Source organism: Suncus etruscus, chromosome 3 (assembly GCF_024139225.1).
Source record: "Suncus etruscus isolate mSunEtr1 chromosome 3, mSunEtr1.pri.cur, whole genome shotgun sequence".
In the NCBI taxonomy this organism is placed as follows: domain Eukaryota; kingdom Metazoa; phylum Chordata; class Mammalia; order Eulipotyphla; family Soricidae; genus Suncus; species Suncus etruscus.
In genome coordinates, this window is record NC_064850.1 from 117,808,839 (window position 1) to 117,930,734 (window position 121,896).

The following is a 121,896-nucleotide window of genomic DNA, read 5'->3' on the forward strand; positions in this document are numbered from 1 at the left end:
ACGCCAGCCTGTAACTCAGGGCGGCAGGGCGCAAGACCCGCTACCTAGAAACCCATTAAAAGATGCTCAACTTCGCCTGGAATGCTCTCCGGGTTCCCCAAAAGCTGAGCAGCAGAAAAAAAGCCAGCGTTATTTTAGAAGAGCCCGCGATAAACTGCTTCATCCCGACAGAGCTGGAAAAGGCTGTTGGTAAAAAAAAAAAAAAAAAATCTCTCCACCGGTTTCTTTTAAGTCAGTTTTGTAACGTTGCAGGAAAAGCGCTCTGGTCAGCAGAAAGAAGACGCGGGGGTGGGGGGACCTGGGGGCTTTGAGGGGCCTAGTGCCTCCTGCCCCAAAGCAGGGTCTCCCCCCCTGGGCTCCCTGACTGTCCCCTAATCCTGGGGACCGCGCATCTGAGGGGCTCCGGGACCAGCTTCCAGACCCTGATCCGAGGCAGGCAGTGTCTCCTTGCGCGAAGGTCAGATCCGAGCGTCGGTGGTGGAGGGCTCTCGGGAGTCCGGCGGGGGGACTCCTGCACCCTTGCGCGATCTCGGGGTGCTGGTGTAAATCTGGGCGGCCCCTGGCGCGGGCCGGGGGCGGAGCAGACCGTAGGCTCAGCCCCTTCCCCGCGCAGCGGTACCTGCTGCAGCTGAAGCGCAGACACCCGCGCCCGCCGGATAGGCGCTCGACTCTCCCGGACCCCGCCGCCGCAGCCCGCATCTACAGCCGAGCGCGCCCCGCTTTGAACACGGGCCGGGTCCCCCCCGAAGCTCCCATGGCGGAGGCGTCTCTACTCCAGCGGCTGGTGGCCGCGCTCGCCTGCCTGCTCCTCAGCTGCCCGGGGCTGCGAGGACAGGGACCCGAGCCGGCATCCGAGCTCTACTTGCCCGCTCCGGGCGCACCAGGCGGCGCCGCCAGCTGCCCCGACGGTTCCAGCGTCCTGATTGCCAGGGCGGCGCTCCGGGTGTCCGTGGGCCGCTCGCGGTGGCTCGACCCGCTCCGGGACCTGGTGATCCGCGTGCAGCAGCCCCGGGCCGGGTGCGAGGTGACGGTCCTGGACGCCCCGCAGCTGCGCCGCCTGGGCAAGCTCGTCCCGCGCCGCTTCCCCTGCGCCTTCGGGTTGCGCCAGGTGGCCTTCATGCACTGGGGCGCCCGGAGCCAACGGCGCGCCCTGGTGCCGCTGCAGCTGCGCTACGACGCCCCGGCTTGCACGCTGGCTCTGCCCTTTACGCTGGCCGTGGCCGTGGACTTCCCGCCGCTGGAGCTGGTGGCGCGCAACAGGCCTTTGGCTGTGGAGAAGCCTCGCGGCTGCAGCCGGACCATCGACAGGCGAGTGCTGGACTTCGCCACCGGGGAGGCTGGAGGCGCGCACAGGTGCCGGCTCACCCCTCTCCCGCCCGACGCCGGCCCGCTGCCGGAGTTCGGACGCTTAGTGGACGCCACGGGGACCCCGCTGCCCAGAGGCCGTGGCGTAGACTGTGCAGCTTTTGTCCGAGCTGGGGTGCGCTACCAGCATCGATTCACCAGCTCCTCAAGGCCCCGCTGGGACTCGGTGCCCATGATGGTGGAGCTGCTGGGTGCGCCCAAGGGTGGCCCCGGGGTTCTGGAGGTGCAGCATCGGGAGCATTTCCAGCTGCTGGTGAGACTCCACCAAAACCAGAACACAGCGCCTCGGCCCAGCGCCAGAGCCTCGATGGTGCTGGAAGTGAGTCTGAGCATGCTAGCTGTCCTGACCCCCGACGCCTTGGCTGCGGAGGACTCGGAATCTGAGCCCGATGACCTGGTCTTCAACATCCTCAGTGGCCCTCCCACCCCTCCAGGGCTTCCGGAGTTCTGGGGCCACCTGGTGAGCACCGATGACCCCCTGGGACCTCCAGTCTCCTCCTTCACTCAGCGGGAGCTGCGGGAGCTGAAAATCATCTACTTGCCCCCTGCGGCAGCGCCATCAGCCCAGGAGCGTCTCTTGCAGCTGGAGCTGGAGGTGGTGGATGGAGACCGCGCAGCCTCGACGCCCTTCACCTTCACCGTGGTACTGAGGGCGGTAGACGCCCTGGCCCCCGTGGCCATCTACCACGGAGGGCTGCTGCTCCGGGAAGGTCAGGCACGGGCCCTATCCGGCACTCACGGCCTCCAGATCCGTGACCAGGACAACCTGGACGAGGTGAACGTGACCGCCGTCCAGGGCTTGAGACACGGGCAGTTGCTGATACTGGGGGCGGCAGCCAAGCCGGCCAAGCAGTTCAGCCCCCGGGACCTGGCCGAGGGTCGCGTGGTGTATCAACACGATGGCAGCGACTCCTCCAGCGACAACATCCTCTTCCGCTTGGAGGACGGGCGGCACCGGGTGGAATTTCTTTTCCCTGTCACCATCATACCCATGGACGATGAGCCTCCAAGGATCACAGTCAACACAGGTGTCCGGCTAGGCACAGGTCAGCTGGTCCGCATTACCCCCTGGATGCTGCGGGCCACAGACCCAGACTCTGACGACTCAGTCATCCGATTTGTGCTGGAGGACCAGCCCCTGGAGGGAAATGAGGCTGAGACAGAATGGGACCCCTCACCCGGTTTTCCCCACTCGAGACAGGCCCTGGGAGAGCTGCTGCTGCGACAGGCCACATCTCCTCCGCCCCCTGAAGCTGCAGACTGGTGTTTCATGGAAGAAGAGGGACTTTATGAGAAGGTGGTGGCCGAGTGGTTCCAGTGTGACATCACAGAAGGGAGACTCTTCTACCGCCATCTTGGACTCCAGCATCATCAATCCACCACAACCCAGCTGATCTTCCGAGTGCAGGATGACCACGACCCTCCCAATCTGTCCAGCCAGCACAGGTTAACCATTGAGGTCCGACCTGTGGATCTGCAGAGCCCAGAGCTCACTCCAGGAACCACCCTAAAAATGAGGGTACAGCAATACCAGCTCACTCCCTTCCATAACAAATGCCTCCAGTACACGGACCTGGAGTCTGACGAGCAGAATTTGGGGTACACCCTTCTGACACTCCCCACAGACTCAGACGCCAACCACCCTGTGCAGGTAGGAGAAATTGTGCTCACTGACTCCCCAGACACACCCATCATCCACTTCACCCAGGCACAGGTAAACTGCCAGCTAGTTGCCTACCAGCCCCCTCGGGAGTTGGGAATTGCACCCCAGCTGGTCCAGTTCACCTACCAGGTGGAAGATGCTGCAGGCAACCATGTGACCGGGACATTTTCAGTCTTCCTGGAGCCTGTGGCTGACCAGCCCCCGGAGGTCACCAACAGAGGCTTTTCTGTCTCAGAGGGAGAAAACTTTGTTCTTAGCAGAAATGAACTGGATGTCACAGACCCTGACACAGATGTTGACTGTATTGTCTTTGTATTAGTTATGGGTCCTCAATACGGACATTTGCAATACTTGCAAAAAGATCTGGCTCTGGGACAAGCTTTTTCACGAGCTGATATTATCAATGGAAGTATCTCTTATCAGCACAGCAGAATCCAGTCTACCAGTGACACCTTCCATCTGGAGGTGAGGGACAGAGTGCACAAAATCCCCATTATGGTTCGGATTTTTGTGCATCCTGAAATTGCAGAGAAAAGTCCCAGAATCTCTCTCACAGGGAGTCCACTCTTAGAGGTGTCTATGGACGTCCCGGAGCATGGAGCCGCTGAACTTGCCATGGGCACCATCCGTGACCAAAGGAAGGGTAATGGGGATTTGATGCTCTCCTTCGTTGTGGAGGACCTCCCCAAAATGGGGGTGATTCTGGTGAATGGTTTACCTACAGACCAATTCACCCAAGATGACCTCATCAGTGGGGCTGTGATCTATGACCACACCTGGGGCGAAGTGGGTTACCAGGGGCAGCAGGACACCTTCAGCCTCGCCCTCTCCAAAAACTCTTATCAGTGGGTGGTGGGGGACGCTATAGTGGAGAGGGTACTAGTGCATGTGATGGTGCTGCCTGTGGACAATGTGGCCCCCAAAGTCTCAATGGGAAAGTCCTTTGTTGTCCGTGAAGGTGGAAAGAGCCCCTTGACTGTACAGCATCTGAGCATTGAAGATATAGACACACACCAAGAAGCAATCACATGCACAGTGACCACCCAGCCAGCATCCGGCTACCTGGAGAATATAGCAGCTGCCCCTGGCTCTAGGGAATCCCAGGCTGGTCAGCCCATCAGTGCTTTCTCCATCAGCGACATCCAAGCAAGGAACATACATTACGTACAGAGCATCCACAAGGGGGTGGAACCCCAAGAAGATCATTTCACCTTGTATTGCTCTGATGGTATCCACTTCTCCCCAACAGCCTTTTTCCCCATCATCATATTACCCACCAATGATGAACAGCCTCTACTCTCTGCCTGCAAGTTTGTTGTGTTAGAGGGGATGAGTCTGGTGATAGATGCTTCTCTGCTTGGTGCCACCGATGCAGATTTGCCACCCAATGAGTTTTACTTCCAGCTCACAGCCCTCCCTCGGCATGGGCGGGTCCTACAACAGCTGGCTACGGGAAGCCAACTCATCCGTAGGTTCACCCAGCATGAAATCCAGGCCGCCTCCACCATAGTGTATGAACATGATGACTCCGAGAGCACTGAGGACAGTTTTGAGGTCTGGCTTAGTGACGGCTGGCATGTGACCCACACCACGGTCTGTATCACGGTGACCCCGGTGGATGATGAGACCCCTCAGCTGGTCACCAACCTTGGGCTTTGGGTTGAGACCAGCCACACCACGGTCATCACCAATAGGGTCCTCAAGGCCACTGATGTTGACTCGGATGATAAGAGTCTGAGTTTTGTCCTGCGTTCCAGACCTCAACAAGGGTTCCTGCAACTACAGCAAAAAGCAGGAGGAGATGTGAGGAGCAACCTCACCCTGGGAATGAATTTCACCCAGGGGGACATCGACACAGGGCGTGTCTCTTATACCCACACTGGCCCCCAGGGAGCCCCTGATCTTCTCGAATTAGATGTGACTGATGGTGTGAATACCTTATCCTGCTGCTATTTCTACATCTCCCCAGGCAGTTCCAAACAAGTCTTCCCTGAGGTGTTCAGCAAGAGTCTGTCCTTGGCAGAAGGCAACAGGGTGACCTTCCCCACTGATCTCCTTAGCACCAGTGATGTAGACAGCCCTGGTACCCCCTTTCATGCAAATATCATCCGGGCTCCTAGCCATGGGCACCTGGAAAGCTCTGACCAGCCTGGGGATCCCATTGTCTCCTTCACACAGCAGCAGTTGACGGACCACAAAATAGTCTATGTTTGTACGTCAAACAACAAGCTAAGGATGGACCTTGTAGAGCTCCAGGTGACCTATGGACGCCAGTCTGGAGAGAGAATCTTCAAGGTCTTCATTACAACTAAGGAAGACAAGAAGCCCATTTTGACAGTCCACACTCTAGCTCTGCAGAAAGGGCAGCATAAACTCATCACTGCCTTGGAGTTGACAGTGGAAGATGAGGAGAGCCCCGACAACCTTCTTCTCTTTACCATCAGCCAGCTGCCCATCTGTGGCAGTGTTGTATACAATGGCAGCCATCCTGTGATCACCTTCACCATGAGGGACCTGAAAGAGAACCTCATTAGCTACTGGCATGATGCCAGTAATAAGACGGAAGACTTTTTGGCCTTGACCGTGACAGATGGGATTCACACCGAGTTCTATGTCTTCCCAGACACTGTCCAGGAGACACACAACCCACAGAGAATGAGAATCTCTATACATCCCTTAGACAATGGCATCCCCAAGATTGCCATTAACAGGGGTGCCCCAGCCTTACAGCCCCTTCCTGGTGGACACGTGGGCATTGTGGTGACCAATGAGTCTCTGAAGGCTGTGGATTGGGACAGCCCTCAGGAGTTCCTGAAGTACCAAGTGACCAGAAGACCTCAGCATGGCTTCATTATCCATACTGGCTTCAGAAATGAGAGCATGCAAGTGTTTACACAAGGTTAGTAGTCACCATCCCCCATGTCTCTCACCCTTTTCTTGTGCCAATCTGATGGCTTGGCTCTGAAAAGCTGAATTGGCCTCAGGCCATTTGCCCAGAGATTCTGATTCCAAAGAAATACAGTGGGAAGAGAAATGATCCAATAATAAGAAAGGCAGCAAGTCCCTTTTTGGCTATTTCATCAAAATGTCCCATTGAGGTGTGGAGGCAGATAGAAAGTACAGAGGGTAGAGTGCTTGCCATGCATGCTATGAGGTGGCCTCAAGTCCTAGAATCCCTCATGGTCTCCTGAGTCCACCAAGAGTGATACTAAGAGTGAATGCAAAATCAGAAGTAAGCCCTGAACTACACCAGGTATTGCCCCCCCCCCCCCAAAAATCAAAAGAAAAAAAATCAGACTGTCCCATGACCCTCCCCAAAGCTTATAGTTAGGTCCTTAAAACTTAAGAACATACTCAGGATGGAGCTATAGCAGTGTGGGAAGGCATTTGTCTTTCATGCATCTGACCTTGGTTTGATCTCTGTCACCCCAGTTGGTCATGAGGAATAATTCCTGAGCACAGAGCCAGTAGCACTGCTGAGTGTGGCACAAAAGCAAAAACAAACAATAACAAAAAAAAAAAAAACATTCAGAACAGCGGTGAAGAGTATCTGCTTTTGAAATCTTGTCAGAAAATGTCATATCTGTTTGAATACTCTCTGCTTAATTTTGAATTTTAAGTAAAGCCTATCTAAGAATTATCTGTATCTGAGGCATGAAGATTTGAGCTGTAATTGCACATTTGGCTGTATTCTTCAGCTGTAATTTCTACATCTAAAATAAGGAAGTACACTTAGCTAAGTTGGCCTACGTGAGTAGAGAGCTAGGCTTTAAAGACTGTATTTTTTTTTCTGTATTTGTGGTTACTATTAATGGCAGATTTGACCTAGATAAGCCAGCACTAACCACAGGCAGGATTCCCTGTTTCCCTCGGTCAGGTATTCTCACTATTCTTTCTCACTATTCTTTCCGGGAGCCCTGACCTGTCTCTCTGCAGCTCATTTATGCATAAGGTGGGAGATAATACATGAAATGTTTACATATGACACACAAACCTTGAAGCTGCTCCAGGTAAAACCTTTGAAAAGAGTTTTGATTGTTTGTTTTTTAATATAAGAATTGCTTCTAAAGCAAGTGAAATCACATGTGGGTTTGGAAGAATGATTCTGGTAGATAAGCCTTCCATAAACAAATTATCTTTGACATACTAATAATTACCATTACAAAAACATCATTATCAGGCAAGGTACCGCTTCTTTAAAACCTAAGGGCAGAAGCAATAGAAAATAAATCACCATGTCATTCTCTTTGTTTTTCTTTTAATGTTTGGCAGTAATTATTATTTAAACTTATGGGGAGGGGAGTAAGGAGCACACTTGGTGATGCTTAGGGGCTACTTCTGGCTCTGTAGTTAGGAATCACTCCTGGTAGGGCTGGGGGACCATATGGAAAGCCAGGAATTGAGCCTGTGCAAAGCAAGCGCCTTACCTGCTGTACTATCTCTCCGGCATACTAAACTCATTTAATCAAGTAGTTCATGAATCCAGAGCATTACACCAAGCCCATTGCTTATGCAGAAGACCTAGAGCTAAATGGGACTCAATGTTTGTCACATGTTCTATTTGCTGTTAACCCCACATTCCCTAATCGTGACCTCCTTGTGTCTACCCCAGAGATGCTACAAATAGTAGCTAAGATTTCAGTTCTCTTCTGTCCTTTAGGGGGAAATGAGGTATGTGCTCACTTAGTATTTTCAAATGCATCTGCAGTTGCCTTCCCTGCCCTAGCCAAATGCTAGTGTTCTGTAGCATGGGGTGGTTGGTTTATTGCACCCAGATGACACGTGTGCCTGTCACTTTTTCATCAGCGGACATTGATGAGCGAAGGATCCTCTACATCTTGAAAGAGAGCAGTAGTGCCACGAGGGATGTCTTCTACTTCTCCGTTGAAGACACTGGTAAGTGGACATGGAAACCTTCAAGAGAGATGAGGTTCATGTAAATCAACATGAAATTGACAGAAGCGTGACACACACATCATGCTCGGTACCGTCAAAATAGTAGCAAATGAATAGTTGTAGTTTGATGGAGTGGCCCTATGCCCAGTGATTTTTGACAGCTCCCTCTCAAAGACTGAAAAATAATAAAGGATTTTTGTTAGAAAACATCAAATATTTTCCTTGACCTAGATTAAGAATGTTAGTCCATAGCTGCTGGAGCAATAATGAAAAAAGTAGGACTTTTGCCTTGCATGCAGCCGACCTAAGTTTGATCTCCTGCATCCCATAATGTCCCCCGAGTACCACAAGGAGATATTCCTGGGTGTAGAGTCAGGAGTAAGCCCTGAGGACCTCCGGGTATGGTCCAAAAACAAAAATAAAAAGAATGTTACCTTACAGCAGTGTTTCTCAAATAGTGGGGCATGCCCCCATGAGGCTCCATAAAGGGGGTGCCTTTGATCTCGGCAAACACTGTCATAACAAGCTAGGCCCATGTTTCATATGTCTGTGGAGCTGAGAGTTGCTGTATCCTGCTTCAAACCCCGCTTCGAAAAGCTATGCATTGCAAAACGTGCTCATTGTAGCCATTAATCCAGACATCACCGCTGACTAAAAAAACAACTCAAATTGTTTTATATATATTTGTTTTGCAGGTTAAAAATTTTTAAATAAGGATACTATTTATAGTCGTGGGGGGGCATGAAAAAACGTTTTCTTCTTCCTAGGGGGGGCATGATAGAAAATAATTGAGAAGCATTGTGTTACAGACATGGAAATCTCTTCAGGAACTGCGTCCCCTGCTGGGGCAAGTTAACACTCCGAAACAAAGGACCAAATTCACTTTCAGATTTTGTTAGGATTTCTAGCTCTAGAACAGAAATCTCTAATCCCAAAATTGAGGTCTTTCTGGATGAGATGAAAGATGTAGTGAAAAGCATAAGGAATGCTTGCTTCAAAATAATGGACAGCAACTGGTTAATAGATGCCACTTTCTTTACACAGCTGGGAATATTGCTGATTATGTGGCCAAAGAAAAATCATTTTGCAGAATGACAGGATAATTGCAAAAAATTATGTAATTATGTTCATGGGCTTCTTGTCACTCAACAACCTCTGCAATATAAATCACTGTTCATTTCTAGTGAGTGAGCAATATTTGGACTTAAATCATGTGTCATCAGTCAGGACTGTGTTTGTTGCAAAACAATGCTGGGTGAGAATCCCTCTTCTGTACTGTTGGACTCCCAACTTGTCCCCTGTGACCTTGAGCAAATTGCCTTTGTGATTCATTTCCCCAGTTCATAAAATATTAGGCATTGTAACTTTTTCAAAAGCTTGTTGAGTATTTAGAGATGTTATATACTAAGTACTTGGCACAAAACAGGTGCTCATTTAAAACCATTTGCTCTCTGGTGAAACTAACTACAGTTGGTACCATTGAGCCCTTTTTTCCCTCTTCTTCAAAGTTTAAAAACTGATTTCTTGGCTCAGAGTGTGACTCAGTAATAGAGTGTATGCTTCCTATGTGTGAAGTTCTAGATTTTTGTCCCCTCAGAATAAAAAAGACTTGGACACTGAGCTTTTTGGACAATGTCAGAAATAAAGAGAATATTTAGTGATAAATAATGGAAACTTTTGTTTTGCTTTTGGGCCACACCCAGCAGTGTTCAGGGGTTCTTCCTGGCTGTGCTCTCAGAAATTACTCCTGGCAGGCTCGGGGGACCATATGGAATGCCGGGGATCAAATCCAGACTGGTTGTGTTTAAGGCAAATGCCCTCCCCACTGTGCTATTGCTCCACCCAATAATGGAGACTTTGTAAATTGTTTTTTTTGACTTTGTTCTGTGGGCCAGTGTGACTAGATAAACTACATATTAGATCTGTGCTCTGACTTGACGGTCAAATCTGAAATTTTAAAATGCAGACACTGAGGTAGGAGAACCTGCCAACGTCATCCTAGTCATATGCGAGTGACTTTGGAAACCAATCCAGGTCTAGCAGATAGATTACAAAGTCTGGCTCTTACCCGTGAAAAGCTGAGAACCCAGAAAACAGTCAGAGGACTGGCACCAACTGCCTTTCCCTCACTCGGTCAGGGGGCAACCTGTACTGTAGAGTGGGAAGAGCAATCAGATGAGGCCCCATACCACACAAGGCCACAAATTTTTCTTGTTGATTCTAAAATTAGTTCTTTGTGTTTATAAGCTAATGAAGTGTGTTTGTGGGTTTTTACTGCCCAAATGTCATGCATTGCACTGAGTTGTCTGGTCTTGATGCGCCCTTGAAATCATTTACGACAGTTGATGAATAGCTTGAAGGATTAGTGTAAATAATTTTGTGTTTGATCCATTCTCATTTGTGATTCTATTTAATTTATTTACCAGAAATTGAGGGAGCTGACTCATGGGTCAGGGGTGCACCCCCAAGTTTGGAATCCAGTACTCCCTGGCTATAACTGAACACCACGAGGTGTAATCTAGGTACCTCCACAGGACCCCCACTGGATCTTAACAGCATCATACCACCAGATTCAAACATTGAGCTATTGTCTGGCTTCTGTGGTCAGCTATTGCAAGTAGTCCTGTGGCCCTCAGAGCACTGTTCCGGGATGCCCCCCAAAATGTTTTAGTTTAAAAATAGTATGGAATTGGGGTCTATAGCAGTGCTTTTCAACCTTTTTGTGCAAAGACACACTTTTTTCATAAAAAAAATCATGAGGCACACCACCATTAGAAAATCTTTAAAAAATTTAACTCTGAGACTATATTGACTATATATAAAGTAATCCTCTTGAATAGGAATCAAATAAACACAAAGGCATTATTTTATGATTACTATATTATAAAATAATCTAATGATTGGTCTTTTGTGAGCCAAAGCTGCATGTTACAGATAAAATTGGAATTTTTCCCACAGCACACCAGACAATATTTCACAGCACACTAGTGTGCTGCGACACAGTGGTTGAAAAATGCTGGTCTGTAGCTTTATACTTCTATGTGTATATTAGCTCACTAAAATCACTACCCAATCACTACCATCCAGTGATCAACAAGACCCTTTACCCATCCCTTCAACACTCAGTACACTCAGACATGGATTCTGTGACACAGGAGGTCACATTTTCTCTGACTGAACCTTAAAACACATATTTGTATAGATAAGCTCATTAAGTATTGTGCAATCATTTATTCAGTGGGTGCTTTGCTACTGTCATGCACAGAACCCATATCTAAGCCTCCTCTCTCTCTCTCCAGTATGCACCATAGTTTTCTCCAAGTCTATAAGTTTGTTCACTATAAGTTTGCCAGTTCACTTACTTTAGTCATTTACATTCAATATGTAGGAGAAGCTATCTCATAATACAGTCTCAAGTTCCATCCATCTTGTCCCAAAAGACATGATTTGTTTTTTTATGGCAGTGTAATATTGTAAGACATCACAGTGAGTGGTTCCTTCATCTCATTTCTGTCGATGGGTGTTTGATGATCAAGAATAATGACCACTGGGTACAAATATACTTTCAAATTAGTCCTTTCCTGTCCTTTAGGTAAACATTTGTGAATGGTTATCATTGGAACACATGTTGCTTCTTTTCTTATCTTTTAGTAAATTTCTATACAGTTTTTCATAGAGGCTCTGCCAATTTATATTCTCACCAGTAGTGAGCCAGACTTTCTTTTTCTCCACACTTGTAGCTTCTAATGTCTTTGACACACACCTTTCTCTTGGGTATTAAACATTAACTCATGTGACTTTGACTTGTCTTTCCCTGATGACAAGTGATGTTGAACTTTTTTTAATGTGTCTATGGGCCATCTGGGTTATATTCTTTGGAAAAGTATCATGACTCTCTGACTAAAGACCAACTGATCTCTTTTTAAATATTCCTCTTTTAAAAATATTTTCTAAATGAAATGTTGAATAAACTTACCAATTGATTTATTGATTACCTTTCTGATGACATACAACCATCTTCTAATGTACTACTTTGGGTCTTTTATGTTATTTAAAATAAATATGTTTCTGAAACTGCTTTTTTAGAAAGCTTCTGTTGGTGGGTAGGGGATGGCAATTGGTGGTGCTCAGGTGCTATTCTGAACTTGGTACATGGGGATCGTCGTGTTTCAGGGGATCTAATCCAGACCTTTCCCAGGCAGAGCATGCATGTCAGACCCTTAACAAATCTCTCCAGCTCCTGAGATACATTTTCACCACTGTACTTAAGTAGATTGTGTTGTTAGTGGTTCCAACATTCAAGTCATTCATTGACAGGGAATTGTGCCCTTCTTCCATCACTGTGTGTTAGGTAGGCATGGCCTCTCAGATATCTCCAGGCCTGACAAAGAGAAAGCCTTCCTCAGAGTCTCTGTAGTCAGATGCTTCCAAACATTTTCAACATTATTTCAAATAAAACAGTGGTAAAATGAGAGCAAGAGTTCAAAGTTGAGAGAGTGACAAAATGGAAAAGAGAGATAGAAGCAGGAAGAGATTTCAAATTCATGAGCAAGCCAGGGGTATTAGAAAAATTTTATACATGTTTCTATAGCTATAATATAGCAAAAGCAGAAACATAACCAGAGTAAGGCTATAAGAGAATTTACTATCTTTAAGATGTGTTTTAATAAAATTGTATTTCTTTATCTTGAAAGAGAACTACAATTCACTTTTGTTTTTTGCTTGTTTTGTTTGGTGGCCATACCTGGCACAGCTTGGGGGTTACTCAGTGGCTTTGTGCTCAAGAATTACTCCTGGCATTTTTTAGGGGACCATATGGGATGCATGAGATTTGAACCACCGACCTTCTGTATGCAAGGCAAACGCTTTACCTCCATGCTATCTCTCCGGCCCGAAGTGTATTTTTTAATTAATACCTTTATTTAGGCACGATGATTACAAACATGTGTGTAGTTGGAATTAGTTATTAAAAAAGGAAGATGCCCCCCCTTCACCACTGCAACATTCTCATCACCAGTACCCCCATCTTCCTCCTCCCCCAACCCTGCCTGTATTTAAGATAGGCATCCTATTTCTCTCACTCACTACCATTGTCATGATACTTGTCTGTGTATTTATTTATCTACTTGAACTCAAGACTTTTTGTGGCAAACTTCATACTGTGGGCTGGTTCATCCAGCCTTCATCTCTATTGCCTCTGGGTATTATTACAATAATGTCTTTTATTTTTCTTAAAACCTATATATGAGTGAGACTATTCTGTGTCTATCTCTCTAACTCTGACTTATTTCATTCAACATAATAGTTTCCATATCCAACCATGTATAGGAAAATTTTATGACTTCATTTTTCCTGACAGCTGTATAGTATTACATTGTGATACATACATTATATGTATCACAGTTTCTGTAGCTATTCATCTGTTCTCAGGTCTGAATTGTTTCCAGATTCTGGCTATTTTAAATAGTGCTGCAATAAATATAGGTGTGAATATAGGAAGGAATTTTTGTGTTGTGTTTTTGGTTTGGGGATATATCCCTAGGGTGAGGTAACTAGATCATATGGGAGCTTTTCCAGCTTATGAGGAATCTCCTTATTGTTTGCCATAAAGGCTGAATAAGACAGCATTCCCACCTGCAGTGAATGAGAGTTCCTTTCTCTCAAAATCTCAAACAGCAGTGATTGTTCTTGTGGCTTGAGATAGCAACTCATCATTGCTTTGATTTTCATCTCCCTTATGATTAGTGATGTGGAGCATTTTTTCATGTGCCTTCGGCCATTTGTATTTCTTCTTTGAGGAAGTGTCTGTTCATTTTTTTCTCCCATTTTTGGATGGGGTTAGATTATTTCTCATGTGAAGTTCTGTCAGTATTTTGTATATCTTAGCTATTAGCCCCTTATCTGATGGTTATTGAGTGAATAGTTTCTCTCATTCTATGGGTGGCCTTTGTATCCTAGTCACAATTTCCGTTGAGGTACAGAAGCTTTTCAGCTTTATAGAGTCCCATCTGTTTATCTCTACTTCTACTTGTTTGGAGAGTGATTTTTCCTCATGAAAACTCCTTTAGTCTCAATGTCATGAAATGACTATACTTTATGATTTCGGGTCTGATATCAAGGTCTTTAATCCATTGAAATTTGACCTTTGTGCATGGTGTTAGATGAATCTGAGTTCACATGTTTGCATGTGGTTGACTAGTTGTCCCAACACCACTTGTTGAAGAGGCTTTCCTTGATCCATTTTGCATTTCTTGCCCCTTTATCAAAGAATAATTGATTGTATGTCTGGGAAACATTCTCTGAATACTCAAGACTATTCTACTGACCTAAGGGTCTGTCTTTATTCCAATACCATGCTGTTTTAATGGCTATTGCTTTGTATATACAATTTAAAGTTGGGGAAGTGATGCCTCATATCTTCTATTTCCTTAGGGTTATTTTTAGCTATTCATGGGTGTTTATTGTTCCAAAGAATTTTAAGTCTTTGATCCACTTCTTTGAAGAATGTCATGGGGATTCTTAGAGGCATTGCATTGAATCTGTACAGTGCTTTGGGGAGTATTGCCATTTTAATTATATTAATTCTCCCAATCCATGAACAGGGTATGGGCTCCATTTTATTGTGTTCTCTTTTATTTATTGAAGCAAAGTTTTTTAGTTTTCTTTGTATAGGTCCTTCACCTTTTTAGTTAAGTTGACTCTAAAGTATTTGAGTTTGTGTGACACTAATGTAAATGGGATTTTTTTAAATATCCATTTCTTCTGTATAATTATTAGTGTATAAGAAGACCATTTATTTTGTTTAATTTGTAGCCTACCACTTTGCTATATGAATCTATTGTTGCTAAAAGTTTTTTGGTAGAGTTTTTAGGGTTTTCTAAATATAGTATCATATCATCTGTGAATAGTGAGATTTTGACTTGTTCGTTCCCTATCTGAATGCCCTTGATATTTTTTTCTTGTCTAATTTCTATGGCAAGTACTTCCAGTACTATGTTGAATAGGAGTAGTGAGAGGGGGCAGCCTTGTCTTGTACCACATTTTAAAGGAAAGTCTTTTAGTTTGTCCCCACTGAGAATAATATTTGTCATTGGCTTATGGTAGGTGGCCTAGACTATATTGAGAAAAATTCCTTCCATTCCCAACTTGTTGAGAGTTATTATGAATGGGTTTTGGACCTAGTTGAATGCTTTCTCTGCATCTCCTGATATGATTGTATTGTTTTTATTATTTCTTTTGTTTATATGGTGTATTATGTTGACTGATTTACATATGTTGAACCATCTTTGAATTCCTGGAATGAAATCTACTTAATCATGGTGTATTACCTTTTTGATGAGGCATTGGATCCTACTTGCCAGGATTTTGTTGATATCTTTGCATCTGTATTCATCAGTGATATTGGTCTGTAATTTTCTATTTTTGTAGCATCTCTGGTTTTGGTATTAGGGTGATGTTGACTTCATAAAAATTATTTGGAAGTGTGTCTGTTTCTTCAATTTCCTGAAAGATCCTGAAAAGAATTGGTAGTTAGTAGTTCCTCTTGAAAGGTTTGAAAGAATTTATTAGTGAATCTATCTGGGCCTGGGCTTTTGTTTTGGGGAAGACTTTTGATTACCATTTTAATTTTCTCAATATTGATGGGCCTGTTTAGATATGCTAGATCATCCTAATTCAACGATGGAGGATTATCAGAGTCCAAGAATTTATCCATTTCTTCCAGGTTCTTATGTTTTATGGTATAGAGTTTCTCAAAGTAGTCTCTGATTACCTTTTGAATCTCTGCAATATCTGTAGTGGTCTCCCCCTTTTCATTTCTAATCCAGTTTTTTTTTAAGTTTTTTTCTTTCTCTTTCTTTGTGAGGTTTGCTAATGGTTTATCAATCCTTTTCTTTTTTTGTTTTTGTTTTTGTTTTTTTATTTTTCAAAGAACCAACTTTTGCTTTCGTTGATCTTTTGGTTTGTTTTTTTGGATTTCCACTTCATTGATTTCTGCTCTAAGCTTTGTTATTTCCTTCTGCATACCTATTTTTGGTTTCTTTTGTTGATCATTTTCTAATTTTATAAGCTGTGTCATTAAGCTAGTCATGTAGGCCCCTTCCTCCTTCTTGATGTGTGTTTGCAAAGCTATAAATTTTCCTCTCAGTACAGCTTTTGCTGTGTCCCATAAATTCTGATAATTTGTGTCTTCATTGTCATTTGTTTCCAGGAATCTTTTTATTTCCTCTTTGATTTCATCTCTGACCCACTTGTTGTTCAGTAGTGATCTGTGTAATTTCCAGGTTTTATAGTTTTTCTATTTGTCCCTTTGTAGTTCACTTCTAATTTCATTGCCTTGTGATCTGAGAAGGTAAACCGTACAATTTCTTTACTCTTGATTTCATGGAGGTATGTTTTAGGGCCAGCATGTGGTCTATCCAGGAGAATGATCCATGTGCATTGGAGAAAATTGTGTTTCTAGTTTACTGAGAATGAAGTGCCCTATATATATCTAGTAGGCCACTTTCTTCCATTTCTCTTTTTAGAGCTAGTTTATTTTGTTTGTTTTCAGCCTGGTTGATTTATCAAGTGGTGACAGGTGGTATTGAGGTCTTCCACCATTTTAATGTTGCTATTGATGTCTTCTTTCAGATTTGTCAAAAATTGTATTAAATATTTTGCTGGTCCCTCATTGGGTTCATATATGTTTAAGAGCATGATTTCTTTCTGTTGTACATATCCCTTGATTATTATGAAATTCCATCTTTGTCCCTTATAATTTTTCTAAGATTAAAGATAATAATATGGCTACTCTAGCTTTTTTAACGAAGTTGTTTGCTTGGATCATTTTCCTCTAACCTTTCATTTTGAGTCTATGTTTGTTCTTACTATTCAGATGTGTTTTTTGTAGGCAGCAGAATGTTGGATTCCTTTTTGATCCATTTTGCCACTCTGTACCTCTTAGCAGATGCATTTAGTTCATTAACATTGAGAGAGACAATTGTTATGGGATTTAGTGTCATCTTTGTGTAGGAGTTTGGTGCAGTTATTTTGGTCTGTCTTGTCTTAAAGTAGACTTCAGTTATTTTTTTAAGGCTGTTTTTGTTTGTTTGTTTGGTTGGTTGGTTTGATTTTTGGGTCACACCCAGCAGCACTCTGGGGTTAATCCTGGCTCTACACTCAAAAATCACTCCTGGCAGGCTTGGGGGGGTGGGCATATGGGATGCTGGGATTCAAACCACCGCCCTTCTGCATGCAAGGCATATGCCCTACCTCCATGCCACTCTCCGGCCCTTAAGGCTGGTTTTAAGTCTGTAAAGCTTCTGAGCTTTTGTTTTTTTGTGAAGCTATGCATACTTCCTTCAAACCTAAACATGTGTTCTGCTGGGTGCAGTATTCTAAATGAAACATTCATTTCATTGAGTTTTGTCACTATACCCCACCACTGCCTTCTGGCCTTGAGGGTTTCTTGTGATAGGTCTGCTGTAAATCTTAAGGATGCTCCTTTTAATGTAATGTAATATCCTTTTTTGATCTTACTATTTTCAGTATTCTCTCCCTATCTGTGGGATTTTGACACTGTGACTAGGATGTGTCTTGCGGTGTTTATTTTTTGGATCTCTTTTAGCTGGTACTCTTCAGGTATGCAGGATTTGGTTGTATGCAGTGTTTAGCTCTGGGAGTTTCTCTGCAATGATTTCCTGGGGACATTCTTCCTGGGTTTCTGGGACTTCAGTGATTCTTATGTTGTTTCTGTTGAGTTTATCAGACTTCTATTTTCATCTGTTTATATTCTTTGATGACTTTTCCCATTGACTGATCAAATTTTGTTTTGTTTTGTTGGGCTCCACCCAGTGATGCTACATGCTCAGAAATCACTCCTGGCATAAGAGACCATATGGGACACCAGGTGATCGAACCAAGGTCCTTTCTAGGTCAGCCGCCAGCAAGGCAAATTTTCTACCACTGTGCCACCACTCTGGCCCCTCTTTGATCAAATATTTTAAAGCTCTTTTCCATTCTCTTGTTGTATAGAGTTGTTATGCACTTCATCTTTCAGCTCACTGATTCAGTCCTCTTCTGCTTTTGCTCTGTTGGAGAGGCTTTCAAGTGAGGTTTTCATTTTGCCTACAAAGTTTTTCAGTCCTGTTATTTCAGTTTGGAGTTTCCTGATTTCTATTTCCATGTCCTCTATTTTTTGTTTGTTTGTTTGTTTGTTTTTGGGCCACACCCAGCGGTGCTCAGGGGTTACTCCTGGCTGTCTGCTCAGAAATAGCTCCTGGCAGGCATGGGGGACCATATGGGACACCGGGATTTGAACCAACCACCTTTGGTCCTGGATTGGTTGCTTGCAAGGCAAACACCACTGTGCTATCTCTCCGGGCCCTTTCCATATCCTCTTGATTCTTACTTGTGGCCCATTCGACTCTCTCTATGCTTTCCTTGAGTTCTATGAACATCTTCCAAATTTCTTTTTTAAACTACTTATCTAAAGGCTATATAGGAGGTTAACACTTTTCGAGTCATCTGAGCTGCCATCTTCATTCTATATTCATGGTATTGGTCTAGTTGTTTCCCCAGTGTTGCCCCTGTAGTGTGATGTTTTCTGCGTGTGTGCTAGGGTTCACTGACTAGGAGATGTTCGTGGCCAGGAGCAAAGCGGTGAGGCTGGATTCCTCTGGCTCCACCCTTCCTGGGCAGTTCCAGCTCACCTCTAGTCATGTAGCTTTCACCAACACTTATGGGTAGGGTTGGTTTCAAAACTGGCAGCCAAGGATGATCCTACAGTGTATTTTTAGTTGTAGAAAGTACAGTTAGAAATCTGTGTGTAACACTTCTTTGTGTACTGTTGGAGTGTTTCACCTTCTTTCTCTCCTTCTCTCAAACTGATGATGAGAGCCTCTAGAAGGACTCTGTCCATTTTCGGTGTATTTGATTTTTACCCCAGTTTATCATTTTTCTCTTCTTCAAACAAAACCACATAACTTGAACTATCTAGTCCCGCCTCCCAGTTAGATGAGGAAACAAGGGAGGTACCAAGACCAAACCAGATGTAGGACCACTAAGTAGTAAGCTAGGCTCAGAGGAGACCACGTATTCAAGCAGCCCAGGGGTGAGGGAGGAGGATATGGGAGGTAGGATGGGAACGGAGGTGTAGGGAGGATAATTCGGTGATGAGAATCCTCCTGATATTATGTTAATATGTACCTAAAATATTATTGTCAACAATATGTAAGCCACTATGGTCAAAATAAAAATTATAAAAAAAAAAAGATCTGTGTGTAACAGTGTAAAGGATGAACTTGAAATGCTCCCCTGGGAGGTCTAAAACATTTAGCATGTTTCTCTCATGCCTGCATCATATTCTCTATGGTGTCTCCCACCCCTTCTCTCTCTGTCTCTCTCTGGATCACCTTACATTTTTAAAAAAATAAATCTATTTTCTTATTTTAAAAGTAAGTATATAGCAAGCTGGTGAAAACGGTTTATTTTTATTTCTTTTGTTTCTTTTGCATTTTTCTCATGGAATTGATTTCTGATGATAACTGTTACCTGAAACCAACCTTTTTTATTTTAGAAAAAAAGGAGGACTTGAAATATCATTTATTGGTTCACTACTTTTGATAAAAATAAATATCTAGTCCTATTATCCTGGCTCCTAAGTCATTCCCAAAGGTTCCCTTGATAATGAAATAAGTAAAAAAATTTCAAAGGAGAATCAAGAGGGCCAAGATTTCTTACACCAATAGTAGCCCAGCTGTTGACTCTTGGTCATGAGTCCTTGTACTTATTAGGTCTTATCCATGGGGAATCACAGATGTAAAACAGCTCCTTGATTAAGTGACAAAGGAGGCCCTAAGTCAGTGGTGTGGGCAGTTGAGGAATAAAAGGGGTAGGACCACAATGTGCCTAAGTGGACTCAGTGGAAGGGTTTGTTCACAACCAGAAAGTACTAGAAACACCTTGTGCCTGGTCCTGCTGATCCTGCATCAAATTAAATTTGACGTTGTCTACTCTTGATGTGCAGGGGCCAGAGAGATAGTACAGTGAGTAGGGCATTTTCCTTGCATGGGGCCAATCCTGTTTTAAACCTCAGCATTTCATATGATTCCTCTGAGCCCACCAGAAGTGATTCCTGAGCACAGAATCAGGAGTAACCCTTAGGCACTTCCATCCCCCTCCTTATTTTTTATGTGGAAAGCTCTGATTTATAAGGTTGGAAAGGACACTTCTCTTTACCTCCTTTCACCATACAAGGTCACCTGGGTTACCTCATTACTATTTTCTCTTTCTGTTTTGGAGACAAGGCTCAAAGTTTGTAGGTGACTGCCGGCAATTTTTCTTACAAATTAATTCTTCCAGTAAATGCATATAGATAGAAAACAACATCCAGAACTAAAGCCCTTTTATGAGTGAATTCAATGAATGAAAAAATACTATAGAACCAAAAGGAAAATTATGCTAATGGAACAATTACTATAAGACCTTTTTTTTTAACATTGCTAATTATTCTTCCAACTAAACCTTTCTAGTCTAAATGCACAGGCATTTTAAACATAACTAGCCTGAAATGTTTAAGTGATGTAAAATTCTTGTACTTCGATGAACATTTTAAAAAATAAATGCACGTACATGGTGAAAAAATAATAGTTAAGCTGCATAGATACCTAATCTCTTTCCCCAAAGAAGAACTTGCCTCATTTTCCTTACACAAAGAAAATTATTTACATAATATATCTGAATATCATTTTATTGACCACAAGAAAGTATCTATTATGTGTTGCTCTAAGCCTTACCTACAATTTTGCCTAAAATCAGTATTATTACTATTAGCAATATTAATATTATTAATATTTTGTGCATGTGAAACACTACTTGACATAAAATCTTGAATCATAATTATATTTAATAAAAACAAATTTACTTTATCCATTTTTAAAAAAGCTTTATATCTCCTTGTATGGCTATATTATAGTTTAATTCACAGGCTAACTATATTCAAACAGAGAAGGCTTTTTATGTGAAGATACCAAGACAGGCAAGTGGCTAATACAGGAAATGAGAGAGTAATTTATTCCAAAATTAATAATTAATGTTATGTTAGAAAAAATATGAACAAATAAAGAAAAAAAGCAAAGGCCTTTTTTCCTGGGTAGGTGCTTCCAGAAACCTCTTGAACTGTCCAGTGAGTTGGCTCTTATTGCCCTCTGACTTTGCCCAACTCTTGTTCTTTCTTTCTTTCTTTCTTTCTTTCTTTCTTTCTTTCTTTCTTTCTTTCTTTCTTTCTTTCTTTCTTTCTTTCTTTCTTTCTTTCTTTCTTTCTTTCTTTCTTTCTTTCTTTCTTTCTTTCTTTCTTTCTTTCTTTCTTTTTTTTGCACATAGAAATAATTTAATTATAATTGAAAAATGCGTTTCCAGGACATGGCAGCTTGCTTGTCTCCATGACCGTGTAGCCCCAGCCCATCGGGATCTCAGTCCTTCTTGGCTGCTGCCTTCCGCATGGCCACCAGCACGTTGCTCAGCTCCTCTCGCTTCCTCTTGGCCTGGATGTGTGTCCCCACCCGCTTCTTGATGAACTTGAGGGCGCGCTTGTCCTTGGAGACTTTGAGCAGCTCCATGGCGCGCCGCTCGTAGGGGGCAAACCCGCAGACCTCTCGGATCATGTCCCACACGAACTTGGTGTGCTTGGTGAGACTCCCGCGCCGGCGGCTGTGCCTCGGCTTGCTCATGTTCTTGGTCACTTTGTGGCCCTTGTTGAGGCCCACGGCCATGGGGTAGCGCAGAGCCATGGCTGCAGCTGCTCGATGACTGCCGAAGCAGAGAAACTCTTGTTCTATAGAAGTCTCTTCCTTTGTTATATGGAATATGTGGTGGTGCTGGACCCCTAAGATTTTGCACTTTCAAGTTAGAATCAAGTCTGCTGGTCCAGCCAACTGCCTCAAGTCAAAACAATTGTGCTCATTGCTAACACTCTTATAATTCCAGATTAAGACCCATGGTTCATATGATACAGGATTGGCTGTCATAAGTTATGACAGTACTTTCCCAGTATTTCCAACAATTAGATTTATAACTCATTTTCACAGAGAAAATAGGTTGGAAATTCAACATACATATAGAAAAATTGAGGTGACATCAGAAGGCTTGCCTGTCTCAGTTCTATTGGTTAGTACTAAAACAATCATAATGGGGCTTGGGGGAGTATTTTTTTTTTTTATTAAAATAGGCGCACAAGTTGAATAAACTCAACTAAAATATAAAATAAAAATCTTTATTTCCCACATTCAATCCTATTCCAAAAAAATAAAGATTTTCCATTGTGCCAAATAGGGGCAAGAGAGATAGTACAGCAGGTAGGGTGCATGCCTTGCATATAGCTGACCTAGGTTCAATGCGCAGCACCCCATATGGTCCTGTGAGCCCACCAGGAGTGAGTCCCTAAAAGATGAGCCAAGAATATGGCTTAAGCACAGCTAGGTGTGCCCCCAGGTCCTGAAAAAGTATAAATTACAAACATATATGTATATATTTATTTATTTATTTACACATACGTAATTTCTTTCTTTTGGGGGGGGGATTCTGGTTTTTGGGTCACACTTGGCAGCGCTCAGGGGTTAATCCTGACTCTACACTCAGAAATTGCTCCTGGCAGGCAGGGGGGACCATTTGGGATGCTGGGATTCGAACCACCATCCTTCCACATGCAAGGCAAATGCCCTACCTCCATGCTATCTCTCTGACTCCTACACATACATAATTCTTACTGTAAATCATCTTCTGTTCATTTTTAAAGCCCTGGATAGAAAATTTCTATTTTGTTTAAATGTGTCTATTTTTCTTTTCCTTTTTCTTAATTTAAAATATAGTTTTTATTACGTAAAGTTTTTTTTTGTTTTGTTTGTTTTGGTTTTGTTTTGGTTTTTGGTTTTTGGGTCACACCCAGCAGCGCTCAGTGGTTACTCCTGGCTCCATGCTCAGAAATCGCTTCTGGCAGGCTCAGGGGACCATATGAAATGCAGGGATTCGAACCAATGACCTTCTACATGAAAGGCAAATGCCTTACTTCCATGCTATCTCTCCGGCCCCTACCTAAAGTATTTTTAACATGTCAGTTGTTAAAGGTATTTTGAATGTTAGAATGCTTAAAAATTTGAAACTTAATTCCATTTATTTTTTTATTTTTTTTAAATAGTATCTTTAAGCACTATGATTACAAACATGATTGTAGTTGGGTTTCAGTCATAAAAAGAACACCCCAATTCACCAGTGCAGTATTCCCATCACCAATGTTCCCCATCTCCCTCTTCACCCACCCCCGCCTGTGTCTATTTTTCATTATTATATAAAAGGAATCTGTTTAGAATGTTAACTGTATTATATTAGGCTATATTCAAGGTAAAGACGACGAGCTGATTCTGGCTAATTAAATCGATGCAGAGATTAAGGCATTAAATTCTGTTCCTAATCTGTGTAGGATTTAAAATGTCTCCCTAAAAATATCTGCCATTAAGTAGGTGCTCAGATAATACTGGACAGATAGAAGCTAGGCACACATTCATGAAAAATCTCAAATTTATTTTATGATGTATATTAGAGACTAACTATTGACTTTTACTTGTGATTAATCCTAATTCTGATCCATGGAGAGGAGCCCTTTGAAAAATAAAATATAAATGAATTTATTGTGGGGTTTATGATCCACAACAAATAGCTTCAAAGAAAAATGGCTGTTTTCTTAATCTTTGAAAGTTTGCACTTTTGTTCATTTGTTTCTGCTCATAAAATGAAACATGAGTTTATTTTTTCCCACCCTACTTTTCATTTCTTTTTTCTAAGACCATTCAATTCAATATATAAAAATGGAAATTAAGCATGGGCATGGAGCCACCGAGGAAGGTTCAGGGTTACAAAAATAGTTATCATTCCAAAAGAGAATTAATGGAAAAAAATTTGAAAGCAAAGAAATATGATGAATGATGTTCTTTTAATGTTTTTGACTAATAAATCCAAGTGTACATTTCTGAGGAGTATGTCATTTAACTTGTATTATTGTGTCTCTCTTGCATTTCTTTCCCTGTTGCTAACTATCCTGATTACCCCATACATCAATTTAAGGATCATTTTATTGCTTGAAAGGAAAATGTATAGCTTGTGAAAAAAGTGAAAATTGTTCTTGTCTTGCATTATGTAAACAGACTTTTAAATAATAACTGGAGGAAAATTTTTCAAAGAAAATGTTACAACTCAGGATTTATATCCCAACTCTGTGTACAGACATACATGTTAGCCTTATAAATAGAAAAACCATAAATAAATTCATATGTGTCTACACACATATATGCAGATGTATATTACACTTTAAGGTCTATATGTGGCTTTCTAGAAAGAGAAAAGCCATGTGATATGGCTGTTAATGTGTGCCAATCTTCTTTACTGTAAGGCCAACTATTTCACTTTTAAATTCACGTTCAAGTTTTATTGAACACCTCTTGTTTCAGAAACTGTGCTAGATCATAACACTTTAGTTGGTGTTATCTCCATATCACTGCCATGAAAAAAATACCTTAGAGAGACATTAACTCTTGAGTGAATCATAGATTGAAATAGTCATTATTACTACTAATGTTATTAGCACTTGAAGGATAAGGAAATCCCACATCCTTTTGAACTTTGGTCAATATTAAAGTTTGCTTTGAATATACTGATCTTCAGCTCAGAAGCTGCATGCTTTCCTGGGATATGGAGGACACTTCACTTAGAGCAAACATGTTGGGCAAATACCTGGAAGCTGAGCATGCTGGACATAGTGGAAAAAGAGGCTCTTGCATGAGGGAAAAGCCAGAGGTTTCAAAGGCTGAAGGAGTTATTGCTCCTTTCTCAAACCAGAATTCTCTGATATCTAAAGGTTGGCTTGGAAATCTCAGCTATAATCTTGATTGAGTGGGGTCATTGAAGGCCAAAGTTTTAGCCCTTTCCTTCCTCTTGTTGACTATGGATCACATCATATTGGTTGCTAGAAGTCACACACTTATGTGGCAGTGCTCACATACTCTTGGGCATGGTACATCAAAGGGACCACCATGGCAGGGCTGCCAGGCTCATACATGGCATGTGAAGCAATGCCAGGGATAAAATTCATAGTCTGAGGCCCACCTGGCAGACCCACTACCATTGAGATATCCAACATCCTCAAGATAATATCTTTAGCAAGAGAAGAAAAAAATGTCTTCTAACTGCATGCTGCATCCATTGTACTGGATACCTGACCAGATGACTCCTGAAGATAAATAAAACACAAAAAAGAAATACTGCATGAGTATAGTCTCATGAGCAGAAACTCATACAAAAACATTTGTGAAACATACCTAGTTCTTCATCTGGTCAGGTATCCAGTACCCTGGCCCCGGCCTGGAAAGTTGATAGTCAAGTGATTTCAGTTTCTTGATGAAATGAAAAGCTCACATTCAGAGTAACAATGACCAAAAGGGGTCAGAACAATTATACAGCAGTGAAGGCATTTACTTTGCATGTGGCTGACCCAAATTTGATCCCTGACATCCTTATGGTCACCACCAGTATTGATTCCTGAGTGCAGAACCATGAGTAACCCCTGAGCATTGCCAGGTGTACCCAGAAAACAACAAATATGACTAATTATGTGATAAAAGATAACAGTGTTTTTGGTGGATGGGTCCATTATCAGAAACAGAGCATACAAGTAGAATTGTTTTTTGTTGAAGATTATTTGAGAATTAGAACTGGAGTTGTGTTAAGTCAATAGAGAATTAAGAATGAAGCTGAGAACTCCTTGAACCTTAGGTCATTGCTCCAACTCCACTCTCTCATCTTATGTCTTTCTTTCATTATCTGTTCTTAATTTCCTGGGCCCAGGTTACTGAATTAACTCTAAATGATCTAATGGTCACCCTGGCCCTTGCTTCTCTTTTCAACCACAATAAACCCCCCCATTGATTTTACCACTTAATCCTCCTATGTCTTCTTTTTTGTTCTGAAAAAATAGTTTTTAGATAAATGACTCATTTGTGTATTTTATTATAAATATTTACATAACAGTACCCAACCTATTATTATTAAACTAATCCTTGTCTCTTGTCATGAACAGTATTCTTTTTACCTAACTTAAGTCTTAGCTACTACATATGTTGAGGAAGGTGAATCATTTGATTTTTTGAAGCAGAAATTCTCTGAAACAAACAGAATAACATGCTATAATGAAAGGAAGAGGAGGAGAAGGAGATTAAGGAAGAGGAGGAGAAAGGGGAGGAAGAGGAAGAGGAGGAGAGGAAGAACAGGAAGAGGAGGAGGAGAGGAAGAACAGGAACAGGAAGAAGAGGAGAAGACAAAGAAGAGGAGAAGAGAAGAATAAAAAGAAGGAAGAAGGAAGAGGGGAAGGAAAAGAAAGAGAAGGGGAAAAGGAGGGAGAAATGAGAAAGAAGAGGAATAAGAAAAAAAGCTCTGCTAGAAGAGAGTTCTGAAGTGAGAGAACTGCTTTGCCTTTGACACTGGACATGGAATGCTTCATTTGCACAGGAGCTGGCAAGACTCTGCTGAGCTCTGAGAAGACACTACAGCTGCTCAGGACCTGCCACTTGGTATCCGTGGCAGACTGGCAGCTGGAAACAGCTTTGCTCCAAGGAGCCAAGGATTTACTCCATTGAAAAAGTTAGGATTGGGGCCCAGAGAGATAGCACAGCGGCGTTTGCCTTGCAAGGAGCCGATCCAGGACCAAAGGTCGTTGGTTCAAATCCCGGTGTCCCATATGGTCCCCCGTGCCTGCCAGGAGCTATTTCTGAGCAGACAGCCAGGAGTAACCCCTGAGCACTGCCGGGTGTGACCCAAAAACAAAAAGAAAAAAAAAAAGAAAAAATTAAGATTGTTTGAAAAGGGCCAGTGTCCTCTGTTTCCTATGATGAAAGGAAAATGAATTCTGCACCCATTGGCAAGGAATTGGTAAGAAAACAAATTATTTTTCTTGAAACAACAGTCTTAGACCCTTCTTAAGTGGCTAACTATAAGTTCTGGAGTTGCTGAATTATTTGGGGGAGGTTTGTAATAAATTTTCTTTTTTTTTTAACAAGTCACTATTTGTGTTTCAGGATGTCCATATTTCACACTGAGCAGTCATATATTATAGTTGAATTAGAGAGAGAAGAGATCTAATAATTTCCCCATCTAATATATTTTTTCTTCAAAAAATTTTTGGATATACTTAGTAGTGCTCAGGACTAACTCCTGGCTCTACATTCAGGGATCACTCCTGGTGGGGTCCATATTGGATGCCAGGAATTAAACCCCAGGGGCTGGAGTAGGATGTTTGCCTTGCATGCAGCCAACTTGGGAGGAATCCAGTTTGATTCCCAGCATCCATATAATCCCTCAGCCTGCCAGGGGCGATTTCTGAGTGCAGAGCCAGAAGTAACCCCTGAGCACCATTGGGTGTGGCCCAGAAACCAATCAATATCAATCAAGTTTAAAAAAAAAAAAGAAATTAAACCCCAGTCAACCTTGTCCAAGGCAAGCACCCTACCCAGTGTACTATCACTCTGGACACTATATAGTATATTTTATAGGCCTTTTTTTTTTTTTTTTTTTTTTTTTGGTTTTTGGGCAATACCCGATGACACTCAGGGGTTACTCCTGGCTATGCGCTCAGAAATTGCTCCTGGCTTGGGGGACCATATGGGATGCCGGGGGATCGAACACTGTCCATCCTAGATCAGACGCGTGCAAGGCAAACTCCCTACCACTGTGCCACTGGTCAGCCCCTATATAGTATATTTTAAATAAATTAGATCTACAGATTTTGTGGAGGAGGGACAGTAGAGGCCAGCCATTCTCAGGAGTTATTCTGCCACTATGCTTGCAGGTCACATTCAGTGCTACTCTGAAAATCATTTAATGCTGGGAATGGAACCTGGAACTCTCACATGCAAATCCTACATTCCAGCCAATTGTTACCTCTCCAGCCCTTATATCCACAGATCTTAATCCAAGATACTATAGATAAGATTCATTTCTGACTCACTATAGCAGGGGTCATGAAACTACAGCCCATGGATCACATGCATCCTGCTGAGGACATTTATCCGGCCTGCTGGGTATTTTGTTTGTTTGTTCTTTTTGGGGCCACACCCAGCGGTGCTCAGGGGTTACTCCTGGCTGTCTGCTCAGAAATAGCTCCTGGCAGGCACAGGGGACCATATGGGACACCGGTATTCAAATCAACCACCTTTGGTCCTGGATCTGCTGCTTGCAAGGCAAACACCTCTGTGCTATCTCTCTGGGCCCCCTGCTGGATATTTTTGCTACTGCTTCCTATCCTGCTTAGCCACTGTCTTGTCCCAGGCCCACAGTGTGTATATGTAGTATGTGTACCATACTCTCCAACCTTCCTCCTTCTCTTTGTCTTTCCATTCCTCTTTTCAGTCTTGTGCAGGGGTCCTCACACTACAGCAAATCCATATTTCCCATTGAAATACTGGTGAGTTTGTTGACTTAACTTTACTTGTACTTCATTTTAAATATTGTATATGTCCCTGTTTTGATTTTTACTTCAAAATAAGATATGCGCCGTGTACATAGGAATTTGTTCATAGTTTTTTTTATTTTTATTTTGACCATATTGGCTTACATATCTTTTACAGTAGTATTTTAGGTACATATTAATATTGAATCGGGGGAATTCCCACCACCAAATTTGTCCTCCCTCCACCCCCATTCCCTTCCTGTACCCATATCCCCCACTTTCACCCCCCAGGCTGCTAGAGTAAGTGGTCCCCTCTGTGTCTAGCTTACTACTAGTGATCATATATCTGTTTGGTCCTGATACTCTCCCTTGTTTCCCCCTCTATTTGAGAGGCGGAGCTAGATAGTTCAAGTTATGTGGTTTTGTTTGAGGGAAAGAAAAGCAATAGAATGGGGTAAAAAATCAATTAAGCTGAAAATGGTGGAGTCCAGAGGCTTTCAACCTCAGTTTGAGAGAGGACAGGAAAAAGGTAATTGAAACACCGCATCAATACAGAAAGAAATATCAAATAAAATATTCAGTGAGCACTACAGCAATAAAGACAAGCACCACACAATAGTCTCAGTCCTGAAATAAAACCATGCTGGAGTTCAAAAAGAAAGAGAAAAATAAAATAAAATAAAATAAAAATTAAATTAAATTAAAATAAAAATAAAATAAAATAAAATTGGAGGCATCAACTTCAATATCTACACCAAAACAAAGAAGTCAAAAAATATATATATGTGGATAAAAGGATTATTTTGTGCTTTCTTTTTCCTTCTTCCCCTGCATAGGCACAGTAAATATTGTGGGCATTATAGAGGGAATTCCCTTGGCCTAGGAGATACAGGGTTTCTTGAAGTATACTGTCATAGGATTAACTATAGACTCCTTGCATGTTCCTTTACTCTCCCCTCAGTGCTTTTGTGGTGTATGGAAGACTTCTGCTTCATCATGGATGGTAAAATCAGACCTCTGTATTTAGAGATCTTGGTGTCTGTATAGCTCAAGGAATGGAGCTTATGATGAAGTCTTTCTTTGTAGTTCTAGTAATTCTCTTTCTTCAGTGTCATTTTAATCTTCTGTAGTTGGTGGTCTTGGTCATTGCTCATAGTTTTTTTAAAACTATAGTCCAGCCCTTCAACGGTCAAAGAGACAGTGAACTGGCCCCTGTTTAAAAATGTTTTATAACCTCTGCCCTACAGTATGGGTCCCTGGTGCCATGGTGGGAAAGAATACTGAGATTTTCCTGGAAAATGTTGAGAAATTCTCCCAGAATCAATACTGACTAGCTCAGTGGCTTTGGACATCCCTATAACCTTTTTCAATCTCTTTCCAAATGGAGGTGCTGATTTCTGTTTTTTCAAAGGTGTGATGAGACTGAACCAAATTATCTATTAGGGGTCATCATTTGTAGACTCCTAGACCCATCACAGCTGAAAATCACATGGTCAAGATCAGTGCTCCCATCACTGACTAAAAACCATACCTGTACCATATCTGCTATTATGATTGGCCAATAAAATAGTGACTTAGTTGGAAAGTGCAGGAGACCTGGGTATGATGGTGTCAATTCAGCTCTGGATGATCTAGGAAGGATTCTCTGAAAAATGATATCAAAGAGTTCTCCAGAAACCATTTGAAGAATGCTGTTGACTCTTCTACTGAATTATATTAGAATATTCACCACAATCACTGTGTGTCTTAGTGGATTATTATCCCAGAGAGCATTTTAAGAGGAATTTTTTTGGTCCCCATTAACCTTTTTTTTTTTTTTTAAGAAAAAAAGGTTTTCGTTTTTTGGGTTTTTTGGTTCTTTTTTCGTTTGGTTTTTTTGGGTCACACCCAGCAGCGCTCAGGGGTTACTCCTGGCTCTATGCTCAGAAATTGCTCCTGTCAGGCTCAGGGGACCATATGGGATGCCGGGATTTGAACTACTGACGTTCTGCATGAAAGGCAAATGCCTTACCTCCATGCTATCTCTCCGGCCCCCAGGTTTTTCTGAGAAGCCATTATTGTACAAATAAGTACATAAGTGCTTAAATTGATATTTGATCAATGTGAATTGTTACAGAAATAGCATAATTGGGGATGACTGAAGCAAGGTGAAATGTGATTTATTTGCTGCAGTGAACCATCAAGAAAGATAGAAAACAATTCTAACCATTCCTGTTAAATTGCATTTTATGGAAGTGCATGCATGAAACTTGAATTTTCCATGTACCATTAATTGAAAATCATTGAAAATATATGACACCCTAAACAATTCCCTTCTAGATCATTTTATGTGTTGAATATAATAGCCACTCCTGAGGTACCACCTTCCCCTTAGTTTGGGGACTTTGCATATTATAGAATATTTCTGGAACTCATATACTATCTAATGACTTTTAGTGTATTCATAGGATTCAGCAGCCACCATTAAAAACTAGTTTTTAATGAATATCTTCATTTCTTCTCATCCCCAAAAGAAGTCCTGTACATGTTAGAAGCTCCCTTCAATCCTCCCCTCTGTCTTCATGCTCCAGGTCATGACAGGTATTTAGGTCTACTTCTGGATCTGTAGATTTGTCTGTTCTGGAATTTTCCTGCAAATGAAATCATGTAATGTGTGGTCTTTTATCTGGCTTCTATTATTCTAGCTAAGGTTTTAGGGTTCATCTATGTGCAATGCATACTCCTTTTATGGTCAAATAATATACAATTGAGTAGAAATATAAAGTAAATGGATATTTATTCATTCCATCTGTTGAGAACATTTGAGTTATTCTCACTTTGGGAATATTAGGTATAATGTTGTTAGAAACACTCATGGAAAATTGTGAGGGTGTATGTTTTTCTTTCTCTTGAGTATAGATTCCCAAAATCAAAAATTTTACCTTCCATTTTCTGATACCTTTATTTCAGAAGAAAGAAAAGTCAAGAGTGGCAATAGGTAGGAAGATAATTGAATTTGTTTGAAGCCACATTTAGAGCTGGGCACTTGTTAGCTGTTCAGTGATCAGATGTTTTCACTTTTCTAAAGAGAATGGGGGAAGAACTGGTAGTGCAAAGAATTAGAAAGGTTTGATAGCCCAAGGTCAACTTTCTTGAGACTCCTTAACTTGAGACTTACAAAGAGTAACACTCACTGTAGTAATATTGCTCAATAATATAAAGACCATGAACTGGGAGTAGATCTGACTGGGAAGTTTTAGGATAATGACATGTCTTTCCTGAACAGAGTTTCCCTCTTGTATTAATACAGGTGTGTATCTTACGGGGCAGACTAAAAATTTCCCAGGGAATGTCCAAGCATCTCCAAGCTCACAGCTTATGGTGTGCCTCAGATTTCAGCTCTCAGTCCCTCTTCAGGAAAATTCATTTTATAATGCCTTTCAGATGGTTGAGCGAAAAGTTTGAAAGTAGTGGATAAAAATTTATTTTCTTGTGATTTGAATAGAACTTCACAAAAATTTGGGAGACTCCTTAAGCAGTCTCAGGGTATCCAGTCTCACCCCAGGCAGTGCTCCGGGGGCAATGCAGTATTGGAGATAGAACCTGAGTTCTGGTGTAGGCACACTATATGCTCAGGCCTTTTAGTTATTTTGCCAATTTCAAAATAAGTTCAAAATAGGATAAGATGAAGGAAAGGAAGCACAAAGCAGAACAGGATGATAGTAGGGATTTGTCTTGCATGCAGCTAACCTAGCTTCAATCCCTAACATCCCATATGGTCTTCAGGGACCACCAGGAGTGGTTCCTGAGTGCAGATCCAGAAATCCTTAGCACTCTTGGATTGTCCCTCATCCACTCCCACCTACCCTCTCCTTCCCTCAACCCCCCCCCAAGAAAAAAAGGAAAAAGAAAAGCTAAGGGGCCTGAGAGATAGCACAGCAGTAGGGCTTTTGCCTTGCACAAGCCCAACCCAGAACCAATGGTGGTTTGATTCCTAGCAACCCATATGGTCCCCCAAGCCTGCCAGAGGCTATTTCTGAGCACAAAGCCAGGAGTAACTCCTGAATACTGCCGGGTGTGACTCAAAAACCAAAACAAAAAAAAGGGAAAGAAAAGCTAAATCATATAACTAAATGACTCTGAAAAATAATAGGTGTAATAAATTGATGACAAAATTTTTAAATGCCAGAAAGCAATCTTACATCTTGCTCAAGAAAAAAAAACTCTATTTCAGGGCAGGGTTCCCTGCATTGCCACATAATGAAATCAGAAGATGCTCCATGTCAACCCAACTTCAACATAGGATCTGTACAAAAACCAGAATCTCTTACTACAGAAACCTGACTGTGACCACTGTGATTGAGAAGAACTGTTTGTTACTGGAACCACAAAGAAAGACTTTGGGGTTAGACAACTTAGTATGCCCAGAGCCTGTATTTGACAGGATGCCTACAGGTAGGGTCTCCCTGTTTTTAGGCCAAAGGTTTTTTCCTTTCTATTTTCCCCATCTTTTGCTCTGCCTATGAAAAAACAAAAATAAACAAACAAAAACTGCCACACATTCACCCTTTTTTTCTTTTCTTTTCTTTTTTATTTATCTTTTAAATAGGGGCTCCTGCTTTTTTTTTAAATATATATAGAACCCTGGGACACAGATTACTTAGTTTTACCACATAGTTCTGCATTTTTCTATAAAACTAAGAAAAAAGGAATAAAGAAAGGCCAGGGATCAAGTAATCTCAGATGCACTGGTGGGGAAAAAATAAGAACAAAACTAAATATCCAAGCCAAAGTCAATGACAAAAGAATCAAGAGACCTAAATGGTAACTATCTAAACTTAAATGAGACTATTAATAACTGGCAGGCCAGGGGGCAGATGGTGGTGCTATAGGATGCACTCTGGGTCCATTGGTGGAAGGAAGTTGACACTGGTGATGGGGTGAGAATGGCCCTGACTCACTGTATATCTGAAATTCAACTATGAAGAACTTTATAGATCACAATTGTTTCAATAAAATAAAATTTAATAAAAGGAGGGGGCCTGAGAGATAGCATGGAGGTAAGGCATTTGCCTTTCATGCAGAAGGTTGGTGGTTCGAATCCCAGCATCCCATATGGTCCCCTGAACCTGCCAGGAGCAATTTCTGAGCATGGAGCCAGGAGTAACCCCTGAGCACCACCGGGTGTGACCAAAAAACAAAAGCAAAAAAAATTAATAGAAAATGATCTAGAAACCCCTGCAGTGACCTTTATTCTGTGACCTGTCTGGGCCCTTCAGCCAGCAGGGCATGTGTCCCTTACTCCTTTGAGTTTCAGCTCCAAAATAAAGGTGCCCACCCAAAGAGGGTGGCCAAAGAAATTCATCTGGAATCCTCTCAGCTGTTAACTTTAGGATATGCACGGAGTTGCTGCAAACATGAAGCAGATCCAACACTCAGTATTCTAAGGTCCTGGGTAGGGGTTTGCCAACCAGGTATTTCTCTCCTGTCACCTGTCCTGTGATAGAGCGAGGCTTGGAAATGCCTTTTTCTAAGCTGTTTTCACCTGGGATGTTTTCTGATAAAATAAACTCATGCTGGAAGACACATTTTCTGAGATTAATTAAGCATGAAAGGGTGATATTTTTCCATATAATTTCCCCATTCAGGCTTTAAATTGATTTTCTTTTGCAGTTCCAATTTTCTCTCCCATGAATTCATTGGAGAGAAAAATATGTGCTCTGAGTAGGAGGCAGCTAGGCAGGAAGTGGAGGTACTTGAAAGGTTTTTTTCTTTTTCTTTTTTTTTTTTGGTTTTGGGGCCACACCCGGCGTTGCTCAGGGGTTACTCCTGGATGTCTGCTCAGAAATAGCTCCTGGCAAGCACGGGGGACCATATGGGACACCGGGATTCGAACCAACCATATTTGGTCCTGGATCGGCTGCTTGCAAGGCAAACACCGCTGTGCTATCTCTCCGGGCCCATTGAAAGTTTTTTTCAGGGAGAGACGAAATAATAGTAGAGCAGTGAGGATATTTGCATTGTTTACCAACAACCCAGGTTCCATCCTTGGCAACCCACACGATGCCCAGAGTCCTGCCAGGAGTGATTCCTGAGTGTAGACCCAGGATTAAACCCTGAGCATCACCAGAGTGAGTGTCTTCCCTCCCTACCCGAAAATAAAGGTCTCAGTCAGATTCTTCACAGACTGTGGGGCTCCCTCACTCCTCCCAAGACTCATTTACCTGCCTATACCACCTTTAGGGAAATAGAGGCAGCCCTATAGCTTTTCCCAAACTTGTATCTTGGGTGCCCACTGATTTCCTCATTTGTCTATAGAAAAATTCTTTAGTCCCAATAACTCGGACCATTTGTTTTAATTCCCTTATTCTGTTTCTTTTTGCTTGATTTACTTGTTCAAATTTTTTTTGCTTTCACCTACCTAAAAAGGTTTGTTTGGGGAGTGTATGTATGTGCGCATGTGTGAACTCTGGTAATTATAAAAATAATAAAAATAATTATTATTCCTCCCTGATATTCTGGTAATAAAAAGAGGATCCCCAAATGGTTACTCTAGTTGAGAACTGGGTGCTAAAAGGAGGTAATGTGAGATGCGTACTATCCCTCAGTAAGAGTATTGCAAACAACAGTGCCAAAAGGGGAAAAAGTAAAAAGGCGCCTGTCATAGAGGGAGGCTAGGAGGAGAAGGGAAACTGGGGGCATGGGTGGAAGGAGTTGGACACTGGTAAATGAATGAGTGTTAGGACATTATATGCCTTGAAATTCAATCATTAATAACTTTTTTTAATTTGTAACTCATGATCATTCAATATTTTTAAATAGAATAAAAAAAGGTCCCCTATTTACTTTTTTGGTTTTGGGGGGGAGCCACACCTGACAGTGCTCACAGCTTATTCCTGCCTCTATGCTCCTGGTTTGAAGCAGAACTTCCATTGAAATTGGGAATATATGGGTCTGGGAGCAAATGACGACATAGGAAATAATCCACAAAGATTGAAAAGAATGAAGCAGGTTCAGGAAATTTCCTACAACAATAAAACTTTCACTCACTATCAGTAATTACTAGCCAAGCAGACTAGCTGTAGAAAAGAAAATGAAAGCTCTTTCTCCCTGAGACCCAAGTTCTTTATTGGGAAAAAAAAAAAAAAAAGACTAACCCCTGGGGTGGAGAACAGGTAGGGTAAGGGACCAATCCAAAGGTGCTTCAATCTAAAGGTGCTTCCAGTTCAATGAGTGGCAAGCACTAGCAAAAAGGAATTATCCTGAAGAGAATGAAAACCAGTTACTCCAACACTGAATTTCTCCTGGTGGTACTTTGGGGATCATATGTGGTGCCAAGGATCAAACTTGGGTTTTCTATGTACAAGGCAAGTTTCCTTCCCTTTGTACTTTGTTCCAGCCAAATCCCATACTAAAAGATTCACTTTATAGCACACAAATTCTAACTAGTCTGCTTGAAGGTAGTAAGAATTCCCAGGTACAAAACACAGCAATGCAAAAATTCAGGAGAGTCATACAGGTAGGGAAGCAAAATAAAACAAACAGAAAGAAAAGAACAAAAGAAACTCATGGGGCCGGAGAGATAGCATGGAGGTAGGGAGTTTGCCTTTCATGCAGGAGGTCATCGGTTCGAATCCCGGCGTCCCATATGGTCCCCCGTGCCTGCCAGGAGCAATTTCTGAGCCTGGAGCCAGGAATAACCCCTGAGCACTGCCGGGTGTGACCAAACCCCCCCCCCAAAAAAAAAAAGAAACTCATACATATACATGTTCATGCATACACATATATGTACACACAGGAAACAGGCAGAGAAGACAAGAGAAAGACACAAACATAGAAAGGCTAGACCAGCCTCTGTGTCTTGGACCCTGATCACATTTTCTGCCATGCTTGAGTTTCCACCAGTCATTATCTAATAGTAAACTATATTAAATTGTGTGACAGTATGATTCATACACTAATATATGACTCTTTAAAACAACTTTTTTGTTTCTAGTATCAGGGATCATACATGCAAAGTATGTGCTCTACCGCTAAGTTACCTGTCTATGGCAGTTTCTGTTTTCATCAAAAAATATCATGTAATTTTTCTTTTTGGTTTTTGGGCCACACCTGGCGGTGCTCAGGGGTTACTCCTGGCTGTCTGCTCAGAAATAGCTTCTGGCAGGCATGGGGGACCATATGGGACATCGGGATTCGAACCAACCACCTTAAGTCCTGGATTGGCTGCTTGCAAGGCAAACACCGCTGTGCTATCTCTCCAGGCCCATAATTTTTATACTAAATATTGCTGTACCATTTATACAAGCAGTGTTTTGGAATCAGCCTGTCATGAGTCAATTAGTCAAGACCTACTCTGCCATTTTTTATTCTTGCCAATGTGTGGTATCATTCAAAATGATCCTATCAGTCACTTCCATTTTCCTTACGGGTCTCAAAGATTTATTGATTGAACATTTGTTTAAGTGGAGTCCATGGGGAACATATATAGCTTGTGCTATTTTTAAAGGGATTTTTTTTTATTTCCAGAAAATTAATACTTTACTCAAGAATTTCTAAGTCTCATGAAAGTTCTTCATTTATCTAGCAATTGTTGATTTGTGGTCTGGCAGAGAGGAATTCTGGCCAATGGAATGCTTCCCCCGCAAGGGAGAAATTCCATTTCTTTCCTAGCATGATAAGTGTCAGCCAAGAACCAGTCTAGCATATCTGCTGGCTCTCTGGCTTCACCATGTTAGAAATGCATAAACTCCAGTGGAAATGATCATAACAGAGCTGGATAGTGTGTAAATTGACATCCAAACTCCCTTCCCTTATTAATGTCTTGGTAACATTCAAGAAGGTCGACAAGACGTCTCAACCAGAGGTCCTGCACCATTCAATGAGACATCGTTATTCTTCTTGGCTTGTTCTAAGTTTCCCTTCCATAGTGTACCAGTGTCCTTGGCTGTGAGAGATAGCCTGAGATTAGTAGCATTTCACTGTGCTGCCTTTTGATCTTCGGTTTGGTGATGTTCTTCATGAGGCTATTTCTTTTCCAGCATGTATAAATCAAATTAAATCAAAATATATATATAAATCAAAATAAATCAAATAGAACTGTCTTCTATTTCCTTTGAGCCTATTGAGTTCATCTTCTGGAACTGGAAGCAACATTTAGTTCCATTTTCTTAAGAAAATAAGTGATGTGGGGCCAGAGAGATAGCATGGAGGTAGGGCATTTGCCTTGCATGCAGAAAGATGGTAGTTCGAATCCCGGTATCCGATGTGGTCCTGCAAGCCTGCCAGGAGCAATTTCTGAGTGTAGAACCAGGAGTAACCCCTGAGTACTGCTGGGTGTGACCCAAAATAAAAAAAAAGAAAGAAAGAAAGAAAGAAAAGAAAAGAGAAAGAAAGAAGAAAGAAAGAAAAGAAAGAAAGAAGAAAGAAAGAAAGAAAGAAAGAAAGAAAGAAGAAAGAAAGAAAGAAAGAAAGAAAGAAAGAAAGAAAGAAGAAAGAAAGAGGGAGGGAGGAAGGAGGGAGGGAGGGAGGGAAGAGAGAGAGAGAAAGAAAGAAAGAAAAGAAAGAAAGAAAGAAAGAAAGAAAGAAAGAAAGAAAGAAGAAAGAAAGAAAGAAAGAGAAAAAGAAAGAAGAAAGAAAAGAAAGAAGAAAGAAAGAAAAGAAAGAAAGAAAGAAGAAAGAAAGAAAGAAAGAAGAAAGAAAGAAGAAGAAAGAAAGAAAGAAAGAAAGAAAGAAGAAAGAAAGAAAGAAAGAAAGAAAGAAGAAAGAAAGAAAGAGAAAGAGAAAGAAAGAAAGAAAGAAAGAAAAGAAAGAAAGAAAGAGGAGGGAGGGAGGGAGGGAAAGAAAGAGAGAGAGAGAAAGAAAGAAAGAAGAAAGAAAAAGAAAAGAAAGAAAGAGAGAGAGAGAAAGAAAGAAGAAAGAAAGAAAGAAAAGAGAAAAAAGAAAGAAAGAAAGAGAAGAGAAGAAAGAAAGAAAAGAAAGAAAGAAAGAAGAGAAAGAGAAGAAAGAAAAAAGAAAAGAAAGAAAGAAAGAAAGAAAGAAAGAAAAGAAAGAAAGAAAGAAAGAAAGAAAGAAGAAGAAAGAAAAAAAAAGAAAAACAAAGAAGAGAAAGAAAGAAAGAAGAAAGAAAGAAAGAAAGAAACAGTTTGGTTTGTAAGTATGGTCTCTTCTCACCTGTGGCCCTAAAAACTTAGTGACATTCATTCTTCACCCATGTTGTATTAAATAATTAAAGAATTAAAGATGGAGGTGGATGGAGAAGGATGGAGAAAGGGATTCTTCTCTGCCATCCCAGGCCACGTGGCTCCGCAACCCCCATGAACCGGCGGGTCTGGGGTCCAGGAAACGACGGGTATTGAACTCACTCACAGGCAGGCATCAGGAAGCATCAACTTTATTCATTCCTATTCACCACATGTATGTGGCTTATCTCATAACCTTTCAAGCATTCAGCCATTCTTAGCTAACCCTGCCTCTTAACTCCTTTCAGCCATTTTCCCTTTGACTTCCATCCTGGCCAAAGACCAGAAGCGTGCGCACCAGCCAAAAGCCCTAATCCCCTCTGGTCCATACCTTATCTACCTTTTCCAAGACCCCTCCCAGGAATGGGCGGGGTCTTGCAGGTAAGGTCAAGTTACCTAGGGAGAAAGGGTGGGGGATGAGGCTTCACACCCAGACTTCCATGGGTGACTTTCACTTACATTTCCCCTTATCTCCCTCACAGCATAGAAAAGAAGATTGTTCCATAACATGTATTAAGGTATAATATCAGTTCTCTGGAAAGAAGAGCAAACTATGTGCTGTGGCAAAGAATCAGAAGTGAACACATAATCTCAGCACAGATCATGTGCCCAGAGCAGGCACTTACTAGAGCAGTTGCTGACTCTCTTGATCCCAAAGGTGCTGACCCCTCTTCTGCCTCACTTCCCCCCATTAGTTTGGTGAGTGGAGTTGCAATAGTTGAATCTGTCTCCTTGATAATGAGACATCAAGATTCTTGCAAGCAATTGATTTAAATAACTGAATTTTGCTTAGGGCACAAGCAACCCTAGCATGCCTCAAAGTATTATAATAAGTCTCATGGAAAATGTAGAAATAAGGGGCCAGAGAAATAGCACAGTTTTAGGGCATTTGCCTTAGACGCTGAAGGATGGTGGTTCGAATCTCGGCATCCCGGGATATGCTGGGATATGGTCCTCTAAGCCTGCCAGGAGTAATTTATGAATGTCGAGCCAGAAGTAGCCCCTGAGCGCTGCCAGGTGTGACCCAAATCCCCCCCCCCCAAAAAAAAACAAGTAGAAATAAAAGGGGGAGGTGGGATAAAAATGGAGAAAGGTTTTTTAGACAGTTATTTGAAATTAAACAATCATGTTCTGAGGCTCTGCCTGTCTAGACCAAAGACAACAATGAGACTAACGATTCCATCTCTGAATAGCAGGTGGTAGTGTTGATGCCATTGCCACTTCTATAGGAAAAATTGTTCTCAACATCCTCCTGGCATCCCATACACTCTGGAGAAAGAAGAAGTGACCGTGGCGGGTAGTCTCTTGTGCAGTTGGAATTATACAGATCTCCAACTCCCTAGCAGAAATTGCCAGAACATACAGTCTGACCTCTTGAAAGCTTCTGCAGAGAGGATTTCTCTTATTCTCCAAAGTCCTGCTTGTGCCAACCCTTCTGTCCACCCCATGAATTCAGGACTGAGGACTAACCCTCCAGACAATGACCAGGAAATAACAAGTCCCAGGCTGATGACCATAAACGCTCTATTCTAGTCTAGCAGTGCTTACATAGGACAAGAGGAACTGGGATAGGTGCAGGGTGGCAGGACATAGCAGAAGGGTAGTCAGGGGTGAGTGAGGCAACCTTTAGTGAGTTCGAATTTGCATCGAAAGTAGTCTGCAGTGCCCCACCAGATCATGCTAGGGTCCCAAAGAAAGCCTGTGTCTTTCTTTCTCCGTGCCACCCTGCTCAGCTCTATTGAAATATTTCACTGTAAGAAGGAGGGAAAGGGTGTGAGATTGTTGCACTAGTCTCTACATTAATAGAATGAGCTTTTATTCTGAAAAAATGGGGAATCAAATCTGTCATCTAGACAGTTGGGAGACAACTCCAAAGAGAAATGTGCCAACCCCCTTTTTATAATTGCCTTCCACTGCCACTTTGCCTTCTACATGAGCACAAAGATTTCCCCTCATGGATCCCCACATTTTCAAACACAGCAGAGGCTGGTGTGGAAGCAGTGCAGGGAGGAGGCATCACTATAGCTGAGAACAGACCACAGAAGCAGGGAGATTGGCTTTCAGTTGTCTGGCATTTTCTCCTTTTTTAGATACCCTGATCTGCAATTACACAAAACAGCCTGCATGTAGTTTTGAATCAAGAAAAGAATTGGAAGGTCAGGGGTGAATCATTGGCAACATGCATGCCTTGGGGCTGGTGAGTTTCAAAGATAGGAGCACATGCCTTGTGTGTTTTCATCCCTGTCAATACCTGCTCCCCCAAGCATGAACTCAGACTAGCCCCAGCACACCTCTGAGTGTGGCACCAAAATTGAGATAGAGGAAAACACCTGCCTTAAAAGCAAGAGGCTAGAGTTTGGGAAGTTGAATGGAGAAATAATGAAAGAAAAAAATTGGGCAAACCACCAGGATCACTGAATAGAAAGAAATGCTGCAAATTCCCCTTTTGCACAAGAAGAGAACACATATATTTTACCCACAAAACACACTTTTTAATTTGAGGGGGGGGGACTTGGTTTTTACCTGACAGGTTCAGGGATTATTCCCAGCTCTACATTTAAAAATCACTCTTGGTAGGCTTGGGGGACCATATGGGATGCCAGGGATCAAACTTAGGTTGGTCACATGAAAAGCAAATACCCTACCTGCTGTACTATTGCTCTGGTCCCTCTGTGGCAAAGTGCCTGCTCAGGCTGGGAACTGACTGGAGTCTTATCAGCAAGAGGAAAAGAGGAGACCAATATCCATGGAGGGATCTATGGAAACTGCAGTCCCTATAGAAGCAGGGGACAGTGATTTGGGGGCTATATCCTTACTCCTGTCTCTACATTCAGTAATTCTTCCTGGACCATAAGGAATATCTGAGATAAAATCTGGGCCAATTATGTTCAAGGCAAGTGCCCTACCAACAGACTCTTTCTCTGTCTCTCTCTGTCTCTCTGTCTCTCTCTCTCCTAAACTTATTTAATTTGAGCTATCAGCTTTAAAAAATGGGGGTGGTGTTAGGATACAGTAATCATGAAAGCCCCATTAACAATATTATAAAGCACAGTACCATAATAAAAATGGGGGAGACAAAATTTAAAAACTACTCTCTGAACTAACATAATACCACAAAGAGAGTCTATTCATCTGATGCAATAATATTTTTTTTGGATCATCACAAAGTGATTCTCTGGCATTAATTCCTTCAGAAGTCGTAACATATTTCTATCAACCTTGCATGGTTCCATCTCAGTAGCAGCCTGAAGTAATTCATTCTTACCTGAAGATGTTTCTGTGTAGAGGATATGCTCATTGAATTTGTAAAGGTACACTAATGAAATGTCTCTCTGCATATGAATAACAGATATTAAATCCTTGTAAAACAAATCACCCCAATATATGCTGCCACTCTGCCCCCTCATCACAGGGGCTGGGCCCTCCCACTCTGCAGCTACTGATCCATGCTCTGAGGCCACAGTGGACACTGAGCTCCTGCTGGTCTGTCCCCTTGCTTTGCTTCTCCCTATCTCACATATGAACAGAATCATCTTGTGTAAGGGCTCCACACGCTATACTCCTACCTTGGTGAAGCAGGTCTGAAACAGAACCGCCTCAGGAAATAATCCAAACCAGGCCGACAAGGCTGAAACACGTGTCTGGGGACCTTTCCACCTCATGCAGCAAGAGGAAGAGGCCAGCAAAGACAGCAATATTTATTAGAAAATTAAGACCACCCCCATGGGGGGTGGGAACAAAGGCCAAGCACCTATCTAGAAATTCTTCCTGCCTAGATGGGTCTTTGACATGTAAAGAGGAAGCCATCATTGTTCAGGGTGAAAACAGCTAACCCAAAAATCTGCATTTTCCTCCTGACTTCTTTACATGTAATTCTACATCATACAAAGAGGCATACTAAAGAGATCAGGTTCCCATCCATATTGACACTAATGGCAAGAACTCATCTTTCTTAGCACTGGAAATATTCCACAAGATGCAAAGCCTGCCTGCATTTTTTTTATTCTCTCATCTGTCCTTGGGCTCTTAGGTTGTTTCCCAGTCTTGGCCATAGTCAATAGTGCTGCAGTGGACAAAGACATACCCATCTCTTTCCATTCAGTATTGTGTGTTCTTTTGATAGATATCTAAAAGTGGACTTGTTGAATCACAGCATGGATTCATTTTTCATATTTTGAGAACTCTCCTTCCTGGCTTCCATAGAAGCTGAACCAATTTACTTTCCTGGAAGATTGTACAAGACTAATTTTTCCACCCCTCTGCCCATGAGCACTTGTGTCAGGCCTTTTTAATGTAGACCATTCTCAGAAGTGTGGGAAGCAGCGTCATGCTGTCATTTTGTTTTGTTTCCCTGATAATCAGTCATAATGAGCACTTTATTCCATGAACCTGTTGGTGAAATGTGTAACTCATCTTAGATATTTTTCTCCTTGTTCATAGTTTTATATTTATAGTCTTATATTTCTGCTTGATATTTCTGCCCTTTGTTCAATTGACTGTTGTGCAAATATTTTCTTCCTGTCAACAGAGTATCTTTTCATACTGGTGATAGCTTTCTTTGCTATGCAGAAGCTTTGTCATTTGTATAATCTGACTTATATTTGCTTTTGTTCCCTTTACCATTGAAGTCAAATCCCTGAATATTTCAGAGAAGCTTGTACTGGGGAGTTTTTACTAGTATTTTTTTCAATATATCTTATGGTCTTCATTTAATTATTCAAATCTCTTGTTCCTAAATTATTTATTAATTTAAAATAATTTAATTCTAAGAAGAGATCAGGTGCTTGCATCTTTAGTGGGCGTGTGTGCCAGGGGCACACACAGGTTGTGATGGTCTTCAAAGGTCAGAATTAATTAGTTGTGATGCTTGCTTATGTTTTGGTTGTGTTGCTTATTAAGAATGTGAAGTGCCCAAATACATTTTTGCTAGCAGTCACTCTTCCTGCAAAAGGTGTGCCTATATCTTTCCCAGTGCCACCCATGTTTATATACTATGCTCAGATAGTCATATCTATCCACTGCCCAGTTCTCCAAAATTATCTAGTATCTAATTCTCCAAACATAAAAACTACTGGAATAAAAACAAAAGCACATTAACCAATGGTCCTAATGAGCTCTGGTAAGTCTGATTTCCCCTTCTCAAATCCTGACTGACAGGCAAGGGCTGGAAAAGGATTAGAAAAGCCTGGAGCCCAACCATCAAAACAGTTGGTATTGAAGAATATTGATTTCTTTTCAAAAGGAGACATAATGATTTTATATTCATTCTAACCCATATAGAAAATATTTGTTCCCTACTCTCTGATCAGATTCAGCTTCTTTAGAAAAGCTCAGCCTTAGGCCAGAGCAATAGTACAGCAAGTAGAGCATTTGCCATACATGTGTTCAAAAAGGTTTGACCCCCACAGAACCCCATATGGTCCCTTAAGCCCCACCAAGAATGATCCCTGAGAGAAGAGCCAGGAGTAAGCCTTGAGCACTGCCAGGTATGACCCCAAAACCAAAAACAGATAGAAATTCCTTTCCACTGGGCCAGAGAGGTAGTAGTACAGTAGGTAAGGCAATTAACTTGTACTTTTTTGGCCTGAGTTTAATCCCCAACATCCCATATGGTCTCCTGATCCTATCAGGAATGCCCAAAAACCAAACACCAAAAAAAAAAAAATTAAATTAAAGAAATTTTCTTTTCTGTCAAAAATCAAACCTCAAAAATAAAATAAAATAAAAAGAATTTTCTTTCCTGTCAAGTACATGATCATTCTATTAGCCAAGTCATTTTGGTCCATTTCAGTAGGAAAATATCATGCTTACTTAGTACATACTTATCACCAATTGATGTGCATAATCTGTATCTTGTCTTTAGTATAGAGTCTTTAAGGAGACCATGAAGGAAACTGATGAATTTTTATGAATCCCTGTAATTTAAATACTCTATAAAAATATTAGCTGAATGTAAGTATTTTTGTTTTTGTTTTAGTTTTTGGGTCATACCCAGCAGTGCTCAGGAGTTACTCATGGCTCTGTGCTCAGAAATCGCTCCTGGCAGGCTCAGGGGACCATATGGGATGCCAGAATTCGAACCACTGACCTTCTGCATGCAAGGCAAACACCTTACCTCCATGCTATCTCTTCGGCCCCTGAATGTATGTATTTTAAAGGGAGAAATGTACCACCATTTGCCCAAAGATATCTATGACCCCAAAATGTTACAGACCAACCTAACGTATAAACAGGCACATTGAACTGAGCAGAAGGTTGAGTCAAGTGCCAAGGAGAAAGTTCCACTGCACCAACTTCTAGATATGATGGGCCTTGAGATATTAAAGTCCTTTGCATATTAGAACTTGGTGAATTATTCAGTGACAGAAAATAGGAACTTTTCATGGGAATTTTAAGAAAAAAATTTTCATTCACCTGGGATCTTGAGAAAGAAATACATATTAATGCCACAACAATCACTGTGGGCTTTGAATAAAAACTTAGATCATCATTTTAGTTGATGAGGCTAGAAAAGATTTTAAAATAGCTCAAACACTAAAAGCAGCCAAACTAATTTGGAAATATCTGTCTTCCAGTTTTTTTATTTGCAGATTATAATTCTAATACTCATAATTTGATTTAGAATGTTTAATCAAATTAAAATTCATTCTTTGACAGTTTTCCAATAAAATAAGAATTTTAATGTGTCTAATGTAACATATACTACTTGGAAATTATGCCTGGCAGGCTTGGGGGGGCCATATGAGATTCCAGGGATAACTTCTGGGGATAGAAGCTGCGTGTGCAAAGCAAACATTCTACCCACTGTGTAATCTCATTCCTGTCTCTGTGCTCAGGAGTGACCTCTGGTAATACTCAGTGGGATGCCAGGAATCTAACTCAGGTTAGCAATGTGCAAGGCAAGTTTCTTGCCCTATGGTACTATAGCTCCCTGGGCACTATCTTGTTTGTTTGTTTTGTTTTGGGGCCACACCCAGCTGCACTCAGCGTTACACCTGGCTCTGCACTCAGAAATTACTCCAGGCAAGTTTGGGAGACCATTTGGGATGATGGGGATTAAATCTGGATTGGCAGCATGCAAGGCAAATGCTTTACCCACTATTCTATTGGCCCGGCCCCTCTGGACACCATCTTTAAGGTACTTCTAGAGGGGCCAGAGTGATAGCATAGTGGTAGGTCATTTGCCTTGCACGCAACCAACACAGAACGGACCCAGATTTGATCCCTGCCATCGAATATGGCCCCTGAGCCTGCCAGGAGCAGTTTCTGAGGGCAGAGCCAGCAGTAACCCCTGAGTGCTGCCACTGGCTATGACCCAAAAACAAAAGAAGAAGAAAAAAGGTACTTCTAGAGTAACAAGAAACAAAAAAAGAAAAATTAACACACAAAAAAAAAGTAAACCAGAGAAAAGAGGGAAGGGAGGAGGAGGAGAAAACAAAGGATTCAAGAAAAGGAGCAAGGAGGAGCCGGAGAGATAGCATGGAGGTAAGGCGTTTGCCTTTCATGCAGAAGGTCATCAGTTCAAATCCCAGCATCCCATATGGTCCCCCGTGCCTGCCAGGAGCAATTTCTGAGCATGGAGCCAGGAGTTTCCCCTGAGCATTGCCGGATGTGACCCAAAAACCACACAAAAAAAAAAAAAAAGAAAAGAAAAGGAGCAAGGAAGGGCGGGAGGTGTTAATATAAATGGAATTTAAATCAATCAAGTTTCTGTTCTTTACAAACCTGGGGCACAAGCAAATGCCTGGTCCCCCACATTTAGCAAGAGGAGCTTTCTTTCAGGTGGAGCCCAGGACACTCTCTGTAAAAGAAAAGCATTTTTCTTCCCTCTATAAAATAACAATAATAATAATAATAATAATAATAATAAAATAACTCATGTCTTATCTTTAGGGACTCCCAAAGCAAAATGCACACCCGACCCTGGTTTTTCCATAAGTTACTCCATCAACTTCTCCTTAACCCTTGTTTCCTGCAGGAGGAAATAAATTGACCGATCAGTCCTTCCACCTACATTGGGCTTGGATTTCCTTGGAGAAAGAGTACTACATTGTGGAGGAGGAAGCCTCGTTCTTGGAAGTGATGCTGATACGCAGGGGATGCCTGGCTGAGACAGCCTTTATCAGTGAGTACCTTTGGGTGATTACTGGCAGTGGTAATGTAAACCTGAGACCCAGGCTTCAAAATTATTCTTGAGAATAGATAGTAAGAAATTCAATAAACCTTCCTAACTCCTGATTACATGTCATGCTAGGGTCAATCATCAAGGTACAGCATCTAAAAGAACACAAGAAAAATCAAAACAATTGGGGTGATTTCCTGCTCTAATATATGTTCTTCTTTGTGATGCTCTGTGCTCTTCAGTTTCTGTTACTGAATCAAATTTATTCAACCCTTATGACTTATTTCAGGTTTAAATAAGCTGAGAGGCCTCCCAAAATTCTGTGACATTATGCCATATAACATTTATGCTGTGTGAGTAAAGATATTTATGCACACAGATTTCTCATCATTCTTTTTCCTTTTTTTGAGAATAGGAAATTCTTTCATTTTCAACGAAAAGGATTCCAGGAAAATGAAAACCTTTCTGGGTCACATCCTATAACCCTCAGGTTGCTCTATTTCTTTCCAAATTGTTTTTAAGTGCATGATATATTATTTGCTAATTTAGCTTAACTCTAGCTCTTTGTCTAGAAAAGTATGTAACATACAGGATCTATGGCTAATTGAATTATAGCTATTTTTGATTATGTGTTGTTTTTACCTTTTCACCCTATTTGTCCATATTTTCAAGATATGTTCTATTCTTTATCCTGTCCACAATTCTTTACTTCATAGACTTCTCTTGGGCACAAGACATGAGTGATTATGTCAGGGAACAGTCCCATATTCTGCCTGGCTCAAAAAACAATAATAATACAAGTCTGTCTCCTCAGAGCCTTGAATACTTGTGGAGTGGCCTCTTCGGACTGACCATTCTGACCTGCATCCTTTGGCCCTTCCTGCCTTCCCACGTAAATGTTCAGACCCATTATAAAGGAACTTTATCTTAGATTTATCTTGTGGCAAGTGGTAGTCACCCAATATTTATTGGTAAATAAAGCACAATCAGCTCTTCTGTTTATGAATCATGTTGAAAGACCACATCAGCACCACAGAAGACAACTCTCTTACTCAGCATCTTACTCATCCAAAGCATCTTACTCAGCATTTTCCTTGGCACTCCAGGAAAGCTTCCTGATTCCCTAAGCACATTCCGTGCTAGGGTCAATAATCAACACACAACTTCTAGAAACATAAGATAAATCAAAACAAGTGATACTCATATTCTCCAGTTTCCATGCTACTGAATAAGGTTTATTCCAATCTCAAGACTTATTTGCAAGCCCATGAAGATCTTAACTCACAGTAGCTTAACTCCTAAGTGCTTAGTGATTTTTGATCAGGAGATAATGGTTAGTAATTTTACAGATTTGAGTACGTAGGTAGAGTTGGGAAGAGGGGCACTGATTTGAGTGCGCTCATTGAGGATAAACCAATCTAGCAGAGTTCCTGAAACTCATTTAAGAGCCAATAAATGTTAACCTCTTCTGTGAATCATTGGCATTCATAAGATAGAACCAAAAAGACCTATTTATCTCCTCACAAACTTGTGAAGTCCTCGTACTGAAAAGGTTGTGGCAACCTGTGCTTCATTCGCATTTATGTCTTCAGTGCCTCAAAGAGAGCCACTGTTCACTACAAAATGAATAGATTCTCTGAGCTCACTCTCATTTTTTTGTGTGTTTTGGGCCACACTCAGTTGTACTCAGAGATCACTCCTGGCTCTGCACTCAGGGATCACTCCTGGTGGGGCTCAGGGAAGAATATAGGAAACCAGAGGGCCCGGAGAGATAGCACAGTGGCGTTTGCCTTGCAAGCAGCCAATCCAGGACCAAAGGTGGTTGGTTCAAATCCCGGTGTCCCATATGGTCCCCCGTGCCTGAAAGGAGCTATTTCTGAGTAGACAGCCAGGAGTAACCCCTGAGCATCGCCGGGTGTGACCCAAAAAACAAACAAACAAAAAAAAAAATTTAAAAGGAAACCAGAGATCAAATCCAGTTTAGCCACATAGAAGGCAATTGCCCTGCTCACTGGACTATCACTCGGGCCCCATTAAAATAGTTTTATTTAGGAAAAGATAAGAAGAGAAAGGTTGTGATGGGAGCAGCAGAGAATCAGTGTGGGGTGTTTTTTTGTTTGTTTGTTTGTTTGTTTGTTTTGGTTTTTGGGCCACACCCGGCAATGCGGGGTTACTCCTGGCTGTCTGCTCAGAAATCGCTCCTGGCAGGCACAGGGGGCCATATGGGACGCCAGGACCTTTGGTCCTGGATCGGCTGCTTGCAAGGCAAACGCCACTGTGCTATCTCTCCGGGCCCTGTGTGTGGGTTTTTTTTTTTTTAACTCTCTCCTATGGTGGTTTTATTTCTTCAGCAAGTCCCTCATTCCCGTTTCCTGAGAGCACTCAAATCAATACTCCTTTTCTGACTCTACTTATGGTTCTCAAATTGTCTGGAAAATTACTAAAAGTTCTCTACTGATCAAAAATCACTAAACACCTTAGGAATTAAATCATGTGAGTTAAGATTTTCATGGGCAAACAGCCTTGCTTTTCTCCCAGAGGCTGTAGTAAGGGAAATTATCCAATCTAAAATATTCACTACAAGAGTATACACAGAACGTCTCCTCCATGCCAGGGGCTTTGGCTGAACTGTCACAGGGATCACATTCTAGAATTTTCTCTTTCAGCCTTTAGACTTTCTAGGAGTGTTGTTTATTTGTTTGTTTGTTTGTTTTTATTCTGAAACCTGAGTCCAGGGGAACATCTCAAGATGAATTACTTGCCAAATTAATGAGTGAATTTTCTCTTTTTTGTTCCTTACATGTCTGAGCACTGTTACTTCATCTTAGTCAGTAAATATAGTATACAGATGTTTGCAGTGGACAATAAAAAAGAAGCAATTATGTGCTGCTGACTTTTCATCAATAGAATTTACTTTGATAGGGCCAGAGGGATAGCACAGCAGTAGGGCATTTGCCTAGCACTTAGCCAACCCTGGACAGATGCTGGTTCAATTCCCATCATCTTATATGGTCCCAGAGCCTGCCAGGATGATTTCTGAGCAGAAATCCAGGAGTAACCTCTGACCACCACTAGGTGTGGCCCAAAACCAAAAAAAAAAAAAAAAGAAACCGAATTTACTTTGATAGAATTTATCAAATAAAAGCAATGCTTCTCCTTCACACCATTCAAAAATACTCAACCAGTAAATTCTCAAAGCCAGATCAATAGCTTTCCTAATGTGGCACCACACCCCATCTGCAAATTCAGGGCAAACTAGACTGGTTTTCTGACCACATGACTCCACCTCACTGGGCCACCCCAACCTCACAACCTCACCTCTCAGCTCTCTCCAAGTCAGGGGGAGGCCCCAACTATGGGAGTAATGCAAATTTAAGCAACCAGACCTGCCTGGAGTGACAGCAGGAAGCAACTCCATCATCTTGCTGGGATCACGAGCAACTGATGGACAATAGGCATGTGCCATCTGTAGAGCTGTGTGTCAACCCTTTGGACCATGTGCAACAGTGTCCAGTTAGGTGTATGTGGACCAATGGGCAGTGTGTAGTGCCTGGAACTGGATGCAGTATCTGGAGATAACAAGGGAGTTGCTGGATTGGAAGGATTCTTTTGGTGCCGTCTTGAAACCCTGAACAGGCTGTGCAAAAATCTTAAAGCCCCATCACCACCCCCATTCTGCATTTAAATCTTGGCTTGAAAAGAGAGGGAGGTGGAGAGAGGAGAGAGAGGGGGGGGAGAGAGGGGGGAGAGAGAGAGAAAGAGAGAGAGGGGAGAGAGAGAGAAGAGAGAGAGGAGAGAGAGAGGGGAGAGAGAGGGAGAAGGAGTGGGGGAGGCGTATAAATCTTATAGATTTCTCTTTCTCAAGAGCCCAAGAACCTGGGACTATAACAAAAAGAGATCGTTTTTTTCCTCCTTGGCTTCCTATTTCTAGTTTCCTGGCTTTTATCTAGGCATTGTTACCAGAGATGAAACTGCACAAAAAGATCAAGATTTTCAAGGAAAGACACAGGCAAAGGTTCAGTTCGATCCTGGGCAGTCAACAGCCACATGGAGAGTGGAAATCATACCCGACCGTGGATATGAGGTTTCAGAGACCTTCCAGATCCTTCTGTTGGACCCAGTGATGGCTGTTCTGGAATTCCCAGAAATGGCAACTGTTGAAATTGTAGACCCAGAGGATGGTAAGTGACTTCCAGTCCAGCTTCTGGGCCCCATTATCACCATTAGTCACTCTATAGACTCCATCATACCATGTAGGCCTTGGAGTTAAGTAAACCATTTCCTGAGAGAATGTTTCCCTTGTTGTTGTTATTATTAGTAATAGTATCATTATTATTATAAGACTTATGAGAAAGGAAAGGAGATTTTATTGATAATGTGTCTACCTCCTGCCTACATAAAAGAAGGCCAGCAATGCTAAGGAACTCACTCACCTACATAGTTCCAGAGACCACCTTTAGAATAAAATGTCTTCTTCAGAACAGGAAAAGTGTGAAGAAAAATTAAGGAGATTATCTGGAGAGGCTCAGTCAACAAAGGCCTGCAGTTTTAAATTCTGCCTCTCAGCAAAGAGATAAAGGGATTAATACCTCCTTCAGGAAGAAGTCCTCCTGGAAGAGCTTTGTATGCAAATTCTCCTTTTCAAAGGCAATCCAGCATTCTGGGTAGCTAGCGGATCATCCACCCACCAAAGCCACCTTTTGGCCAAAGACAATTTAGGGGGTGGCCGATTTATACCTTCCTACCAGCCTGCCCTGCTTAAGAAGTTCCATCGTTCAGAGTTTGTTCAGAGATTCTTTTTAATATTAGGCATTGAAAGAAGACAGGGCGTTCCTTTCATGTTTGTACACCTTCCAGGTGGGGCATATTTAGAATCAGCAGACTCACCCACAAAGGGTTACCTATGGGGTTCCTGGCAGGCCCACCCTTGGCTGATAGCCTGAGCACCTGGGGTCTCCAGATTTAAGAGAATCAAAGCCTAGCTGTGGTAACTGAGCAATTCATTTCTGCCTGTGTTCCAAAACGTTCTAGTACAGCTACACCATGTGCCTTTGAATTTGTATGTTTATTTGATTAATCTGTTCATGCAAATACCTAGTCAGCAAATATTCCCCACCCCTAATTAGCAAAAACAAACAAGCAAACACTTCAATCAGCCACTATGCTCTTCACTGCACAGTGAATTTAAAATATTACTTAAAAAAAAAATCTGGCCAGAGTGATAGCACAGTGGTAGGGCATTTGCCTTGCACGCAGCCAGCCTGGGTCAGTCCCAGGTCCAAGCCCTAATCCCCATATGGTTCCCCACGCCTGCCAGAGTGATTTCTTATCATAGAGCCAGGAATAACCACCCCTGAGCACTGGCGGGGGTGGCCCAAAAACAAACAAACAAACAATAAACAATAAATAATAAAGTAGTGAGGGTGCTCAGGGCTTACTCCGGACTCTGCACTGAAGGAATCACTTGTCAAAGGAACTATTTGGGTTTGAACCTGGGTCGGCTGTGTGCAAGGCAAACATCCCACTTTCCTATATTGTCCTTAAATTTTAATTAAGCATGTTGCATATTCCACTCATCAATAGAATTCAAGCTTCTTCTAGAAATGCATGATTTATTACTAAGTCTTCGTTAAATTCCACCGAACTCTGATGAACCCCCTGGGATTAGCATTTCCCAAACTGCCAAACAGAATTGTAGTGTAAGTGAAATTCCGAACTTGGTCTGCAGACCAGGAAGTCTCAGAACCGTTTCAACTATCTTTACTTCCCTGATGTATTTTCATTCCTATTAGCATATTAAGGATTCTCAGCACTCTCTTATAAAGATTCTACTTTCTCTCTAAAAGCAGTTCTAGCTTTATAAAAATCAATTCTAGTTTTTCTGAAATACAGTTTTGGAAATAAATGCAGTTTTGTGTGCACTGTGGTAAACAAAGCAGATAGAACTGCCTCACAACCCACGCACAGGTGGGCATCTAGCCATGTTACTGATACATCTTAGCCACAGTAATCCATGAGAAAAGCCAAATATAAAGACAATGGCAAAAAAAAAAAAAAAAAGTCAGAAAATGAAGTGAGCTCAGCATTGTTTCAAGCAATGAAACTTTTGGCAAATGCAGAATTTGAGCTGAATCTTGAACAAGAAAAGGGCTTTGGGTATTGGGATGCACAGAAACAAGCTTTCCAGAATGAGAATATGAAGAATGGGACCAAATAGCCCAATCCTAATGTATCTGAAATATTTTTAATATGACAGTAAATGACTTTAATTACTTTTATCTTCTTTTATGATGTCAATATTTTGAATTAAAAAATTACCAAAATATCGGGGGCCGGAGAGATAGTGAAGTGGTAGGGCGTTTGCTTAGACACTGAAGGATGTTGGTTCGAATCCCGGCATCCCATATGGTCCCCCGAGCCTGCCAGGAGCAATTTCTGAGTGTAGAGCCAGGAGTAATCCCTGAGTGCTGCCGGGTGGGACCCAAAAACAAAAAAAAAAAACAAAAAAACAAACAAAAAAAAAAAAAAAACAAGAAAAGAAAGAAAGAAATTACCAAAATACCAAAATCTAGGGCCAAAGTTACAGTACAGCAGATAGGGCATTTGTCTTTCACATGGTTTACCCAGGTTCATTCCCCAACACCTCATAAAATTCCAAACCCTCAGAAATGCCAAAATAGCAAACAACCTTAAGAATGTAAAATGGCAGGGCCAAAGCAATAGCACAAAGGGTAGAGCATTTGTCTTGCACACAGACCACCTGGGTTCAATCCCTGGCATCCCATATGGTCCTCTGAGCCTGCCAAAAGAGATACCTAAGCTCAGACCAGAAGTAACCCTTAAATGCTATTGAATGTGGCCCAACCCCTTCAAAAAAAAAAAGAATGAAAAGGGCAAGAAGAAAATTCTCAGTGGCCTTTATCCTTTCACTCACAATCACCATTTTCCTAAATATTGGTAACAGGTTCACTTGAGCAAAGTGGGGTAATAAAATAAAAATAAAAAATAACATGTAACAACTAGATCATTGCTAGAGATGGAGGAGGATCTGCCTTTATTTCCATCTCCAAAAAGAATGATATATCCTCACTTGATTCTGTGGGTAGAAAAGATCCACATGAAACAAATCTTTTTAAACAAATCTTTTAAGCATATATTGTAACTACAAAGCATGCTTCACAGAAAGTCTTGAAAGACATGAAAAGGCCCCAAGAAAAATAGTGCACATAATTCCATCAGTAGGTATTCAGTCTTCATTTCTGTATTTCATGTTCCACTAATGATAATCACATAAACACATGTGTGTGCGTGTATGATCAGGCACATATCCACATATCCACACATCACATCTCTGTGGCCATAGAGGATTGTGAAAATGAAGGACAGGAAGAGTAGCTAATTTTCTCAGTGTATTAAAGGGATGTCTTTCACATGATATAAATATTACATAAATATTGAACATTTCATTCAATTAATATCGAACAAAATGTTCATTAAATAAAGCAATCATTTCCAGCCTTGATGAATTTGATTACTTAATTATTTAAGAGCATTTAAAAATATGACTGTATAATCAAAAGAAAGGTAGGGTAAAAAAAAGTCATATCTATTTAGAAAATCTTAAATTTGGGGAGTTTGGGGAGCCATACTCAGTGGTGCTAAGGACTTACTCCTGGTTCTGAGCTCAGCACTTCTGGTGGGGTTTGGTTAACCTTATGGGAGATTGGGCTCCAGTTAGCTACTAAGAGAAAAGCACCTGACCTGCTACACTATTGCTCCAGCAGAAAACTAAAATTTCACTCCCCCAAAAGAGAGACAGGGACAGAATGACTGACTACCAGGATGTCCTTCCTGTTTTAGTCTCAAGATTCTATTTATCCTAAATTCCACTGTTTCTTCAACCACTCTGCAGAATAAAGATGTGTTTTGCTCACTGTATTTTTATGCAGTTAATCGGTTAGGAAATCCAGTGATTAAAGACTGTCCATTTCTACTTGGGCTCAACTCTCCCTATGTCACCCACGGAAGTGACTTTACTCCTTGGTCTCTGCTTTCTTTCCTAGAATCCACCGTTTTTCTTCCGGAGGCAGAATTCACAGTGGAGGAGGCAGTTGGGGAACTTTTGATTCCTGTGAGGCGCTCTGGAGATGTGAGCCAGGAGCTCACAGTCTTGTGCTCCACCCATCATGGTAAGTTGTGAGACAGGAAGCTGAGATGACACCCCCCGGAGTGTCACTGACAGCTCTTGGATTCTGGTTTGAATTAGAGGACTTCTTTGAGTCCTCTTGAGGAGAGTGGGTGCACGGGCAACAAAATATGAAGAAAAATGAGAGCGCACACGATTTGTGTAGAGAACAGAGTTCTAACTTTAATATCCAAACTAGGAGTTTTATAAGGGATAGATGCCACTCACTATATTAAGTAAAAGTTCTTAGTTAGAAGGGAGAATGTTAGTTTTAACATTTCAAAGGCAGATCCTACCCAACTAGTTTCAGAAGTAAAGTTTTTTGGGGGAGTAACAAGGAACTAAGCTTGTCTAATAGGAAGAGCTGGTTTTGTGTAAGAGAGGTAAAAGAGCCAGGCCAAAGAAATGCAAATTTTGTACCTAGCAAGGCGTTTCAATAGTTTAGAGCTACATCCTTTAGATGTAAATAGAGCTGACAGAGAAAAGATTATCTAGGTTTATTATTTAGTGCTGAAAATTCTCTGGCAAAGAGGATTTTGATTGAGGCCATGTTGTGGCCTATAAATTACACATAGCAGAAGGAAGAATCGACCAAATAAATGTGAAGGAAATATAATGTCAGTACTATAACATAAATCTCAAAAATATCTCTACGGAATTTCTCCAACTCTCCACTCCGTGTTTCCACAGCAGGCCTTTGGGTGCAATTCCATTGGGGGTATACGAAGCAGCCATCTGCTCCAGGAAATACTTCTAGGAAATTTTGTCCATCCCCTTATAGAAATATAGAAATTCCTATCAATGGCACAGACACTGGAGGACAGGGCCGCTGGTCACCCTGGGTCCCTGTGTTAGAGTCCTAATTGACACCCTATATGGTGCTGAGAGACAAAGACCACTTCCCATAATGCAAGGTGCAAAAGGGAGTTTATTTGGCTAGCAAAGGTCCAAATCTATTCCAATTTAGGGAATATTGACAAGGACCCCGAGTCAAACCTTCAAGCAGTTTTTATAGAAATCACAAGCATTTCACGGTGCAATTAATTAATCACTGACTTTTTTAACTCATCTTTGGTCATCCAAGGACACTCTAACCCAAATTTTCAGTTGCCAAGGGAGCCCCATTATATAGAGTACTCCAGGCTCACTCAACCCCCAGTTCCTTGTTCCTGGAGGCACATTGTTTCTGAGTTCTTAGTTCATAGTAGAAAGTACTTAAACTTTCAATCTGTCTGGGATTTGGGACCACCTTGGTCCCAAAGGGGCTTTGGTTCTCACACATGTCCTGAGGCTGATCCACAAGACCCCTATGTCCTCTGATGGGAGCAAAATTCTGCTCAGAAGCATCATGAAAACATCTGCTACAACTATGTTTGTGAAGGGCCAGGGAGACAATCCAGGTGAAAAGAATTTACCTGAGTTGTGAAAACTATAAACAAGGGCCTCATCATTTGACTAGTTGACCCCCAAGTCTCAGAAACATGGTCCACACTGTCTGCATATAAGACTCTCCTCTCCTCTCCCCCATTAAAAACACACTTCCTGAAGATCTGGGTGCTCATCTAACTTGTTCTTCCTCCTCTTCACTGTTGAAACACCCTACCTCAAGGCCATGGGAAAGAGGTGATAGATAAAATGAGGAACCTCCGTGGCATTCACTACAGTAAAGACACTGACACCTGAACAAAAGCTATCTTCCATTGTTTCTGTCATGCAAAACATCCTCTTCTCTGTGGTCTCTTTGCTGGGATAGTAAGATCCCACATTTCCCAGATGGAAGCAGTGAAGGATCTGGGAACTTTTCCTCCAGGAAACCTAACTTTGCATCTTCCAGGATGTAGACTTTATGGGCCAGGTCCCTGGTGGGGGCCCAAGACCCTAGTGCAGATTCTGTGCGTATTGTCAAGACACAGTCCCAGTGAGGTTTCTTCTTTTCCTCTACAGGATTTGGGCTTGGAATTTTCAGGGTGTTGATATATTTGTTTGTTGGTTTGGTTTCTTGACAATTTCCAGTAGCTGCTGAAAGCACAGAAAAGCCAGAACTGGAGCTGGAGAAACAGTACAAGGATTAAGGACTTGTCATGCATGCAACCAACACAGGTTCAATCACTGGTACTTCATATGGTCCCTCCAGCACCGCCAGGAATGATCTCTGATCACAGAGCCAGGAATAAGCCCTGAAAGCTTATGCATATAGCCCCAAAATCAAAATAAGAACAACAACAACAACAATAAAACAATCCAGAACTATCATATCTTCTAGAGGTTTCTTAGTAGCAATTACTAGAGCCACTAATTCTAACAGAGAATGTTCCAGAAGCTCCTCTGGCAGGATCTTCTGCACAGACAAATTCCTGCTAAAAATATTGTTCCCTGATAAACACAAATACTAGTGTTCTATATATTCTATATACAGTGCCATATAAATGATCAAAGACTCCACAAAGTAAAATTTTCAGAGTTCTAGAACCAATGGGTTATTTAAAGAAATTGATTCTGGAGCCAGATATATATATTATAATATATGACTATATAGTACAGCAGGTAAGGCTCTTGCCTTGAACATAACTGACCTAGATCCCTCTCCAGCATCTCATATGGTCCCCCCAAGCACTGCTAGGAGTGATTCATGAGCTTAGAACCAGGAGTAACCCCTGAGCACTGCTGGATGTGTTCTAAAAAACAAACAAAACAAAACAAAACAAAAGAAGCTCTATTTTTTCCCATCAAATTAGCTGTAACAGACTATCTTATTTCCTTCCCCACTCCAGTTGTTTATAAAAATTTGAAAATGTACCATTTGGTTTTCTATCTTAATAGCATGCCATTTCAGTCTCTCATCTAATTCAGTTTACTACTTTAAGGGTATGTCTGTCTGAACCAATCAGTTCAAGAAATTTAACAGAATAAGATCCAAAAAATATCCCAATTATTTTCATTGCCTTGTCTCTGATAAATCATTATTTGACTATCCATTAGGTGAAAAAATGTTGAGAAACAAATTTTAGAAAGATAATTGCTATTTTAAAGTTAGAGTCTGACTCTCATGTATGTCCATGTATATATGGAACAAAATGTGGTGTTTCTAACAAGGATCTTTTTTATCATGCCACCTGTCCCATCAACCTTCTGTCTGTAAGGCAGCTAAAAAAAATTCAAATATATTCTCCCCTGTACAATCCTTTTTCAACTTCCTGCATTTCAACAAGAATTCCAACAGTCGTTTGATACTTAATCAGACAACAGTGTGTGTGTATGTGTGTGTGTGTGTGTGTGTGTGTGTGTGTGTGTGTGTGTGTGTACTGGAGTATCAAAGTTCCCCCTAACAAACAGGGGTCTCTTAATTTGGGGTAAGCAAAATTTAGCTGGCAAGTAAGTGCCTGTGCCTGCTATTTCATGGTGCTGATCTCTGACATCCTCAGAACCAGCCTTTCTGTCCTGACTCACTCAACAGAGTGAGCCCTTCCCTATCATGGGTAGGAGAAAGGTCTTGGGCCAAGAACCCAGATGGTTCTGGGAACATCCTAGTCTGTGAAAATTCTCCCCAGACCTACCTGTTTTGCCAGTTCTAGAAATGGTTCATTCTCATCACTATGTCCAGCTGTTTTATGCTCTGGAATCATCCCTATCTCCAGCTTAAACCTTTTTCACATTCCTTAAATCACAAAACAGTGCATTGGTCTCTTCTGAGTGATTCTGAAATGTTTTGTATCCAGAAATCATCCTGGCATATATATCATCCTGGTATATATACATATATATCTTTATTTAAACACCTTGATTACTAATATGATTGTAGTCATGTTTGGATCCCTTCTGAGCAAAGCTTTTGATGACCACTGGAAAACATTTTTATTTCATTTCATTTTATTTTTTTAATTTTGGGCCACACCCAGCAGTACTCAGGGGTTACTTCTGGTTCTGCACTGGAGAATATACTCCTATGGGATGCCAGGGCTGGAACCTGGATCAGCCCTGTGCAAGGCAAACATCTTACCCACTGTGCTACTGCTCCAGTCCCAGCATTTTCAATTTGAACACGCAATTCACCTGAGTGCAACCAGGTGTGGCCCAAACCCTCATTCTGAGTACAAAAGGTGCTCCTCTCTTCTCACCATTATCCCTCACCCCTGTGCCCCCTCTTCCCCGCTAGGTTCTGCTGCTGGCTCTATGACCTCCTCCACACTCTCCTCCTCTGACTACATCTCTCGGCCCCGAGATCACCGCAGCATCCTCCGCTTCGATCAGCACCAGCTGGAGCAGAGCTGCAGAGTCCTCATCCTAGAGGACTCCCAGTATGAGGAAGACGAGTTCTTCTGGGTGTCCCTGAGCCTGCCTGTGGGTGGACAACTGGGAGACCACTTCCCCAGGGCCAAGGTCACAATCCTGGCAGATCCCCGGGATGGTGAGTGAAGTGAGACCGTTTCCACCCTCCACGCCTGCTTCTCTCTCCCACCCCCAATGCAAAGGCAGATCTAGCCCAGGTGCCTTTTCAGAAGATGGTTCAGCTTCCTTATACCACAAGGCGCAGGCTCAACTCCCCACAGGCATTGCTGTCACCAGCATGACAGTTACAGAGGGGGGGGGGAGGAAAGGAGGGGGAGGGGAGGGGAGGGGAGGAGGAGGGAGAGGAGGAGGGCAGAGAGAGGAGGAGAGAGAGGGGGGGAAGAGGGGGAGAGAGGGAAGGGGGAGAGGAGGAGGGGAGAGAGGAGGGGGAGAGAGAGGAGGGGGGAGAGAGAGGAGGGGGAGAGAGGAGGGGGAGAGAGAGGAGAGGGAGAGAGAGGAGGGGGGAGAGAGGAGGGAGAGAAGAGGGAGGGAGAGAGGAGAGAGGAGAGAGGAGAGAGAAGAGAGAGGAGAGGTGACAGGAGAGAGAGGAGAGAAGGGAGAGGGAGAGAGGAGAGAGAGGGGAGAGGGAAGAGAGGAGAGAGGAGAGAGAGAGGAGAGGAGAGAGGAGAGAGAGGAGAGAGGGGAAGGAGAGAGAGAAAGAGAGAGAGGGAGGGAGGGAGGGATAGAGGGAGAGGGAGAGGAGGAGAGAGGAGGAGAGAGAGGGAAGAGGGGGAGAGAGGGAAGGGGAGAGAAGGAAAGGGGGAGAGAGGGAAGGGGGAGAGAGAGGAGGGGGAGAGAGGAGAGGGGAGAGGAGGGGGAAGAGAGAGGACGGGGAGAGAGAGAAGGGAGAGAAGAGGGGGGAGAGAGAAGGGGGGAGAGAGGAGGGGGGAGAGAGGAGGGGGGAGAGAGAAGGGGGGAGAGAGGAGGGGGGAGAGAGAAGGGGGAGAGAGGAGGGGGAGAGAGAAGAGGGGGGAGATAGAGAGAAGGGAGGAGAGAGAGGAGGGGGAGAGAGGAGGGAGAGATGAAGGAGGGAGAGAGGAGAGAGAGAGGAGGCAGGAGACAGGAGAGAGAGGAGAGAGGAGAGGAGAGGAGAGGAGAGGAGAGGAGAGGAGAGGAGAGGAGAGGAGAGGAGAGGGGAGGGGAGGGAGGGGAGGGGAGGGGAGGGGAGGGGAGGGGAGAGGGGAGGGGAGGGGAGGGGAGAGGAGAGGGGAGGGGAGGGGAGAGGAGAGGGGAGAGGAGAGGAGAGAGGAGAGGGGGAGGAGAGAGAGAGAAAGAGAGAGAAGCACCTGGCTGATGCTTTATCTCAGGTCCTCCATGAGCTGGCAGGCTCTGCTCTGGTCTTTACCCTGAGCCCCCCCAATAATTACCAGACTCTCCTTTCTATACTATAGGTTCTGGACTTCAACAGGAGACAGGCATTTTGCATGACACATTCTTGGCAATGATACCAGGAAAGCATTTCTTAAATGGCCGGGCAAGTTATGATCTTGAATCATAAATCAAGCTGCCATTTAACAACTGTTACAAAAATAAAAAATATAGGAAATATTCTTATTATATATAGGCACTTAGGTTCATTCATTTGTTGCAACATCAAGATTTTCATTTCCTGGGGCTGGAGAGAGCAAAGCAGTAGGGCATTTGCCTTGCACACAGCCAATCCAAGATAAACGGTGGTCCAAATCCGGCATCCCATATGGTCTCTGGAGCCTGCCAGGCTAAATGCTATCAGGTGTGACCCCCCCCAAAAAAAAGATTTTTCATTTTCTTTCTCTTTGTTATTGTTTTTGTGTCACACCTGGTCCAGCAAGGGTTATTCTTGGCTCTGCACTCAGAAATTGCTCATATGGGTGGACCATTTAGAATGTCGGGGATTAAACTAGGTCAGCCATGTGCAAGGCAAACTCCCTACCCACTGTGCTATCACTTGGTCTTTAATTTTCGTTCTTCTATAGCTCTGTAATATGTTGTTCATGCATCTTTTATAGACTACTCCATCTTCATCCACTTCTTTCTCCATGGTGACTTGGTTGTTTCCAGCTTCTGGTTATTGTGAATAATGATGCAATAAATATGGCATATAGATCTGCCAATTACTCTGTTGACATGTTTGAGGCAGACACCCAGATGTCTGACATGATTCTTTAGGTCTGAATTCACATATTAAGCACTTCTGCTCTGATTTACTCAGATTTCAGCCAACTCCAACACATCATATCTTTCACCAAGTTCATGGATTTTCCTTCCTTACCCCAGTTAAGATATTCCCATCCCCTTTTTCTCAACTGAGCTAATGATGTTCACACCTTGGCACCCAAGGAACATTCCAGAAGCCACCTGTCAGGGCACTGACTTTCCCTCTTCTACTCCTCCCCTAACCCCATTGCTTGGCTTAAACATCCTCATGGCTCATCTGGTTCATTGCAGATGTTGCCAATTTTTGATCCTTAATATTTCCAAAAATGCTCTTTCTGTGGCTATAAGCTGATTTTTATTTTTTGCCAGAGCACTCAGGGTTTAGTGGATTAAGTCCTATGATCACCTGGGGGCTAGAACAACAAATAGCACAACAGATAGGGCATTTGCTTTGCACATGGCTGACCCGGGTTCAATCCTGGCATCTCATATGGTCTCCGAGCTTACTAGAAGTGATTTCTGAGTGCAGAGCCAGAAGCAACCCCTGCACACCACCAAGTGTGTCCCTCCCCCACAAAAGTGACTGTCCTATTATACATAAAGTGCCTCAAATGCAGGAACACATGCTCACCTCTTTACATCCCCCAACAACCAGCAATCTGCTAGAGCATAGAGGAAATGCTCAAGAGATTTAGACTTTAAAAATAAACAGGGGTTGGGGCCGGGCGGTGGCGCTGGAGGTAAGGTGCCTGCCTTACCTGCGCTAGCCTAGGAGACGGACCGCGGTTCGATCCCCCGGCGTCCCATATGGTCCCCCAAGCCAGGAGCGACTTCTGAGCACATATAGCCAGGAGTAACCCCTGAGCGTCACCGGGTGTGGCCCAAAAACCAAAAAAAAAATAAATAAATAAAATAAACAGGGGTCAGAGAGATGGTAAAGTGCTTGACTTGCATCCCCCTGGTATCCTCTCTAGTCTGCCCATCATCATTAGGAGTGATCCCTGAGCTCAGAGCCAGAAGTAAGCTCTGCTGTGCATAGTCAGATGTAGCCCCAAAACAAACCCTCCAAAACTGTGAAGTTTTCAATACAGAAGATTGTAATTGGTTGGCAGACCCCTTAACCTCTTAGATTCCTGGTCAAACTAGATGGACTTTCTAGGGCTCATTCAGGAGACTAATGTGTTACCTGCGGTGGAAAAGTTTTGTTGAACCTGGGGATAGGGGATGGTAGGTTTTACCCAGTTAAAGTTAAGTCGGAAAGTATGGTGGCTACTTTAAGGAATGGAGGGTGGGGTGGTAGGATGGTGCAGTAGTGCTAGAATCTATCACAAAAAGGGTGGGGGGCTGCCATGGTGCATGCATCAGCATTAGACTGGGCCTGGCTTAAGACTGGCCCAAAAGCGCCATCTAGAGAGAGACATAGGTCCTTGCAGAAGCTTTGCCTCTAAGGAGATGGGGAAGGATTGAAGACCCAGAATCTTCTTCCTCGGAAGGTGAGCTGTTCAGAAAACCCAGGAGAGTGCGCTGCTCCCACTGACACACAGACAGGGTCTAAAAGAAATGGAATCTGCTTGATTCCGACCTCTGAGACCAGAGCGTGATCAGCAGGATATCAGAAAAGACTTAGTTTGGGGCCCAGACACAGTAGGAAGGGCATTTGCCTTCTCTCTCTCTCTCTCTCTCTCTCTCTCTCTCTCTCTCTCTCTCTCTCTCTCTCTCTCTCTCTCTCTCTCTCTCTCTCTCTCTCTCTCTCTCTCTCTCTCTCTCTCTCTCCTCCCTCCCTCTCACTTAGCAGGGCCAATGAAATAATGCAGTGGGCATGATGCTTGCCTGACATGCAACAAACACAGGTTCGACCCTCACCACTTAGGTTAGTCCCTCAAGCACTACGAGAGATTCCTGAGCCAAGAACCCCGAGCACAACCAACTGTGACCCAAAAACAAAAAATGAGAGCAGAGGATTAGTTTATTTCCTACTTTCCTGTTCCAAGCTTGGAAGCATCCAGAACCTCATTCCCACAGTGGAGAGATGGGGTGGGCTTCAGGGGAGCAAACTGAGCAGAAACTGTGGCCTAACCTCCCCACTTGTGTGGGCCCAACATGATGCCCACCAGAGAGGAAGAAGATGTGAGGAAAAGCCAGAGAAGTGATGGTATTTTTAAGTGTAGTGTAGTTTAGTGTAGTGTACAATATGCATTCAAGAGTACAGAACTGAAAACACATACTCTTGATTAATACTAGTATAAATTTTTTGAAAGAACTAGACTAGTGGTATTTCCATCTGTAGCAGGATATCCTTGACTTTCCTTTTGATGATACTAACATTTAATCTACTTGCTTATGCTTTATTTTTGAAAGAACAAAAAAATAAGAGAAGAAAAGGAAGGAAGGAAGGAAGGAAGGAAGGAAGGAAGGAAGGAAGGAAGGAAGGAAGGAAGGAAATGACCTTTTAGGAACCAAAGTGCTAATATAGCAGGGAAGGCTCTCTTGCCTTGCACACAGCTGCCCCGTGTTCAATCCCCAGCATCCCCTATGTCTCCCTAACATCACTAGTAGTTTTTCCTGAGTGTAGAGTCAAGAGTAGCCCAAAGCACCACTGGTTGTGGCCCAAATCCAACCAATGAAATAACCTGATAGGGAATGGCAGCTGAAGCTTCTCAACTGTGAGTCCAGCTAAGCTGGCCTCCTCCTACAGGCTAGCTCATCCTTAACACAGAGATCCTTGCATATAACCATAAAGAACTCAGTAAACTCATATCCTCTCTCAATCTAATTTCCCGCCATCATTGGAAGGAATGATGTTCATCTGCAAAACCTCAGTCAGTTTAGAACAACACAAAACAACAAGAGTCACACATGCAGCCTGATGAAAACCCCTCAGCCTGTGTAGAACCTCAGGACACCTGTTCCCCAACACACATATCATTCCCATATGCACACTATGCCCCTCAACCTTTGAACCTGCAATCCCTCTTTCTATTCATCACATCCATGTTATCATTGTTGTGCTTTGCCAGTTCCTTTGTTGCCTTCCCAGACCTACAGCTGAAACTGTCTTGAAACCCATGGGGCCCCCATCATGGGAAGCTATTTCCTGAGACCTTATTATTAGGGGAATCATGTAGCCTTGGTCTCCTGGGAAATAAATCCTCTAGAGACTCTTGAGGATCCTGACGGCTGGAGGGGGCCTTGTTTGGCAGCACCCAGTGATTCTGGAGATGGGGGAATCCAGTTAAATCATGCAGCATGGCCTATCAAGGCAGAACTTGGTGTAAACCCTCTGCAATGATAAGAGGACTTAAAACCACTTCCTGAGTCAGCGCCCCTGGTGGGTTCAAGGCTCTTTCCATATTCTTTTTATGTGCATCTTCATGTTTCTCTGGAAAGGTGCTGCCACCAACACTTCTCCATTGGCTGGCTCCATAGATCCATGGCTCCTGGAATTGACAGTTGTCTGTTCATATCCGAATGTCACACACAGTTTTGTCTCAAAACACTTTCTGTGGCGATTGCTGTGACCCTGGTGACAGAGCTGCATAAAGAGTATAAACTGCTGGGCCAGATCCGAGCTTCCTCTTCCCTCCCCAGGACTCATAGGCCTCAGCTTCCTGCTGAGACCTCCTATCAGGTCCTCTCAGTCCCCTATATCCAGGGCAGAGGCCTCACAACCACTGGGGTCCCAATCCCAACCCTCAGCAAGTGAACCCTGCTTTATCTAGGTGCTCTGGCTTCTATGATGACCAACTAGTCCCCAGATTCACCAGCTGAGGAGACCGTGCCCTCCAGGTCAACAGTTCGCCCATTCCCCCCAAGGACATTTCTTGGGTTGTCACAGGCTAAGATCAAAAAAATCACTGGGGGTTGGGGGCTGGAGAGATAGCACAGTGGTAGGATGTTTGCCTTGCATGCCGATTCAAGATGGATGATGGTTCAAATCCCGGCATCCCATATAGTCCCCTAAGCCTACCAAGAGTGCTTTTTGAGTAAGAGAGCCAGGAGTAACCCCTGAGCGCTACCAAGTGTGATCCAAAAAATGCAAAAACTGCAAAAAAAAAAAAAAAGAGCACTAGAAAAAACGGTCTAAGGGCTGGAACAAAAACACAGTGGGTAGAGCTTTTGCCTTGCATGCGGGAGCCCCCAAGTTTGATCCCCTGTGTCCCATTGTCCCATATGGTCCCTGAGCCTGCCAGGAGTAATTTCTGAGCTCAGAACCAGGGGTAACCACTGAGCACTACTAGGTGTGGCCCAAAAACTGAAAAAGAAAAAGGCATCTAATTCCAGCTGGTTTCATTCAGAGCATTTGCAGGAGGAAGCCTCATGCCCAGGCTGAGTCTCTGTCTCTCCCCAGTGCCCACCCTGCGCTTCCAGGATGCTGAGTACCACGTGGATGAAGGCTTCGGGACCCTGGAGGTCTATGTCCTTCGCTCAGGCCCCGACCTCTCCCGCTCTGCTTCGGTCACTGTGCAGTCCCGGAGAGCCATGACCGCAGTGGCCAAAGGTGAGACCCATAGGGGACAGTGCTGGTGAGATGGAGCTAGTGGGGATGCTCAGCGTCCAACCCCTTGCTGGCCTTTCACCTGGGACTGGCTTTTCACCAGCTCCTGCTCTGAGCCTCTAAGCTCAGACTCTTCATAGGCACTGGTAGAGTAGCTGGTGTAGTCTGCTGTAGTCAGCTGATGTAGTTTGGAGCAGCGAGGCGGTGGTCAGGCTGGTGGGAGAACTTGGGCAGCTGTGTCTTGTGGGGGAAGTATTCACCAATGAGTCAGTGCTTTTCTGGGGCTCCGGTGCCTTGGGCTCCCAGCCCGATGGCCAGTTCACCTTTAGTGACACGATGGCCACATACCCAGATGACAGGGAACCCAGCAGACCTCTGAGCCCCACTTGCTCTTCTAAACCTGTCATCTGCGACCTCACACATGTGTACAATGTATACATGTTCATGTGCTTGTTCACACATGTACACACTCATATGTGTATGCCACATTGCATGCAAATAAGCTGTTGTACACACACGTACACATAGCACATATGTGCATCTACTGCACGTTTCGTGCACACGTCCTTTCCACATGTACATGCACACATGCTACAACACATGCAGATGCGCCATGTGTATGCATGCAGTATACTTGAACATATGCAATGCACATGTATCACATGCATGCATATCATTGACACCCATGACATATCATTGACACACATGCCACACAGGTGCATGCATGCCACACTCTGGCATGCACAGCACTAATAAGTAGGAGTCACCTGTGAGATAAAGAGACAGTGACATCTCTACCACCAATGGCCCATTTTTTAATTTGCCAAGTGGGACTTCCTGGATATAGCTTCTGGATGCCTTCAGCATGGCTCCCACTGGCTCCTCAACATCCAGGGGGTAAACCCTAAGTACAGGGGCCGGAGAGATAGCATGGAGGTAAGGCATTTGCCTTTCATGCAGGAGGTCATCGGTTCAAATTCCGGCGCCCCATATGGTCCCCCGTGCCTGCCAGGAGCAATTTCTGAGCCTGGAGCCAGGAATAACCCCTGCGCACTGCCGGGTGTGACCCAAAAAAACACAAAAACAAACAAACAAACAAAAAAACCCTAAGTACTGTCAGGCACGACCCAAAAACCAAAGAGAAGAATCATAAAATGGGCTGGAGAGTTTATACAGTGGGGAGGGCATTTGCCTTGCATGCAGCCCACCTGGATTTGAACCCTAGCCCTCACTGCCAGGAGTGCTTCCTGAGCACAAACCAGGAATGTATTCTGAGCACCATCAGCTGTAACTCTCCTCCACCCCAAAAATTGAGCATTTATTTCCCTGAACTCTCTTTTTCTTTTCTTTTTTTTTTTTTCTTTTTGACTTTTGGGTCACACCCGGCAGCGCTCAGGGGTTACTCCTGGCGCTATGCTCAGAAATCGCTCCTGGTAGGCTTGGGGACCATATGGGGTGCCAGGATTCAAACCACCGTCCTTCTGCATACAAGGCAAACAATTTACCTCCATGCTATCTCTTTGGCCCTCCCCTGAACTCTTGAAAGCAAGTTGTTAAGTAAATTTGGAAACATCTCTCCAGACTCTTCAAAGGCAATTCCTAAATAGCACTTTCCTCTAAGCAGCCCAGGCACGAACAAGGTCAGGAAGTTTCTCTGTCACTTTATTACAGTCAAATTCTCAGGCTTCCTTCAACTTCCCCCACCCTTCCAGAAACTACTCATCTAGTCAAAGAATCCAGTTCATGTTACCTTGTCAAGACAGTCTCCTTCCATCCAGTTTCTTGGCTTGATATTGATGTCTATTATCAGTAACCTGTTAAATGTCTCTCAGATGGATTATCCCATGGTTCCCTGTGGCTGGATAGAGCCATATGCCCTTGGCAGGAATCTCAGACACAGGATCCTGTGAGATGTCTGAGGGCAGGTGATTTCATTATCTCCCAGAATGGTTGGTGCTAACTTGGATCTCTGGCTACGTCTCTGATTCTATATGCCCCCACTCTACAATTATTCTTCCTTCTTTGTAACTAATGAGCATTTTATGGCAGGATCCCCTGGGCTCTATTATTTTATTTCACCAGTTCTAATATGTGGCTATCTGTAACCAAGTATACTTTTTATTCTCCCTATAGTCTGAGGCCTGCACTGGCTGCCACCTGGGGGGTTCTGAGATAGAGGGAGAAATAGATGGAAATTCACCAGCCAGAGGTAGTTAGGGAAGCCCTGGTAAAGACAAAAAGAAAAAGGGATAGATACAAAGCAGGCAGCATCTCTCCGATGCGCTGGCTCCCCACAAACCAGCAAGCGCTGCTCTGGTCATTATCCTGCCCCCCACCAACTGTCCAAGTTTCTTTGATATCTGGCATGACAAGGGGACTTGTCCAAGAGGTGTGTCCAGGTTCAACTATCATGACAGTGGGGTTATCCAAGGGGCGTGTCCAAGTCCAACTGCCATATATCAACTACTATCATTGCATTTAATGACTTTAAATAAAAAGCAAGGGGCCGGAGAAATAGCATGGAGGTAAGGCATTTGCCTTTCATGCAGAAGGTCTGTGGTTCAAACCCCAGCGTCCCATATGGTCCCCCGTGCCTGCCAGGAGCGATTTCTGAGCATAGAGCCAGGAGTAACCCCTGAGCGCTGCCGGGTGTGACCCCCCCAAAAACAAACAAACAAAAAAAAACATTTAAAAAAATAAATAAAAAAAATAAAAAGCAACACACACATACTCTAGGATCAGGTTGGCCAGTTTGCAAAACAATTCAAATCTAGCCAATGCCAGAACCTTCATGCCTATGTAGAATTAAATGCTCAAAAGATGTTGCCCAATTAAACAAGAAACCTAGCAAAAGAAGATGAGTGCAGTTGAGTCTCAGTGAAATCAGGGGTGGTGAAAGGTTTGTATGTTATAAAGGCAAATCCTAGCATTGCACACGGAAGGGGGCAGCTTTGTAGGGCCTGAGACTCCTCACCTCTCACTCTGGCTTCTTCCCTTCCCACTAGCTGGAAAGGACTATGTTGGCGTCCGCCGGAGACTGGACTTCGCTCCTGGAGTGCACATACAAACGGTCCTAGTGACCATCCTTGCAGATGCCCTGGGACAGTCTGTCCTGGAAGGTCCAAAGAGGTTTGAGTTGCTTCTCCAGATGCCCCTGGATGCTGTGCTGGCAGAACCACACAAAGCCACCGTTATCATCGATGACACCATGTGACAACTAGAAGCAGAGCACTGGGCCCTTGGATGAACCAAGGCCAGGAAACTTCCTAACACCTTCCTGACAATATAAGGCTCTGAGGTTCCAGGACAGTGACCACTTTGAGCTCTCCTACTGGTCTGTGTGCTCTAGTGGGATGTGTGTGAGTGTCTGACTGAGTCAAGGCTAGAGCGAGGGAAGGAGTGGGTTCATGGAGGGAACTGATCTCTAGATTTCCTTTCTCTGTATTCCTTAAGCTGTTTCTAAGACTAGTGGAATTCTTGATCCTCAGTTAAATCAATGGTAAAGACCAGAAGGAGTGGCCTGGCCTTGTTTGGTGCTGAACAGGAAGTCCTTGCCAAGGGCACAAAAGCTTCAGAGTTCGGAGCTATTGGTGCCTCTAATGGAAACCTCAGTTCCATTTTGCTCCTCCTTCTTGCTTCCTCTGTAAATCCTTACAGGGAGGGAACTTCTTACTGCCTCTTCTGCATTTGAGGGGTTTTTTCTGTTTTTCTTTTGTTTTTCTTTTGTTTTTGCTTGTTTTGGGACCACACACCAGTGGCACTCAGCAGTTATTCCTGGTTATGTGCTCATAAGTCACTTCTGGCAGGCTCAGGGGACCATATGAAATGCTGGGGATCAAATCTGGGGCAAATGCCCTCCCTTCTGTGTTATCACTCCATCCCTGCCTTTGAGGTTTTTAGTGCATGCATATTTCAGATTGGCTGGCTATCTGGCTCTCAAGCTCTCTTTGTCTCTCTCATTCTGGCAAATGCCCTCCCTTCTGTGCTATCACTCCATCCCTGCCTTTGAGGATTTTAGTGCATACATAATACTTCAGATTGGCTGGCTATCTCTCTAGCTCTCTCTCCTTTTTTTTCTCTCCTTTTCTCTCTCCTTCTCTCTCTCTCTCTCTCTCTCTCTCTCTCTCTCTCTCTCTCTCTCTCTCTCTCTCTCTCTCTCTCTCTCTCTCTCTCTCTCTCTCTCTCTCTCACTGCTTTTACCTCCCACATTAAAAGGTGGGAGAATTCTGATTTGAGGAAAGGAAATTCAAGTATGAGAAGTGACAGACTGGTGGCTCTGAAACAGGATGGAGGGACCTTCAAGAGGGCAGGAGGCCAGGCGAACCCAGGCTAAAAATGGGCTCAACAAACAGTCCACTGGAAACAAGAATATTCTGTTGGTCACCCCATTCTCCCCAAGGCAACTGACTCTTAGCCATAGGGCTGATGTTCACACATGACCCAAGAGGACATGCCTAGACTTAGGGCCCATAGAGGAAGGTGCATCAAGGAGAAGGGATTCTCAGTTGCCTTCTCTTCTGATTCTGTTTAGGAATAGACCAGTCTGTAGGGCAGGGCAAGAACATCCAGGTATGTGAACTGGGGCATCTCATCTAAAGACCGTTGTCACAGGGCCCTGAAGAAAGCATATGGGTCTGTGTTTTGCTAAGTACTGGACAGGGGTCAGCTCAGATGAGATTGTCAGTGGCACTGCCAAGGAAAACAGCTTGAATGGCAGTAGGACAACCCGTTTCTGGTCCCCACTCCATCTTCATCTCTGAATGGGACTGCTAATTGCAGTGGTGGGGTGGGTGGGCAACTCAGAAGACTCACTACAGTTCAGGTTCCATCTCTGTGTCAGCAGAGTAGCCCAAATCCAGTGGGTTTGACTCCAGGACAGAAAAGGGAAATGTGCACACTAGAAGTCACATCATCTTCTTTGGGCCAAGAGCAATAGCATAGTGGGTAGGTGTCTGCCTTGCATGGGCCAATCTGGATGATCCTCAGCATCCCATATGATCCCCCTGAACCTGTCAGGAGTCATTTCTGAGCACAGAGCCAGGTGTAGCCTCTCACTGTCACTAGGTGTGGCCCGAACCCCCCCTCCCTCCAATGTTGTCTTCATGTTTAAGGCACTCGCCGTGCATGCAGCAGACCTGGATTCATTCCCCAGCATCCTTGATGGTCCTCCAAGCCTGCCAGGAGTGATTTCTGAGCAGAGCCAGGAGTAAGCTCTAAGTATCTCCAGGTGTGACCCCAAATCAAAATTGTCTTCACTCTAGACTTGTTCCTAGGAGTCAAGGCTTCTAAGAAAACAGAAAATGGGGCCCGGAGAGATAGCACAGCGGCGTTTGCCTTGCAAGCAGCCGATCCAGGACCAAAGGTGGTTGGTTCGAATCCCGGTGTCCCATATGGTCCCCCATGCCTGCCAGGAGCTATTTCTGAGCAGACAGCCAGGAGTAACCCCTGAGCACCGCCAGGTGTGGCCCAAAAACAAAAAACCAAAAGAAAAAAAGAAAAAAAAGAAAACAGAAAATGACTTTTGCATGTATTGATGTTTAAAAACTATCTTTGTGGGGCTGGGACATTAGTACAGGGGTTAAGGCATTTGTTTGGCATGCAGCCAACCCTGGTTTGATCCCCAGAACCTTATGTTCCCCCAGATATCATCAACGTGACCCAAATAGCATCTTTACCCACACAAAACCCCCTCAAATAATGGCCTTTTTGAAAGAACGGGCACATTATCTAGTCATTATGGCCAAATGAATTCTGTCCCCATCTGGACAATATGATTCTAAGGGAAGTGGTCTGTGTCTTATATCCATGAAACATGGGTTTAGTCCAGTATCATTCAATGTATCAATTGGAGAATATGAGGAAACAAGTCATGGCCCAACCTCTGGTAACACTGATTCATGTAAAGCCAAGGAAACAACAAGCAACAAGCAAATAGAACAAGCAACGAACACCTTGAGAAATGAATCTGATTGCAGTGCCCTTCATAGGCTCCGAGCTAGACAGTTGATCTGGGTTTGACCCCCAGCATCCCATAGTTCTGGACCCTGCAAGGGAGTCCAGGAGTCATTCCTGAGTACAATTAGGAGTAACTCCAGAGAACTGGCAGGAGAAACGCCTGAAATAAGACATTGAAGTTCAGTTCTGAGTATCTTCTCCACCCAGACCTACATTTTGGTTTTGGAGGGTGGCTTGCAGCAGTGCTGGAATTGAGCCCTCTTCTTCCCACAAAGGACTCCTGCTCCACAAACTATCTCCCCAGTCCCAAGTACTGTTAGAACTGATGATCAGCATCTAGTTTCCTTCCTTTCTAGAAAAAATCTGCTGTTATGGATGGAGCATGGAACAGTGACAACCTGATTGACTGAGTGGCCTTTCTTGTGGTGTCTGGGAGCATCCCCAAGCTCTCACCTGCCTCTTCCTCCCTCATGCCACACGGGGCACCTCCCTCTTCATCTTGAGGATGTCCCTTTGCTGATGAGCTCTATAATATTTCCTCCAGTTTGTGAACCCTCAGCCTTTCTTAGTTTCCCCCTTATCAGTTCCAGTATGATTAATATACTTATCAAACAACTGTTCTTTTTAATGGAAACGGTAACAATCCTACTTCAAACTCTGCACACATTATACCCACAATTAAGTCAAATGTCAGTTTGGCAAGAGCCCTCAGATTCAAGTTACTTCAAAATTTCAAAACTTGGCATAAATATGCTTGACAAAAGGTAGCCAGCTTACATTTTATCAAACTTGTCAGAACTTATAGACAGATGTAGACAGATGAAAAAAGAAATTTTAGTGTAAGAAATATAGTAAGGTAAAAAGATCAGACCCGAGAGAAGTAAAAATCAAATTTTAAAAAATTAAAGAAATGGAAAGACCACTTAAGGATTATAAAAGTTATATTTATTCACGATGCTACATTTATTGCATTCCCTTAGAAAAATGGAGAACTATTTATGTACCCAATTTGCACATATAAAACTTTATACAAATTATGTGTTGCACATAAAGGCCTCTGGTACAGCTAAAATTCTGGCACTACCATTTGGGTATTTCTGCTTCGGGGTCTCTAGTTTTATCAAGTTTGTCCATCCATAAGAAACAATATCTGGAATTAAGAGTCTTGCTCAAACTTAGAAATTATCTTAAAATAAAATCTTTAATTACTCTAACTCAAAAAAGCTAGTGAAAGAAGAAACACTTAGGAATTTCAAACAGTCAAAATTCACACTGTATTTATTTTGCCGGGGTCTTTTTTTAAAAAATAAAACAGGAACCACCTTAGCTCTGAACATTATCTTACGGCGCAGCTGCTTCAGAAGTTAATTTGCCAAAATAGTTACCAAACACTGAAAAATAATAATACTCCTTTTACAAAATGGTACAATGCTGTAAGAAACCAGAAAATATGCAATGTCTTTGGCTATACAACTAAAAGGCAATTCTTCCAACAGAACAGGGCACAGTCCTCTTCAAACGGTAAAAAACAGAGTAACAGAACATGGATAGAACTGAAGAGAAACTGTCTTGCCTTCCCCACACTCAGCAAGTAGTAAGGAGAACGCAGTTGACATAATTTTCCCAGATAAGACTCAACAGCACTACAAAGATACCCAAATTTCTGCAAAGGCAAAGTGAATTGAAACAATTACACAACTAAATAGGAAAAGATAAATGTAATTTGCAAATTTTTTGTTTACTTTTTTTTTTTTCAAAAGTCTTATGAGTGTGGAAATCATAGTCGACAAAACAGTCACTATCTTCACACATGAAACTAAAATAGAAAAATAAATCAAATGAAACATTCATTAATAAATGATGCCTATTTTATTACTTCAAGTGTTAATGATAAAAAAAAATGTTCAGCATAGCTGTTGCGTTTATAAAAGTGAAAACTACAGACTATGTATCTAGCTCAGTCAACAGATGGACCTTATGTCTCTGAGTGACGACAATAGAGCATTGTACAGTACATCTTATGAAGACCCGTAAATTAAAGAACTACTGGTGGGAAGTTAGTGATCACGACACTGAAATGCACTCATAGTTTCAGCTTCTTTTTCCTTCCTCGACCATCTGCTGTTCCATCCATTTTTCGTTTCTGTGTCTGCAAACAAACAGAAGCAATTAACTTTTGGTCATCATAAGACAAACATGAAAAATGGCAATGTTTCCTAGTATTTCATTTACATTCCTAAAATTCTCCTCCTGAGTCCTTATGTTGAGAGCAGAGACAAGGCATCTGTGAGGCTTCCACCCACCCTCACTTCCCAGTACCGTCACCTCTTTCTAAACTGACTCAAGATTATTGTGTTTACTAAAACTGAAGGCCAACTAACATGTCAGTGACAGCCAAGTAATATTCCTAAAGAGTTTTGAAAAACAGGCCAGAGCAGTGGTGCAGGGCATAAGGCGCTGCCTTGTGCACGCTAGCCTAGGATGGACTGCAGTTCGATCCCCCAGCATCCCATATGGTCCTCCAAGCCAGGGGCGATTTCCGATTTCTAAGCATATAGCCAGGAGTAACCCCTGAGTATCACCGGGTGTGGCCCAAAAACCAAAAAAAAATGTTTTTTGGGGGAAAAAACCGTCACGGCAAACATTTTCCCAACTTATGGACACGTACAGAAGGCTTTGGTCCTCTCTTCTTTTTCTCAGCCTTCTCTTTCTCTTCTAATTCCATGTTTTCTCTTTCGATCAAGGTAATTAAGGTGTTACACCTTCGCTGAAGCTCCTGAATTGTAAACAAATTCATTAAGATTAAATTGGATTTAATTGGCCATAATGTCAGAATTTAACAGTCATGCATATATACTCTCAAGAAATAAAAAATTCAAAAGCAATGCATTTTCATATAAAACCCCCAATCCAGGCTATGAAGCTGAAAATGTCTTAGTTTTGTATTTAAACCCACTGGAACCCTTGTCCCAGCCCAATTTAGTTATCTGCTAAAAAATGTTATAACCTTCCTGCAAAGACTCATCCCACCCCTGGTTCTAAAGTGTGGAGACACACTTGTAGCCTCTTACCAGAACTGTGTGTGGTGGTTCTAAAGTGTGGAGACACACTTGTAGCCTCTTACCAGAACTGTGTGTGGTGTGTGTGTGTGTGTGTGTATGTGAGACACACTTGTAGCCTCTTACCAGAACTGTGTGTGGTGTGTGGTGTGTGGTGTGGTGTGTGTGTGTGTGTGTGTGTGTGTGTGTGTGTGTGTGTGTGTGTGTGTGTGTGTGTGTGTGTGTGTGTGTGTGTGCATGTAACCAACCCCATACAGTCCTCCCAACTCTGCTGGGAAAGATTCCTGAGCTCAGAGCCAGGAACTAAGCCTTGAGCATCACTGGATGTGGCTCCAAACTCTAACCACTCCCCCAACGTTCCCCCAATGAAAGATACAGGAAACTTGTTTGTCCATGACAAACTTGTTACTTAGCATTATCATCATGAAGAACCCAAGATGAAGTCAAAGAATGAATAATTTATGTAAGGAAAAAAAATCAAAGTTAAACTTCTATACTCTACTTCTAAATTGTCAAAAATATAACTTCCTCACCAGGAACAGCCAGATACTAGAAATGAAAGCATAATGCATTGAGTCCAGAATGTCTTAGCTACACAGAACTGTTCAAATAAACTAGGCCCAGCACCGTGATGAGCAGAAGCCTGAGTCCAAGTCCCTTGAGAGAGAAGTATGTGCGTTGACAAAATCGAAAAGTCTGAAGACACATTTCCTGTCATCACATTGGGAAAGAGACTGAGCTCCAGTGCATAAAAGGACACAGTACTGTCCCCAGGATGTCCAGCACTCAGCTCCTGGGACGTTGGCACTTGCTGTACACCTGAGATGCCAGAGGTTCGATTTTGGCCAGGGATGGCCTGAGACTTTCAAATTAAGAAAAAAGGAGGGCCGGAGAGATAGCACAGCAGTAGGGCGTTTGCCTTGGACGCAGCTCATCCTGGATGGATGGTGGTTCGAATCCTGGCATCCCATATGGTCCCCCATACCTGCCAGGAGCGATTTCTGAGCACAGAGCCAGGAGTAACCCTTAGGTGCTGCCGGGTGTGACCCAAACCCCCCCCCCCAAAAAAAGAAACAGGGAGCCAGAGCCAGAGTGGGACTTTTGCCTTGCACACTGCTGACCTGAGATGACCCAGGTTCAATTCGTGGCATCCCATTTGATCCCCTAATCCTGCCATGAGTGATTTGCTGAGTACAGCCAGGAGTAACCCTTGAGTATGTCCAGATGTAGCCCAACGCCCCCCCCAAATGAGATAGGATGATCAAGAATAAAACAACCTTCATGATATTTTTTTCCTGTGGCTATGAACTTACTTTTTCTAAAAATTGACTTAAGAGGCCCAGAGAGATAGCACAGCGGCGTTTGCCTTGCAAGCAGCTGATCTAGGACCAAGGGTGGTTGGTTCGAATCCCGGTGTCCCATATGGTTCCCTGTGCCTGCCAGGAGCTATTTCTGAGCAGACAGCCAGGAGTAACCCCTGAGCACTGCCCGGTGTGGCCCAAAAACCAAAAAAAAAAAAAAAAAAAAAAAAAGAAAAAAAAATTGACTTAAGAGTATGACATTAACCAAGATTTACCCCAAAGGTACAGGGAACCACAATTACCTCTTCAAGTTACTTCCTTGAAGAATAGTGAAGAAGATATTACTCTGAACGGTGCTATCTAGTCAGTAGAGAACACAACTACTCTGGCCTATGCTAAACTAGAGAAAAGCCAATCCCTTACCATGGCGGTCCTGGACTTGAGAAACCAGTCAAAGCGGAACTGAGGTGAGTTCCGGATGCACTGGCGCAACTCATCATACACATTCTCCTTATCGAAGCCGAGCTTGTGCAGCATACAAATCAGGAAGCGGTCCTCTTCCTCAGTGTAGTTCTTTCCCTTGTTAGTGCCATACGAGATTCTCAGCTGGTGGAAGGGAGCTTTGTATCGTCCAATCTATCAGGAAGAAATTTATATTCTGTAAGATACACTATCACTGTTGGCTCATGCTACTGTAGACAATCTTCTAGCCAACACATCTCAGATGTTTTCGATGGTCTTTGCTATGAAACAGCTTTGTGGTTTCCTAGAGAAATAAATCTGGACCTGACACTGTGCAGAAAAGACTTCCAGTGCCTCAGACCCACAGCTACATCAATGGGTCAATACCACTGATGCTCTCCAGGTAGCTGCTGCTGTCACCATCAATTTGCAGTTCCTTTAATAACTACTGTCCTTGGGACCTTGCATACAGTCAACCAACCCAGGTTTGATGACCCGCATCCTATATGGTCCCCCCAGCCTTCCAGGAGTGATTTCTAAGTTCTGAGCCAGAAGTAACCCCTGAGCACCACAGAGTGTGACCCGCCCCCCCCCCCCAATAAAATCTACTGTCCTTGAACTGAAAAATGGACCAAGGACGAAGCTAATGAGTCTAAGCATCCCCCTGCTAAGTTCATGCTGCGAGGTGTGCCACATATGAGGCCCGATCACCAGAGAAGAAAAAGAACTAAGAAGCAAAGGTACCTTAGTGTCAAGTGCTTTTTTGATGCTGATTCTTCTTTGAATTCTTGCTTCGCCCCTCTCGATCTGTGCCATGATTTTTTCAATATCCTGAAGCTCATTGCATCGCTCCCAGAATACAGCTGTGACAGGAATACAGGTTGGACAGAGAATAAGTGGGGGGTACAAAAGGAGGTTGGGGTAAGTAAGCCATGTTAATGCTCCATCTAATATTAGAAAGTTAAGTTTTGTTAAATGTAAAATATATATATAAATTTAAAATATCAAGTGGGAGGAGGGGCAAAGAACAACTGACTCAGGTAAGATCCCCAGCACCACATATGGTCCCTCAGACTGGCTAAGAATGATTACCAAGTGCAGAATTAGGAGTAAACCCTGAGCATTTCCAGGTGCTGCACCCAAACAAACAAAATCAATCAAGGGCTAGAATATTTCAGCAGGTAGGGCATTTGCCCTGCATGCAATCAATCTGGGAATGATCCTTGGCATCCCATTTGGTCCCCTGAGCACTACTAGGTGTGGTCCCTAAACCAAAAAAAAACAAAAAAACACTCTGATAACCAGGACTATTTTTAAGCATGTCATACCACTGAACAAACACACTGGAAATCCAATTAACTTCAGTAAACATGGGCACTAATACTTGAGAACTGGAATAAAGTAAAACACAATGCAATCACTCAACCTGTTGCTGTTTTCTTGGCAACTGCTATTTATGTAGAGTACAAAAAAGAATTCGGCCATTATAAAGAACTGACCAAACTAAATCTGGCTTTCCCAGGAGTTCTGAAGAGTCTGAACTATTAGATGAATATTATTAAATGAACCATTACCTGAATACTCAATGACTTCTTCTGGGGTTTTTCCTTCTACTTCTCTTGCTATATTTTCAATATCATCACGACCCCACTTCTCATTTGCTTTGATAAACTGGTTAAAATCTCTCTTATTCCAGTTGGTAAATCCCTTCAAAGAAAAAAAAATTTTCAGCACAGGGAACCTGAAAAAAATCTGCTACTATACTACCTCTGCTTTCATATATCACACAAATTAAATTAACCTTTGGTTCCTTCAAGTTTTTCTTTTTATTAACATTTCTTGAGGGTCTATGGAGTTATAAAGGGCTGGAGCTGACAGCTCATGTGCAGAGGTCTGTACCCCAGCATGACAGGGTCCCCAATCACCACCAGAGCAACTGTCAAGCACCAAGCCAAGAGCAGCCCCGAGCAATATCCCAAACCAAAGTGACACTTTATGAAAGGTATGTGTGCCTTCAACAGGACATCACCCCTTGCTTACATACCCAGGAATTCCACCTGGGAGGGAAGAATGCATGCTCTATGAAAACATGGCAAAGAAGGGCCGGGCGGTAGCGCTAGAGGTAAGGTGCCTGCCTTGCCTGTGCTAGCCTTGGACGAACCACGGTTCGATCCCCCGGCGTCCCGTATGGTCCCTCAAGCCAGGAGCAACTTTTGAGCACATAGCCAGGAGTAATCCCTGAGCGTTACCGGGTGTGGCCCAAAAACCAAAAAAAAGAAAGAAAAAAGAAAAGAAAACATGGCAAAGATCTGGACTCTGAATGAGCCAGCTCACTGGAAGGAGCAAGTGAGAAATGAAGAGAGATTTTTTTTTTTTTGGTCTTTTTGGGCCACACCCAGCAGTGTTCATAGCTGAGCTCAGAGATTAATTACTTCTTGCTGGAACACTCTTGGCCGGGTTCAGGGGACCATATAGGATTGCTAAAAATAGAATCAGGTCAGCCATGTGCAAGACAAGCACCCTACCTGCTGTACTACAGCTCCAGCCATTTAAGACAGATTTAAAGCCCAGCTTCAAAGAGTAGTGGTTGAACCCATAAATAAAAAGCATCTAGAGGGACAGAGCCATAGCAATGCAGATAGGGCATATGCTTAGTATGTGGCTGTCCCAGGTTTGATCCCTGGCATCCCATATGGTCCCCAGGCCTACCAGGAACAATTTCTAAGCACAGAGCCAGGAGTAATCCCTGAGCACTGCCCAGATGTGATCCAAAACAGAAACCAAAAAAAAACAAAAACAAAAACAAAACAAACAAACCTCACCTAACAGTGGAGTGTGAGCAACAGTACAACAGGTAGGGAGTTTATTTTGTATGTGTTCTAACACAGGTTCAATCCTGGACATCCCATATGGTTTCCTGAGCCCTGCCAGGAGTGTTCCAGTAAGAAGAAGAGCCAGGAATAACCTCCGGACACTGCCAGGTATGGCCTTCGAACAGACCAAAGTACCTAGTAGAGGCCTGTAACTGAAAATAACTAACAGCAAACAAGTAAGATCCACCCAAAAGGAAAGAGACAACAAAAAAGATGAGGGAAGACACTCAACTCTCCAATGACCAATGGCCCAAGAGCCACCACCAATCTCAAGGTGGCAAGTGCCAGCACATCCATGGTTTTTCCCTGCCAATCGCTTTCTGCCTGGAATCTACCAGCCAAGTGTGCCTCTCCCCAAAACCCACTAGAACCCGCTATGCCCTGACCTGGGCCATACCTGTGTCAGCAATTTCTCTTTTTCCTCCAGCTCTTCATCATTCAGGGGTTCAGCCTCATCGATTTTTAGCTGCTCTTCTTTTTGTGCCTGAGCTGCATTCGGGAGGTCAGGATTACGAGGCACCTAAAATGATTCCACCGATCATTCGATTTAAACTGTGACTAAGCTCTACACTAAATCAATGACACTTCTGCTTAGGTTTTATCAACTATGAAATATAGTAACATACATTCAAACATTTAAGCAATTAACCTAATCAGGCTAATGAGGAAGTATTTTATAAAGACCACCAAAAGTGGTCCTCAGTACCCTGAGAAATGTAACCCTTAAAATACAATTAAAAATTAAGTCTCGGGGCCAGAGAGATAGCATGGAGGTAAGGTTTTTGCCTTTCATGCAGAAGGATGGTGGTTCGAATCCCTGCATCCCATATGGTCCTCTGTGCTTGCCAGGGGCAATTTCTGAGCATAGAGCCAGGAGTAACCCCTGAGCGCTGCTGGGTATGACCCAAAAACCAAAAAAAAAAAAAAAAAAATTAAGTCAGCATTCCTTATTAGGAATTAGGAGGTACAAATAAGTCAATATTAAAAATAACTTATACTTTTGCTTTTGAATAAAGACCAGAGATAAATAAAAATTTTTCATTACCTTATATCCAATAGTTTTTCTGTAATATAGAATTTCTTTCTCTAGTAATTCAAATAAACGTGGAGGAAAGAACTGGAAATCCTGAACATTGGGTTGTTTGGGAGGTCGAGGAGCCTTAAAAAAAAAAAAAACAAGAGTATTTATTGCCTAGTAAAATAAACAGCTTTGTTTTCATTTTTTTTTAAATCTCCTTCACTCTGTAAACCCTAGTTCAAAGTCACTGAATGCATCTTTCAATAAAACTGAAATGGCAGTTTCAAAATGCAGAGAAGTCAAATTCTAGAAACAATGCCCGGATTAAGATGGCCAGTGGGGAACATTCCTTCCCAACCTCCCACAGACCCAATCCCAGCATTCAGAGACCTGTGTCCTTCCCTCTTTTTTTTTTTTGGTGTTTGGGCCACACCCAGTAACGCTCAGGGGTCACTCCTGACTACGAGCTCAGAAGTCACTCCTGGCTTGGGGGACCATATGAGACGCCGGGGAATAGAACCCCGGTCCATCCTAGGCTAGTGCTGGCAAGGCAGACACCTTACCTCTAACGCCACCGCGACCGACCCTGTGTGTCCTTCCCTCTTACCTTGGGTGCTTTGGGTTCACTGACGCGAAGAGCTTCCCTGAAATAAGCGTCCACGGCATAGTTCGCTTTTCTCTCCCGTTTGGGTGGCTCGATCCACTCTGTGAAGGCGATCTACCAACACAGAACTCAAATCACCACTCAAATCACCAACTTTTCTCTCGCAACTGCAGTTCTTAAGTGAATGCACACAAGTCGTATCATGCGCATAACTGATGCTGCTAAAAGGGGAATTCCTAAGTTCCTTGACTGGGGGCTGGAGAGCTGGCACATCGGACAGGGCTCATCACATAATGCTCACTCAGCACAGGCTGTCATTACTGCCTGACCCAAGTGACTGTTCCAGCATATGCACGGGATAAACAATGCGACAATTCAAATGAGGGGGAAATATAGATTATACCCCCCTGTAATTATTATCAACTAGCTCTGCTGTTGGGAAGCTCTGAACAAAAGATAATGGTTATTTTTGCCAACAATTTTAATTTCCAAATATCCCAATACAGATCATCTTCACACCACACAATGTAATTAAATTTGTTAGACTGAAGAACAGGTTTCATTATACAAAATTTCAGAACATTTCAGCGCATCAAAAACTTGGCACCATGTTTATATACAAAATGCCAGCAATTTGGAAAGTAAATAATCAGAAATGACTGCATTAATTTTTTTTTTTTTTGGTTTTTGGGCCACACCTGGCTGTGCTCAGGGGTTACTCCTGGCTGTCTACTCAGAAATAGTTCCTGGCAGACACGGGGGACCTTATGGGACACCGGGATTCGAATCAACCACCTTAGGTCCATGATCGGCTGCTTGCAAGGCAAACACCGCTGTGCTATCTCTCCGGGCCCTGATTAAATTTCTAAGGCATCCATTCATTAGACCTATCACTTAAATCCAAAGTCGCCAATTAATTAGAGCCCTCGAACACCAACCCCCATTTAAATTACCTTCTGCTTCTCTCTGTAGTCTTCACCCTCGAAATTGTAGACACTCGACTCTGTGTCCACCGTGAAGTTCCGCAGAGAGCTCTCGCCCATCTTGGAGAGCTTCTCGTTCATCTCCGCCGTCTAGAAGACCAAAGTAACACATTTTAAAGATGAGGATTTAAAAACCATATAAACTAGGATCAAAATGAGCTCGGAATTACAGCAGACAAAAACTTCTTAGAAAGAAGGCTACCTATAAGTTACATAATTTATCAAATTCTTCCTCAGAATTCAGTCTAAAGGTTGGACATGTCTCAAGCAGGATCATTCAATCCACACTTCATACCTTCTTTGCACCTCTTTCCAAAATACCATCGATATCTTCATCTGTAATCTCACTTTCCTTTGAGGCAAACACATGAGTTGCCCCATGTCGAATCATTTGAAGCATTTCATCTTTCCCAATTTTGTTCAGATTCTGATCAACAAGTCTCCCTGAAAGAGAAATCATGTTGTATAAAGTGAGTCAGATCAATTTCCTTTGCTGGAATTTTAAGGGCCTGATGGAGTGCCATGCCTCATTTTATCTCAAACATCAAGCATTTTAGAATTCAGGAGTGGCATGGATCAAGCCAACCTGGTGAGATTTTGTAATGGTTTAGACTCACCTTGTTGAATAACTATTGAATCCAGGCGAAGTTTCATCTCAGCCCGTTCCACTATTCTCTCTTCCACGGTGTTATCAGTTATAAAGCGGAACACTCGGACTGTCTTGGTTTGTCCAATTCTATGCGCCCGGTCCTAGGCATATTACAATTTTTGACTTTCCATACAATTGAAAGTTCATATAAGGATCAATTCAGTATGCATACCAAGAAAACTGCATTGTAGTAGAATTTCAAACTATCAAAACTATAGTAATAATATTAAGTATTATCAAATGTCTCAGTTGCAACTGATTTTGGTTTGGGGCCACACTCAGTGGTGATCGGGGCTTGCTTCTGGTTCGGCACTCACAGATCATTAGCAGGGCTCCAGAATCCTACAATCCAGCCCCTACAAGGCAAGAGCCCAGCCAAATGTACTATCTCTCCAGTGCCAGTCTCAATCAATTTAATAAGTTGTCAAAAGAAAATAATTGAGGGCGCATGAGACACATACATTGTAGCTGCTAAAGCTGTGGGAAATACATATTTTTTCAGATTATAACAAACAAAAAAAAATCTCCAAATATTTTGATAAATAAGTGCTTTGATAAATTAAGTGCTTCAAAATTTTTTCAGGCAAGGGGGTGTTTGTTCACTTTTTAATTTTAGGCCACACTTGGCAAAGCTTGGGGATTGCCCCAGCTCTGTGCTAGGGATCACATGATGCTGGGGACAAACCCAGGCCTCTCACCTGCAGAGCATGTGTTTTTCAGTCTAGAGACCTAAAAGTTGAAGTATTTATTCTTTTAAAACTTTTTCATAGGTTGTAACTCAAAAATGTTTCTTGGGGGCCAGAGTAATAGCGCAGCGGTAGGGCGTTTGCCTTGTACGAGGCTGACCCAGGATGGATCTCAGTTCAATCCCAGGCGTCCCATATGGTTGAGCGATTTCTGAGCACATAGCCAGGAATAACCCGAGCATCACCAAGTGTACCCCGCCCACAATAAAAAATTGTTTCTTGACCTGAGTAAATCAAATCTAAATTTTCACTCATCAGAAAAAGTAGAATAAACTAAATGATATAAATATCCTGGCTTTTAAAATTACTCAATAAACTAATACTAATAAATTACTAATAAATACTAATAAATAATAAATAATACTAATAAATACTAATACTAATAAAGTATAATAAATAATAATAATACTAATAAATAATACTAATAAATACTAATACTAATAAAGTAGTTAATCTGAATTGTTTTAACTCATAAATTCACAGTTTATTCTACTTTCTCTGATGAGAAATTTTATTGCGGGGGGGGGGGGGGTACCACTAGTAGTTCCCAAGCACGTCTGGTTATGGCCCAAAACAACTCCCCCTGAGTCCCCAAAATTAAGTTTTCATATAATCTACAGATTATAAGCTCCTTTTTTATTATTACGAAAATTTTCTGATATGGCCAAAGTACCCCACACATTGGCAAATATTTCAAGCTTCAAATGTATCAAATTGGCAGGTCTGCACCCCCATGTCCCTTCCTTACCAGAAGGTAACAACCATGGGCATACTGTTAGCCCCATGGTCAGTCAGGCTCGGTGCCCACTTCCAACTAGTGCATGGGAGGGCACTTTCAGGGCACCAACCACTTTCTTAGTCACTAAGCCAGGGCACAGAACAGCGGGATGAAACCATCAGGTAAATCACCCTCACTCAACTAACTGCATGGTCAGCCAAAAAGAAAACTCCACTGCTTAGTGACCAGCACACATATGCTCTTTGTGACCTGGCTCTGATGAAAAGCTCGATTAAGACAGGGTATGTTGGGGCCGGGAAGGTGGCGCTAGAGGTAAGGTGTCTGCCTTGCAAGCGCTAGCCAAGGAAGGACCGCGGTTCAATCCCCCGGCGTCCCATATGGTCCCCCCAAGCCAGGAGCGACTTCTGAGCATATAGCCAGGAGTAACCCCTGAGCATTAAACGGGTGTGGCCCAAAAAACAAAAAAAAAAAAAAAAAAAAACCAAAAAAAAAAAAAAAAAAAAAAAAAACAAGACAGGGTATGTTGGCTCTTCCTTACCATAGCCTGCAGATCAACCTGGGGATTCCAGTCTGAATCATATAAAATAACCACATCTGCGGTAGCAAGATTGATGCCAAGACCACCAGCCCGTGTGCTTAACATGAAAACAAACTTGGAGCTGTTGGGTTCATTGTAGGCATTGATTGAGTCCTAGAGGAGAAAGAGAAAATGGATGTCAAGAGACGGTCGCCCCTGCCACTCAGCCACCGCTCCTCCTGGATCTCACGCACTTGTCTCTCATCATGGGGCGTCTGCCCGTCCAGTCGGCAGTACTCATAGTTTCTCCACATGCAGTAATCTTCCAGAATGTCCAACACTCTCGTCATCTGACTGAAGATTAGGACTCGGGAACCTGTCCATAAATAACCATTACAAGTGTCAAAAGTGAATTTTAAAAGGAACGGCTAGCCAAGACAAATAGTCAACTGTCACTTAATTACAAGTTGAGGAGCTCATCGTCATCATCTAAGTCACTCCATATCCAAAAAGGGTACCTGCCTCTCTGAGAAGAGATGGAAGATGCTGCCATCTCAGATGCTCAAGAAACCGTATTTGTGCCTCAGAGAGGAGACCCCAACTCCTGCTTATGAACTGTCCGCACATTCCCCAGCACAGAAGCAGCCCCTCAGATCTAGATCTGCAGCCCTTCAGATGAAAGCTGGTCATCCATTTATGCTTATACTTTCCACAAACTCCTCTATCTTTAGTCAACAGCAGAACACACAGAAACTAAGGGAACATTCTGAATGATTATAAAATGATCTTGTCTTGGAGTTGAGAAGTATGTGCTGGGGTCCTACTTGACCAAACCTCAAAGACCTGTATACCTAGTCAACAGTCTCCATTTCTCCTCAAAGATTTTAAAGCAGAGGGTGCTTGCCTTCCAAGTGGCCAACCTGGGTCCAATCCCTGGCATCCTATATGGTCCCCTGCCAGAAATAATTCCTCAACTCAGAGCCAGAAATAGCTGAGTTTGCCATCATTGAAGTGGTTTCACAATAATGTCACTCTCCATTAATGTAACTTAATGTAAATACACCTGTTTCTATATACGACAGGCACTCACTTTTCGATAAAAAGTCAGCATTTCTTCAATAAAACTTCTTTATATTCCTCCATAAGATATTTAAATAAATAAAAATCTCCCTAAATAACTGAAAAGTAGTTCCAAAGAATCCAGGTGGAAAAGCAGGGGATATGGGAGAGAGGGCATATAAAAACTCACCCCTTCAACTTGGGTGGGGGGGGGGGGTAGAGCAGTGGTCACTTAACAGACCTGAAAGTGGAGAGGCGGGGTCAAAGTGCTCAGGTAACAGGTCACTTTCACCTACAGTTAACATCAGGGAGCCAGCAAGGTCATCTGTGGTGGCCATGGGAGCCCTGAAAGGTCCCCTTGGAACAACAGGTCCCCTGTGCCTCTGAGTCTGACAGCTGGAGCAGATACCTTGTTCTTTCAATTTGGGGAGCAGCTTATCTAGCACCACCATCTTCCCACTGTTGGTGACAAGATGCATATCTGTGGTGTACGGGGGGCCAGGCTCGGCACCATCAAAGAGGTACGGGTGGTTACAGCACTTGCGCAGCTGCATAAGAATGTTCAGCAGCCGCATCTTGTCCATCTTTCCTGCAGAGTTCAGTATGTCTATGTCCTTCATTAGTATCCGAGTATACCTAGTAAGAAGGAAAATATTTTAAAAGGGGACGCGTGCTGCACGTTCTTCCTCCACCTGCCTTGGCTGACCATTGATTGGAACTGCTTTCTATTCTCTTCCTTTTCCTGAATTACCCCCATTTAGTGTTCAAATAATCACACCTAAGAGCTGGATCTTGAGGTACAAAATAGCCTAAATTTGTCTCATTGGGATCAATTAAAACAAAGCAAGATGACAAAACATTTTAAGGTAATTAAGTGAAACTTGAACACATAAGGTTCTTAAATAAAACTGAAATCAGCAGTCTTCTCAAGGAGCTGGAGGGGTCACTTTTCACTGTCAGCAGTAAGTCTTGGGTTAAGAACATTATGACCTAAGGGAGAAAAATCATGAGGAAAACTAAAATCATAATTCAGAAACATAAGAAAAAGTAACCAAGGAAGAGGGAAGCAGGCAAGCATAAACCGAGAGCTACAAGCTAAAGCAGGCTGATAAAAATTCAGTTTCATGATAAGAGTTGAGACATTGGGGGCCAGAGAGATAGCATGGAGGTAAGACGTTTGCCTTGCATGCAGAAGGGTCGGTAGTTTGAATCCCGGCATCCCATATGGTCCCCTGAGACTGCCAGGAGTGACCCAAAAACCAAAAACAAAACAAAAGAAAGAAAGAAAGAAAGAAAGAAAGAAAGAAAGAAAGAAAGAAAGAAAGAAAGAAAGAAAGAAAGAAAGAAAGAAAGAAAGAAAGAAGAAAGAAAGAAAGAAAGAAAGAAAGAAAGAAAGAAAGAAAGAAAGAAAGAAAGAAAGAAAGAAAGAAAGAAAGAAAGAAAGAAAGAAAGAAAGAAAGAAAGAAAGAAAGAAAGAAAGAAAGAAAGAAAGAAAGAAAGAAAAGAATTGAGACATTACGGTGTAAGATAAACAATGTCTAAATACCAGTTTCAACACCTTGACTCCTAAACAAATGACTTAAAAATACTAAGCAATCTGTTTAGCAACTCCAGTTATAGAACATAAAATATTGCTCAAGCAGACTTTTCTATCATAATTCCAGACAGTATCAAGTTCACCAGAATGTCTGACTACAGAGTCTGCTGGGGCTGCCCCAGGTTCAATTCCCAGCACCCCATATGCCCCCCCCCCCCATCACTGCCAAGAATATTTCCTGAGTGTAGAGCCAAGAATAACCCTTGAGAACAGATAGGTCTGGCCCCAAAACAAAAAGTATCTGTTTTTCTCTAACAATGATTTTTTCCAAATAACACACCACCCTTGCTGACCTCTGGCACATTCTTATCAGTGTAAGAATGGGACTTGCCTTACACACTATCACCCTGATTCTCTCTGACACTGCATCTGGTCCCCAGAACAATGCACCAGATACTGATCCCTGAGCACAAAGCCAGGAGTTGCCCCAAAGCACAGCTGAGCAATATCCTAATTTAAAAACAGAAGCAATAAGTTGACTATTACTAGTTTCCAACTTCGGGATTTCACATACCCACAAAACATGGAAATAAAATAAAACCTGAAAGATGTTAAGCTTTATTCTATCCTACTCAAGTCAAGTGCTGGAAATTATCTACCATTTTTTCATCCCCATAATTGCACAAAATGAGATTTTATCCTCCAGAAAAGAAAACATCAACTCAAAATAAAAATTAACATTTCTCCTAATTCTACAACTTGTTTCAAGTTCATTAGAAACGAGTACCTGTTCTCACATCTGTCACCCAACTTCTCATCCAAGAGCCCAAGGAGGAGGCAGGAAGACAGCAGAAGCTAATGTGATGCGAAGACCCTACATGAGAAGAGCTCTGCACCCCAGATCCTGGCATTCTGTCGCCAGCCCAGTTGGCCAGGCCAGCATGATCACCCACCACTGCCTCAACCTAACGAACCACACAGAGGGCTTGCTAGGTCGCCCTGTGCAAACGCCACATTTAATCTCTGGATCCACTTATCTAACACTTTCAAGGCTATCTCAAAAATTTTGATTACCAAGTCTTCTGCTCTATCACCTGCAAAACCCCAGCAGGCTCAGCTGAATCTAGCATATAGGAATTTCTTGAAGATATAAATTACAAACACCAAAACCAAAATACAGACAAAAGTTAGCGAAGAATCAATAGTGATATTTTAAAAGCCATGAGTATACATACCATTCTCTTTGCATTTTACTGAGACCCACATAGATTTTTACTTCCTTCTTTGGAGGCAAACTCTTTTCAACATCAGCCTTAATCCGACGAAGGAGGAATGGACGCAAAACCTTTCAAAGAGCAAAAATGAAGATGGCCTTAGCTGCAGTGTTAAGGATCGACTCTCGGTATTACCACTGCCTATTACACATGCAGTAACAGAGCCACTGAAATCTCATGTGAGTTTCTTCCTCAACTTCTCCCAAATACACAACTTACTGTTACTAAGAGTCCCAGTAGGATAATGAGATACTTAATATACAAACTGAATATTGGGGTTACTCTTTCATAAATTACTTTGGAAAATAATATGTTTTACCTCTTCAATGTTTAATATTTCAACATTGACTTCCTTTCAGATTTGAATCTAGTAACTCCCACAAAGACTGAAGAAATGGCTCAGAAGTCGGCCTGGCACCATTCCTCATTCAAGACCACATGCGTAACATATATAATTCAACAACTGTGTTTGTGCATAGGGAAAGGAATGGGATCAGGGTAAAACACCCACTTACCACATTACAGGGCCACAATTCAAAACAATCTAACCAAGTAAATATACATACATACATACATACATACATACATACATACATACATACATACATACATACATACAAGTAATAATTGAGATAAATTATTCACCCCAGAAATCCTCATAACATTTCCAGTCACAAAGCTTATTAAAAGACTTGCTGGAGCCAGAGAGATAACACAGCGGTAGGGCATTTGCCTTAGACGCAGGACAGTGGTTTGAAACCCAGCATCCCATACAGTCCACTGAGCCTGCCAGGAGCGTTTTCTAAGCATAGAGCCAGGAGTAATCCCTGAGCGCCGCCGGGTGTGACCCAAAACCAAAAACAAACAATAAAAAAAGACTATTGCTGGAGATGGAGCAATAAATAGTATCACAGGGAGGGCATTCAATGCCTGGAACCCCATATGGTCTCCAAGCCCCACCAGGAGTGATCCCTGAAAACAGAGTGACAATACCCTGAGCATAACATCTAAGGGTGGCCCAACCCTTCCCTTTGCAGAGCACTGCTTCCTCCCGAAGAGGATGCAATAATTTTTTATATATTATAGACTTTTTCATTTAATCAACTGGTTTTCTGTTGCAACTGACAAAGGCTAGCTGAGTACAAGACAAATGGCCTAACTATTGTACTCTATCACTCCAGCCCCAAAACAAATAGCTCATTTTCTAAACTCTCTATGCTTTTTGGGGGGTAGGAAATTCAATAACTTAAATTTTTATCATCTTCCCATTAGAAATATGCTTTTAACCCTCCTCCAAAATACTCAAAATACTTACCATATGCAGTCTCTCAACTAGCTTTTGATCACCAAGACAATTATTTGTATCAAACCAGGAATCAAAGTCCTAGATTAACAAACAAAGGAATATATTGTGGTTAGATAACAGCAACTATAAATATCTTATTACACACACACACAAAAAAAAACCTTATTGTATAAAGTGTAGCAAGATACCAAAAAAAAGTATTTTATTCAAACCTCCTGTATATATCAACTTTGAGAACAAGCAGTAAGAATCATTGTATTACTGTCTAAACATTTTTTTAAAATAAAATGATGGGGGCCGGCAAGGTGGCGCTAAAGGTAAGGTGTCTGCCTTGCAAGCTCTAGCCAAGGAAAGATCGTGACCGCAGTTCGATCCCCCTGAGTCCCATATGATCTCCCCAAGTCAGGGGCAATATCTGAGAGCTTAGCCAGAAGTAAACCTTGAGCATCAAATGGGTGTGACCTGAAAAACCATAAACAAATTAAATAAATAAAAATAAAAATAAAATTATGAGGGACTGAAGAAGTGGTGGAAGCGGTAATGAGTCTGCCTTGCCCGCACTAGCCTAGGACGGACCACGGCCGGCGTCCCATATGGTCCCCCAAGCCACCAGCGATTTCTGAGCATATAGCCAGGAGTAACCCAAGCGTCACCGTGTGTGGCCCCAAAACAAAAATAAAATGATGATTCTTTATGATACAAATAGACAGACAGTAAACATTAAAGTTATTTCTATATTTTAAAGTGGATATTTTAGTGCTAGTTTGGAACAAGTAGAATTAGGAAAAAATCTTATTAATTTTTATTGTCAAATTTTCATTAAAAAATTTTAATAGGAACTCTGCTGGAACTCAGATGCCAGCACCCCTATCTTCCTGTCTTCTCTGCTGTGCTGCATTTTCGGCCTGATTTCATCCTGTGTGTGGCTCATCTGCAGAGGGCTCACCTTCCCTGGAGGTGAGTTTACACGCCCAGAAAGGAAAGAGCCAGAGGAGCACGGCTGCTCCACTCGCTTCGCAGCAGTGCACATCATCTAGCCAATGAATACAACCACAACACGTAGAAAAACCCACAATACAAGTGTGACAATGTGGAAACAACGCAGGACAGCGCCAGACATAGAGAAGGACGATGGCAATTCTGATGACTGGAACATGACCAACCAACTAGTCAGTCTCTCAGATAAGGAGTTTAGAGTCGCAATATAGAAGATGTTCAAAGAACTGAAAGAAAGTATAGAAGAGAACACTAATAAGAATCAAGAGAATATGAAGATAGAAATCAGAAAACTCCAAACTGAAATTTCATGTCAAATAACAGGTCTGAAAAACTCAGATGAATTGAAGAAAAACATGATTGAGCTTTCCCATGGGTTAACAGCAGCTGAGGGCAGAATTAGTACACTGGAAGATGAGATGAATAACAATTCCATACAGCAGAAGAAATTGGAAAAAAGCCTTAAAGCAAATGATCAAACAATGTAAAAATTACTCAAAGAATGGGAACAGATGAAAATAGAAGTCTATCATAAGCTCAACAGAAACAACTTAAGAATCATTGGAGTCCCAGAGACCCAGAAAGTACATCTCCAGGAAGAATCAACGGTCAAGAACATCATTAAAGAGAAACTACCAGAGCTAAAGAATACATGCGATCAAATCCTGCATGCCCAAAGAGTACCAACTAAAAGAGACCCCAGAAAAAAACAACCCAAGACACATCCTAGTCACAATGACGAATCCCACAGATAGAGACAGAATTCTGAAAGCAGCAAGATTGAAAAGAGAAATTACCATCAATGGAACACCCTTGAGATTTACTGCAGACCTGTCATCAGAAACACTCAAGGCCAGAAGTCAGTGGTGGGACATAGTGACAAAACTCAATGAAATAAATGCTTCGCCTAGAATATTGCACCCAGCAAAACTCACCTTCAGGTTTGAAGAAACAATACATGGTTTCACAGACAAAAAACAGCTCAGAAACTTTACAGACTCAAAACCATTCTTAAAAGAAAAACTGAACGGCCTACTTTAAGACAAGACTGACCAACAGACACGCCAAACTTCGATATAAAGATGGCACTAACTCCCAGGATAATTCTTTCTCTCAAAGTCAATGGACTAAATGCACCAGTTAAGAGACACAAAGTGGCTAAATGGATCAAAAACCTCAATCCAACCTTCTGCTGCCTACAAGAAACGCACCTGAACAGTCAGAACAAACAGACTCAAAATAAAAGGCTGGAGGAAAATCATCCAAGCAAACAACACCCATAAAAAAGCAGGAGTGGCCATATTAATATCAGATGATGCAAACTTTATACTTAGGAAAGTTGTAAGGAACAAAGATGGATATTTTGTATTAATTTGTACGTATCAAGGGATATGTACAGCAGGAAGAAATCACTCTCCTAAACATATATGCACCGAATGAGGGGCCAGCAAAATATTTAATAAAATTGTTGACAAATCTGAAAAATAATATCAAAAACAATACAATAATTGTGGGAGACCTCAACACGGCATTGTCAAGACTTCACAGGTTAACCAGACTGAAACCCAACAAGAATATACTAGACCTGAAAAGAGAAATGGAAGAAAGAGGCCTAGTAGATACTTACATGACACTCCACCCCCAGAAGCCCAGATACACATTCTTCTCTAATGTACATGGGACATTCTCCAGGATAGACTACATGCTAGCACATAAAACATACCTCCATAATATCAAGCGGATAGAAATTTTGCAGGCTACCTTCGCTGACCACAAGGCCCTGAAATAATATGTGAACTACAAAAGGACACAGAAGAAAAACTTTAATACCTGAAAGTTAAACAGCCTAATACTGAATAACCAATGGGTCAGAGATTAAATCAAAGAGAAAATCAAAACCTTCCTGGAAACAAATGACAATGGAGACACAAACTATCAGAACCAATGGGACACAGCAAAAGCAGTACTGAGAGGAAAATTTATAGCTTTGCAAACACACATCAAGAAAGAAGAAGGGGTATACCTGAATAGCTTAATGACACAGCTCCTAGAATTAGAAAGTACACAACAAAAGGACCCAAAAATAGGGAGACCGAAGGAAATAACAAAGCTGAGAGCAGAAATCAACGAAGTGGAAACCCAAAAAACAATCGAAAGATCAACGAAAGCAGAAGTTGGTTCTTTAAAAAAATAAACAAGATTGATAGACCACTGGCAAAACTAACAGAGAGAGAGAGAGAGAGAGAGAGAGAGAGAGAGAGAGAGAGAGAGAGAGAGAGACATGATAACTCGTATTAGGAATGAAAAAGGAGAGATCACTACTGATATGGTAGAGATTCAAAGGGTAATCAGAAACTACTTTGAGAAACTCTATGCTGGGCCTGGAGAGATAGCACAGCGGTGCTAGCCTTGCAAGCAGTCGATCCAGGACCTAAGGTGGTTGGTTCGAATCCCGGTGTCCCATATGGTCCCCTGTGCCTGTCAGGAGCTATTTCTGAGCAGACAGCCAGGAGGAACCCCTGAGCACTGCCGGGTGTGGCCCAAAAACCAAAAAAAAAAAAAAAGAGAGAGAAACTCTATGCCACTAAAAATGAAAACCTAGGGCCCGGAGAGATAGCATGCACAGCGGCGTTTGCCTTGCAAGCAGCCGATCCAGGACCAAAGGTGGTTGGTTCAAATGCCGGTGTCTCATATGGTCCCCCGTGCCTGCCAGGAGCTATTTCTGAGCCGACAGCCAGGAGTAACCCCTGAGCACTGCCGGGTGTGGCCCAAAAACAAAAACAAAACAACAAAAAAAAAATAATAATAATAAATAAATAGATAAATAAATAAAATAAAAATGAAAACCTGGAAGAAATGGATAAATTTTCGGACTCTTATAATCTTCCACGGTTGAATGAAGAGAATGTAGCATATCTAAACACACCCATCACTATTGAGGAAATTAAGACAGTAATCAAATGTCTGCCCAAAAACAAAAGCCCAGGCCCAGATGGATTCACTAATGAATTCTTTCAAACCTTTCAAGAGGAACTACTACCAATCCTGGCAAGACTCTTTCATGAAATCGAAAAAACAGGAACACTTCCAAATAGCTTTTATGAAGCCAACATCACCTTGATACCTAAACCAGACTGAGCTGCTACCAAAAAAGAAAATTACGGACCATATCCCTGATAAATGCAGATGCAAAGATCCTCAACAAAATCCTGGCAAATAGGATTCAATGCCTCATTAAGAAGATCATCCACTAAGATCAAGTAGGTTTCATCCCAGGAATGCAAGGCTGGTTTAACATCCTTAAATCTATCAACATAATACACAACATCAACAACAAGAAAAATAGAAATCACATGATCATATCAATAGATGCAGAGAAAGCATTTGATAAGGTCCAACACCCATTCTTGATCAAAACTCTCAGCAAGATGGGAATAGAAGGAACCTTTCTCAATATAGTTAAGGCCATCTACCACAAGCCAGAGGCAAATATTGTCCTTAATGGAGAAAAACTAAAAGTCTTTCCTCTAAATTCTGGTACAAGACAAGGCTATCCTCTCTCACCACTCCTATTCAACATAGCACTGGAAGTACTTGCTATAACGATTAGGCAAGAAAAAGATATCAAGGGAATCCAGATAGGAAAGAAGGAGTCAAGCTCTCGCTCTTTGCAGATGACATGATACTCTACTTAGAAAACCCTAAAGTCGGGCCCCGAGAGATAGCACAGCAGCGTTTGCCTTGCAAGCAGCCGATCCAGGACCAAAGGTGGTTGGTTCGAATCCCAGTGTCCCATATGGTTCCCCGTGCCTGTCAGGAGCTATTTCTGAGCAGACAGCCAGGAGTAACCCCTGAGCACCACCGGGTGTGGCCCAAAAACCAAAAAAAAAAAAAAAAAAAAAAAACCCGTTAAGGTCTCTACGAAAAAGCTTCTAGAAACAATAGACTCAAGGTGGCAGGCTACAAAATTAACACACAAAAATCAATGGCCTTTCTATACACCAATAATAATAAGGAAGAAACGGACATTAAGAAAACAACCCCTTTCCCCTCTCCCATCCTCTCCCCTCTCCCCTCTCCTCTCTCTCCTCTCCTCCCTCTCCTCTCTCCCCTCTCCTCTCCTCCCTCCTTTCCCCTCTCCCATCCTCTCCCCTCTCTCTCTCCTTTCCCCTCTCTCATCCTCTCCCCTCTCCCCTGTCTCCTCTCCTCTCTCCCCTCTCTTCTTCTCTCTCCCCTCTCCTCTCCTCCCTCCTTTCCCCTCTCTCATCCTCTCCCCTCTCCCCTGTCTCCTCTCCTCTCTCCCCTCTCTCCTCTTCTCTCTCCCCTCTAATAAAAAAGAGAAGAAAGAAGAACAAAAAAAAGAATAAAAAAAGAAAAAAGAAAAAAGAAAAAAGAAAAAAAAAAAAAGAAAACAACCCCATTCACAATAGTGTCACACAAACTCAAATATCTTAGAATCAACTTGACTAAAGATGTGAAGGACCTATACAAAAAAAACTATAAAACTCTGCTCCAAGAAATAAGAGAGGGCACGCGGAAATGGAAGCACATACCCTGCTCCTAGATTGGCAGGATTAACATCATTAAAATGACAATACTCCCCAAAGCAGGGGTCCTCAAACTTTTTAAACAGGGGGCCAAGTTCACTGTCCTTCAGACTGTTGGAGGGCCAGATTATAGTAAAAACAAAAATTATGAACTAATTTCTATGCACAGTGCATATATCTTATTTAGAAGAGAAGAAACAAAATGGGAATAAATACAATATGTGGCCCGCGGGCCATAGTTTGAAGACCCCTGCCCCAAAGCATTGCACAGATTTAATGCGATCCCTCTAAAGCAGGGGTCCTCAAACATTTTAAACAGGGGGTCAGTTCACTGTCCCTCAGACCACTGGAGGGTCTGACTATAGTAAAAACAAAACTTATGAACGAATTATTTTGCACACTGCATATATCTTATTTTGCAATGAAGAAACAAAACAGATAGAAATACAATATGTGGCCCGCGGGCCATAGTTTGAGGACCACTGCTCAGATACCCATGACATTCTTCAAAGAAGTGGATCAGGCACTTTTGAAATTCATATGGAACAATGAACACCCTAGAATAGCTAAAGCAATCATTGGGAAAAAGAATATGGGAGGAATTATTTTCCCCAACTTTAAACTGTACTGCAAAGCAATAGTTAACAAAACAGCATGGCATTGGAATAAAGACAGGCCCTCAGATCAGTGGAATAGGCTTGAATACTCAAAGAATGTTCCCCAGACATACAATCATACAACTGGCTAGCCACTTGCAAAAAAATTGAACTTAGACCCCCAACTAACATCATGTATGAAGGTTAAATCCAAATGGATGAAAGACCTCGATATCAGACCTGAAACCGTAAGATATATAGAACAACACGCAGGTAAAACAATCCAGGACATTGAGACTAAATGCCTCTTCAAGGAGGAAACTGCACTCTCCAAGCAAGTGAAAGCAGAGATTAACAAATGGGAATATATTAAATTGAGAAGCTTCTGCACCTCAAAAGAGAAAGTGCCCAGAATACAAAAGCCCCCCACTGAGTGGGAGAAACTATTCACCCAATACCCATCAGATAAGGGGCTAATCTCCAAAATATACAAGGCACTGACAGAACTTTACAAGAAAAATCATCTAATCCCATCAAAAAATGGGGAGAAGAAATGGACAGACACTTTGACAAAGAAGAAATACAAATGGGCAAAAGACACATGAAAAAATGCTCCACGTCACTAATCATCAGGGAGATGCAAATCAAAACAACTATGAGGTACCACCTCACACCCCAGAGATTGGCACACATCACAAAGAATGAGAACAAGCAGTGTTGGCAGGGATGTGGAGAGAAAGGAACTCTTATCCACTGCTGGTGGGAATGCTGTATAGTTCAACCTTTATGGAAAGCAATATGGAGATTCCTTCAAAAATTGGAAATCGAGCTCCCATACGAACCAGCTATACCACTCCTAGGAATATACCCTAGGAACACAAAAATACAATACAAAAATCCCTTCCTTACACCTATATTCATTGAAGCACGATGTACCATAGCAAGACTCTGGAAACAGCCAAGATACCCTTCAACAGATGAATGGCTAAAGAAACTGTGGTACATATACACAATGGAATATTATGCAGCTGTCAGGAAAGATGAAGTCATGAAATTTTCCTATACATGGATGTACATGGAATCTATTATGCTGAGTGAAATAAATCAGAGAGAGAAAGACGCAGAATGGTTTCACTCATCTGTGGGTTTTAAAAAAAATGAAAGACATTCTTGGAATAATAATTTTCAGACGCAAAAGAGAGAAGGGCTGGAAGTTACAGCTCACCTCATGAAACTCAGCACAAACAGGGATGAGTTTAGTTAGAGAAATAACTACGTTTTGGACTATCCTAATAATGAGAATGTATGAGGGAAATAGAAAGCCTTATCTAGAGTACAGGTGGGGGTCGGGTGGGGAGGAGGGAGATTTGGGACATTGATGATGGGAATGTTGCACTGGTGATGGGTGGTGTTCTTTACATGACTGAAACCCAAACACAATCATGTATGTAATAAAGTTGTTTAGATGCAAATCAAAACAACGATGAGATACCACCTCACACCACAGAGAATGGCACATATCACAAAGAATGAGAATAAACAGTGTTAGCGGGGATGTGGGGAGAAAGGAACTCTTATCCACTGCTGGTGGGAATGCCGTCTAGTTCAACCTTTCTGGAAAGCGATATGGAGATTCCTCCAAAAACTGGAAATCGAGCTCCCATACGATACAGCTATACCACTCCTAGGAATATACCCTAGGAACACAAAAATACAATACAAAAACCCCTTCCTTACACCTATATTCATTGTAGCACTATTTACCATAGCAAGACTCTGGAAACAACCAAGATGCCCTTCAACAGACGAATGTCTAAAGAAACTGTGGTACATATACACAATGGAATATTATGCAGCTGTCAGGAGAGATGAAGTCATGAAATTTTCCTATACATGGATGTACACGGAATCTATTATGCTGAGTGAAATAAGTCAGAGAGAGAGAGAAAAACGCAGAATGGTCTCACACATTTATGGGTTTTAAGAAACATGAAAGACATTCTTGCAATAATAACTTTCAGACACAAAAGAGAAAAGAGCTGGAAGTTCCAGCTCACCTCAGGAAGCTCATCACAAAGAGTGATGAGTTTAGTTGGATAAATAACTACATTTTGAACTGTCCTAATAATGAGAATGTATGAGGGAAATTGAGAACCTGTTTAGAGTACAGGCGGGGGTCGGGTGGGGAGGAGGGAGACTTGGGACATTGGTGATGGAAATGTTGCACTGGTGATGGGTGGTGTTAAGAAAAAAAAATACTGTTATTCAATAATGGAATACAATGTATATACAATATATTATTATATACAATACAAAAAAAAATTAAAAAAAAATTAATAGTTCAGAGTGAATGCAAATCCTAAAAACTCTTCTTCCATTTCATAAGACTTTAGAAATGATTATGACTTTATAGTTTATCCTGTAAGAACATTAGATTATTTGACTACAAAGATTCCAAACAAGGTCCACTTTAACCCAATTTCACGAGTGCTGGGATTACCTGTATCTCATCAGTTATTTGAGTAGGAGGATCTGAACAGATCCCGCTTCACATACTTAGCTTTCCAGAGTTCTCATTCTATGGTTGGTTTTATATTATTACATTTAATTTTTTAAATTTGTTTTGTCTGTTTTTGGGCCACACCCAGCAAGGCTCAGGGGTTGTTCCTGGCTGTGAGCTCAGGGGTCACTCCTGGAGTGCTCGGGAGTCCATATGAAATGCCAGAGATTGAACCCAGTTTAGCCATGTGTAAAGCAAATGCCCTCCCTTCTGTGCTATTGCTCTGGCCCCATATTATTATTTTTCTTAGTATATTCTTAGACTTCTTTGAGTTAACCAGAATAGCTATGTTAACTAAGTTACTAGTTATAGTGGCTTAGAATAACTGAAACAGTTATCGAAAAGCCACACAATTAATAAAGAGCAGGACTAAACAGGCTGAGATTGTCTTCTGAGAAAATATATTTCTCTTCTTAGAAACTGATCCTAAAGCAAATTTAGCATCTATTTTTGGAATTCCTTGGAATAACTGAAATAATTGTACTAATCCAAAGTACTTCAACATCACTCATACACACATTCCGACCAAGGCAGAAAAGACTAGGAAACACACTCATCTGGCCAACAGATGCATTACTAAGACTCAAGCCCACTCACTGCATCTGTGAGCACAATGGGACAGCTCAAACCACTGCAATAAATTATAAAAACAAAGACTGATGTTTTATTATCAGCATGAGGATAAAAAAGATCGAGGACGAGAGAAAGAAAAGGGGCCAAAACACATGCCTTGGCCCTAAGGTGGCTCAGCAGCAGTGCACCTGCCTTTCAGGGGTGAGGCCTGGGTTTGATTCCCAGCACTGCTAGAATAATGAATAAAGGTTTGAGCTTGTTGCATGCTCCTCACTTCACCCAATTGGATTCCTGGCACCACATGCAGGCTCCAAATCCCCACTCCCAGCATTGCTGGAGACAGGTCTGGAGGGCCCCCAAGCACCACAGGGGTGGCCTGGGTGACCCTCATAACCAGGAACCCAAGCAGTACAGCATCCTCTATTCCCCACACTGAACTACAGCCAGCTGGCCCCTTGGTTCTCCTAGAACTGCATGGGAAGAAGCCCCCAACAACATAGAGGAATGGCCAGCCAGGTTTCAACAGACTGAAGGCCATCCGTAGGAAGAGGGGACCTTTTTGTTTGAGGGCTACACCTGACACTGCTCACAACTTAATCCAGGTGGGGAGCTAGGACTGAACCCTAGTCAGCAGCATGCAAGGTATGTGCTCTACTGCTGGGCTGGGTTGGGAGAGGCCACCTTCAACAGGTGAGATTTACTTAAACAGTCAGAACAAAGAACACAAACCCAAATACCCTACACGACACCTCAAAAACATAAGAATTCACCAAAAGTCAATGGCATTGAAGTCAGAGGCACATAAACCATCTCAGGACACTGAGAATTCCTAAGGAGCTGGAACAATAGGACGATGAGTAGGGTGTTGCACAAGGCTGACTCAGGTTCAATTCCCAGCATTCCCCCCAAGGTCACCCAGAGTGATTCCTGAATGCAGAGCTAAGAGTAAGCCCTGAGGCAGTCAGGCATGGCCCCAAATCAAAAAAATTTTTTTCATAGTTCCTTATCAATAAAAGGATGAGAACATTAATGATCATCTCAAGTGGTGCTAACGGGCAGGCCATGTACATTTTTATTTTATAATGTTATTACAGTATGGTAGTTATCATTATTATTGTATTATTATTAGTTTATTACTAAAAATTACTGATTTAACCAAAAAGTTGCTTTAGTCCACCCAGAATGCAACTGAAATACTTACATCAGCTGAATTAAAGACATCCGGCAACAAAAAATTCAGAAGAGACCAGAGCTCGTGCAGGTTGTTCTGTAGAGGTGTTCCAGTTAATAACAATCGGTTGGTAGTCTTGAATTCCCGCACTATTTCTGACAACTGGAAAAACAAGTCCACCATTAGCATATTCTACAAAGACAATAAGTCCTAAACAAAGACCTACTGGGTTTTGATACAGCTATCAGTTACCTTAGATTTCTCATTTTTGATCCTGTGAGCCTCATCTATGACCAAGTACCTCCAATTGAATTTTTTAAATACGGACTTCTCCTTAATAAGCATCTCGTACGATGTCACACACACATCCCATTCTCCTGGTAATAAAACATCTCTGACAAAAGCAGCCTGAGAGGAAAAAAATGACATTTCACATTAATTTAGTGACTTACATGAAATCAGATTAAAAATAGCTACTATATATTCAAGCATCTAGAATCAGCTTTTCTACTAAAATAACTTCATTCATCACAATCATTTATTTTTTAAAAATACAAAATTTAGCAGAGCTTAAGTCTTAAAATGTTGATTTCTTCATTTCCACTAGGTCCTAACTCGCCTAAGAGGCAGGTTTAAGCAGAGCGGGGTTTCTGATACAAAGACGAAAGATGGGAAGGACAGTTCCACAATACATTTTCCTTCTTTTCACATTTACAGATATATAGTGCTGATATTCTAATTTTAGAGATGAGGAAACTCAAATATTAGATGCCAAAATACAACAGGCAATTAAGTGACTAAAAATGCCCAAACTTTCTAAGAAGGTCACCTGCAATCACCAGTCAAATGAAGTAAAAACAAATGTGGAATCTTTCAAGATGACATCAATTTTTCTCACCAGTTTCTTATCTTTGCATCATTATTTCTGCACTGTTCCCAGAAGACACATCTCAAAACCTACCTCTTCAAATTTCCAATCACCCACTCACACACTGGAAAACTTCCCCCGAGATTCCCTCAAGAGCCAGGAATGAGAACCAGGGTCTAAGACATGCAAGGCAAGTGCTATCCCACTGGGCTACATCCCAGGTTCACTTGACACTTAACAACAATAAGGTACATCCCAGATGAGGACATACAGTCTGATTTTTACAACCATACTCCAGAGTAGGATAAACAAGCTATAAAAATGATCACTTCCTTCAGCTCACAATTCTGTCCCAGTGGGAGTCTAAGCCACAATATTACCACATCCGAAAATCAGTAATACTGTAAAGAACAAGTTCATTCATTCTTAGCCCGTTCTGTGATCCCTCCCCTTCTAGGTTATCCCCCTCCCAGTCTGTTTAAAACCTTCCAACATCAGCAAAGAAAATGAGGTCTGGGGAACATACTCGCTGCTCCTTGTCCCCGATCAAGCACACGGATCTCAGCGTCGGCACCCATCGCTTGAACTCACTCATCCAGTTGTGCAACGTAGACTTGGGCACCAAAACCATGTGAGGCCCAGGAATGTTTCTATAGTGTTTCATGTACCCAAGAAGAGAGATGGTTTGCAGAGTCTTTCCCAGGCCCTGAGGGTTTTCAGAAAAATCACAAAGTAATAAGCAACAATAACAAAAGACTGACTTGCACAGCCCCACACCCAGCCTAACATATATCTAAACCTTTGAAGAGACTTCGACGTTTCTAAGAGCTCACAAATGGGGACCCTAGTCTGGACCAAGTGGCTGAGCATCAGGTCACTGAAAGTCACAGTTTATGAGGGGCCAATAACCAGTCCTGAAGGCCCCCAGTTTAGTGGGTTTTGTGCAGGCCCCCAACATTAAAACCGCCATCTTCTAATTCCGTGCTTTCGCCAAACAACTAAATAGCACTATATCTACATGTAGACCTTCAAAACTGAGACAAAACTATTCAATTAAAACCTAGAAAACATGTTTGAGGAGAAGCAATGATGGGCTCCAACTTATGTTTCAGGAAACTGGGGAAGAAATAGCCCCATCATTAGAATGATAAATGTCGCCAGTCAAAAGCATCCTTCTCAAAAGGGGTGGTTTTCAAGCGTTACCTTCTTCAGTGACTCCTCACAACTGAGGTCTGACTCCAGATTCGACTTATGCAGCCGACGTGAGCTGTTTCTGCCAGTATGACAGGCAGGAGCTCAGCTACTAACAGCAACTGGTACAGTGCCTCAACTTTTAAAGATTAAAGAATACAGTTTAGGCCTTCTAAAAACGTCCAAGAACGTACCATTTCATCTGCAAGGATACCATTGATGCCATTCTCATATAAAGAAATGAGCCAATTTAATCCCCGGACCTGGTAATCTCTCAATTTGCCCCATTTTACATCTAAACACAAGAGGAGGAGAAAGAAAAACAACCACATTTTAAAGACAAGAAATACAATTGGAAAGTCCCTACCACCCACACTCAGAATCTTCACCTGGGGTGACCTTCCTTTGCTCCCATTTCACTTTGACTAGTAGGGAAAACTGGTCAGTTCTAGTGAGTCAGTCTAGGATTGCTTTGGGGACGGGAGTTTCTCAGGAACACAAGTGGGCAAAAAAAAAAAAAAAAAAAAAAAAAAGGCGATAGCTTGTCCATGCACCCCCAGCTTCACGAGATTCCTATTACCCTAACTATTAGTCTGGCTGGACCCCTGAGACCTCTCTCAAGTGGTATTCCAAGTGTACCACACTGGGTCATCCTCACCACCCTGAGGACCAAGTCCTCTAATGGGGGTGAAGTAGCAATTAAAGAGATCTCTCTTTAACTGAGGTTTTATAAAGAAAGGTAGTATCTCTCCGGGTTCACTAAAGATTTCAGATCCAATATTAAAATAGGTACACCAGTATTTTACTGTCATTTTAAAAAGTACATGTAAGAGATAAACAACCTTTTTTTAAAAAAAGTATATAGATACATCCTCTGCCCATTTCTTGGGGATTTCTTCTATAGAATGGAAAGCTAACTAAATTTCCTTATTCCTCATGCAAAAGAAAAAGGTTGTAGTCCTCCCAAGCATTTCTGAAGGTGCACACTTTTAAATATATTGAACTTTCACAGTCAGGCTACGGTCTTGCCTTAAGTTCAACTTGGTGAAATTTCAAGGTCACACTAATAAAATAACAAATCCAAACAGTTGGCCTGTGTTTTTCTCTTTTGCTCACCATTAATACTGTCAAATGAGATAAGAGGAGGTTCAAAGAATTCTGAACTTCAATAAATACAAACAAGTTTCCAATACTACCAGGCATCAAGATTACAGTTAAGTGTAATATAAACAACTATGTTTTCTTTTAACAAATGCTTAATTTAAGTATTTAAGGCAGAAAAATTAAAACAAATACAAAAACAGATGAGTAAGCATAGTTTTCTTTTCTGAGGCCAACATAAAACAAAGATTATTCACGAATTGACAGATCATTTGGGCATTAAACAATGCTTTTTTTAATGGTCCTTTGAAATGCAGCACTATGGTCCAGGGAACATTTCTGTGAATAGATATGGTTCCCTTCACAACAAATTCTCAAAGAACTCTCTTTATAAATTATAGCTTATAATATAAATATAAAGGTACTTACTTCCCAACTTTTTTTTCAACTATAGCCCCCTGCCCAACCATGTTGTCATTCTATGGCCCCCTTGTCTCATGTCAACAGGCCTCCATTTATGGAATTTTTGCCTGTAGCCCCTCAGAATCTCCTGGGGCCCAGGATCATATGATCCTAAGGTGAGCAAAACTGGCCGTTTGGTAGTTCTCAGTCGCCATATGGTCCCCTGAGCACCACCAAATAAATCCTTCTCACCCACTGCCCCACCAAGTAAGAAAAATGCTAGCCTATATAAATCCCAAAAGGATGTCTCAGAAGATGATCTGTCAGAAATCAAGTAATCAAACAGGATAGCATACACGATGGGGAATCCTCAAACCGAGTGCAAACATTGGTAGCTTTGGAGCTTTCTGTCAATAGTTCTTCATCTTCCTCTTGCTCTGTTCTACGGTGTCGGTAGCTGCCAAGTTTAAAATGAAAACAATCAATTAATTTGAGAACTGATTTTGGGGGGGGGGGTTCTTTGAGGCATATTTAGTAATGCTCAGGGATTACTTCTGACTCTATACTCAGGAATTACTCCTGGTGGGTGCTCAAGGGACCACATGGGATACCATGGAATGAATTAAGGTCATCTGCAAGGACTATTGCCCTAGACCCTAAGCTTTAATTTTATTACATATATTTTTTAAACTTTTATTGATGTATTGCTTGATTGGTTTCTGGGCCATATCCAGTGGTGGTCAGTGATTACTCCTGGCTCTGCACTCAGAAATTGCCCCTGGCAGGCTGGGGGACCATAGGGGACACCGGAAATAGAACTAGGTCTCTCCTGGGTGGGCCACATGCAAGGCAAATACCCTACAGCTGTGCTATCTCTCCGGCCCCTGGGCTTTAATTTTAAATACCAACCTATTTTTGTTGTTGTTGTTTAGTTTTATTTCAATACATCTGAAAGTCAAGTTATCTCTGATGAAGGGTTTTTTTGGGTTTTTTTTTTTTTTTTTTTTGGCTTTTGGTTTTGGGGCCATATCCGGCAATGCTCAGGGGTTACTCCTGGCAGGCTTGGGGGACCAAACAGAATGCCGGGATTTAAACCTGGGTTGGCCACTTGCAAAGCAAATGCCCTACCTGCTACCAACCCCAACACAGGATTTCTAAACTGGAATTTACAACTCTAACATTTAAGATTTGCTTTATATACTTTGAACAAAGGTGACAAGCAACTGGCCCCTTCTTTTTATGTAAAGACAACTACACATGTAATGACAATTAAAAAAAAACCAAAAACCTACGGGGCCCGAGAGAAAGCACAGCGGCGTTTGCCTTGCAAGCAGCCGGTCCAGGACCTAAGGTGGTTGGTTCGAATCCCAGCGTCTCATATGGTCCCCCGTGCCTGCCAGGAGCTATTTCTGAGCAGATAGCCAGGAGTAAACCTGAGCATCGCCGGGGGTGGCCCAAAAACAAAAACAAAAAAAAACCTACGATGGGGCTGGAGATAGCACAGTGGTATGCGGCCTGGCATGCGGCCAGCTTGGGGAGGAACCTGATTCGATTCCCGGCATCCCTGGCCCTACAGCCTGCCAGGGGCGATTTCTGAGTGCAGAGCCAGGAGTGACCGATGAGCACTGCTGGGTGTGGCCCAAAACCTTAGTCAATCAATCAAAAAGCAATCAATCAATAGTTTTTTAAAAAACCTACTATGACATAAGTTTCATATAACAACACAGACTTCAGTAAGTGTACACACACTTATACGTATGTGGTTTGGGAGAACACAGACGTAAATTCAAGCATTATTTTCTTTGGGGGGACTGGGTCACACCCAGCAGCACTCAGGCTCTACTCCTGGCTCTACGCTCAGAAATCGCTCCTGGCAGGCACGGGAACCATATGGTATGCCAGGATTCAAACCACCGTCCTTTGCATGCAAGGCAAATGCCCTACCTCCATGCTATCTCTTCGGCCCCAAATTCAAGCATTCTAATCCTATTAAGTAAAATAAATTGGGCCCGGAGAGATAGCACAGTGGCGTTTGCCTTGCAAGCAGCCGATCCAGGACCAAAGGTGGTTGGTTCGAATCCAGGTGTCCCATATGGTCCCCCATGCCTGCCAGGAGCTATTTCTGAGCAGACAGCCAGGAGTAACCCCTGAGCACTGCTGGGTGTAGCCCAAAAACTAAAAAAAAAGGGGCCAGGAAGGTGGCGCTAGAGGTAAGGTGTCTGCCTTACAAGCGCTAGCGTAGGACGGACCACGGTTCGATCCCCGGCGTCCCATATGGTCTCCCCAAGCCAGGGGCGATTTCTGAGCTCATAGCCAGGAGTAACCCCTGAGCGTCAAATGGGTGTGGCCAAAAAAAAAAAGTATTAAAAACCTCTACATGCACTTCCTTTCCAGGAATGATATGTCATCCTAAAATGACTAAAGCAACCCATAAATGTGTGTCTGTGTAAAATAGGACACAATTAAAAGTAGTTGTAATGGGGCCGGAGCAACAGCACAGTGGTAAGGCATTTGCCTTGCACACGGCCAACACAGGACGAACCCTGGCTGGAATCCCAGCATCCATATGGTCCCCTAAGCCTGCCAGGAGCAACTTCTGAGCACAGAGCCAGGAGTAACCCCTGAGCCAACTGCCAGGTGTGACCCCAAAACAAATAAACAAAAAAAAAAAGTAGTTGTAATATTAAATATATAAGATTGAAAAAGAAGGCATTACGAAGATTTTTTTATAAGTAGGGTACATTTGCCTACTAGAGCTAAATAAGGAAAAAAAAAGCAGTAAATCATTTTTAATGAAGTAATTTTATGCTTCTAGTCAAGACTGTCAAAAATAAATCTGGGCTCTATTCTAGTACCACATATGTATGGTTCCTGGGCACTGCCAAGAAAATGACCCCTGAACACAAAGCCAACACAAACACTGCCAGGTGTGGCCCCCAAAATTCAAAAATCAAAGATAAATTTGGGATTAGGGAGTCAGCACAGTGCATATCAGGCATGCACCAAACTTGGGTATGATACTTCTCCTTCTGGTCTCCTGAGCATCATCAGATGTGGCCCTAGGTCCTCACATTGGACCCCTGTACATCCAGAGTCACTAGGAACAACCCCAAGACTCCCCAAGTCCTGACTGGAAGACCCAAAATAAGTCATCCAGTTCCTTCAGCTCTGTGGGAAGAAGGGCCACTCACTCGCCCACTGATAACAAGTTCTGCTTCTCATCCTTTTTGATTCGTGGACGTCCAGGTTTCATCTTCAAAGGTGAGGTTGGAGTCTTCTGAGCAGCGGGCTGAATAAAATGTGCAAACAGTTCTGTCTGCTTTAATAAATACTCAAATCTATTTGCTCGGTCAGTTTGCTGCAAAAAATAAAGAAAAATACAATCGGTAAGATAATACGACTTTAGTTCAATGTGTCCCTCCCATGCAGTAAGCTCAGCAATAAAATCACTGATGCACGTAACCAGAGAAATCATTTTGAAAGAATGAAGCCAAGTAAAAGCAGCCAATGGAAAAAGATTGCATGCTCTGCTACATGACTGCAGATATACGTAAGTCTGTCTGTGCTGGTGGGGTTCGGCGGACCATACGGGAGGCCTGGTATCAAACTGGGGTTACCAAGAGCAAGGCGAGTGCCCAACCTGCTATACTACACTCTACTATACTCCCTTCCACTTACGTCCCTGAAATGTGACTGATGCCAGAGAGCAGGAGTGCAGGAATAAGAGAGTAGGTGGAACTGGTTCCCGTCGTGGCTGTGGGGATAGTGTTCAAGATGCCACAACATGTGGCATCTTGCTCTGCGTAACAAACTTGAAACTTCTCTGTGGGACCAGCAAGGAAGGCACATGGCATGCACATATCGAACCCAGGTACCTGCCACACAGTGTCCCCTGACCCCCACCAGGAGTGATTTCTGAGTGCAGAGCAGGGAATAAGTACTGAGCACCACTGGGTGTGTCCCACTCCCCCAAAACACCTGCTGCTCTTTGTAAACTGTCGTTCTGTACAGTTGATCCCCACAATAAACTAATAAATTAATAAATAAATAAAATAATCCCCCCAAAATTAACAAAACTGTGTAATATAAATGACTTTACTAGGGTGACCAAGCTGTGCCTATCAAAAAAGTTCCAAGACATAAATTCATGAAATACATGCCATCCTTAACACAATTTCTTCTCATAACTGACACTGACTTCTTTGAAGATTGCCATTTCTAATCACATCAAGTTGATAGAAACTGCTTAAAATACCAAAGCCTTTAAGTACTGTGTTGTTGCAGATACACTCATAGTTGGATTACAAAGACGAATGACCAAGAAAACATGAAGAGCTCTATAAATAAGAAACTCAGTTACTCAACCTCTCTGCCCAGAAATATCAGAAATGTCAGTTTCAGAATGAACCAACTGTTGCTTTCGCAGGCTTCTGGCTAAGGTTCTACAAAGAATGAACAGCAGACAGACATTTTTAACTAGCAAATCCCAAAGGTACCCAAACATCAGCGTTATAAAAACTCTATTTTTTTTTTTAAGGAAAACAATGACTGTAAAGTGCACCAATGAAGACTGAAGGTCAAGCCACTATCAGAGGCTCAGGGAAACAGCCAGCCAAGTGGATCAGCTCCAGGGCTAGCCCCAACAAGAACTGGGAGATGGGGTTCACTGACACAAGCCAGCCACTGGGGGGAGCAGCACAGGCTCAGAGACTATCAGCTGAAAACTCCCAGGGACTACAGAAGCTTCGGCGGTTCATTTGTGAGTTCTACATACTGCTTGAAATACTGAACTACATGAACTATAGTGTATATTGGTCTTTGTAGCCCAGTATGCCACACACAGCTCAGAGCTCAGTTGAGAATCTGGGCCTATGAAAATTAAACACAGAAGTTTGGGACATTCATTCAATCATAATAAAAGCTGTTAGCCTATGCCTCGCATGCACCTGGATACAAGCCTCAGCACCGCAAAAAAAAAAAAAAAGGAGTTATAGATTCTTCATGTCCGTAGAGCATACCATTTTTTCTTCATAGGTTGGATCTGGTTCTTGGATCTCTTTTTGCTTTCCAGGAGATGCATCATCAAATACATCCTAGTAAGAGGGGAGGGTGGGAAATCATGGAATTACTTTTCAGGAATAGTCAATGTACCATTATTAAGCTGATTTCTGCTCAAAGCACATTCTAAATAAAATATTCCTGTCCCAAACTTCCTAAACAGCCCATTAGTGAGCCTGATGAAGCATGCAGATCAATCATGGGGTAATCTAGCATTTCCAAATACCAAAGCTTCTCCAGGGCCAAAGAGATGGAACAGAAGGGAGGGTGCTTGGTTGCAGGTGGTAGGCCCAGGTTAGATTCCAGGTACCCTATAGAATCACTGAGTGCAAAGCCAGAAGTACCGTATTTATTTGAGTATAACATGCACCCATGTATAATGCGCACCCCTAATTTTAAAAATCGGTATAAAATTTTGTTTCACACCAAGCATTGTTAATTGACAAAAAAACGTTGTTGAACACATGCAACCATGATAAAAATCATTTATTGACAATGTAAACTGGTATAAACACAATACCGAAATAAAATTACCAGTAACAATATTTATTTAAAATGCTTCAAAGTCAGATTCATCATCAGATACACTAAAGAGCTGTTCCCATTCTTCTCAAGTTAATTTTTCATCAGTGTCCCAGTTGGCAGGAACATCTGTTTCTCCAGTTTCTTCGCTTTCTTCTGAGTCTGAATTCCACAGCAGGTCGTCTTCTGTGCTGTCCATTTCATTGCTGATGCCTGTCTTCCAAAAACTCTTGATGATCATTTCTTTTGGTATATCTTCCCATGATGTTTTAACCCAGGATGTCACGAGAAATAGGCCAGATTTCTTGAGGTTTTTTTTTCCTTCGCCCTCGCATACAGTGTGCGACTGCAGTCCGGAAAACGCGCAGTGTGAACTAGCCCTCATTGGACCAGCCGCCACTGCCACCCCACCCCAGCCCTAGTTTATAACGCGCACCCAAACTTTTTTTGGTGGGAAATTTTGCGCGTTATACTTGAATAAATATGGTAAGCATGAGAACCTACCGCTGTGGCAAAAATAAGTAAATAAATAAAAATTAAAAAAACAAATTACAGGGGCCAGAGAGATAGCACAGTGGCAGGGCATTTGCCTTACATGCAGCCGACCCAGGAGGGACCCAGTTCGATTCCTGAGTGCCACTGGGTGTGGCCCAAAAAAAACAATCAATTAATAAAGTTTAAAAACAAAACAAATTACATGGGCCAGAGCGGTGGTGCAAGCGGTAATGCGTCTGCTTTGCCCACTCTAGCCGAGGACAAACCACGGTTCAATCCTGTCATCCCATATGGTCCCCCAAGCCAGGAGCAATTTCTGAGCACATAGCCAGGAGTAACCCCCAAGTATCACCGGTGTGCCCCCAACCCCAAAAATACAAGTGGCAGAAGCCACAAATAGGTTTCCAAAATTTCAGCAAAGGATTATGTCTATATCATTCTAGAACTGAATTATACTCATATTTTGGTTTCCTTTTCTAATAAAAAATATTTATGAAGCTAAAGTGTAAAATGTGAAAAACTTCCCATTTTCATCAACCAGCTGCAGCACCTGCTACGCTATGCACAAAGTTTTCAGTCATAGATGATTTCCACCGTCTGAAATACTCCTGAAAAATGTGTGATGAAAAAGAAACAAATAGTCTCCCTATAATCTGATACCTAACTTGGTAATATGGGGCCGGAGAAATAGCATGGAGGTAAGGCATTTACCTTGCATGCAGAAGGTCGTTGGTTCGAATCCCGGCATCCCATATGGTCCCCTGAGCCTGCCAGGAGCGATTTCTGAGCATAGAGCCAGGAGTAACCCCTGAGCAGCGCCAGTTGTGACCCAAAATCAAAAAAAAAAAAAAAAAGGTAATAAATCCAATTCTTAGAAATGTATTCATCCTGACAATAAAAATGCTATAAAATAGGAATGGAGAGTACACAGAACGAAAGGCTCATGGACTACATAGTCCTCCAAGCTCCTGAGAGCAACCCATCCACTCCATGACAGCAGAGAGCAGCCCCCCAGCACCACGGGGTGTGACCCCACGCCCTCCCCCATGCTTAAACAACAAAAATCAGCAGTAATTTCTGTACTGTAAAGTCCCACCCACTTGCCCACTCAAAATACAAGGGGCAAGGAGCTGGGTCAAAAGCTAGAGTACTTGCTCCACATGTGGGAGCCCTCAAAGTGGATTCCCCAGTTCCTAGAGTACAATGCCCAGAGTACTTCTAGATGGGGTGGGGAGTGGGGCAATTTGGGAAAACTGTCATTTTCATTAATGGTATGCAAATGGGCTTGGCAAGACATACAGCAATTAGAGGCTGGAGAGAAAACTGGAGTGAAGACTGCAGGCAGGTGCCCAGGTTTGATCCCCACCCACTGCCAGGAGTAACTCTTGAGCATGGAACCAAGAGTTAGGAGGGTGAGAGGAGAGAACCTAAGGAGGAGAAAAGGGGGGAAGGGAGAGATGAGAAAAGAAAGAAGCAATTGGGGCCGGGCGGTGGCGCTGGAGGTAAGGTGCCTGCCTTGCCTGCGCTAGCCTTGGACGGACCGCGGTTCGATCCCCCGGCGTCCCATATGGTCCCCCAAGAAGCCAGGAGCAACTTCTGAGCGCATAGCCAGGAGTAACCCCTGAGCGTCACAGGGTGTGGCCCAAAAACCAAAAAAAAAAAAAAAAAAAAAAAAAAGAAGCAATTAAGTTATCAGTGATTAAAATTTGGTGATGGGAACAAGAGGCAAATAACTGAGGTAAGTTCGAGTTTAATTCCATTCCTAAAACTTTAAGACACCTGTGTGACCTTGTGGAAACAACTCTGGTTTTCAAGGAAAAAAGTCATCTAGGGTCAGAGGAATAGCACAGCAGGTAGGGCATTTGCCTTGCACAGGGTCAATCCTTTGCACCCCGTATGGTCCCTCAAAATAGCCAGCAGTAATTCCTACGTAGAGATTCAGGAGTAAGCCCTGAACACCACAACACATCACAGTAATCAAAATCACACGGTCATACAATTATTGGCACAGCAGCAATGCCCAGCAGACTGATTTATAAGCATATTGTATACCTATTCAACTAGTCCATAGAGAAATGGAGACCAAAGAAAACATGGCTCACAATGCCAAAAATATAGTAAGACAGTTGTTCCCTTATTGGAATGCCTGGAAAAAAGATTAACTGTTATATACGAAGGCTGGTATTTCTGAAGGTCAGCTTTGCCAGAAGAAATATCGTGCATTATTTTCCGATTTTCCAAATTTTCATTTTAAATTCAACTTTGGAGGGGGTTCACACTGGCGGCGCTCGGGAGTTACTCCTCGCTCTGCATTCAGAAGTCGCTATGGCAGGTTCCCTTAAATTCTACTTTTAAAAAAGATGCTTAAGGTGCCGAAGAGATAGATAGCACAGTGGTAGGGCGTTTGCCTTGCTATGGGCAACTCAGGACGGACTTGGGTTCAATTCCTGGCATCCCTTATGGTCCCGTAAGCCTGCCAGGAGCGATTTCTGAGCGCAGAGCCAGGAATAACCCTTGAGCACTGCCGGGTGTGACCCAAAAGCCAAGAAAACAAACGAACAAACAAAAACAAAACATGCTCAAAACATTTTAAAATCAGTTTTAGAGTTGAAGAGAAAATATAGAGGTGGGGTAACTGCCCAGCATTGAGCCCACACCACCAGGAGTAACCCTAAGCATCATCAGGAGTAGCCCATAAACCAAAATAAAATAGTTTTTACTCATGATAAACTTCAATAACTTCTGAATTCTGTTAAAGAAAAAAAAAACAGGCTGAAATTTATTTTAAAATACTACCCCCCCACACACAAATTCTTTCCAATACATGGGGGCTGGGGAGTATATAAAAAATTATAGTCACTGAAAAGGAAGACATAAAAAAATACTGCTATCTCCATACCTTCAAGAAGGGTTAAAAAGTAAACTGTTATTCTCCAATAAATAAAACTGCCAGACATGGAAGTTTTAACCCATTTTTGGTTAAGAGTGTTACCAGGTAAGATGTATAGGGAAAGTCCCCCCAAACTCCATTCCCACCTCATCTGGCAAATGTAACACATCGCAGATTTCATACTCTCATGAGCACACGGTCTAGTGCTTACACTGTCCTTTAAAAATAGGAACTGAGCGCGAAATCGCTGTTAATCCACTGCTCCCCACCATCTCCATGGGGTCTCTGACAACATGCACCCATCAAGCATGCCGGCACAGCAGGGGGCAGCAGAAACGTCCTGGCAGTGGCTGGGATGGCTCATCGACACCCTAGCTCAGTGCCACCCTCCCTGGAAGCCATAGAGCCGGACTCCCAAGTTTAAATCACAAAGAACGGCCGGAAACACTGGCAACCTCAACACACAGCTGAAAGTAGCTTCCAAGCACAGCCAAGGCCAGACGCCCAGTCATCCTGTAACCTAGACCCTAGTCCCCCTCAAGACCACCGACTCCTTCCTTCACCCCCAGCTCAGACCAGGATGCTTGGCTGGCGAAGCGCACAGCTCGCTCAGAGGGAAAGAGCGCTCGCGCGCTTGCTCGGGGCGCTCGGGCGTCACCTCCGCTCCGCGCGCATCTCCAGATGGCTGAGTCCCAGAGGCCTTGGAGCCGCGGACCTTCCATCTCCCAAGAGATCGGAGAGCCAAGAACCAAATCTGGAAGGAGCAAAAGAACCACGGTGTTCCTTGACACCGCCGAGCCTTGGGAGACCCAGGAGACCCACCTGGCGGGTCCCCAAATCTCTCCTCTCCACCGGGTCCCGTCTTCCCGGCACCATCTCCCAGTCCAGAAAGAAAAAGGCAGGTTTGGGGATTGGGGGTGGGGGGAGAGGTGCGCACTTGGGCAAAGAGGAACCGCGCTGGGCCGAACCAACCACCAGTGCACTCATTCACTCACTCATTCATTCATTCATTCATTCATCCATCCATGCATCCATGCATGCAAGCGTGCACCCACTCCATCCTAGCCAATTAGATGGGGGGGGGGGGCGGGCAGGAGAGACCCCAGACTCTCGCAGCTGCCCCGGGAGGCTTTTCCTCTCTTTTAGCTCCCCTCCCCGCGGATCAGTGCCGGGGCGGGGCTGCGTGGCAGCAGGCTCAGTTCCCGGGAGCAGCTGCGCCCCGCTTATCCCCACTGCGCACTGGGGCCCTCCGGCTCTCGCCATTGTCTCTGCCCTGCCCGGGACCGATAAAGGCGCCGAGGAAAAGGAAAAGGAGGCCGACGCGCGCCTAGCAAAAAAAAAAAAAAAAATGCATCCCCCATCTCTGGGCCGTGCGTCGCAGCGTTCCTCTAAATGGGGGAACCACCCCCTCGATTCCCCAGGTTTGGGGCCCAGTAGAAAGAAACCTCGCTTGGGGCCCAGGGAGCGAGGAATCCCGGGGCGCGGAGCACAGGGACGGCGACACCGCAGATTTGCATCACGAAGCTTTGCATCACAAGGCTTTGGGCTCTGGCTTTCGGCTAGCTCCGCTCTCCACCCCGGGCAGGCAGACACATCCGTTTCGTAAGAGCGATCGCTCCGGAGACGATCGGCCCACAAGGACAGGCCCGAGAGAGGCGCGAGACAGGCGCCGCGGAGGCGGAGGCGCAGGCGCGGGTGCTGCTCATCCCGGGGCCGAAGCCCGCGTGCACGGGGACGGGGGCGCTGGACGGGGCTCCCCAACACCCGACCCCGAAAGCCCCGGACGCCCCCCACCGAGTCGAGTGCGCGATCGCCGCCCCGGACCTTCCCCATTCTCACCTCCATCTCCGAGTCGGCCGAGCCCGCGCCAGGCGCCGAGGATGCCGCGGAAGCCGCGCCGCCGTCGGGGCCGCCTTTGTTGCTGTTGTTGCTGCTGCTGCTGCTGCTGCTGCTGCTGCTGCTGCTGCTGCTGCTGCTGCTGCTGCTGCTGTTGCTGTTGCTGCCGCCGCTGCCGCCCGCCGGCGCCCCGGGCCTGCTGCAGGGCGCGCTCTCGGCGGGCGCGGGCGGCGGGGGCTCGGCCGCGCTCGACATGCTGCTCCGCCGGCGTCAGGGCCCGTGGGCTCGGAGGAGGAGGAGGAGGAAGAAGAGGAGGCGGCGGGCGCGCGACAGCAGCCTCCCCCCCACCAAGGCTCCGCGGCGGCCGCGGCTCTGCCCACTCGCCTGCGCCGACAGCGAGCGAGGCGCCTCCGCTCCGCTCCGCTCCGTCCGCCTCTTCCGCGGCGCTGACCTCACGCCTGGCGGGAACCGCGTCGCCGCGCGTGGGCGTGGCCTCCGGGGTCACCGGGGTCAGGGGAGGCGGGCCGACCTAGAGGGAGGGCGGAAGGCCCCGGAGGGGTGGGGGGAGTGGTGGAGGAGGGAGGGACGCCGAGAGCACCGCAGAGCCGAGCCTCCGAGAGCGAGAGCGAGGCGGGTGAGGAGCGAGCGCCGCCGCCTTCGGGACGGAGCGAGCGTCCCTCTCGTCAGCAGCCCGGACAACCTACGTACGCCGGCGATTCCCAACACTCGCGAGACTTGACAGTGGGTCCGAGGTTAAACAAGCCCAAAGCGCGTGCGCAGCCTGCCACCGTGGCCACGCCCCCTCTAGGCTCTCTTGCTCGTTCGCTCGCTCTCCCCCACCCATCCCGCGCTCCGGCGCCGTGTGGGCGGGGCCTGTCGGGTACGTAAGCGTGTGCGTCGTCGTGACGTAGCGCTGTTCTCTCGCGCGCCTGCGTAGTCAGTCTCGCCGCTCCCGGCGCGGCAGCTGCCAGGAGAGGCGGTCTTCCCCTCATGCGTCCTCCACTGGGAGAACCCGGACGGGCCGAGCTCAGCCCCCGATGACGTCTCGATGACGTCGGCAGGGTGTTCACGAGATTCTGGAGCCCAGTGACGTCTTCTTGTTGCTAAGCTCGAGAGCCGCTTCCTTCCTCGCGGGGGCCGTGGCTGGCCTTTCTCTCTGCCGTACAGTCCCCCGCCCTTGGGTATAGAGAGACGGTGTTGGCTCTGAAAAGAATTTTGTGGGCGCTGTGTGAAGAGGCCTCTTCGGGGGCCTTGAGCAGAGATCCTCCGACTTCTCGTTTCCGCCTCAACCTCTTAGTAATGATGCTCGTGTCCTCCCCCTGAATTGCTCACAGGACCTGGGGGAATGTGAACCGTGAAGAGGTTGCCTTCTTGGATGCTGGAGACCGCGGGTTCGATGCCAGGCACTGCAGTTGGAGTTGAGACGTCAAATACTTCTCTTGCTATAGATCATGCTATCGGTGTATATACTTTCAGCTTTGGAGCTTAAGAAGTTTTCAAAGACCGTGAACCAGAGGCCGCAGTGATAGCACAGCGTAGGGCGTTTGCCTTGCAACCGGCAGATCCAGGATGGACCTTAGTTCGAATCCCGGAGTCCCATGTGGTCCCCCTAGCCAGGAGGAACCCCTGAGTGTCAAGGGTGTGTCCCCCACCCCCGCCCCAAAAAACTTGAAAGGCGGGAGAGAGGGCATGAAGGTAAGGCGTTGGCCTTGCATACGGAAGGTCGGTGGTTCAAATCCCGGCGTCTCATATGGTCCCCCGAGCCTGCCAGGAGCGATTTCTGAGCGTAGAGCCAGGAATAACCCCTGAGCGCTGCTTGGTGAGACCCGAAAACCAAAAACAAACAAAACAAAACAGAGCATGAACTGGTAATAAGCCGTTGGAAATTCTCTTCAGAGGACTTTGAACTCTTCACAACTCAAGGGATCACGCAGCCATCTCGGACCATTTCTTTTTTTTTAATATACATTTTATTTAAAGCCACTTCTTGATATTCAATTTGCATTTTGCACCAAAAGTGCTAGTTTAGAAATGCTCTCTCATAAGCCGGAGAGAAAGCATGGAGGTGAGGCGTTTGCCTTGCGTGCAGAAGGACGGTGATTCGAATCCCAGCCTCCCATATGGTCCCCGGAGCCTGCCAGGACACTGCAGGGAAGGCGTTTGCCTTGATCTGGGTTCCATCCTCTGCATTCCTTCTGGTCCCCTGTCTGGTCCCTGAGTACTGCCAGAAGTGATTCCTGAGTGCAAAGTCAGGAGTTATCCCTGTGCACCTCGGTGTGGCCCAAAAAGAAAAACACAAATGTTCATAGTGGTAACGATAAATGGCTATGTTTAAGAAAAATAGAGATAAAAGGGTCTGGAGAAATACTCCAGATGGTGAAGTACTTGCTTACGGAGCACAGAGCCAAGAGTAAACTCTGAGCAAAGCAGTGGTGGGACCTAAACCCTCCTCCCCTCAAATGTTGAAGAGTATATTTATAAAAGAAAGTACTCTGATTTGAATTTCCCATTTTTTACCTATGTTTTTTTAATTCTAAGATGAAAACATTTTCGTATTTTTTGGGGGGTCACACCCTGTGACACTCAGAATACTTCTGGCTATGCACTCAGGAATCACTCTTGGCTCTGGGGACCATACGGGATGCCAGGGATTGAACCCAGGTCCGTCCTGGGTCAGCTGTGTACAAGGCAAATGCCCTACTGCTTGCTGTCTATCGTTCGGGCCCAAAAGAACATATTTTAGTTATTGTAAAATATACTAAATATACCGATCATTGCAACCAAGGGTGCAAACCCTGTCTCATCACCTCTATAACAAATTTCAACAAAAGGAAGGAAAAGAAAACTTTGCAATGGGAAAAATTGACAATGGCTGATATGCCACTGCAATATTTAATTTTTTTATTATTTATTTATTTGATTTTTGGGTCACACTGGCAACACTGAGGGGTTACTACTGGCTCTATGCTCAGAAATCGCTCTGGCAGGCTCACGGGACCTTATGGGATGCCGGGATTCAAACCACCGACATTCTGGATGCAAGGCAAACGCCCAACCTCCATGCTATCTCTCTGGCCCCCAGAAACATTTAATATTTATATTAGTAAATAGAATCTAGCATTTACTTCATTTCTAGTTATTGAAAGAGGCAGTTTCAGAACTGGACAGATAGTAGAGTAGGTAGAGTGTTTGCAAGTAGCAGACCAGTATTCAATCCCCCACCCCCTTTGATCTGAGCCCCATTAGGATTGATCACAGCACAAAGCCAGGAGAAAGCCCAGAGTACCACTGGATTTGTCCTAAAACTCAAAAAAAAAAAAGTTTGAGTTTTGGAACATCCCAAAACTTTTTATATAACCCAAAAGTTAAAAATAATAACAGACCATTGATTGGATCCTGATGTGCAAGCCTTAAAATTGCATTTGAAGATCTGAATAGGGGCCAGAGTGATAGCACAGCAGTAGAGTGTTTGCCTTGCATGTGGGCAACCCGGAACCGACCAGTTTCAATCCCCTGCATCCCATATGATCCCTGCAAGCTTGCCAGGAGTGATTTCTGAGCACAGAGTCAGGAGTAACCCGAGTGTCACAGTGTGTGGCCTACCAACAAACAAAAATTTGAATAGAAGGAACTTAACTTTGGCAATTATTTAATAGAAAAACGATAAAAGTTACCTCCAAATGGGGGGTCAGAGCAGTGGTGCAAGTGGTAGGGCATTTGCCTTGCATGCACTAACCTAGGATGGACCACAGTTCGATCGCTCGGTGTCCCATATGGTCCCCCAAGCCAGGAGCGATTTCTGAATGCATACTCAGGAGTATCTCGAGTGTCACCAAAAAAACAAACAAACAAACAAAAAAAACAACCAAACAAGAAGGCAGTGCTGAGAATGAGATTTCCCATAGAGAAACTGTGTTTTTTCAGAAGTCTACCTGAGTGAGTTGTAAGATTTCAATTAAAGAGAAGTAGTAATATGCTCTCTATGAGTAAACAATGTTTAGACATTTTCATTCATATTGGGTCACCAACTTACATCAGTGCTAGTGTTTTAATTTGCCAATTATGTAGACATATATATGTATATGTGTGTATATATAATTTGCCAATTATGTGTATATATACATATATACGTATACATTTATATATGCCAATCATTTAAAGTTGCCTCTTCCTTTCCGTTTAAGACCTAAAGAAACCAAGAGAAGAGGGATTCAGTGGTAAGGCTTTGCATGAAGGAGGCTGTGGGTTTAATCCTTAGTCCACTCCTCTCACCACACACAAAGTTTTAAAACATAACTTTTCAGATCTATTTAAAAAAAAGAAATTCAAGGCTTCTGTCAATTTTCTTTCTTAAAAAATTATTTTCTACTGGGGCCAGAGTAATAGTACAGAAGGTAGGGTGTTTGTTTTGATCTTAGCAAATCCAGGTTTAATTGCCGGTACCCCTTGAAGTCCTCTGAGCCCACCAAGAGTGATCCCTGAGTGCAGAGTCAGGAGTAGACCTGAGCAACACCAGGTTTGGCCTAAAAACAAAACAAGGTCTTTTCACTTAGTGTAATGTACTTGTCTTGAGACCTCTTCTGTGGCCCATGGATTACTTAGAAATGTCATTTAGACACATCCTTGCAACTTTTGGATATTCCTAGTTTAATTTCACTTTGGTTGAAGAATATTTTCCCATTTTTTTATCTTTGGAGTTTGTTTAATATTTTCTGGGTTTTTGTTTGTTTGTTTATTTAAATTTTCTTCCTCTGAATCCAACCAAACCTGACAATGATATGGCTTGAGTGCAGAGCCAGGAATAAGCCCTGAACACCACAGGGTGTGGCCAAAAAAAAAAAAGGGAGTGGCTTCAAATCTAAGCTACATTCTCAGTAATGTACAACAGAGCCCTGATTCCCTCTACCAAGCTTGATTGGGGCCTCCTCTCCTCTCCAGCCTCCCCTCAGTCTCCTTCTGGGTTCCAGTGCCATCACTGTTCATCTTCCCTTTGGGGCCAGCCAGGTTGGTGTTGGGAAGGGAACAGAAAATCTCACTCCTTAATCTCTTCCACCAAACGCAAACAGGGCTGTCTTTTTGGGTTTTTCCCAGCATCCTTCCAGGTCCCAGCGCCATTGCTAAATCTTCATTCCCTAGGGACAGTGTGGTCTATGTCTGAGTAGGAACAAGGAGGCTCCAGTCCTGATCCCTTCATCCAAGCTCGAACAGGGCATCCTCTCCAGCCTTCCCTCAGACTCTTTTGGGTTTCCAATGCCAGTACCGAAACCCCCTTCCTTCCCATCAGTCCTCCTTTTCCCAAACTGCACGGATTCTAGTGTGTCTGTATGAAGTTATTTCAATATATATCATAGACTTTCTGGCAGATTGGATCTAGCACTTCTTTTTTTGTTTGTTTGTTTGTTTTGGGGCCACACCCGGCTGTGCTCAGGGGTTACTCCTGACTGTCTGCTCAGAAATAGCTCCTGGCAGGCACGGGGGACCATATGGGACACCGGGATTCAAACCAACCACCTTTGGTCCTGGATCGGCTGCTTGCAAGGCAAATGCCACTGTGCTATCTCTCCCGGCCCAGATCTAGCACTTCTTTCAACACTCTGATACTCCAGCACTCCAAACCACTAAATGCAAAGATCACTGGAGAAGCTAAAGAAGACGTCTATTGTGGAGGATATGGAGAGAAATCCTGGCAAATCTTCAAGTCCTCCTAAACATTTAAACCAGGGGTCTCAAACTCAATTTACCTGGGGGCCGCAGGAGGCAAAGTTGGGGTGATCCTTGAGTGCAAAGTCAGTAGTAAGCCTTGAACATTGGGGGTGTGTGCCCCAAACAACTAAAACAAAACAAAAAAAGATTCCTCTAGGGCAGGGCCACAAAACGTTGTACAGAGGGCCGCAAACAGCCCGCGGGCCGCGAGTTTGAGACCCCTGTTCTAAACCTTACATATGAGGACCTAAAATCAACACTTAATGGTTTAGCAATGGAAATAAGGAGTCACTAGCCTGTGAAATTAGATGAACAATTCAATCAACTCAAAGAAGAACTCCTTCAGAAGATGAGAGAATGCATACAAATGGAACTGAAGGAACTAAAAAATATGTTAGCAGCCATAATAGTAGAATTACACAGGTAGAGAATCGCATAGATGAACTTGAAGACAAATTACAAGCCAGCTGAGATAAAGAAGTCAAAAGAAAGGAGAGACAAAACCCTGGAAGAAAATGTAAGGTACTTAATGAACAACAAATACAGGAGAAATAATCTCCAAATTATAGGAATTCCAGAAGGGGAAGAAAACGGGAAAGGGGAAGAACAAGTAGTCTGGGAGATAATAACAGAGAACTTCCCCACTGTTGGGAAAGAGATTTCTCTGTAAACCCAAGAGGCAAAAAGAGTGAGTTGCTGGAGATAGAACCCAGGTCAGCTGAATGCAAGACAAACACTATCCACTGAGCTATCAATCCAACCCCTCAATAAGTTTTAACTCTGTATCTCACAGTGATTTAGTTAAAAAGGAAAAAATTTAATAAAAAATAAAGGGCCAGAGCTTGCCTGTGCTAGACCACGGTTCGATCCCCCAGCATCCCATATGTTCCCCCAGGCCAGGAGTGATTTCTGAGCACATAGCCAGGAGTAACCCCTGAGTATCACTGCGTTTGACCCCCAAACCAAAAAAGAAAAACAAACAAAAAATAAGAATAAAAGAGTGCCAAACAAAATAGACCCTAACAGAACAACACCAAGACATTTGGTAATCCAAATGGCAAAAAAAAAAAAAAAACAAAACAGAGAGAGATCGACTCTTTAAAGCAAAAAACAAGTATAAAGGAAACAATATAAGATTATAAACAAGATCTTCCATTTGAAACAATTCATGCAAGAAAAGAGTGGAATGATATATTTAAATTGCTAATGAAAGAATTACCAAATTACTAAATGAAAGAAACTTACAACCTAGAGTCCACTTCCCAATGAAACTCTCATTTACATGGGTGAGAGGGTTAAAACATTCTCAGACAAAAAAGAACTCGCAATATTTGCGCTAACAAAACTGACCCTAAATGAACTACTCAAAGAGCAAACTACTCACAAACCAAATTCCCTTAAACGTCAGTGGATTAAACCCTTTCATCAAG

The 121,896-nt window shown here is 43.1% G+C and overlaps 3 protein-coding genes across 3 annotated transcripts; 1 reads left to right on the forward strand and 2 right to left on the reverse strand.

The window, feature by feature from the left end:
- The first annotated feature begins 746 nt into the window (after nt 1-746).
- On the forward strand, nt 747-69,510 carry FREM3 (FRAS1 related extracellular matrix 3). The gene is made up of 8 exons (XM_049769945.1): nt 747-5,927; nt 7,835-7,924; nt 46,590-46,736; nt 50,684-50,914; nt 54,797-54,922; nt 59,072-59,323; nt 65,729-65,878; nt 68,881-69,510. The coding sequence occupies exons 1-8, from the start codon at nt 755-757 to the stop codon at nt 69,087-69,089; spliced, it is 6,378 nt and encodes a 2,125-aa protein (XP_049625902.1). The 5' UTR covers nt 747-754; the 3' UTR covers nt 69,090-69,510.
- LOC126003816 (60S ribosomal protein L36-like) lies at nt 21,271-21,719 on the reverse strand. Its single transcript, XM_049770169.1, has one exon. The coding sequence runs from the start codon at nt 21,691-21,693 to the stop codon at nt 21,376-21,378; it is 318 nt and encodes a 105-aa protein (XP_049626126.1). The 5' UTR covers nt 21,694-21,719; the 3' UTR covers nt 21,271-21,375.
- Nucleotides 69,511-72,753: 3,243 nt separating the features above from the next.
- SMARCA5 (SWI/SNF related, matrix associated, actin dependent regulator of chromatin, subfamily a, member 5) lies at nt 72,754-114,998 on the reverse strand. The gene is made up of 24 exons (XM_049770000.1): nt 114,767-114,998; nt 108,981-109,055; nt 107,154-107,320; nt 104,319-104,419; nt 102,654-102,754; nt 101,795-101,974; nt 100,653-100,808; nt 100,431-100,562; nt 89,967-90,035; nt 88,613-88,722; nt 86,250-86,476; nt 85,036-85,157; nt 84,803-84,955; nt 82,748-82,880; nt 82,426-82,574; nt 82,101-82,220; nt 81,151-81,261; nt 80,571-80,684; nt 79,923-80,045; nt 78,227-78,359; nt 77,397-77,515; nt 76,614-76,826; nt 74,499-74,606; nt 72,754-73,979 (listed from the first exon to the last, which is right to left on the reverse strand). The coding sequence occupies exons 1-24, from the start codon at nt 114,770-114,772 to the stop codon at nt 73,914-73,916; spliced, it is 2,988 nt and encodes a 995-aa protein (XP_049625957.1). The 5' UTR covers nt 114,773-114,998; the 3' UTR covers nt 72,754-73,913.
- Between the last annotated feature and the right edge of the window lie 6,898 nt (nt 114,999-121,896).

What these genes read in the sequence shown, in the direction of transcription:
- SMARCA5 (XM_049770000.1), bottom strand. An exon ending in CCCCAAATTGAAAGAACAAG is followed by an intron (nt 85,158 to 86,249) that starts GTATCTGCTCCA and finishes ATTTATGGACAG; the next exon opens with GTTCCCGAGTCCTAATCTTC. An exon ending in TGGAAAGAGGTGCAAAGAAG is followed by an intron (nt 82,221 to 82,425) that starts GTATGAAGTGTG and finishes TTGGTCTTCTAG; the next exon opens with ACGGCGGAGATGAACGAGAA.
- LOC126003816 (XM_049770169.1), bottom strand. Translation starts at nt 21,693, where the DNA reads ATGGCTCTGCGCTACCCCATGGCCGTGGGCCTCAACAAGGGCCACAAA.
- FREM3 (XM_049769945.1), top strand. Translation starts at nt 755, where the DNA reads ATGGCGGAGGCGTCTCTACTCCAGCGGCTGGTGGCCGCGCTCGCCTGC. An exon ending in CTTGTGCTCCACCCATCATG is followed by an intron (nt 54,923 to 59,071) that starts GTAAGTTGTGAG and finishes CTTCCCCGCTAG; the next exon opens with GTTCTGCTGCTGGCTCTATG. An exon ending in CCTGGCAGATCCCCGGGATG is followed by an intron (nt 59,324 to 65,728) that starts GTGAGTGAAGTG and finishes GTCTCTCCCCAG; the next exon opens with TGCCCACCCTGCGCTTCCAG.